The sequence below is a fragment of the Castanea sativa genome, chromosome 5 (assembly GCF_040712315.1).
Source record: "Castanea sativa cultivar Marrone di Chiusa Pesio chromosome 5, ASM4071231v1".
NCBI lineage: Eukaryota > Viridiplantae > Streptophyta > Magnoliopsida > Fagales > Fagaceae > Castanea > Castanea sativa.
Window position 1 is genome coordinate 70,991,342 of NC_134017.1, and position 144,179 is coordinate 71,135,520.

At 34.7% G+C, this 144,179-nt stretch overlaps 6 protein-coding genes, 1 long non-coding RNA gene and 3 pseudogenes across 8 annotated transcripts; 7 read left to right on the forward strand and 3 right to left on the reverse strand.

Annotated features, from left to right (window-relative positions):
* LOC142635712 (protein THYLAKOID ASSEMBLY 8, chloroplastic-like) overlaps window positions 1-934 on the reverse strand; it is a 7,412-nt pseudogene extending 6,478 nt beyond the window's left edge.
* A 3,661-nt stretch (window positions 935-4,595) lies between these two features.
* Window positions 4,596-11,402, forward strand: LOC142636189 (cysteine-rich receptor-like protein kinase 25). The gene is made up of 7 exons (XM_075810316.1): window positions 4,596-5,454; window positions 8,617-8,787; window positions 9,417-9,538; window positions 9,833-10,052; window positions 10,144-10,381; window positions 10,590-10,737; window positions 10,838-11,402. The coding sequence occupies exons 1-7, from the start codon at window positions 4,653-4,655 to the stop codon at window positions 11,174-11,176; spliced, it is 2,040 nt and encodes a 679-aa protein (XP_075666431.1). The 5' UTR covers window positions 4,596-4,652; the 3' UTR covers window positions 11,177-11,402.
* Window positions 11,403-14,804: 3,402 nt separating this feature from the next.
* LOC142635713 (uncharacterized) lies at window positions 14,805-17,667 on the reverse strand (annotated as a pseudogene).
* Window positions 17,668-41,737: 24,070 nt separating this feature from the next.
* Window positions 41,738-43,844, forward strand: LOC142633260 (uncharacterized). The gene is made up of 3 exons (XR_012843858.1): window positions 41,738-42,011; window positions 42,990-43,354; window positions 43,445-43,844. It is a non-coding gene; the product is annotated as an uncharacterized LOC142633260 (long non-coding RNA).
* A 2,347-nt stretch (window positions 43,845-46,191) lies between these two features.
* Window positions 46,192-50,167, forward strand: LOC142636572 (cysteine-rich receptor-like protein kinase 10). The gene is made up of 7 exons (XM_075810833.1): window positions 46,192-47,026; window positions 48,110-48,244; window positions 48,349-48,470; window positions 48,661-48,871; window positions 48,992-49,229; window positions 49,373-49,523; window positions 49,639-50,167. Exons 1-7 carry the CDS (start codon window positions 46,192-46,194, stop codon window positions 49,966-49,968), a joined length of 2,022 nt encoding a protein of 673 aa, XP_075666948.1. The 3' UTR covers window positions 49,969-50,167.
* Window positions 50,168-50,979: 812 nt separating this feature from the next.
* LOC142636342 (cysteine-rich receptor-like protein kinase 10) lies at window positions 50,980-54,835 on the forward strand. Its single transcript, XM_075810530.1, has 7 exons — window positions 50,980-51,868; window positions 52,477-52,623; window positions 52,741-52,862; window positions 52,942-53,152; window positions 53,415-53,652; window positions 53,951-54,101; window positions 54,255-54,835. Exons 1-7 carry the CDS (start codon window positions 51,079-51,081, stop codon window positions 54,585-54,587), a joined length of 1,992 nt encoding a protein of 663 aa, XP_075666645.1. The 5' UTR covers window positions 50,980-51,078; the 3' UTR covers window positions 54,588-54,835.
* A 22,807-nt stretch (window positions 54,836-77,642) lies between these two features.
* Window positions 77,643-84,290, reverse strand: LOC142635714 (protein THYLAKOID ASSEMBLY 8, chloroplastic-like; annotated as a pseudogene).
* A 3,766-nt stretch (window positions 84,291-88,056) lies between these two features.
* Window positions 88,057-94,629, forward strand: LOC142636794 (cysteine-rich receptor-like protein kinase 25). Its single transcript, XM_075811091.1, has 7 exons — window positions 88,057-88,903; window positions 92,056-92,226; window positions 92,872-92,993; window positions 93,292-93,511; window positions 93,607-93,844; window positions 94,052-94,199; window positions 94,300-94,629. The coding sequence occupies exons 1-7, from the start codon at window positions 88,102-88,104 to the stop codon at window positions 94,627-94,629; spliced, it is 2,031 nt and encodes a 676-aa protein (XP_075667206.1). The 5' UTR covers window positions 88,057-88,101.
* Window positions 94,630-112,510: 17,881 nt separating this feature from the next.
* On the forward strand, window positions 112,511-116,815 carry LOC142634378 (cysteine-rich receptor-like protein kinase 25). Of its 2 annotated transcripts, none has more exons than XM_075808674.1 (8): window positions 112,511-113,097; window positions 113,995-114,301; window positions 114,623-114,754; window positions 114,864-114,985; window positions 115,165-115,375; window positions 115,496-115,733; window positions 116,001-116,151; window positions 116,267-116,815. In XM_075808674.1, exons 1-8 carry the CDS (start codon window positions 112,579-112,581, stop codon window positions 116,591-116,593), a joined length of 2,007 nt encoding a protein of 668 aa, XP_075664789.1. In that variant the 5' UTR covers window positions 112,511-112,578; the 3' UTR covers window positions 116,594-116,815. The 2 variants fall into 2 exon arrangements, with proteins under 2 accessions (XP_075664789.1, XP_075664788.1); XM_075808673.1 differs by having other exon boundaries at window positions 112,511-113,087; window positions 113,988-114,301; window positions 114,623-114,757.
* Window positions 116,816-128,811: 11,996 nt separating this feature from the next.
* On the forward strand, window positions 128,812-133,702 carry LOC142634377 (cysteine-rich receptor-like protein kinase 15). Its single transcript, XM_075808671.1, has 7 exons — window positions 128,812-129,682; window positions 131,027-131,197; window positions 131,810-131,931; window positions 132,082-132,292; window positions 132,420-132,657; window positions 132,851-132,998; window positions 133,144-133,702. Exons 1-7 carry the CDS (start codon window positions 128,875-128,877, stop codon window positions 133,444-133,446), a joined length of 2,001 nt encoding a protein of 666 aa, XP_075664786.1. The 5' UTR covers window positions 128,812-128,874; the 3' UTR covers window positions 133,447-133,702.
* Window positions 133,703-144,179: the final 10,477 nt, after the last annotated feature.

The window sequence follows — 144,179 nt, forward strand, 5'->3', positions numbered from 1 at the left end:
AGCTCAAGTTCCTTATACTTTTTTTTTTTTTAATAATCAACAAATAAACATAAACATAAAAAATAAGTATTTTTTTTTTAAAATTTGAATGCACAAACATATTTTTTTATTTATTTAATAAGAAGCATTGTAAAATATAGAAATTTTAATTTCAAAAAATATATTTTTCGGCTACTCATACCCCTTGTTCATTCATTTTTAACACACTCATCAATTTCTAACTTCTCAGAAGTGTTATGGTCAAATTTGTTAAAATATTGGGGGTTCCAATGAGAAATTTGAACAACATTGTGAACAAAGAAAAATTTGCTCTCTGCACATCATGTTTATTGTATATTCAAATCTGCTTACTGCATTTATAAAATCTGTTTTCTGCATTAATTAAAACTATACACTGTTTTCTAATTAAAATTATTTACTGTTTTCTACACAAAGTGTTTCTAGCATTCTACATAAAATTATTTTCTATACAACATTATTTAAAAAAGTGTTCACCATTTTTTCTCCCTCTTTTTGGGCTAGGAGAGGGGATTCAATTATGATTTTTCTTATTTTTAGAGTTGGACTTTTTTACAATATTTTTTTTAGAGAGATTTACTAGGTATGTGTATGGCAACAAATTAAGAATAGGCCTTTTGTTTTAATTATTTACTGTTCACATGTCCCACACAACTTTTAATCTTAGCTTTAATTCAAATAATCTTACTTTCAATTTTTAAAAAATAAGCTAACTTTTAACTTTTTTTTTCTTTTCACATTATGTGAATTAGCTACCAAAAATAAACAATTCTCAAACATAAACTAGATATTAAAAAGAGCATTCAAGTGTGAAATTTGGTACGTGGAGACCAATGTTTGGTTGTGCGGCGTTTTTCCCTAGCTTGCCGCTAATATTTGTTAAGTTACTCACAGAATCTCCCTTTTGGAAACTCATGACGCTTGATTGGGCAGGTACGAGGTTTATATTAGAGAAAATATAAGATCACAATGTAGGTGACAATGAAGATCCTAATGCAGTTTCAGCAAAAATTGACAATTTAATAGTCCAAGTGGAGAGAATGTTTTTAGGTGACCAAGCAACACGAATCGAACAAAAACAAGTGTGAAATTTCGGGAGTAAAAATGGGCCCAAGGGCGGAGCCACGTTGCCCCTTGGAGGGGCTGTGGCCCCTTAAAAAAAAAAAGTCCACCAGCGTTTATAGAAATTTTAATTGGCCCCCATTGATGTACATCTGCACCCCCCTCCCCCCCCCCCATTTCTTTTCAATTCACTCCTAGCATGCTCGAATTTCTCTTTGTACACAATATTGTTCGAATTTCTCATTGTAACCCCTAATATTTTAACCAATTTGACCATAATGTTTCTGAGAAGTTAGAAATTGATGAGTGTGTTAAAACTGAATGAACAAGGGGTATGATTGGCCTAAAAATTCATATTTTGAAATGAAAATTTCTATATTTTACAATGCTTCTAATTAAATAAATAATAACATATGTTTGTGCGTTCAAATGAAAAAACTAATTATTTTTATGTTTATTTGTTGATTATAAAAATAAAAATAAAAGTATTAGGAACTCGATCTTAGCAAACTCGAGTTCCATATTACAAGGAACTCGAGCTTAGTAAGCTCGAGTACCATTAAAGAAAAAAAAAAGCATTTAAGCTATTACAAGGAACTCGAGCTTGGTAAACTCGAGTACCATTAAAGAGTCGAGTTTTATATTTACAAAGAACTCGAGCTTGGTAAGCTTGAGTATGGAACTCGAGTTTACCAAGCTCAAGTTCCATTTGACATTTTTTCAATAAAAAAATCCATGTCAGCACAAGTTTTTATTTATTTATTTATGAAACTCAAGCGTTTAAAACTCGATTTACACAGCATTCTCAAGTTTCATGAACTTGAATTTCAAAAAAGTGGTATATTGCTACTTATTTTGCAAACAATGATATGTTGCTAATAATTTCTGCGAAAAGTGGTAAATGGCCGATTTGGCCTATTTAATTTGATGCAGAGTTTCAATTGTAGTATATGTTATCATTTATTAGTAGAATTTAAATATTATAAAAATATTTTATAAAAACTTAGTTTTTTATTGTTGGAAGATGACAACATTTGTTATCATTCTTAGTGGAATTTTTTTTGTGAGTAGATATTGTCTTAGTAAATAGTATCTAAGAAATGAAAAAGTATTTTGTATCAAATGATACCACGTCATCCGTATCAAAATCCAATAAACGAGAGATATGTGTGCAAAACTAACTACCCACTAATACATGTCTTTCAATTGTTAATGGGTTAGTTATTTTTTGCTGACATGTCTCATACTTATTGAATTTTATTATTGTTGACAGGGTATCATTTGATACCATAACCATCTCCAAAGAAATTATCATATTAAATAGATAGCCATATCTTAAATAACTATTTTAAATTTAAATACATGGTTTGATATTACTTCAAAAAAAAAATTATCTTAAATTTTCTCAGGGCAGCACGTGCACCCCTTACTAGTAATTACTAAAATTTGCATGACTTACGTTCTGTCCCAAGCAAGGAAGTTAATACCGTACCGGAGGCTGTACCAGTTTGGTCACCGGTACGATATATTTTGGATACCGGTCAATACCAATGTACCGTTTCGGGTTTACCGCTATTTTATATACACACACACACACACCAAAATCTCTAGAACCATGTTTATAAGCATATAATATTTCACTTATATTATAGTAAATATAAAAATTTATCATAAAACATTACCTCAATTCAAAACAAATTATTCATAGTTTTAGACTTTAGTATCAATTAAAAAAAAAAAAAACACAATATAAAAAATAGAAAGCTTAGTTGTTCATTGCATATTAAGAAAACAAATAATACTAATAAGTTATTGTAAATAAGTTACCATTATGCTCTTACGAAAATTCAAAAATTACAAAACTAAAAAAATAAAAAAAATTTCTGTACCGGCCGGTATTGCTCGAAATTGGCCGGTATGGCCGGTATGCAGCTGGTACGGCCGGTTATTTTTTCGATACAAAATAGATGTGTACTGGTACCGGTGCACTGGTTGGTACGGTATGTACCGGCCGGTACGGCCGGTACCGGTACGGTATTGACCACCCTGGTCCCAAGTCCTATCCTTGTCCAAGAGACGGTGAAAGGTATCCTAAGTTCTAACCTTATCCTTAAGCAAATGCTTGCATCTACGCCACTGATGTCTTCTTCGTAGAGATTTTTTTATTTATTTTACAAATATTATAGAATTTCAATTTATTGTGGCTGCTTAACTATGATTGTTTTTTTTTTTTTTAATTATATATATATATATAAGATAAAATTTCTACTCTAACTTAATCCAAGTGTATATGTATGTAAAGCTCTCTGTTAGAGACTTAAACCCTGGCCCTTGCCCCCCACACCCCACAAGTATGTATACTTCTAGAGTGACCACCGCATCAAGGGAGAGCGATGGTGCTTAACTATGATTGTTCTTTATTATCATGGTGATTGGTAATATACCAATTAATTTAAAGTATAGGTGGAGTTCGAACCCCAAATATATTATTTGACTATAATAGACTAATCCGTTTTTAGTATCTGTGAGGTTCAATCCCAAATTTCTTAATAGTGGATAAGATACTTTTGTAGTTGAACTGACTACACATATTTAATTTTTTTTATTAGATAATACTTTTATAAACACAAATTAAAATAGAATACAACAAGACTATAAAAAGGAAAAATATCTCCATCTCTATCTCATGGAAAAAAACAAGAAATCAGGATATCAAAGATGGTTATTGTTCCTATCCTACCACGGAAAAAGGCTTATTTTGTATGGTCGGAATTATATATATATATATATATATATATATATATATATATATATATATATATATATATATATATATATATATATATATATATATATTAATTAAGTAGAATAAGTCAAAAACATATATATTTGGATTAGACTTTTTTCTTGAATTTTTTAAAATCTGCTTATTATATATGTCTTAAAGTTTCATTAATTTAAAATAGTTTAACTTTTTAGTTGACTTCATAATAATTTTTCATATAAATTTTTGAAACCTCAAAATTTGAAAAGTTAATATTTTAACAAATAAATATTTTTAACTGAATTTAGATTATGTTCTATATATAAACCTTCCTTTAAAATATTACCACATTATTAGAATAGATAAATGCATATACAAATAAAATTATTATAAATTCCTATTAATTGTTCTATAGTTATCAGTTTTATTTTTCAGAAAAAAAAATTAAACAAAGCAAATACACACACACACACACACACACACACACATATATATATATATATATTTGTGTATTGCACGACTTATCTACTATTTTTAAGTATAATTATATTTTTGTGAACCTTCTTAAAAAAAACAAATTATTTTTGTTCTTTTGTGTATAAATAAAAAAAAATAAAAAATAAAAATCGAATGCAAATACGCGCATATTTCCCACGTGTTTCAAGATATTATAAGATATGTGGACCCACAAATTCATCTTCAAAACAGCATTTCCTTATCTAAAATCTTATCAATACTCACTCCCTCCATCAATAAAAGCAGAAAATCAGCTACAGTTACACACATTGGAAGAGACTGAACTATCAAAATGACTTCTTTGAGCTTGAATCCCTCCATCACCCTTCTATTCATTTCCATGCTTAGCATCCTTAGCTTGACCGCTCATGCAACTGCCCCAATTCACCTCAATGAGGTATGTGCAAACACCACTTTCAGCTCCAATAGCATCTACCAATCCAATCTCAACTCCCTCCTGTCTTCACTCTCTTACAGCGCCACACACAACCTCGAATTCTACAACACCACCAGTGGCCAAAACACCTCCAACCCCGTCTCCGGCCTCTTCCTCTGCCGCGGCGATGTCACCCCTCAACTCTGCCAAGAATGTGTAGCTGCAGCAGTCAAAGAGATAACCAAAAAATGTTCCAGAGAAAAGGTTGCTGTAATATGGTACGATGAGTGCATGTTGCGTTACTCAAATCGGTCATTCTTTTCCACAGTGGACGAAAAGCCAAAGTTTGCCCTATTGAACACGCAGAATATCACTGAACAGGACAGGTTTAACACGCTACTGGCTAAGTCAATGAATGAGACAGCAGCTCAGGCTTCTAATGCTCCTATTGGTTCCAAAAAGTTTGGAACCAAAGAAGTGAATATCTCTGCTTTTCAAACACTGTACAACCTTGTACAGTGCACAGCGGACTTGTCCAGAAACGATTGTAGTACTTGTCTTCAGGCTGCTATAAATCTTCTTCCATGGTGTTGCAGTGGAAAGCAAGGGGGAAGAGTCATCTTTCCGAGTTGTAATGTTAGGTACGAATTGTACCCTTTTTACCGGATGGAAAATGCGACATTCATGCCTACATCATCTCATACATCTTCACATCCAGGTTCGGTAACTGAACTTTGAATGCTTTTTCCCTTTTCTCTTTACATTATTGATTAATGCAATAGTTACAAATTTTTTTATAAAAAAAATCACAAATTATTAAAGTAATGGATGATAATTTGTAAATGAAAAAGTGATATTAATAATGGGTTTAGATGAAAACAAAAAAGAAACTAACTATATCAACATTTTATAAAAATATAATAAAATAGTTTATGATTATAGTATTACTCTATATTATTAGCTATTGAGTAACGGGGATTCAATTTTCATGGCATACTTTATGAATCTTTGTCGTTATTGATAATTTTGTTGTGTATGATTTTAGTGCCGGTCCTTCTCTCTTTAATGAATAGGGACAATTAGCTATGTACCTTCGCTCTTTAATGAATAGGGACAATTAGCTATGTACAAAGTCAGGTCCAAGTGGGTTACAACTCTAAAGGATGGAGCTATTAGATAAAACAAACACCATGGAGTAGGCAACAAGCCATTCCATTGGACCATTGCCCACCAAAATTGTTTGGTGAGGATTAGAATGTAGACCCACCATTGGCAGGGCTGATATCCCTCTATGATTCACTTTTCTGAAAAAGTAATTCTTGTAACAACTTATACTAAGTCAAGTGTAAGTAGGGTTGTCCAAAAAACCCGGCTACTCGATAGAACTGACGGAATTGACTGAAACCGATTGCCAGCAGCCCTAATTGATCCCTTCATCGGTCGGGCATGAGTTCCTTCTCTTAGAAACCAACTTCGGCGAATCGAGTGGTGGGTGTCCTCCAGCAAAATTCAAGCCACCCGACCTGACCACAAAACCACTTTAAGAAACCTTCAAATCGACCAGAGTCTATCTCAATTCGGCGACTATTAGGCCTTCAAAGCTCAAATCTGGCCATATTTGGCCTTTCTATGCTTATATCCACTTAAATCCAGTGATGATTAACTTAGATTGTCTAAGATTCGGCAATGTTTGGCATAGATTTGCTCATATTTGACGATATTGGTCTCAGATCCGATGACATTTGGCATAGATCCAGCAAGGTTTGTCTTAAATCCAGTTGAATCTTTCTCTTCTTCACTTAGATTCGGTGAAGATCTACTACCCTCCACCCACAAGCCGTTCCTTCATGGCTTCATCGATTTCGACCAAACCGACTTGATCGTTTGTCAGAGCTTGTCTGACTTGGCCCGTAGTGACTGCTGGTCGATTGCTGGTTTTCTCTTCTTCAACCCGAACCACCCGACTCATGAACAACCCTAAGTATAAGTCACACATAACCACTAATGAGTGAATAGCATGTGAAAAGTTGGTTTCAACCACTTTAGCAGACAATTAAATTACACGCAATGACTAATGAGTGAATAGCGTGCATGTGAAAAGTTGGTGTGAACTACTTTAACAAATATAAATAAATTACATGGGCATTCATACATTAGTGTTACATAGAGACTTGGCATTCCCACTTTTTCACTTAGTGAGATTTTTTTTTCTTTGTTGTTTGGCTTTTGGAGGCCATTTATTAAAATTATATATAAAGGATTATTGTTTTAAATTAATAGTACAATGTAAACTAATAATTTACCCTATTAAGAGACCCCCCACCCTGCTTCCCCCCGGTGCTGGTGGGCCTACATATATAATCTTCTGTTATTGGTTCACGCTCTCCCCAGGTGCTGGTGGGCCTATATATATATATATATATATATATATAACCTTGGCTACTGCATGATTAAAGTTTACTCTTTAATTGTTACAACTCACAACTGGGCCCATCCTTTCTTTATTTAAAAAGTAGAGATTTGTAGCTACTGCGCGCATGATTTAAAAAGAAAAAGGTTGACTCCTATAAAAAAAAAACTCACAACTGGGCTCATCCTTTCTTTTTTTTAAAAGTAATGATTTTATTGTACCATGCCTAGGTTGAATAATGGTTTTGGATCAACATGGTAGATCTACTAAACATTCTTCCCTCCCAGCAATGGCAGTAATAGTGCACTGACTCCAAAGTCATGAGGGGCCTACATTTTGTGAGAGGGAAGATACATGAGATATCCTTTTTTCTCTTTTCTTCTTGATCAACATTTTCACCCAAAAAAAAAAAAAAAAAGGTTTAGCAAAAAAAAGAAAAAATTTCACAAAAAAATAATAATAATAAACAAAAAGAAGAAGAAGAAAGTTTTATTTGATATTAAGGGCTTCCTTTGGTAAAAATTTTTTTAGTAATGTTGTTTAAGTGTTGTGAAAATACATATAGGTGAAATAAAAAGAAAAAAAAAGTTTGATTTGATATTAAGAGCTCGTTTGGTAAGAAATTTTTAGTATCGTTGTTAGTGTTGTGAAAATATGTGTGTATGAAAAAGTATAGTAGAAATACATGTATTGTTGTTTAAATAATGAAAACTATTGTTTAAACTATAGTACCAATCAAGCTCTAATTTCTCAAAAAAAGAAAAAAGAAAAAAGAAGTTGTTCAAACTCTTTAGTTGGTTGATTTTCCACCTATATCTATCTTCTCTTCTTTTTTGTGAGTGATGACTGTCCATTTTCCTAAATTAATGAGCGAAATGAACCTCTTCTATTGATACATTAATCTCCCTCTCATTTTTAGATAGATATGTGACAAATAACATTTGTTTGATTTTTAAATGCTACATATATTTCATCTAAAAAGAAAATGTAAGGAATTGAAGGATTAAGTGGGAGGAAGTGGTCAGGCATACGACTCAAATTCCCCTCTCCACCTGCTATGTATTCAGAAATTTTTTAAAATATATTAAAATCCATAAATTTTTTTTTAAAAAAAAAAAAGAAGAAGCCTCAAGCATACCAGCCAATCTTGTCATATAGTCAAATGGCACTTTTGCCTTCATTGGTACGGTGAGGACTGGGGTCGCATCCTCACAATATTTTCATGGGGAAACAAAAAGAAAAATGACTCAAAGTAGACTTATTAGACCATAAATAAGTAATGTTAATTAAACACAAATTATTTTACATAATTTTACACACAAGTTACAATTTTTACTGCTTTTTGGAGGGTGCATACAACTGAGGAAAATAGTTTCTGTGAAACAAGTTTAACCCTATATATTTTATTGGGCAACTCTCTCCTAACGGACTGTTTACTGTTGTCAATGAAACATGATATTGTTTACGCAGGAAAGGACAAAAGCTCAACGGCAACGATAATCGCCATTGTTGTTCCAATAGCTGCCTTGGTGCTAGTCCTAGTCATCCTATCCTTCTGTTTCCTAAGGAGAGCAAGAAAGAAGACCAATGCTCTAAAGGGAGAAAGTTCTAAGAAATCTAACCATATCCTAAATGATCAAGGTATGCGAGTAGTCTTATATTTACATCATATGTCACTTTCTTCTCATTTTCAAGGCTTAATGAAAATGATGTTAACATGTTCGAGTGTGAGTGGTGTAGTTCAAGTGTGAGTGGCGTAGTTAGGTAAATATTCAAGTTCCACATTAGATAATAATCACAAAAATGAGTTGTTAATATATCATAATTAGTTTTATATATAAAGAAAATAATTAACTGGACACAAAACCCATTGATTTAAGACATTTTTTTTAATATATATTTATATGATAAAATTTCAATCTATAATATTTGCTCTATGATAATTATTTGTTATCATCAGATCAAGATGCCAATTGATTTTTGAATCACACTAAAATATCAATTAATTTTTGGTATAGGCGGGGTTTTCAAACCCCCAAATCTCTTATTTGATGATAAGAAATTTTATCAATTGAGTTAACAAGAGTTTATAATTTAAGTCGTTCTTGAGGGAGTGTTAAAAACTACTTGTAAGTTAAACTTCTAGGGTATATGGTAGTTTTTTAGAAAATGAGAAAGAAGTTATTGACTTTGTACAAACTCTCACCTTATGATAAGCCAACATTGCTCTTTCTAGTGTAATATCTTACTTTTATTTTTTGGATGTTTAGCTGCAAGTGAATTAACAACTGTGGAGTCCTTGCTATTTGATTTTGGGACAATTGAAGCTGCCACAAACAAATTCTCAGATGACAACAAGATTAGTGAAGGTGGATTTGGTAAAGTATACATGGTATATATCAAAATTAATTTCTAGTTTTTTTTTTTTGGGTACTTAAATAAGCATACGTAGCAAATTTACTGCATATAATTAGAATTCAAATGTGAAAAGTTTTGTCAACAAATCTTATAGCTCAATTGATTGACATTTCCTAGGATTTCCAATAAAACATTTAGAGTTTAAATCCTTCATCTCCAATTATTGAATTGTCAAAAAAATAATTTGAAAAGCTTTCAATTTACTGGAATTTAATAAATTCCATGAATTAAACTATTCTAAAGCTATTTAAAATACATATATTACCAGGGTACACTTCCTAGTGGACAAGAAATAGCTGTAAAGAGGTTATGGAAAAGTTTTGGACAAGGAGTAGAGCAATTTAAACAATTCAAGAGTGAGGTTGAACTACAAGCAAAGCTTCAACACAAAAATTTGGCAAGGCTATTGGGATACTGCTTGGAGGGAGAAGAAAAGATACTTATCTATGAATTTGTGCCCAATAAGAGTCTTGACAATTTTATATATGGTTTGTCTTTCTAAGCATGCATCCAATAGTTTTATAAGCATTTGGAATTCTTAGTTTTTATTTTCTTTATTTTCTTTTGATGAACTTTTAGATTCAAAAAAACAAGGACAATTGGATTGGGAAACACGATATAAGATAATTGGAGGGATTGCTCAAGGAATACAATATCTTCATGAAGATTCTCAACATAGAATTATACATTGTGATCTAAAGGCTAGTAGCATATTGTTAGATGCAGAAATGAATCCAAAAATTTCAGATTTTGGTATTGCACGGACTCTTGAAGTTGATCAAACTCAAAGAAATGCAAGTAAAATTGTGGGGTCATAGTAAGTTCCAGATGGTTTTTCTTCTAATTTGCATCATTAGAATTAATGCATTTATTTAAGTCCTATTCCGAGTAATTAATCATTGAAAAATATATTATAAAAAATGCAAAAAAAAGGTAATTTTGACACATTGAACTTGAAGAACATAATCATGAGGTTCCTTGTTGTCCTTTAGTAACACTACTATGTTTTTGGTGTTGGTTTGCAGTGGTTATATGTCTCCAGAGTACGCAATGCATGGAGAATTCTCTGATAAATCCGATGTATATAGTTATGGTGTCCTTGTCCTTGAAATTATCACCGGAAAAAAGAATAGTAACTTTGAATCAAAAGGGGCTGAGGACCTCTTGAGCTACGTGAGTATATAAAATAAAGTGTAATTTGTTTCCCTTTCTTAATGCCTAGGGTCACCACTAGTAGCATGACATTCTAGACACTACTTTATAAAATGTGCAGGCTTGGATACATTGGAGGGATGGCAGGCCCTTGGAATTGTTGGATCCAACTTTGGAAGGTTTTTATTTGATAGATGAAGCCATTAAATGCATCCACATTGGCTTATTATGTGTTCAAAAGGATCCAGCTGACAGACCCACTATGGCATCAATAGTTCTCGCGCTTAATAGCCACTCTGTTAGTCTACCAGCACCGCAACAGCCAGCTTTTTTCCTTCGCAACACAGACCAGAACTTGCCCCAAATGTCTATGGAGTCTGATCAATCTACTAGCATGTCCATGTCATGGTCTGTGTCGTCTGTCAATGAAGAATCTGTTACTGAACCACACGCTCGATAGTTTACAGAAGCAAGGAATGCACAAGTTTTGTTCAAACGGGTGGGCATAAAGTTTAAAGCTAAGACGTTTAATTATTTGGGTTTTTGTACAACGAGTCTAAGGCCATTTACATTTCTAAAAACATCTTTTACGATCACTGACATGAGCTGTTTTTATTGTATGTAATAAATGTGGTATCAGTACTGAGGGACCGAAGTAGAAATATAATTCAAAATTCCAATCTCAACATCTCAAGTTAGTATTTATAAAAAAAATTATGTCCCATTACTCTTACATTGAAATAACCAATTGACTTATTTATTGTGGGTTCTAATTAGTTCAACTGATAAAATACTTGATAATTGAATAAAAGATTTGGAATTCAATCTTAATCTACACAAAAAATTAATTGTTGTCTTGATCTAATTATAAAAAACTATCATCATAAGCGGACTTATAGGTTGAAACTATCTTTAAAAAAAAAAAAAAACCAATTGGTTATTTAGCCAAAGAAAAAAGCACGCTGATATTGAGGAATTGGATTCACTTGTAATTAAGAGAGCATAATAATGGATGTTCTCACTGCAAGAAATGTTAATATTTGTGAAAATCCAACACGGTCACAATGGTCTCCACTCTTTTGTTAGAGATAGTATCTCATGTTCTCAATGGGAAGTAACAGTCTCTAATTTAGGGGTCACCCCCAGTAATTTTAAGGGTATATTGAAAATTTCCAATGTACGAGTCATATATGGGAGTCCAAATCTTCTGTCCCACTTTTTCTACTCCACTCTATACTCCACCAATAAAAACTTGTCACATGTTCACCTAATTAATTAAATACTATCATTATTGACTTATTAATGCTACCGTTATTAATTAATAGTAATATTTAATTAATTAGGTGAACACGTGGCAAGTTTTTATTAGTGGAGTATAGAGTGGAACAAGAAAAGTGAGACAGAAGATTTGGACTCCATATATGGAGGCACCATAAATGATTGTAAACCTATTATATGAATTTTTTGGCACTCACTTATGGATGTAGGCACACTGTCAAACTACATAAATCCCTATGTGAATTTGCTCTCTTTTTTTTTTCTCTAATTTTACTATTATGCTAAGATCTGAAATCATCAATAATTCTATTGGCCTATCCAGCTAACAAAGGTAAAGGGAATTTTTTTTTTTTTTTGATACATCAATATTTGGGAGTAAGGGGAGTTGAACCCTAAATGTCTTGGTTGGAAACATCAAGAATTGTCAATTAATTAAATTACAAGACTCTTGACAATTAAAGGAACTAGACGTAGAGCCAATGTGGATAAATAATTATTTTGTATGGTAATATAATGTGTAATTTTTTCTCTAAAATTATTTGAAGATAATTTGTTCTCCCTAAAAATTAAACAATTTCGATTAGGTCCAATTAGATCTATTTCAGTCTCACTTGGTCCAATTCAGATCACTTAGTTAATTTTGGTCTCCTTTAGCCCATGTTAGACTAATTGGACCTCAAATTGATTCTTTTTGTAAGCTGTCTTTTCAAATTTAGCTCACAAATTCATTTTTTTCTTAATTGTTGAGTTGAAAGGTATGAAATTTTATTATATTTGGATTAAACTCTATAGTTTTGAGTTAATAAATACAAAAAAAAAAAAAAAATAGACATTATAAATTGGAAATATGAGCCCTAAAAATGGTAAATATTCAAAAGTCTCATTCGGTCCACATTGATTCTATTCGGTCCATTCTATCCTCTTTGGTCTAGTTTGGTCCTATTCAGTCCATACGGTCCTAATTGATGCATTCAGTCCTATTTAGTCCATTCTATCAACTAAAGTTCTATTCGGTCCAAATCGGTACAATGGTTCTTATTTAGTCCACTTTGGTTGTATTCAGTCCATTCAGTCCACATTGGCTCTATTCAGTCCATATTGGTCCTAATTTGTTCACTTTGGTCCACAATAGTCCTACTCAATCCATTTTGCCCACTTTGGTTTTATTTGGTCCTATTCCGTTAATTTCGTCCACTTCAGTCCTATTCGAGCCATTTCGTCCATTTGGTCATATTCAATCCATTTTGTCCACTTTGGTTCTATTCAGTCCACTTCGGTTCATTCGTTCTTATTTGGTCCACCTTGTTCGTATTTGGCTCATTCGATCCAATTCTGTCTATTTGGTCCAATTCGGTGCATTCAATCCACATTGGCTCTATTCGGTCCATATTGGTCCAATTTAGTCCTATTCTGTCCACCTAGGTTCTATTTGGTCTTTTTTGGTCCATTCCATCCACTTTAGTCTACCTCAGTCATATTCAGGCCATTTAGTCTTCTTTGGTCATATTCAGTCCATTTTGTCTACTATGGTTCTATTTAGTCCACTTCAGTCCATTCGTTCTTATTTGGTCCAACTTGATCTGATTCGGTCCACCTTGTTCATATTTGGTCCATTTTGTCATAGTCCATCCATTCGATTCACTTTGTTCAATTTGGTCCAATTTTGTCCATTTGGACCACTTCTATCTATTTTATGCAGTTACATAATGGGAAAAGACAAATTTGGATTAAAACACCTAATCTAAATCCAAATATTTTAAAAGAAATATAAATCTCAAACTCATAATATCAAAAATCTTAAGCATAGACTCTCAATACAATCTTTGAAAATTCTCTGCTTGCCTTCCTACCGCAATAGTGCTAGAACTATTTTGCAACAGTTTACCTCACTCGAAATATGGTTGCAATCTCTCTAATATTAGTATTATATAAAAAAAAAAAAAATAGATTGGCCTTAATTTCTTGAAACTGAGTAAAAAAAAATTACCAAAATGCTTATACGTGCATGGATGCTTGCATTGGTCTTACTCCGACCAACTACCCCATGAAAGAACCAATTGAGATGGTATTGTACCTTCTAAGAGCTGAGATTTAAGAGTTAATTTTTGAACTTTTTCACTTAGCTATTAGATCGGAAAAGTTAAAATGTAAATAATAATAATAATAATAAAATCTTATGCTTAAGGGAGAAAGTTAACTTTTTAATTTTTAATTTCAATCCTTGGATTATATGCACCAAATCTTAGTCCAAAAAGAACTATATAGAATTTTATACCGAGCAATATCATAACAAGGGGAAAAGACTCATGCATAGGGCAAGGAAGAAAAACAAAAGCGTTATTAATTATAGACCACAATCTGTTTTATTGAACCAAATTATAGATTGCATTTTTATTTATTTATTGATTTTTTTAAATGTATGTTGGGTTATAAATTGACACCAGTTAATTAATTCAATTACCCAAGTTGGTTAATTAGGTTAAATTACATGCAAATCGTGGAGGTACCAACAAATCATTAAAATAAAAAATATACAGTGGAAAATAAATAACACGGTGATTTGTTGACGAACGAGAAAAACTTCTCTAAGGCATCCTCAAGAGATCTATCATTTGAGTGTATGGTTTGGCATAGGCAATGGATGATTGACTTCCACCCCCAACTTGGTCTTTGATAGCTTCCTTGATTAAGTCCTTGAGCTGGTAAGAAGAGATAGACCCATTTGTAGAGAGTTTGAGATCATTTGTTGAACTCTCAGGTTTATCATTATGAGTTTGTTTTAGCTTAAAGCTTTCATCTTCACGATTCAATCAAGATGTATTCCCCATCTTATCCATAAAGAAAGTTATTTGTGTAACTCTCAATGCTTCCCTTTTTTTCATGGACTTCATTAGTTCTTCTAAAGTATGGGCTATAGTTGAGATTTGTTCTTCTAGAGATGTTGTGTTAGTTATCATGGCTAGCATGACAAATGAACTAACAGAGTAATGAGAGTCCCTAAGCTTGGAAGTACAAATATTTTCTGAAAAAGAGAACTCAGAGCCATCAAGTGATTCGTTCTCTTCTTCAACAATTGGAGCTTCTTGGATTGGTTCTGATGACAAAGTTGGTTGAGACAACATTTCTTTGATGAAGCCAGTTACATCTTTGCTTTTCCCCTGAGTAGATGAGGCTGTTTGTGACTTCTGGGTTTCAGAAGTGTTGAAAACAAAGGAGTATCAAAACTTGAGAGTTTGAATCAATTGTAGGATCAACTTCACTTGTTCCAAAAAGAGGATTGTTGATTCAAGTCTTCTTTGAAGCCATAGGGTTTTAAAGGATGTGACAAGTTGATGAAGAATAGATGAGAGGTAGAGATTGTCCCACTGGGCATGCTAGAAATTTGTAAACGCAAAATTTCTCAATTGCGAAAAATCAAACAATGGAAAAAAAATGCTTTGCAAAAATAAATTTGTATTGATGAATAATGAGTATAACCTCTATTTCAATTCTTTTACAAAAGAATTCCCTTTGATTATATCTTCTTTGAACTTGACTTAAACAAGAAATCTTTTTGACTTTAGTTGGAAGATGGATTGAATGGTCTTCATAACAAATTTCTAGCTTTGAGCTTGGTAGAGATTTGTTGTTTTTCAAATCTTTAAATGCGAAGGGCTTTAGGTTGAAGTTCTTTGAGGCTTTAGAGGCTTGATCCATTGAGCTTCAAGGATTTGGGATAGAACTTCAAGGAACTTCTTTGAATGTTCTTTGTATGTTCTTGAGGTAGAATTTCTGTAGAGTTTTGGCGTCTTAGAAAAATTCTTCCTGAATGAGAGGAGATATGCCCTTTATTTAGAGTGGTTTCAAAGGATGAGTCCCACCTGGGATTGACCTCCTTGTAGATAATTATCTCTATTTTTTGTTTATTTATTTTAATAGAGATAATGATTAACTATTATCATTCCAATTTAATTAAGATATTTATCTCTATTTAATTAGGATAATTATCATTAGGATATTTATCTCTATTTATTTTTTTTAGAAACTTGTGTTATCTGGATTTGTGATTTGTTCTTTTTTTTTTTTTTTTGTGTGAGGGTTTCTCTGGGAAATTGAGCAATTCCAAATGTTTTCTTTTTTGGTTCCGTGGGTCAGTTTGTAATTTTTTTGGGGAGGGGGGCAAGTGTATATATTTTGGGGGTAAAATTGTAAAAGTCTTGTGCATGTATATAATAGTCAAATTTTTAAAAATTTTCGCCCCCCCCCCCCCCCAACAAGGCCAATACATGGCTCCGTCTCTAACTAGAATTGGGTAGTTACTAGGTAGCAGCAAATTGACCAATCTGAACTACATTTGACGCTTTCAAATGCAACATTTTATACATACATCAATCTTAAATGTACATTTAGTATAGGATATGTAAAACAATAAAAATCAAACTGTAGTTCCAAATCTTCTCATAAAATTAAAAAAGTTGTAGTTCTAACTTAAAAAAAAAAAAAATTAGATTTGATTATGGATGCTCAAATAGATTAATTAGGATCGTAGACAAAGATGAAAGGGGAAGTATCCTTGAGTACCTCATCAAAACCCTCAAGTATAATAGGACATGGGCTGTGACCAAAACCAAATGCATTAATGTGGTCCTTGAGAGATCTCTTATGCTTGAAGTCAGAACCGCAAACACAAAGCCAACGCTTTCCACAATTCTTCTCATGGGTTCGCCAGTCACCTTTCACAGCCAAGAGCTTCCCACACTTGCGACATGCAAAGGGCTTCACTCCATGCTTCCTTTTGAAATGGGTTTGCAAAGTTCGGAAATCTTTTAGAGGCTTTGCTCTTGGATGGCTTATGTTGTTCTTGCACCCTTCAGCACAACAATAACACGGAATATCTAACATGGGTTATGGTTGACTTCCCTTCAACGAATCTGTCCCTCTTCGATACTGTGATCCATGCCCCCATAGGTGTATCTACCACAAAAATCTATATTAGTTTTATAAGAAAAATCTCTAATTTGTCACTAGCTTTATGGGCTTGATGGTGTTCAAACCCCAATATTGAAACACCACAAGAGGTATTTGAATTATGAATTAAGATTGGGTTCAATATAGGTAAAAGTTTTTTTTTTTTTTTTACTGAAATATAGGCAAAAGTTAAAAAGCCATTATATGAAAAAAAAAAAAAAATTTAAGTTGATAAAAGTTGAAATTTTTTTTTGAGAAAATTAGAAGAATTGCACCTGAAGATCTAGCTTTTAAAGTAAATAAAAATTGCACCTGAAGATTGTTGTAGCGGTTGAAGGTTTTGAAGCAGACATGGCAAGAAAAATTAGTGAAACCAATATGTATTTGTTCGGGAGTTGGTATCCAATAATTATTAGCTGCTATGTTTGCAGTTTCCATTGTATTTGCATCAATGGAACCACTCAAATGATTAGGAAGGCCAATGTTTAAGGCCGCAGTAACATCCTCATTATCATCACTGCATGCTTTAGGGTTTTCTTCCATTGATACAGTAGGCCAGCTAGGTAGATTGCTTAGCGATGAATGTGGATGAAGAGAATTCTGGTCCATACTTGGGAAAAGATTGAGAGGCTCAGCATCTGTGTGATCTGAAGAAGAAGAAGAAGAAGAAGAAGAAGAAGAAGAAGCTAATGAACTAAGGCTAAGTGAAATTTCAAAGGGCTTCATGATATAAGCGCAATACTAGATAGCATAAAGGGTTGAGTGTGTTTCAAATGCAAAGAGGGTCTTATTACAGTTAGTGAGATTGTAGCCTTGCTTGAAAGATGATGCAAGATGTAATTCAAAGCGAGAGAGAGAGAGAGAGAGAGAGAGAGAGGGTGGCTGGAGAATGTTGGGGTTGAACGAAAAGAACCATTGTTGTGGGGGTCATTATTCTCTCCTGACTGTACTGGTTATCTGTTTTTGGTATTGAAGCAAATTATCATAATTCCGGTGGCCCGGGCTTCTGAATTTAGCAAGAATTGTACTACAGATAGTTTAAAGTCTTTGGCAACGTACAATTTAGTCTGCTTTGCTCTCAATAGTCACACCAGTATTCACATTAACTACAATAAACTGTGTATCTACGCTATGTTGGATATTGCAGTGTGAAATAGATGGATTTCTGTATTGGAACGTGCATGTACCTTTCATAAATTAATATATCTTCCGTATACGTTAATTCTTCTATATACTTGTTTATCCTATTCCTACCATAATTTAGAAATTAAAAGTATATTCCCCGCAGTTTCACTAGCATTCTCTACAGTACAAGGTTACAAGGATGTGATTCACTTCACTTGTATATATTGACTTGGCGAATGAGATCATAACCAGCTAATTTATTGAGCAGTAATCAAGCCATTGCTGTGGTCACAGGTGGGTAATGATAAACAGCCTTGCTAAACTTCAAAATTAACTTGCGGTCTCAATCCCACCTGTTCTAACCTAAAAAGCTCTGGGGCAGCCAACAGGTTCATAATAGTCTTCCTTCTTTCCATTAACTGGAAAGAGCCATTTGGTATTTTCTAGCTATGCCCCGTCTGAAACTTTGTCCAAATTTGAACATTTAGGACAAAATTTTGGTTTAAAAGATATGTTTATATTGGCATGTCTTGTTTCTACCACTTCTTATTTAGAATTTCATCCACATTTTTCAACAAAATTAATAAATATTTCAAATCATTCATTCTCTCTCTCTCTCTCCTTAAGACAAGGATTATGGCTATCAACTACTTAAAATTCTAAACCAAAAAAATTATGTGCATATTTCTGACTAAATGAAGGGAACAAAACAGGAGGAAGAGAAATCCACCATAAAGATCCTTTTCTTTTAGCCATTTTGTCATTTTGAAAAGGAAAAAACGTTATAACTTATTTCCCTCTACAACTTTTTTAGGTTAAATTATAACTTAGACTTTCTAACTTTACTCAAAATTTAATTCAATCCTATCACTCTTTGAGTTCGTTCCTGATTTAAATTTTATTTTCTAAATCTAACATTATATATATTGTCATGTCATTTACAATTTTAAATGACATAATTGTTTGAACACTTTCAAATTTGTAATATTTAATTTAGATATAAATTGGATATATTTCAAATTAAAAGCATCCCTTTATTTATTATATTTTTGAAAAAGGATAATGATAGAAAAAGGTTTGACTAAGGGTGTAAGCTTGAAAAGGATGCAAAATATATATATATATATATATATCAAACTTATTGACACATTGAATGTTTAATGTGGAGGAAAATTAAGAATACAATGTTGTATAATTTGTGGAGACCAGTAAAGGGAAAACTTATTTCTTTTTTAGTTCAATAAGTCTCTGGACAAGGAGATGGACCAGATGGATAAGAGGAATAGCGCATGGAGTTTTGACAACTATCTTATGTTGGTGCAGGTTATAGCATTGCCTGACGATGATGAGTTAATTGTGAGTACATTGTGATATCTTTGGGTGGTCAAACATTGCTTTGAGTATTGACCTTGAGAGGGATAAACGATACTTATATTATATAGTTATATATCTAATGTGATCAGTAAGTCTAGGATATAATTAGACACTTTAGATGTTATTATGCTAGTTTTTTTTTTTTTTTGAAGATTTTTGTACGTTTTTAGACCCTTTAAACACAACCAGGTTAATTTAGTTATTTAGCCAAGTGATTAACTTAGGTAAATTAAGCAGATCTAGGTTAACACAAATATATCATATCATGCAAAGCAGCGGAAAAATAAAAAACACAATGATATGATGATTCAAGAAAACCAAACCAGTAAAAAACCTGAGGAAGATTTAACCTAGCTATCCTAAAGGTAAAACAGAATCCACTATAAAATAATTGAAGTTTACACAATAGCAACTTAGACCACTAACATCATATTGCTACCTCGAGTAGGAAACTTACTACCACGACCACGTGACATCTCCGAGTCCACAGACTATTTCTTTCTTGGATTCCCAACAAGCACAAACACTCCTGCTTGTATATTTTTGAGCTCTTGAATCTGCAACTGAATTAATCATCAAGTTTTTGACATAGTTTTGATCCTTGATAACCCTAAGTATGTGTAAAGGTAAACACCTCTAGATCTCACAAGAGATTCACACACACAGCATAAAGAGAATCAGCAACTCTCTAAAAACGTGCTAGGGTTTTCCCTTTTATACCTAGGGCAAAACATAAAACCCTACATACAAAACGGGCTTGAGCTAAGTTGGAAAATTTTGCAGAAAAAACAATTTGCACGACTTTCGATCGGTCGAGTCTAATTCTCGAACAATTGAGCCAGGTAGAATTGCACAGTAAATTTTGTAGTGCACTCGATTCCAACTTTATATAAGACACATATACTTTGAGCAATCTAAACAAGATTAACACGTTTTGATCATGGTTTGCCAACATTACAAATTAGTGTTCTAATACATTTAAACCTAAAGGTCTTAGAACTTAACAATTTTAATATATAGTAATGCTACCAAATTTTCCGTGAAAAGGTGCTCCATGGTTGCACAATCTATTTACTAGTATGAACATTAGAGAGAATACATTGAGAGATACATGGCTGGATACATGCCCGTTGGGTTGGGGTGGGAGATGCTAATGGTTATGGGCAACTATTAGTTAGGCATGCCAAGATTAAATGAAGTAACATCTGAGGTGTTACTCCACAAGGTTTGCAACTTCCAAATGGAGTTATGCATAGGCATTATTCTTTGCATGTGAAAATTATATCTTGTACCCGGCATATATGCCGGGTCTGGCCATAATGAAGTGTAGTTATATATGAGCCCCCACTGAGACCGATTGGCGCTTCAGCATAAAATTATCTCTTATTCTGTGTGTGAATGGGAGTTTCTTAGACACTGGCTTTTCGTGTGCACCACCACCAGAGATCTCTGTCTCATTCGTTTTCATCAGGCTGGAACGTAGTAGGAAAAATTGGAGACTCCTAGATCTTAGGATTGTTGGTTTGGTGCAATTTCAAACCAAAAAAGAAAGGCCTGAAATTGAGAATGTTTGCAGTGTAATGATTTGTAGCATAAATTCTATGTAAATTTCACATAGAATTTCCCTTTGACAAAGAGGGGAAAAAAATCATAGATAGGCATGTTTAAAATTCAAAATTTCTTGGAGGGGCTGACTGCCCTCTTGTTCATACATTTTGTGAAAGGTGTTAAGCTGTTATACTTGAAGAATTAATAAATCAAATAAAAACCTATGAAAAAAATAGAAGAATTATTTTTTGGGGCAAAAAATCTCCATAGGTAGTTGATAGTCCATCTTTTCCTGCCATAGATGAGAAGAACAAAGGTAGTCTGTCGAAGCAGTACTTATGTTACAGCTTTGATTGAACCAAAGAATTATATAAACTGTTGAGAAAATCAGAAATGAAAAGAGAATTGTTTCACATAAATTTGTCAAGGTTATACAATTGAAACTTATATCCAAGCCATGTTTGTATTTGTAAGTTCTTCTTTTAGGTATTTGGACTACCTGAAGTAACAACTGCAGCTTCTGTTTCTGTGGAGGTATTTTGCTGTGGCGTCTGTGAATCTGAAGCACACCATCACAGTCAAAAATTGTTATTTACACTTGCAATAGTCTGGGGCAGAGAGAGAGTCTAAAGTTTTAACAGTTTAACACTATTTCTAGCCGAATTAAGCATCAAAATTTCTAGCTGCAAACTCTTTTTGATATGTGTTATTACTTTTCACTACCATTGTTATTTTAATTTTAAGGTTTGAAACTCTACTTAATTTCCAGCTAAATAAGTAGGTTCATGGATTGTGTTATTTTGATACGCAGAGTTACTGTTTTAATCATATTGGAGTCATATATGGTGGGACCATTTTAGTCGTTCGACCCGTGCTCATAGTCATAGTGATCTAGTGAATACACAATTTTTACATAAAATGTTTTTTTCTAATATAATGTGCATAGAAACTCCATTTTTCATATTGCATAGCAAGGAAACCTCTCAAATAATGATAATGGTTCGTAATGCCCATTCAAAACACCACATAAATTCGGTACAATTTGTTTATTACTACGCTTCTCTTGTTTTTCTTTTTCCCCTCTCTTTTTTCTATGAACATTGTAAGCACTGGCCACGGGCACTGCTGCATGAAGTATTGAAGTTGTTCTTTTAGTGTTAAAAAAAGTACAAATAAATAAATATAAAGAGAGAGATGAAGTTGTTCTTAAGTAAGAGGGGTCCATAATTACTCGTAGTAAACAGTATGGTGTTCTATTGCTTGCTTAGGAAAAGTTAGTAATTTATTCTTGAGAGCATTCACATCTGTTTATGAAAAAAAAAAAATTGCACTTTATCTCACCAAAAATTCAATTTTTCTATTTTATTTAACCACTTTTACCATGCATCCTACATCTCTTTTTTTTTTGTTTCTTTTTTTTTTTTTTTTTTTAATTTACAATACATCACATTAAAAATAATTCTACTTTATTGTTATAGCCAAAGAGAGAAGAACGATAAAGTGAGACATGAGAGGAGATAGAGAATAAAATAAAATATTTTTATATCCTACTACAGTCCTTATCTGAACGATTTTCTTCACCTTTAGTCGTTTATTTATCAATATTTATTTATTTTGATAGATAATTTTATATATTTTATTTATAAAAATGTAGAATTATTGAAGTGGCTTGATTAACTTGCTTGACTTCCTGCTTCACGTATACGAAATACAAATAGTATACCCTGCGTGATGGTTGTTATTTGGTATTCCCTGTGTGATAAATTAGTGAAAAATAACAGAAATCTTTGAAATATTAAATCTAATATAAGTATTTATCTTGATCTTTTTCTTCTTCTTCTTGAATATATATATATATATATATATATATATATATATTTATATATATTGACCTTTAAAATTATCAGAATGTTTTAACATAGACTAACCAAAAAAAAAAAAAAAATTCCCTTTTGACATGGAAAGATTGGTTGAGTTGGTCAATTAAATTTGCTTGATTGACTCTATGTAGCATAAGTAATACTTTGGTCCTCTTGAAACACAATGGATGGTGCTCTCTCCTCTCACATTAATGGTGAGATTTACTAACTAAATTCATGATTCATAGTGGAGTCCACCATAAATGTGAGAGGAGAGAATACCATTCTATTATACTCAGGGAGTACATATGAATTTTCCCAATAACAAATCTCTTGTCATATAAACAAATATCATAATGAGTTATGATATATCTAAATACATAACAATTTTCAATTGAGTTATTAGGCTTTTAGTAGTTTTCACCTAAACTCACTATTAATATCACTTTATCATCGAATATTAATAAGTTGTCACCTCAACTATTATGAAATATTTTGTAAAAATTGTTGTCAATGAAGAGTTAAGGAAGCAGAAAATTTGTATCGTCACCATTCATTTCCTATGAAAAAATAGAAAAAAAAAATCTTTAAAATATACCAACTGAAATCTTAATTTTTGATGATTCAGTTGATAGTATACTTATTTTGCCTGAAAAATAAACATTTACAACATGAAACAAATTGAAAGGATATCAGTATTGTATTAGTCTAATGTTTCCTGTGCCAAATTTAGAGCAATAAACATTTACGAGTATTCAACATTATACCTTTGTTATGCCATGAAATTTTGTCAATATTGAGTTTGGTGCCATATTATTATGGTTTGTTGCAATTTTTTTTTTTTAAAGATAGAACTTCAACTTAAGTCGTCCACCTCATGAAAATTAGCCTTTATCATTAGGTCAATATATTAATCGATTTTTTTATGTAAGTGAATTCAAAACTCATATATCTTATTCGATAACAACAAATTTTACTTGTTAAGCTAACTAGAACCAACATTATAATATGTTAATTTAAACTATTACCATAATTGTGGAGTAAATTAATTATTGTATAATTAAGTGAGAATCTCGAAACTTGCTAACTAGTGCCTTTTAATTACTGCCTTTTGGGCAAAAAACCACTCTAACCATTTCAAAACATAATTGTGTTTGTTAAAGTTATCTTCATCTTGTCAAAGGCTTTGTAGCTGAATTGGCACATCCCCATATATAAAGTGCTTGGGGTCTAGGGGGGAAAGGGTTCGAGCTGCGGGATTAGCAGCATATTGTAATTATTTTTCAAAAAAAAAAAATCTTCATCTTGCTTTTTGGCCAAATGGTGTGATTTTTATACGTTTGCACACTGGACCATGTAAGCAACAATAACAAATCCCTATTTTTCAAAAGTGAAAAGGTAGTATCAAAACTTTCCTAATTCAATCAGGGATAGCGTTAGGAGTCAGGGGGCAGCTATATTGCTGGCTGCACGTGGCAGCTCCAATATTTGGCTTTGTTGTTGTTTAGCCAATTAAAGTTTTATTTTTATTTTTATTGGGTAGTCTTTGATGTGTCTGTTTGTGGCAAGGTAAAGACAAAATTATTTTGTCTAAATTTTTTAAAGAGCCAGTTGTTTGTTTTGGGTAAAATTGATTAGTTGGACTTAATTTTTTCAGCTTTGTTATTTGTAATTTTTGTTGTTGGACTAATTTTTTCAGACTTGTATATTTTGTTTTAGATTTTAGATCTATAGATTTTTTATGATTTTAAAATTGTGGAAAATGCTAGAGCTACAATTTTTTTTTTTTTTAACAAATTGTTGATATGGTGAATGGTTATTATTAAGTAAAAACATTATATAAGTGGTGGGCCTATATGGAAACTAGTAAGAATCTGTATCTCATCCATTTGTAAAAATATTATAGATAAGGTTGTAGCTGTAGCATTATTTTTAAGGAAAATTTTAATCAATGCCCTATGGGCATTAGTTTAGGAGCAATTTTTAGAAACATTTTATTGGGAGAATGATAAAATAATAAATATTGTTGACAACTTTATATGTTTCCCATAATAGTAATATCAAAACTTTCCTATTATGGTTTATTAACAATTGCCCTAAGGACATTTGTCAACGTAAGCCTATTTTTAAAAGAGTTAATAATATTTTTAAGGGGGCAAAGTGTAATTTTATAAAACAAAATTAATAAAATTAGCTTATATATATATATATACACACACACACACACACAATAATATTTTTTTAAAAAAAAATTTGGAGGGTGGCCATTACCTCCCAAATTCAATGTGGCCCCTAATTTTATTAACAAATGTTTTGTAAGAGCTCAAATCCTAAAAATAATTGGAAAAATTAATTGGGAAAAGTTAATGGATATTTTAAGGACTGGAAAGTGGCCCAAACCCAATTAATTTAACAAAACCTGGCTCTCTAAGCCCAGTACATTAAATTTGTATGAGAGTAGGCTTACGAGTCAATTACAATGCTAAGGTGGTTACAAGCTATGGAAAAAAATAGTACTGACGGGACTAACGTGAATGAAAGAAAAAAAAAATTCAATATAACTCTTTCCTCGGGCGAATCCGAGAAGGGATGTCTTTATAACAGTTAAGACTGATACTTTTACATTCAAATACAGTTTTTTTTCTCTCTCTCTTTTTCCTTCTAGAATCTCCTTTCTTCATTTCAGAGTGATTTCTTTCATTATATAGTCCTTAACATTCCTTTCTCTCTGTTGTCTCCCTTAGAGCTTCACTTTCCAGTGTAGGGAGTCCAATATAGTACTCCCAAGGTGCTTATGCTTCTCATAGTCGTCAATCAACAAGCTAATTAGCCCTTAAAAATTTCACTCCTTCCTATTTTAGGGAAGATGGAGTTTTGACTACACTTTGCAATTCCCACATGTTTTGGGAGTGTTCCCGCGTGGAGGTGTCTTTTCACCTGCTCTGTGCACATCCCTAATGCTTTGGCATTCGCAACGCTCTATTTATTGCTTAGTACGGTGCTGTGTCCCCCACATTCTATGGCACGATGAAGATCCAATGGTGGAGATCTTTTACAAGTTTCAAGCGAGAGTTTTCCTGCTCATCTTTTCTCTCTATATAAGGGGCGTAGAGGGGACCATTTTTCCCAACCTTCAACCTTTCAAAGAAGCAGTCCGAGGTGCCTCCTGTCCTTATCTTTGTAAGTACCTTTTAGCTTCCATATAATTTTTAGGATCCTTCCCTTCCTCGTCTTACAACTTTTGCTTTCACTTTTTTTTTCCATAGAAATGGGTAGGTTTGCTAGTTTAGTTGACACACCCGAGGGTAGGGAGGCCTTTAAGGCCAAATATAACATATCGTCTAGGGTAACGATGGAGCACTGCCACTTAAGGGAGTGGCATGCCATGAAGCTAGAAGGAGTCGTGGTAATTCCTATAATTGCTTTTGTAGAAGGTGGGATGCAAATTCCAATGAGCAAAGTGACAAGGAACTTTTTAATTTCCCATAGGCTCTGCCCAACCTAGTGTTCGCTTAACTTATTTAGGATACTAGGTAACGTAGATGCTTTAAATCGTAATATGGAAGTTAACCTCACCCATCACGATGTCAACTAGGTGTACAACTATCAATACCTCAAAAACACGGGGTATTATTTTAGAACTAAAGTTCCTTCGATCAGGCTGATTTCCTGCCTTCCTGAATCCAACAAGGGGATGGACCAAGACTTTCGGATCATCTTGAGTGAATGACACAATGGTTTACATTGTTCAATACGAGACGGGCAGCCAGGTGGGGTGCTTATAAGCTTGAACAAATTGTCTTTCCCCCTAGATAGCAGTGCTTCATTTCACCCATCTCTATTTTACTTTTGCTTTCCCTCTTTTTCTTTTAAGAAAATGTACTTTCCTTGTTAGATGTTGATTCTAAATCTCTAACTATATCTTTTCTATTTCATCACAGATAAACAATTCACTGCTCCCAACTTCGATCTTGTGAATTGCACGGACCTCAACAGAATATTACAGTCCTAGATCTTCGTTCACAAGGTCGGATAGTTGCGTGCTACCCATGTTATCCTCAGCTATACACGAATCTCCTCTAGTTTCCAGTCTCCTAAGTACGTAATCAAGGCAAAAAATCGTCGTTTGCTTCAAATCAACGTTGTCGTCCTTAGGTTCCTTACTAGTCCTCCCCCAAAAGGTACTCACAACGTTGCTCTAACCGACCATAAAATAGCCAAAATCCTTTAGGCTGAAGAAGAGGTCATTACGTCAGAGGAAGAGTAGGAAGAACCCATTCGAGAATCAGTGCCTACCGACCAAGAAGAGGATTTCAACGTATTCAACCAGCCTGAGCTTGCTGAATCTTTGGGTGCCATCTTAAGACATCAATCCAACGTACAAATAAGTAGTAATAAGGACTCTGCCGGTGCTGAACAAGAGGACTCTCAATTTACTGGCTTTGTTAGAGTTCCACGCTAGAGGGTGCTACTCCCATGGTGGCCATTAACCCTTGTCCCCCTACTTCTGCTTAATCACAGGCTTCCCCAGCTAAGCCTTTAGAGAGAAAAAAAAAAAAAAGGGGGGGGATTAGAAGACCAGGAAGGAGATGTCCGAGGAAGGCGGGGTTCAACCTTCTAAGGACCAGAAGCCTCCCAAAAAGGTTGCCAAAGGGCAACAAAGAAGGAGCTCCGTAGAGGGTTCCAGTACTAAAGTCGCTCCAGATCGTCATAGTAAAGTTCCCATATGGAACCCACTGTTAGAACTGGATGGAGCCTTATTGCCTGTTGACTCTTCCATCAGGGATTTTCAGCAAGGGAAAGCTAGCTATGTTGCCAACTAGCTAGAGCAGGCTCTACTTCTTCCCCAAGACATGGCGGAGTTAAGTAGTTTAAAGAAGCACGAGGTCTTCTTGACTTTGAAGAGGGATTTCGCTATGGTAGGTGCAAGAATTTAAATTTCTGTTCTTAGTTTCATAAATTTCCCGTTACTAAACTTTCTTCTTTTTTTTTTTTTTTTTTTTGTGTTCTATTTGACAAGGCTGTCCAAATAGCTCATATTGCTGAAGAGTGGGTTGATCACACTCACTCTAAGTTAAAGGACAAGGAGGCCCATAGAGTTTCAACAGTGAAGACCCTTGCAATTGCCAAGAAGAAGAATAAAGACCTTGCTCTGAGGTTCATTGAGGCTAAGAGATAAAGAAAAAAAAAAGTGTTGAGGCTACTTTGGCAGGGGCCAAGAAGCAGGTCGAGGAGCAGCGCCAACATCTTTAAAGGGCCGAAGAGTAGCTAGCCATTACCCGCAAAAAAATTGAGGCCTAGAAGAAGGAGCTGGATGGTAAGGCGGAGGAAGTTGCAAAGGTCGAGTAGGCTAGGTATGACGTGGGCGTAAAAGAAACGGATGAAATTTTGTGGAGTGAGTGGTTTTGTTCTAATTCCCTTGCCATGCCCTTGCTTGAGTTTTTGCTGGTAATCGGCCAGTTGGACCGTGGCCACCTCCCTCCTCTCCTCGGCCAGGTCTAGACTTGTCGAGAGTAGTTGGTCATTTTCATCGATGTTGAACTAGCTTGTTTTTAACGTTGGGAACCTAGTCTCAAGGGGGATGACTCTCGAAGCTATATGTCATTGAGAATGGAGTCTCCCTCGTTGATCTCCTCGGCGTGGTGCAGTTCGTCCACTAATTTTCCCCTTTGCCACATCCAACCTCTTCTTTAGTCCATTAACTATGCCTTTGTTGGCAGCATCAGCCTGCTCGTTGCCTTGCGGATGGGTGGGGGTGTAGTACTTGTTCTGATGCCGTACTTACTGCAATACCTTCCAAATGCTTTGCCATCAAATTGAAGTCCATTGTCCAAGATTAGTGTGTGAGGAATTCCAAACCTAGTAACGATATTCCTCTATATAAATCTCTTTGCATCTAAATTCCTGATATTTGAGAGGCGTTAAGCCTCAACCCATTTCATAAAGTAACTGCTTCCAATGAGAGGCCTTTCCTATTTTTCAGGTACCCTTGGAAATGGCCCAACTATATCTAAACCCCATTGTGCAAAGAGCCAATGGCAGGAAAGGGGGTTCAGGGCTCCCCTAATTTAATGGATGTTCAGAGCATATCTTTGGCATTGATTACACTTTCTAACATAGTCTTGGGCATACTAGGCCACCAGTATCCTTGGGTAAGAGCTCTATGTGACAAGTACATTTTTCCTGTATAACTACCACAAATTCCCTTATGGAGCCCTTCTAGCAATGGCTCCACCGCCTTGAGATGGACACAAAGTAAATATGGCCTGAAAAATGAGCATTTGTATAGCTTCTACTCCTCAAAGAGCCAGTTCCGTGGTGGCTTTCTTCAGATCATCTCAACGTCGTTCCTATCCTCAAGTAACATACCATCTTTTAAGTATGAGACCAAAAAGGTCGATCTAGCTTGGACCAACTTGTATGTTGTGTACCCCAATCATGGTTTAACCAAGACAATTGCGGATCACCGTATCATCAACTATTATGACTTGAGGAAGGCCTTGCTCCGAAGAGGTGGCTAAAGTAACTAATGAGTCTGCATGAGAATTCTTGCTTCTAGGAACCTACTTTACGAAGAAAGCTTCGAAGCTGGACTACAATTGCCTGAGTTTGCCTAGATATCCTTGCATCTATTGTTCCCTTTCCTCAAAATCGCCATTAATATTCCTTACTACTAGCCTCGAACCTGTAAAGATTTCCCAGCCCTACCTCCTAGTCTTTTTATCGTCGTCATTCCGGCAAACAAGGCTTCATATTCCACCTCATTTTTCGTAGCTGGAAAGCCTAATCTTATAGATTTTTCTAAGGATATCTTTTTAGGGGATGCTAGAACGATCCCGAAGCCAGATTCTTTCTAATTAGTTGCCCCATTAGCGTAAATTTCCCACAATGGGGGGCAAGGAGTAGAGACTGTCAAAAATTCTGGGCCCAAGAACTTTCTCTCCTCAATATTAGTCTCCTCGGCGCCCTCAGTGAACTCTACAACCAGACCCGCCAACACTTGCCCTTTTACAGTTATACGAGGTAAGTATTTGATATCAAACGCTTCTAACATCGTTCCCTATTTAGCTACTCTTCCCATATAGCCCAACCTTCGAAGCAATGTTTACAGGGGGAGCTAAGTCAGGACAACAATGATGTATGCTTGGAAGCAATAAGGAAGCTTCCTTGCGGCGTGTATGATAGCCAAAATTGCCTTCTCAAGAGGAAGATAGTGGGTTTTTGCCTCTTGAGGTGTAGCTTGTGCTTTCTAAGTACTGAGAACACACTTCCCAAGTCATTCAAGTGCTCTGAAACCTGCTTACTCTTTACAACCATGTCATCAATATATGCCTCAACGTTCTACCCTAATTGAGATTCAAACATCCTCATCACCATTCTTTGATAGGTTGATTCCGCATTCTTTAGGTCGAAAGGCATCACTCGATAATGATAATTCTCGATAGGGGTCAAGAAAGCAAGCTTTCCTTGGTCGGGCAGGGCTAACGGTATTTGATGGTAGCCTTGAAAGGCATTCAAAAAACTCATCCAAGGATGACCGGAAAAGGGTCTTTGGGGCAGGCTTTGTTTAAATTAGGGAAGTCCATGCAAACCCTCCACTTTCCTGACTTCTTCTTCACCACTACTGTGTTGGCCAACCGTTCAGGACATAATGCCTCCTTGAACACCCCGGCTTGCTTAAGTTTGCTGACCTCTTCTTTTACTACCTCTACATGCTCTTTAGAAGAGGATGAAGGGGGTTACCTCTTAGGAATGGTTGTTGGATTCATAGTTCTTCTGTCAAATCCCACTAGAGGGGACTCATACCTGCTGAGGTCCTCTAGCTTCAAATTCAGACCCTTCTATAAATCTAGGTACATAATTTCAGCCTTGCTCCCCTGATCCACCAACACCCTCTTCACGTTATATCCTCCAATATGGAGGGTCACTACTAGGGCATCATCATGGTGCTAGAAAGTTCCAATCTTATCTTCATCTGAGAAACCTAAGATTGGCTGTATTTCTGCTTTGGCCCTTTTGGATTCTCAGACTTGCTCCTCGAGGTCCAGCTTTTATGCAATGGACATGATTCGAGAGGAAGGGTCTACGTACCAGCTCGGGGCAGTGAAGATGACATTGATAGTCCCTAATGAAGGTTGAGAGATAGCTTCTCTGTGGGATCCTTGCCCAGCTTGACTTCCCTGCCTAGAAGGTTGGTGCATGAACTGCTTCAACTTTCCTGACTTGATTATCTGCTTTAAATGGTCACGCAGGGTTTTGCAATCCTTAGTGGTATGTCTCATGTCCTGATGGTATTGGCAGTAGAGACTTTAATTGCACTTGGATGGATCTCCCCATCTTATTTTGCCATTAAATATAAGGTTCATTTTTAATCTTTTCTAGAATTTGATGCACTGGCTCCTTAAACATCGAGTTGATCACCTGTGCATTAGCTCATGCAGGTTGGTTGATGAAGTCTTTCCTAGGTCGACTATGGTCGTACCCCTTTGGCCAAGGATCTCTCCTTTTGGGAGGGAAGGATTTGGCTTTTCCCTTTTCTTGGACTTGATCTTCTTCAACCTGCTTATGCTTGTCAATGCGATGCACGAGCTAGTGCATACTTCAAGCAAGCTTTATGGTTAGTGACTTTCTTAAGTCATGATTTGTGAGAAGCCCCACCATGAAGGTTCTAATTGCCACATCTTCAAAATCTCTGTCAATTTCTTTAAAAGTCTCCTAATACCTGTCAGAATAGGTTTTCAGGGTTTCACCCTCCTTTATTGCCATGGACAACAAAGAATCCAATGGCTGAGGGACTCTACTGCATGTAACAAATCTAGTGCCAAAAGCAACGGTAAGCTCTTCACAAGAACTTATTAATCCCTCTTCTAGCCCGCCAAACCATCTCATGGCCACAAGTTTAAGGCTGGGGGGGGAAACCATGCATATGAAGGCCTCATTTCTAGAGTGAATGGCCATCCTTTAATTGAAATGGCTCATGTTCTCTATAGGATCAGTCCTCCTATTATAAATGGTAAAGTCAGTTGTGTAAAGCGGTGAGGGAGTTTAGCCCTGTCAATCCAACGCGTAAAAGGTGACATCGATATTTGATGTAGGGCTTTACTCATTGCATCGTTTCCCAAGCTCCTAGGGGGTGAACTCTTAGCTTTTCTTCTACTATGCCTCTCCTCTCTATCTAAGCCCAAGGATGCAGAGAAGGATTCATTAGGAGGAGTCCTAGACCTCGGCCTATAGTCACGGTCTTCCTTTAAATCAATCCCTTGGCTAGATAAAGGTGTCCTATCCTCCTTTACATGCTTCCTACGGCGCAGTTTCTTATGCAAGTGGTCAATCTCCAACCTGAGATTCCGCGTTTCTTCGTCATGTGAGATATGAATCCCTAGTCCGGACTAACTCTTGCTAGTACGGTTCATTTAATCCATTTCAACTCGGACACTAGGAGTTCGATTAGTTTCGCGATCCCTCCTTCAGTTTAGACTAACAAAATGGTCAACATGTTGCGAGCCCACAAACTCCTCTCAATTTTGCCCAGAATTTTCCATTTTTAATATCACAAAAAAGCTTGTACAATGAAGATTGCAGATGAATTCCCACAAATGAAGCCAAATGTAAAGATTGGAAAGTGGCCCAGGCCCAATTAATTTAACAAGTCCTGGCTCTTCAAGCCCAATACATTAAATTTGTAAAAGAGTGGGCTTATGAGTCAGTTGCAATGCTAAGGTGGTTACAAGCAATGGAAAAAATAGTAATAATGGGATTAACGTAAACAAAAGAAAACAAAGATTCTGTATAACTCTTTCCTCAAGCGAATCCAAGGAAGGATATCTTTATAACAGTTTAGACTGATACTTTTACAATCAAATACAAATTTTTTCTCTATCTCTCTCTTTCCTTGTAGAATCTCCTTTCTTCATTTCAGAGGGATTCCTTTCATTATATAGTCCTTTACATTGCATCTTAGCCCGCCACCTGTATCTCTTAGGGGAACCATTTGGATGTTTATCCCGCCAGGACCCTTTTGGAGGTGGTAGAGAGAGAGCTATGAGCTGTGTAGCTATTGTTTATGTGTTTTCCTCATAAATGTGGCTAGTTTAGTTGGTGCAGAGCATTAAATTTAGAGGTGGTTGTCACCTTCCCAGATATTTCCCCCTTTCATTACTTACACAATTCTGTTGTCTCCCTTAGAGCTTCACTTTCCGGTGTAGGGAGTCAGATATAGTACTCCGGAGGTGCTTCTACTTCTCTGGTCCTCAGTCGATGGGCTAGTTAACCTTTTCCCCTTAGACCTCTTACTTTTGGTTTCAATCCGGTCCTAAATGGCCCTGGCGTCTTCCTTCCTCAATCTTGGCTTACACATGTGTGGGCCTTTGATCGTCCTCAAATAGGGCCCACAGCTTTAAAATATCCTCGGGCCATTTGCTCCCATAGATATTTTTACAAATTTTTTATGAGAAAAGAAAAATAAACAAACAAACAATCTTACTTAAGTCTCTGATATTTTTTTAACCTTTATTTTCATAAAGATAATATCAAAATTATACTAAAATAATGAATTAATTAATGTCAATAGCTTAAATGAATTTGGCTCTAACTTACACAAGGGTATGAATTTTCAAACTTGAAGATTGCCGCCCCTCCCCCCCAATAAAAAAACTATATTAGTTTTAAAAGGTGAGGAAATATGGATTATGGCCCCTAGAACCTATATAAAGAAGAGAAGAAAGGGGAATTTAGAATTTATTTTATGTGGTTTGATCTTATCACAATTTAATTTATAGATTTTTAATTGTTGCATTTAACTTTTTGAGATTTGAATTAAAATTTAAATTGCTATTGTTTTGTTCAAATACTAATTAATGATTTTATTTTAGTCCAAAATTTATATCTCAAAATTTTGTACTTGAAAAGTTTGCAAGACTAATAGGATCAAACAACAAATGCTAAAAGTCTCTGCATTTTCTTTAGACGTTTCTCAATTAAATGTAAAAACCTTGTAGAATCCCAACAAATTTGTGGCGGTCAGGGGGGAGCATTAGAACGCAACTACCCCGTGAATTTCGAGGCAAAGATACACTATTGAAGTAAGGACTTGGCCTACATGCAAACATAGAAAAGCCTAAGTTCAAAAGAAAATAGACTATTTGGATTGTCGATGTCTGACCCGAAGCGGAGAACCACGGGCCTTCGTTTGACCACCCGCTGTGGCGACACTCCAGCACTCGCGAGGCCTGTTGGCAGCCCCTTTTGGATGTGATCTTGCAGTGGTGCTTCGCGCGAAGCTTCGGGTGCTCTCTCTCTCTCTCTCTCTCTCTCTGGAGGAGGGTAGGTGTCTACCTTTGGTGATGTGGTAGGAATCTTGGCCGAATTTTAATTAATGACCAAAAGTGAGTGAAGCCACCACCCATCATTGGGTTTTTCTAAGGTGTGATTGGTCACCTGTTTCTAGTTGATTTTATTACCAATCTTAGGCTAAGAAAAAAGGAATTTTTCCTAATCTAATGTGGTTGGCAAAAAAAAATCTTGATTCTTGAGTCCGAAAGTTTGGTTACATGTGGGGAAGGTGTTAGACACCCCCACAACGCCTGTCCAAGAACAGTCTTTTATTTTGATAAAACCTTAATTTTTAGAGATTAGCAGTAAAAAACATGAATTTGGCTTTGGCTTTGGCTTTTGGGGCTTTGCATGCATGGAGGGTTTGAGCTTTGGCTTTTGAATGGGTGTGGTCCCAATTTACGCTTTCCTAAGGCATGCGGGCAAAGTACCAGATTTTCACAGCAAAAATCCGGCGACATGTCACCTTCCTTTGGCGGCGGAAATTATGCATCTCTTTGCCTTAGGTGAAATAAGTGTGACAATCACATCAGAAGGAGTGGGCAGATATATATATATATACACACACACACACACACACACACACACATACATCATGCACAATGCTAGCACACAGAGCAGGAAAGTAAATGCCTACATCCCTAAAGCATGACCCAAAATATAAGTGCAGGAAAGTAAACAGGGGTCGTCATACTCTAGAGATGAGGACGAATGATACATGGCATGATATACCTAATACAACCCATCTAAGAGATAAATAAGGGAGGAAAGAAGGGGGTTTAAAAGAGTACATAACCAAATAGGATAAACTAGCCTCCTAAACCTACTGAGCATAGCCGCTTGGCTCAAATCTACATGCTTGCATCCGCGCCCTTTTTGCTTTCGCCTAGGAGATTGTGCCCTAGCTCTAAGCGTCCTCACTCTATATGTGTACATGTAAAGGCAATGACAAGAAACCAACAGACAAGCAATGAAAGGAAAAGATGCAAAGAGCATACGAAAGAGGCATAAAGTAGATAAGCATGATAGACATGGCAAACATAGGATATGTCAGGAGATATGACAATCGAAGATAAATGAACAAGCAAGAAAGCAAGAAGGAAAACAAGAAAGAAGATGTCGACGCTCGGCCTCGACTCAAGGCGGCGAAAAACCACCGTCGTTGGGCCCTCGTTCGACCACCCGCCATGGCGACAGCTCCCCTACCATGGCGACAGCTCCCCTGCCATGGTGCAATCGGTGCTTTTGTGGTTCACGCGAAGTTTCGAGTGCTCTCTCTCTCTCTCTCTCTCTCTCTCTCTCTCTCGGTGGAAGAGGGTAAATGTTCTACCTTTGGTGGTGCGGCAGGATTCGAAAAATGGCATTTTTCCTAATCTAATGTGGATGGCAAAAAATCTTGATTCTTAGGTTCGGAAGTTTAGTTACGTGTGGGAAAGGTGTTATGCACCCTACAACGCCTGTCCGAGGACAGTCCTTTGTTTTAATAAAACCTTAATTTTTACAGATTGGCAGTAAAAACATGGTTTTGGCATTGGTTTTTAGGGCTTTGCATTCATGGGGGCTTTGAGGTTTGGCTTTAAATGGGTGTGGTCCCAATCTATGCTTTCCTAAGGCATATGGGCAGATGCTAGATTTCCACATCAAAAGACCTGGTGACATGTCACCTTGCTTTCGCTGCAGAAATTAGGCATTGTTGTGCCTTAGGTGACACAGACCGTGACAATCACAACGGAATAGGAGCGAGCAGATACATACATACATACATACATACATACATCATGTACAATGCAAGCACACAAGGTAGGAAAGTAAATGCCTACATCCCTAGACCATGACCCAAAATATAAGTGCAAGAAAATAAATAGGGGTAGTCATACTCTAGAGATGAGGACGAATGGTACATGGCATGATATACCTAATACAACCTATCTAAGAAAGAAAGGGAAGAAGAAGAAAGGGGTTTAAAAGAGTACATAACCAAAAGGGATAAACTAGGCTCCTAAACCTATTGAACACAACTGCTTGGCTCAAATCTACATGCTTGACTCTGAGCCCCTTTTGCTTGCACCTGCAAGACCATGCCCTAGCTCCAAGCGTCATCGTTCCATATGTTTACATGCAAAGGCAAAGACAAAGACAAGCAATGGAAAGAAAGAGATGCGTAGATAATGCGCAAAGGGTACAAAGCAAACCAGCAAGATAAATGTGGTAAGTATAGCATGTGACAGGAGACATGACAAGCTAAGATAAGCAAACAAACAAGAAAGCAAGCGAACAAGACAAGAAAGCAAGCAAACAACAAAAGGTGGTGTCCACGGAGGACAAATGTCGATTTGGACCGAATGTCCAAAAATTCATTGTGTCAAAGTATGGACAACACACTAGCAAGCAAGACTCATGCATGGACATGTAACAAGCGTGTAAAGATGCATAGAAAGTCAACGTGTGGCGCAAACAAGCATGGCAAGCATATCAACGTACGTAGCAGAAAAGGGGAAGGGTACGCACAGAGCAACCCGGCATCCAAAGACGCATTCCAAGTGGTTACATCCAAACAGGGCCTCATGGGCATCGGATGTAACCATACACCCGCTAAGGGCATTAAGCGTGGCAAAGCCTAGACTAGAGAGGCTAACATGAAGATAAAGTATGGAAGCAAGCAAACATAAACATGCAAATAAGGATGATCCAAACCTTTTGATATAGGCCAAGGTGTATGGATAATGATCAAGACCATAAAAAGGGTCAAGATCTAAATCCTACCCAAGTGGCCAAAACACAACAAAGAGAGACAAAAGCAAAAAAAAGGGCTATAATAGCACATGCCATGACAAACATAGTTTAGGTCTAGGTCTAGGCACACAAACATGGCATGGAGTGCACAAACACATAGAAAATAGTATAAAGCATGTAGAGATCATAGATCTAAGCTTGTAGGCATGTGAAATGTAGATCAAAACATGTAGTCATGTGAAAACATGGATCTAAGCATGTGGATGTAAGCAGAAAGGCTTGAAAGAACACAAATCCAAGCATACAAGTATGTGAACACATAGATCTAGACATATATGCATAGAAACATGCATGTAAACATGTAGATCCAAGCAAGGCATAGCCAACAACATCTTACAAGCATGTGAGTATGTAACCCTAACATCAACATGGAATAATAAGAGGAAAAAAGCATGGGAAAACGTGGCATAAAGCGTAAAGTGTGTAGGAAAGACAAATAGACATGTAAACAAGCATAGAAACATGTGGATCTAGCCAAACAACACATGAGAAAGATAAATCTAGACACAAACACATGGTATGAGGCATGGAAACATGTGGATCTAAACATCAAACATAGGAAAGCGAAGATCTAAGCATAGAAAGCATGGCATAAAGCATAAAGCATGTAGATCAAGACAAATAACATATAAACAAGCATGGAAGAACATGGATCTAAAATAACAACATGTTAGGAGCAAGATAAAGCAAGAAACATGCTAAGGAAAGCAATAAATTATGCTATTAAGGCAAAAATAAGCTTGATAAAGCTTGAAAAAAAATCTTTGGAAAGAAAGGGGTGTGGATTGTAGCTAAAAAGTTACATTCACACCCCTAAACCTCAAATCCAAGGTATGGAACCAAGAAGAGGAAGATGAAAGGTATGAACACTACCTTGTATTTTTGGAGAAGAGAGAAGAATCAAGAAACTTTGATGTGTTTTTGTGTTTTTGGGAGAGAAATATGGTGAGAAAAGAGAGAAAAAAAAAAGCCCAAAACAGCTCCCAAAAACCTAATTTTTCAATTCTAGTCCGAGGCACACTTTTCAAGGCACGGCGCACCTCGTTGGTGTGCGGACTGGGCCCAACAGCCCTACAAGGACCGCTAGGCTAATGTCATCGTGACATCAGCAAATTCGTCTTGTTGCACTTTTTGGTTCCAACTTCGGATGCGCATTTAGAGGTCTTCTCGAACTCAAATTGAGGCAATCTTGGTGTCCCTAGAAATCTCTAGATGTCTATTTTTCATAACACTAAAGAAATTAAAATTTCAACTATTGGATCAAAAGTTATGACCTCAAGAGTGTGTTGACGTGATTTTCACCATTTTCTCGATATTTCAACCATTTTAACTCCAATTTCAACCCATGAATAGTCGTTGGAATTAGAATTTGATCATCTTCACACTGGCATTGGTCTCAACCCATTTTGACGACTAGGTCAAGATTAGGGTTTCTCGGGCCCACCAAGAGTCAACTCCGGATCAAACTTGGTCAAATTTGCTAAAAATCTTTAAGAAGCTCAGGTTTGATATAAGATCATGAAAAATATTATTTTGTGAGGATTTTGATCTTCGGTCAACCTCAGGTTGACTAGAGGCATTTTGGTCATTGTAGTTGAAAAAGTCACTTTGGGTGCTCCGGTGTCCGGACGGGTTGTGTCACGTCATTTTGGATGTTCTCGCTACCCCATGGAGAGAAAATAATATTTTTAGATTTTTCGAGGTTCGAAACGCAAATCGAGGGTGAACAAAATACGATATCAACATGGACTGGTTACTATGGTAATCTGAGGAACAGGTTTATTGTGAGATGTAATAGCCTAACCGAGAAGTAATCAATTGATTCAAAAAGGATTCAGCTTTGGTTTCCATCCCCAAGGAACACAAAGAAGTTGATGCGGAGCCCACCGTTATAGTCACCTCTGCATTAATTGGCTATTCCTTCCTAATGTTAGCCTCATTAAATGCCGAATAATTAGCTTGAACAGTAGAGGCACCCCAAAAGTCTCTTCATAATCAAAAAATGTTAGGGAGATGTTTGATGGGACAAGTATCTCTCCAAATCCAACGAACGGATATACAACTGGAAAGGAAGAAGAAGGGAGGATAAAAGGAGGAGATGGCCAACAAGAAAGGGGGATCCAAAAAATTAGAATCAGAAAACAAGAGAGCAAAAATTTGCATTTGCCTTTGAATTACTCATTGTACCTTGGGAACTAGTTTTTTTTTCTCAATAACGATGTTTATTTTTGTCTTTCCTTGCCTTCGATGACCTGTCCAATCTTCCCATTGTGGAGTTCTGCACTTATTTACTTAGAAATTAGTTGTGTTGATCAAGAATCCATTCATAGCTTTTCATAGTTTTTGTTTTTGACCCCACAGAATTCATTTTAATTCAAACTTTAGGGCTTTAATTTTTTCTTTTTTTTTTAAGAAAATGAAACGATAATTACATTAGCAAGTCACAATACAGATACACAAAGTAGTTGTACAATAATTTTTAAGGCTTCTAACACGTGAATTGGTCGAGTTACATAAATTACGAAATCTTTCTATTGGACCATGAGTTGTAATCAGTAACATTACCTGATTTTTTTTTTATTAAGAAAATCAAAGTTAGAATCCTCTTCCTCACTTATAAGAACAGTTCAATTATAAAATAAAAAAAATAAAAAATGGAAAAATTATGACAAGATCAAACCATTTTAAGTAAATTATAATATTTTCCAAAAAAAAAAATAAATAAAGAAAGAAATCAAATCAAAATTTTGACAAAGAATTCCTGGATGTCAGTTTAGAAGACTGTTCCAAAAAAAAATAGAGAGAGAGAAAACTACATCAAACTATTTTCATAATAAATATTTGGTAGTAGATTATTACAGGCTATTACTGTTGGCAAAATAGTAATTTCAACGCTAGATTCATATTAGAAACTTTTAACAATTTGTCATTTAAAATTTGTTATAAAAATGTTGTGAACATAACCCCTTTTAAAAAAAGAAATACCTATGATGATACCCAATCACATACTCAATCACAACTTATCATTTTGTAATTGAAATTCAACACTACATATGTCACCCACACAAAAACTTGGTAAGAAAAAATTAAGTGCATCAATCACGAGGTGACACTGCATATTATGAATTTGAGTGTTTCCTAAACTTTCTCTTCAATAAGACATTATTAACAGATGGCCTTTCTATACTTGCAGAAACTGGTGAAAAGTTCGCAGCCGCTCTCTTCCCTTACTTTTCCAATTCAGTCCGTAGCCATCAGCGACTTTTTCTTTTCCATCCCATATGTTGTCTCCATTTTCCTCTACAGTCATTATCTGAACGATTTTCTTCACCTTTAATCGTTTATTTATCAATATTTTTTTTATTTTGATAGATAAATTTATTTATTTTATTTATATATGTAGTATTATTTTCCCCCTTATGCCCCGGGGCCTTGACCCCTCATAAGGACAGAAATATTGAAGATGCTTGATTAACTTGGTTTACTTCTTGCTTCACGTGTACGGCATAGTAATAGTATACCCTGTGTGAAATATTAGTGAAAAATTAATTTAAGTATTTATCTTGGTCTTTTTCTTCTTCCTCTTCTTCTCAAAAAAAGAAAAAAAAAATCTTGGTCTTTAAAATTATCAAAATGCTTTAATATAGAATAATCAAAAATTAAAAATCCCTTTTGACATGGAATGATTGGTTGGCTAACTCAATTAATACTTGGTCTATTTGGATTAAAGAGGAGGAGTAGAGTAGAGTTGGCTAGAAATTAGCCTAATTTTTGGTTAACTCTACTCTACTCTCTTCTTCCTTTCCCTTCATCTAAACAGGTCATTAAGTACTCTCGGAGTACTATGAATAGTGTTCCTTTCACTCGCATTTATGGTGGGATTTATAACTAAATTCATAGTGGGATCTACTATGCATGTAAAAGGAGGGAGCACTATTCCACTGTACTCTAAGAGTACATATGAATTTCCCCTGTAGCAGACCCCTTGTCATACGTACAAAGATTATAACTAGTTATGCACTTATGCTATATATAAATACATAACAGTTTTCAATTGAGTTATTAGATTTTTATTAGTTTTCACCTAAACCCACTATTAATATCACCTTATCATCTAATATTAATTAGATGTCACCTTTGTAAATGAAGAGTTAAGGAAACAAAAAAATTTCATCTTCACCATTCATTTCCTATGAAAAAAATCACAAAAAAATGTTTAAAATATACTAACTGAAATCTTAGTTTTTGATGATGCAGTTGATAGTATACTTATTTTGCTTGAGAAATAAACATTTGCAACATGAAAAACAATTGAAAGGATATCAGTATTGTATTAGTCTAATGTTTCCTGAACCAAATTTAGAGCAATAAACATTTACTAGTATTCAACATGTTATCTTTGTTATGCCATGAAATTCTGTTCATATTGAATTTTGGTGCCATATTTTTATGATTTTTTACTATTTTATTTTTTATGTAAATACGATAGAACTTCAACTTATTCGATGATAAAAGATTTTACTTATTAAGGTAACCAACATTATAACATGTTACTTAATTTAAACTATTGTACTAATTATGGAGTGAAAGTACTCTCTCTCTCTCTCTCTCTATATATATATATATATATAAAAATCAAAAATCAAAGCCTTTGCTAGCACCACAATTTTTCACATTAACACCATACAATATTTGAAAAATTAAAAACACTCTTTTCAAAACCCAATACTTATCTCTTTTTATTTTTGTTGATAAAACTCGATACTTATCTTTAAAAATTAACGAAACCCGATAAACACCAACACAAACTCAACATGCAGGCTTACTCTTCTCTCTTCACGCTACCCCTCATTCCTTTCTCTTTGGCTTAAACACAGAGCATCCCTCTTCTCTCAGTCTCGCTCTCTTTATTCATAGCCTTTGCTGGCTCAAGTCTTGACCTCTAATTTATAATCAATGGTACCGATATCTTTTTGCAAAAACAGGCCAGCCCATCACCATGAATAGGTACCCTTTGTTCAAAATTTGTATCCTCTCTAGGTGAGTTTTTATTCCTTGATTATATTATTCTATTTAATAATATATGTTTGCAATCCAATTTGACTTATCTTATTCAATTCTTCTCCGTTTTATATATATGTGGACGATCTTCCTGTTTGATCTTGATCAAAACCCAACCAAAATATATTTAACTAAAACTCAGGGATTAGGTTCTCAAAAACATATAGAGTCTCACCAGTTTTCTTGCTTAGTTTCTCTGTAATATTCTCTCTCGTGTTTTTGCTGGTATAATGGTTGAAAGAATGATTTGAGGATTGGTATCCTTTGTAATGGCCAACCTAAGTGTTTGACAAAATGTCTCAGTGAAATTAGAATCAGTGAAAATTAAAGTCTTGGTAAAAATTTTACATTTGTAGCTATTGTGTATGAAGAAACAATAAAAACATACAACATATCATTAAAAACATACATATCGTTAAATAATTTTTACTCGTTTAAAAATCTGTAATATGCCTTTTGATTTTGCATAATGATAGAGGTATTCATTAAAGCTTGCTATATGTCAAGTCTCTCTCAACCCTCTCTCTGAATCTTTGCCTCAAATTTATAATATCTAATACCATGCCCATCTTGCATAATCATATATAACTGAGTTATATAACTTATGTTTTAGACCAAATTATATCTGTAGCCTTTTGTAATTTCCTGTAGCTGAATTCTTTTAAAATAGAGTTCCGAACATGTTTATATCTATAATTATTTATAGCAATGGATTGGTTTTGTTATGCACTACCTTTACAACTCCAATGCAAAGAATTATTGTAGTTCTTAGCTTGTATTGATCATATCATTTGAGTTTTGCATTTGCCTTTAACTCTATTCTTCTGCTTGCAATATCCCAGCTAAATATGGTCATTTTTGTTCTCTATATTACTGTAGTTCTTAGCATGTATGGATCATTCTTCTTCAATTGATTTATAATCAGTTAATGCTTTCATAATCTTTATATGGGGCAAGATATGAAGGCACATGATGGTCCAATTTTGGCAATGAAATTTAGTCGCGATGGGCAGTATCTTGCAAGTGCTAGTGAAGATGGGATTGTGCGATTATGGCAGGTGATGGAGGATGAGAGATCTAATGAACTTGACATTCCAGAAATAGACCCATCCTGCTTATATTTCATAGTGAATCATCTCTCTGAATTGAAACCTCTCTTTGCCAATAAAGAGAAAACGTGTAAAGTGAGCAACCCGAGGAAATCATCAGACACAGCATGCGTAATTTTTCCCCCTAAACTTTTATGAATTTTGGAGAAACCATTGCACGAGTTCCGCAGGCACAGTGGTGACATATCAGATCTCTCATGGTCTAGGAATAATGTAAGTAAATTATTTGAGTGCCAATTTAATTTTATGGATTAAGTATAAATGTTATTGATTTTCATAAATGTGATGTTTATTTTGATGCAGTATCTGCTCTCATCATCAATTGACCATATTGTTCGTCTGTGGTGAGTGGGATGTCATCATTGACTCAAATTGTTTACACATAGTAATTATGGTGAGCTCATTGATGTTCCATTGCTTCAACCTAAAATCTAATTTGTTAGTTAAGGAACCAGCCAGGGTTGGATAAATGTTGGGGCAATATCCTGATGTTATTGTTTTAATATGCTGGAGTTATTGTTGCTGATTTTTACGTTATGCTGTGATGTAGTAACCTGCGTTTAGTTTAACCCTGTTGATGATTCAGTGGTTCAATAGATGGAAAAGTTTGTATTTGGGCTATTCATGGTTGTCAAGTTGTAGACTGGAATAATGTAAGAGAAATTGTCAATGTAGTGTGTTATCGCCCTGATGGGCAGGTTTGGCGATTTTCTTGCTCTTTTGTCTTATAGATAGAATCATCAATAGTAAGTGATGCTATGTTAACATCTCTTTGTTTCTATCACAAGGGAGCATTGTTGGCTCCATTGATGAAATTATAAGATTTTATTAGCTTGATTATAAGATGTAAGGTGAGTTAGGTTGCTTAGATTTTGTGTAAATGTAATATTTGCTTGAAATCACTTTTGACGGTTTAAAATGAGATTTTAGAAGGAGAATTTTTGGGGTCAAGATTGTCTAATTGCGGTTGCCATTGGCTTATGTGTAAATTAAATTTCTAGAATAAAGATAGATGTGGCAATAGTGTTTATTGAAATTCTTGACACATTGAATGTTTAAGAGCATGATCTCCAAAAATACAGTAGAGCGAAAATTAGATTCGTGTAGTGAGGCTGATTTACAATTAACATAAATTTGTATGTTTTTATTGTTGCAAAATTAAATTTGGATTCTGGCTTTGAGCTGAGCTAGGTAAACATACAATGATTGCAATTCTTTATAGATAGTTTTTTTTTTTTTTTTTCCTTCTTCTTTTAGATTTTTTCTTGATGGGCAAATCAACCACTTATCGATTCTTTTAGCCTTTTCTTTTACCGTGAGGTTAATTAATTATTTTATTATTTAACTATTTCGTGTATTTCACATATTAGTGACTAGTTATTGTATAATTAAGTGAGAATGTCGGAAAAAAAAAGTGAGAATGTCGAAACTTACTAAATATTGCCCGTTTGGTTATCTCCTTTTGGGCAAAAAGCCACACAAACCATTTCAAAACATAATTGCATTATCTTCATCGTGCTTTTTGGCCAAATAGCGTGATTTTTCAATTTTTGCAAGTTATACCATGTGAACAACAATAAAAAAACCCTATTTTTTAAAATATAAAAAGTAGTATTAAAATTTTCTTAAAAATAGTTCATTAACGAATATGGTTAGGATTTAGAATTAGAGGGGATGGCTCTGTTGTTGGCTACATGCGATGGTTTCGATATTTAGCTTTATTGTTGTTTAGCCAATGAATCTTTTATTTGGAAGCCTTTGATGCGTGCGACTGCAGCTAGGAAAAGACATTTATTTTGTTTAAATTTTTTTTGAAGGGTCGATTGTTTGTTTTGAGTCAAATTTATTAGCTGGACTTAATTTTTTTAGCTTTGTTATTTGTAATTTTTGTTTTTGGACTAATCTTTTTAGGCTTATATATTTTGTTTTAGATTTTAGATCTATAGATTTTTTTATGACCTTTAAATGGAGGAAAAGGCTAAAGTTACAAATTTTTTTACAATTTACTAATTCGGTGAATAGCTATTGGTAAGTAAAAAAGTTATGTAAGTGGTAAGCTTAAATGCAAATTAGTAAGAATTTGTATCTCAACTATTTGTAAAAATATTTTAAATAAGTTTGTAGTTGTAGCATTATTTTTAAAAGAGTTAATATTATTTTTAAGGGAGTAATGCATAATTTTATAGAATAAAATTATTAAAATTAACATATATATATATATATATATATACATATACTAATATTTTTATTAAAAAAAAAAAAGAAAAAAGTTGAGGGTGACCATTACTTCCCAAAGTCAATGTGGGCGGCGGTCCCTAATTTCATTAACAAACGTTTTATGAGAACTCAAAACCTAATAATATTATAGGAAAAAAATTTAATGGGAAAAATTAATAGATATTTTATAAGAGCAAGATGTGGATACAAAATTTAAATGCGGTTACTTAAGTTCTTTTTTTAAGCTTTTATTTATATTTTTATGAATGAAATGAAAGTGTATTTTTTAAGTTAAATAGTTATATGGCAGAATTTTAAAATAAAAATTTAAGAAACATTACTTAAAAGACTGTTTATAAATTTTGTCTTTAATTTTTATAAACTTCTTACTAGAAAAAGAAAAAATAAAATTGAATCTCTTGATAATTTTTTTTTTTTCATATATATAAAGATGATATCAAAATTTTACTAAAATAATGAATTAATAGATGTTCGATATCCACGGACGCGTGGTCCATTACCATTAGTATCTACGGTTACGTTTTTCATAATTGCCGACGTCTGTTTTGGTCATACTGCTGTTTGCAACCCAGCAAATCATCTCGCCTCATCTGTAACAAGGACACAGCATTAAAGGGTTTTTTTGTCAGAATTGGTTGACGTGTTGACTTGCGTTAAGAGACGCCCTCATCCTAACGGCAGACTATACGTCTTCATTGCTCGTATCTATCCTCTAACAAGTACCTAATCCCATTCATTCTCATCAAAACGTGTACTAATACAATAAAAAAATCTCTGCATAATTTCCGAGAGGAAGAGATTAGTTCAACAAAATGACTTCCTTCAATCCTTTCTCTCTTCCAATCTTGTTCTTTTCCATACTCAGCCTTAGCTTCCTAAGCCTCATCACTCATGCTGCTGACCCTGTTTTCCTCGAGGATGTATGTGCAAACAACACTTTCAGCGCCAATAGCATCTACCAAACCAATCTAAAGTCCTTCCTCTCTTCACTCGACTCCAACGCCACACGCAACATCGAATTCTTCAACACCACCACTGGCCAAAACACCTCCGACCCTGTCTACGGTCTCTTCAACTGTCGCGGCGATGTCACCCCTCAACTCTGCCGAGACTGCGTGAACGCGGCGGTGAAAGTACTAACCAGCAAGTGTTCGAGAGAGAAGGTCGCTCTGACATACTACGACGAGTGTATAGTGCGCTACTCAAACCGGTCGTTCTTCTCCACCGTGGACGAAAAACCAAGGCTGGGCTTGTTGAACACCCAGAATGTAACTGATCAGGACAAGTTTAATCGATTGCTGAACACTTCGATGCTTGAGTTAGCAACTGAAACCTCGGACTTTCCGACGGGTTCTAAGAAGTTTGGGACCAAGCAAGTGAACATATCTGCTTTTCAAACACTGTACAACCTTGCACAGTGTACCCCGGACCTGTCCAGCACCGATTGCAAAACTTGTCTACAGGATGCTGTGAAGCTTCTTCCATGGTGTTGTAGTGGAAAACAAGGGGGTAGAATTGTTTTTCCTAGTTGCAATGTTAGGTACGAATTGTACCCATTTTACACTTTGGCAGCCACTGCGCCTACACCTTCACCTGGGGTTCAATCTCCACCGCCTCCAAGTCCAAGTTCCGTGAGTGGACCGAAAGGTAAAGTGGTTCACCCATTAATCCCATTTGAACTCTTTTTCATTCTTGATTAGTATTGGTTAATGCTATTAGGTGGTGTTAACTTATGTCAACATTTCACAGCTTGCTTTTTGGAAGAGCTTTATCTTATTCGTAGTACAATAGTCTATAATAATATGTATTCTCTATCGGTTTGGTTTTGGTGTGAATCACTCTCTTTATCTTTAAGAAATATGGCATAATTAGGCAAAATGTATGGTCGTGCCCATGAGTGGTTGCCATCATGACTGGTACTGATAACATAAATAACAAATTAATATCTTTAAAATAAGCAAGTGTTTCTGTATTTCGACATTAGATTATAGAGTCCATTATACTATTATAGGGTCTGGACCCCGCCAATATGTGTATTCTATAAAGCAGATCAGTTGTACCCAAATTCAACAACAGACAAAGGAGATAAAAATGAAGTGAAAGTTGACTAGATACGATAAATTGAATTACATAATGTTTCACGATTTCAAATCCTCTGTATTTAGACAAACTTCTAACTAGCCTTAATTAAAAAATAAAAATTGACAATGTTAGATACTAAAATGTTTAGTTCATGAGTATGGGTTGTTTTCTTTACCTGCGGTTACATTCCTTTTATGTGTTTATGTGATTCTTAGTGGTTGACGGTCTTTTGGACCATTTTCTCTGTTCCGTAGTGCATAACTTGATTACCTTTATAAAATAAAATCAAAATGTGTGTGTCCACATGGTACTTGAAGAGGAGGGAGGGAATAGGAATATATACTCCTACCTGCTCTCATATTGTGATAAACTACCACGTGTTAGAAATTTAAGCTGATAAGAAATTGTGAATCTAGTCACTCAATCATTATTGTGACAATTTATTCCTTATGTACATTTAACTGAAGAAAGTAGGATTAAAAAAAAAACTGATCACTATGACTCTCAATTATACAGTGAAACTTAATCATTTTCAAGAAAGTGCTTATCATCTCTGACCATTGTATTGTTGAGCATGTCTGAAACATGTGGCAATCAACAATGAATTTGAGCTGTACCAAGTGCAATCATACGATGTTGTTTATGCAGATAAAAGCAAACTGTCAACATCAAAAATAATCGCCATCGTTGCTCCAATTTCTGCCTCTGTGGTTCTATTCATTGTGGGCTGCTGTTTCCTAATTAGGAGAGGAAAGAAGTACAATGCAGTAGACGGAGAAAATGGTAATGAATAAGTAAATTGGATATATGCAGTCTTTTATGTCCTCATGTCCGAATACAATGCTCTTTGGAGTGTAATATCTCACGTATATTCTTTGCATTTGTAGCTGCCAATGATATTACAACTGTAGAGTCCTTGCAATATAATTTTGTTACAATTGAAAGTGCCACAAACAAATTTTCAGAGGATAACAAGCTTGGTGAAGGAGGATTTGGTCAGGTTTACAAGGTATGCAATTAGAATACTTAACTAATTTTATTTTTATTACCATGCTATATTACAGGGCAGTACTAGTTAAGCATAACAAATTAAACACATAAAAATGTGAGTAATTTAAAGTTCACAAGATTTTGATGTTGGAAATTTTCAAATTATACAAAGTAAACTATTCTAAGGATTGGTTAAATTATATTCTCAGGGAACACTTCCTAATGGACAAGAAATAGCTGTGAAGAGGTTATCAAAAAGCTCAGGACAGGGTGCAGAACAATTTAAGAATGAGGTTGTAGTGGTAGCCCAGCTTCAACACAGAAATTTAGCAAGGCTATTGGGTTTTTGCTTGCAAGGAGAAGAAAAGATACTTGTTTATGAATTTGTGCCCAACAAGAGTCTTGACTATATTCTATATGGTCTGTCCATTTGAACATATGTTTAATAGTCTTATGTCATTATGATAACAAATTAGTAATCAAGAATCATTTGTTTAAGCTTTTGTTCCTAACATGAAGTAATTTTTGATGAACTTGTAGACCCAACAAAACAGGGACTACTGGATTGGTCAAGACGTTACAAGATAATAGGCGGGATTGCTCGAGGAATCCAATATCTACATGAAGATTCTCGACTTCGAATTATACATCGCGATCTCAAAGCTAGCAATGTATTGTTGGATGCAGATATGAACCCAAAAATTTCAGATTTTGGCATGGCAAGGATATTTGGAGTTGATCAAACTCAAGGAAACACAAGTAGAATTGTGGGGACATAGTAAGTTCTGACATTTTTTGCATTACATCATTTCTGAAACCAGTCAGGAGTCAGCTATGAACTCAACTTAAATAATTAGATTCATCAGAATAAGGTTATTGACTTTTTATTAACTCTGTTATGTTCTTGGTGATGCCTTGTAGTGGTTATATGTCTCCAGAGTATGCAATGCATGGGGAATTCTCTGTGAAGTCGGATGTATATAGCTTTGGTGTCTTGGTTCTAGAGATTATCACTGGCAAGAAGAATAGTAATTTCTATGAATCAGAAGTTGCTGAGGACCTCTTGAGTTATGTAAGTGTGAAATTGATGTTGTAAATATTTTCCCATTAAATGTCTATATCATCTTCTCCAAGTTGCTTAGAAGAGAAGTGTGGCATTCTGAACACAACATGATAAATTGGTGCAGGTTTGGATACATTGGAGGGATGGTAGGCCTTTGGAATTGTTGGATCCAGCTTTGGGAGATTCCTTTTCTAGAGATGAAGTCATGAGATGCATCCATATTGGTTTATTATGTGTTCAAGAAGATCCAGCTGACAGACCCACCATGGCGACGATAGTTCTCACACTTACAAGCGGCTCAGTTTCACTGCAAGCACCTCAACAGCCAGCATTTTTTGCCAAAACAGACACAAACATCCCAATAAAGGGCCTGGAGTCATCAGATCAATCTACAAGCAAGTCAATGCCATGGTCTGTTAATGAAGCATCCATTACTGAATTAGACCCTCGATAGTTATATTTCCAACTTAAGTCTCTGTTTACCAAGTGATGAATTGAGTTATGGTTCCATATGACATTTGCTTATGGATAGAAATTCAATATGTTTAGAGTATCCAGTAGTTCAGTTGGAACAACCATCCAAATCCTCTGTACGTTTGGTGTACATTATAGTTTTTGCTCTGAAGATGAATAAATGGGATGGGCGTCAATCATTTAAGAATGTTGCAATTAAAGTCAATAGTTTCCAAAACTATTTCATTTTGAATAAGTTAAAAAACAACGAGGCTCTTGGAATCTGCAGTCCCATTCTTTTGGCAAATAAAATAACATAAAATAAATATGGTGAAATGAAATAAATACCAGAGATCAAAATATGCAAGAAAATATTAAATATCTCCAATTTCTAGAACACGTAATAGTCCAGTTAAGCTAATCAACTGCTACCGAAAGTATCAAAAACTTGTGGCTTTTTAGTACCACCAAAAGCTACAGTCGTTATCTTTCTCTTTCTTTCGTTCTTTTGTTTTTATACTTGTTTCTCAACACGTTCTGGCAGAATAGTCAAAACTGTCTTGCTCATGATCCGGTGCAATTGCACCACCATGCAATTAATCCTCTTCTATTTTACAACAGTTTTTTACATAAATTTGATAGTAATTTAAAGTAAATTTGATTCAAAATTTATGAAAAACATAAAAATTTATATAAAAAATTAAAAATATTTTTGTTTCCATAAATTTTCTTAAAAAATAATTTTTAAATAATCTCTCTGAGTACGTCTTATATCAGATCTTAGAAGGTGTTTAGTATATTATTTCAAACAATAATTTTAGTTTTTAAATAATATTACACGTATTTTTATATATTTTCCCACCCACATATATTTTTATGCATATTTTTAAATAACAATTTTTAATTTTTAAATGTAAATATCAAACCCCCGATTTAAGAGACGTGACATACACTCATCTTTTTCATTTGTTTAAAAAGGGAGAAAAAAAAATCTTGCTACCGTATCTTTTCTCTCTCTCTCTCTCTTATCCTAAAAAATTAGTTGGAGCTGTCTCTCTCTCTCTCTCTCTCTCTCTCTCTCTTATATCGAAAAGACCAGGGAAGCTAAGCGATGTGCGCAAAAATGGTCGACTTCGAAATCCCCATATCGATTAAGATTGTGTCTTTCTTTCTCTTATTAAGCTTGCTTAGCCATACCACTGAGTCAGCACCTACATACGCCTCTCACTCCTGCTCCAATTCAAGCTTTTTCACACCCAACAGCACCTACCAAGCCAATCTCGACCTCCTCCTCTCTGCTCTATCCTCCAACTCCACAAACCAAGATGGTTTCTTCAAAACCCAAGTGGGTCAAAACCAACCCAACATAGTCACAGGCCTTTTCCTCTGCCGTGCTGATCTCACCCCAACTGCTTGCCAAGACTGCATCTCCGTTGCAACGAAAGACATACAAAAACGTTGTCCCTTAGACAAAGTTGTCCTAATTTGGTACGATGAGTGCACTTTGCGTTACTCAAACGAGACTTTCCTCAATAACTTAGTACCTTATGTGAACTTTTTCACTACCAACCAGAGCGTCGTTGAGTTGGACCGGTTTAATGGGTTGTTGGCTAGCACCATGAAATCGTTGGCTCAGCAAGCTGCGAATTCGCAATCGAATAAGAAGTTTGCCACGGCGGTGGACAAGTTTACAAGCTCGTTGACACTGTATAGCCTGGTGCAGTGCACACCGGAGTTGTCTGTGAGTGAATGCTTGACATGTTTGGATAGTGCCATCGCTTCTCTTCCCATATGCTGCAATGGAAAACAAGGTGGAAAGGTTCTGCTTCCGAGCTCTAATGTTAGATATGAACTTTACCCATTTTTTAATTCCACTGCATCATCTCCTACACTTCCTCCAGGTACGCTGTAAATATTGCTATATATCTCTTTTGCTTTGACAAAATCAGTTTTTTGAAGAAAGGAAAATAGAAAATATTTAGGAGCACAATTTTTAAAGTATCTAGAAATCTTGAGCTTGTGTTTATGGTGATAAATTGTCAGAAATTTGTGAATTTAAATATTTAATTAGTATTTTTTTTGTCAGCTGGACTAATTAATTGAGTTAGTACTGCTTGAGGCATATAGTGGAGACATTTCAAAAGTAAAGGCACTTCCTTACAGATCTCTATACCAACCAGGGGGAGTTGGGTTAGGTTGATGGAGGGCAGTACTAAACACATCGCAAATGCGTTTTTAATTCTCAAGTTCTCAACTACTTTTTACCAATTAAGGTTTCAGCACATAATCATTAATCATATACATATATATATATATATATATATATATATATATATATATATATATATATTTATATGGCTTCCTGTGGCTCCCCCTTTAATCAGTTATGTTACATAATCTTACAGTAAACAGACCTTGTAACACTCACTTAGCTTTCTGGACCTTTAATTCCCATAATGAACCATCAAAGTTTTGCCTAGCCAATGAGAAATGTTAATTTTTTATGCAGGAAAAAGCAAATCATCTCTAACAATAATCGCCATTGCTGTCCCAATTTCTGTTTCTATGGTGCTTTTGGTCGTTGGACTCTGCTTCATGTGTAGAAGAACAAGCAAAAAATACAATACATTACTGGAAGAAAAAGGATCATTAAAAGGTTTAGTTGATCATCATGTATATGTAATTGTTCTTTTACATCGATGCAGCCTAGCATTTTTTCTGTAATATTTTCATCATTTTCAGAATTCAATATATTTATTGTTTGGCTGTGTAGATGGAATTGAAATTACATCTGTAGAGTCCTTGCAATTTGACTTGGCCACAATTGAAGCTGCAACAAACAAGTTCTCTGATGATAATAAGATTGGGAAAGGTGGATTTGGCACAGTTTACAAGGTAGGAATAGTGTTAATAATAAATTTTAGTGATATATATACATGAAATGTCCTAAACTGTGATTCAAATATATTCCCAGGGTAACTTTTCTAATGGACAAGAAATAGCAGTGAAGAGGCTATCCAAAAGCTCTGTGCAGGGTGCAATAGAATTTAAGAATGAAATTATGCTGGTTGCCAAGCTTCAACACAGAAATCTAGCGAGGCTCTTAGGCTTTTGCTTGGAAGGAGAAGAAAAGATACTCATTTATGAATATGTGCCCAACAGAAGCCTTGATTGCTTTTTATTCGGTTTGGCCTATTTGAACTTATGCCCTGTTCTTGATTTATTTTTTATTTCGTGTCCTAGGGATTGCCTAGTAGCCTTAAAGTATATACAGTGATACATACATCACTTTAAAATCGCATGACATCTCAAATACACAAATGTTTTGAATAATTCACCTGTGATGAACTTTTCACAAGATGAATCACTGCAAATTTAAAAAGCTGAGTCACTTGTCATGAGTCTCATTCACTTCTAAGTTGAAAACTGAATTTTGAAAATTTATAGACTCTGAGAAGCAAGGACAACTGGATTGGTCAACACGTTATAAGATCATAGGAGGCATTGCCCGAGGGATTCTTTATCTTCATGAAGATTCTCGGCTTAGAATTATACATCGTGATCTTAAAGCTAGTAATGTTTTGTTAGATGCCAATATGAACCCAAAGATTTCAGATTTTGGCATGGCAAAGATTTTTATAGTGGATCAAGCTCAAGGAAATACAAGTAGAATTGTTGGAACATAGTAAGTTTTTAATCACTATGTTTGACTTTGCTTAATCTAAATCAACATAATCCCTTATTGTCATATATCGCGCATGAGAATTACTGAAAAGGAAAATACGTGTACTTTTTAAGGTGATTGGTAGCTTAAAAAAAAAAAAAAAATATATATATATATATATATATATATATATATATATATATATACACACTCAAATATACTACCATATATAGATATATACACACTCAAATATACTACCATAATTGGTTTCTAAAATGTTAATTGTTAATTTTGTTGTATTGATGGTACTTGTTGGTAGTGGCTATATGTCTCCAGAGTATGCAATGCAAGGACGATTTTCAGTAAAGTCTGATGTGTTTAGTTTTGGTGTCCTAATTCTAGAGATTATAAGTGGCAAGAAGAACAATTGTTTCTACCAATCAGAATGTGATGAGGACCTCTTAAGCTATGTGAGTGTGGATCAAATTATTTCAAGTTTGATTGAACTTTATGAATGCCAATAGAGTCAGTTCCAAGTGCTGAAGAGAAATTAATTGGGGTGTTTCTAGAGGTGGCCCTGACAAAGGGAAAAAAAGTACTGATTTTCAATATTATCTTTGCAGGCGTGGAAACAATGGAAGAATGGGACACCATTGGAATTGTTGGATCCAACTATTAGAGGTTCTTTTTCAAGAAATGAAGTCATTAGATGTATCCATATTGGCTTATTGTGTGTTCAAGAAGATCCAACCAACCGACCTACAATGGCAACAGTAGTTCTCATGCTTGACAGTTACTCTGTTAGCCTGCAGTTACCTCAGCAGCCAGCTTTTTTGCTTCGAAGTAGAGCAAATAGGAACAAGCCAACAAAGGAGCTGCATAATAATAGTTTTTCAAGCCAGACAGTGCCATGGTCTGTGGATGGTGCACCGATCACTGAAGTATACCCTCGATAGTGGGAGGAAGCAAGGAGTTATCTAACTTGAATTAATTTTGTTTCCAAGTGATGAAACTTGAACTTATGCCTGCACATGGCTTTGGAATCTCCTCTATTAAAGTTTTACCTCCCCTTGCGGCCAAAAACTCATTAATATATCAAAAATAAATGTAAGTACTCATTGTGAATGCTAATTGGGCAATTTATGAGCAAATACAGAGCCGAGAGTAGAGTACTGGCGGTTGCCAGGGTTGGGTTCGGTCGGTGCGTAGAAAAGAAAAGAAAAAATTGCATTATTTTTATAAATATTTTGCATGTGTTTGGCATTGATTATTTTTGCCAGCTTATTTTACTATTCAGCTTATTTTAGTTATTATTTATGGTTACTTTTTGGTATTATTTATGGGTCTCATTATACTATTTTAGCTAACTTTTACATTTACTTAGTATACTTTTAGTAACAAATTTTTAATTTCAGCTAAATAAGTTATTACCAAATAGACACTTCATAGAAAAATTGATAGACTTAAAAGCATTTTTTGTGACACCTTATATTGAAAATTTTATAATCTTTGTATTTTCTTTTTCTAGAGGAATTTTATTTATGAGCAAGATTTCCTGCAAACTAAGGGTTCGTTTGGATAGAACTTATTTTGTTGAAACTGAAAACTGAAAACTGAAAACACTGTAGCAAAATAATTTTTAAATGCGTGAATAGTACCGTGGGACCCATTTTTAATGAAAAAGTTGTTAAAAAGCAAAATTTGTGGGACCCATGAACAGTGCATTTGTGCACTGTTCATGGTTGAAAAGTCCAACCTTGCGGCTGGGTTAAAAAAAAAAAAAAAAAAAGAAGCAAACGCGGACGTGGACGCACAGAAGTGCTATCCAAACGCCCTCTAAGTTGTAATAATTCCTGCAAAAATGCACATTTGTCAACGCTTGCAAAAATTGATAGACTTAGGGTGTGTTTGTTTCGACAGTAAAGCAATTTCGGAAAATGTTTTCAGGAAAGGAAAATATTTTTAGATGTTTGGTGGCATTTTAAAAAATACTTTGAAAAATATTTTCAAGTGTTTGGTAACATTCTGAAAATGCAAATTTTTTACTGATTTCTCACATTTTCTCAACCATTTTCTCACATTCCAAACAAATTTTATAATAGAACATTACAATCCATCAACTTCTAAACAAACAAAAATCAAATAAAACACCATGGCCAAATCAAATTAAACTGAGAGAGGGAGGTGAGACAGGGAGGAGGAAGAGTGAGATCGGTGGGTCACCGATCTCGCCGGCGCGATCACGCGCGTCGATCTCACCCTGCGCGAGCTCGCCCGGCGCGAGATCGCACGTCGATCTCGCCCGACGCGAGCTCGACGGCGCGAGATCACGCCTTGATCTCGCCTTGCGCGAGCTCGACGGCGCGAGATCGCGCCTCGATCTCGCCCGGCGCGAGCTCGACGGCGCGAGATCGCGCCTCGATCTCGCCCTACGCGAGCTCGACGGCGAGAGATCGCGCCTCGATCTCGCCCGGCGTGAGCTCGACGGCGCGAGATCGCGCCTCGATCTCGCCCTACGCGAGCTCGACGGCGCGAGATCGCGCCTCGATCTCGCCCGGCGCGAGCTCGACGGCGCGAGATCGCGCCTCGATCTCGCCCGGCGCGAGCTCGACGGCGTGCCTTTGGGTTGAGGACGGCGTGATCTTGGCTTCACCGGCGATCTCCCTCTAGCTCTCTCTCTCTCTTTTCTAGTGTGGGTTGTTGCTCTCTCCCTCTCCTTCTCTTTCTCTGTTTTCCAACGGAAAACTCAATTTGAAGGTAAAATAGACATGGAAAATATTTTCCGAGTGGGGAGGGTGTATTTTACGGTCAATGGTTCCTCTTTCCGTTTGACCAAAATTTCTGGTGTTGCCAAACACCCGCAAATGTTGAAAACATTTTCCGGAATTGCTTTACTGTCGAAACAAACGCACCCTTAGAGCATTTTTTGTGACACACCTTATATTGAAAATTTAATAATCTTTGTATTTTTTTTTTTCTAGAGGAATTTTATTTAGGCAAGATTTCTTGCAAACTAAGTTGTAACAATTCTTGCAAAAATGCACATTTATTAACACCTACAAAAATTGATAGACTTGGAGCATTTTTTGTGACACCTTATATTGGAAATTTTATAATCTTTGTAATTTTTTTTCTCAAGAGGAATTTTATTTATGGGCAAGGATTCGCTGCAAACTAAGTTGCTGTAATTCTTGCAAAAATACACACGTATCAACGCCTCAAATAGATACCTGGCCAAACTTATATTTAAATGAAAACTTCTACGTCAAAATTGAATTTTCACTAAATGGCTACTTGACACGTGCATTTTGCAGGAATTACTGCTACTTAGTTTAAAGCAAATGTTTGCCTTTTATATATTAATTTGATCTCTTAGAAATTTGACACAAGAAGAAAGACAAGCATTTTAAGGCATATGGGCCTATTCTCACTTTCATTTTTAGGGTGTTGAGGGTGTACATAGGTCAGTTTGGGCTAAATTTGTGCATAACATGAACTCAACTCAAACATTTAGGGTGGGGAAGAGCATAAGCTGTTATTGACTCAAAATGAATGGTGGTTTGGGTGGCTCAGGTCTTAATGGGTGGCAGTTAAAGTCAATAAAATGTTAGGGAGAAACTCGAGATCTATATGCTAGATTTGGTAAGATAAATCGTTAGGAAAAAAGAGGAAGATGACAATATTGAACATGTTGGGTTCAGTCAGTTCCTAAAGGGGAAATCTGACATTCAATCCATTGTAGTTGAGTTTTGGACAAAGATAACTACCTCCAACCGCCTTTTGAATCCCAACCTGTCGATTCGGGTTGAGTAGGTTCATTGGGTCTCTAGGTTAAATGGACAACTATAGGTTTTGTAGATAGAATCCTTTTGTTTGATGCTATTATTATCTGCCCACTCACAACATGTGGGTCACATGTTGCGACTGACATGCAACATTCAATTGACGCATTTTAGTAAATGATTGTCCTAATGCTAGGACCACATACAACTTTTGTTACAACTTGTTTACATAATAAGTCGTGATTGGCAATGTTGTGAACCCATTACTTTTATTCTACCACTCTGTTAGGAATGCGGTCTTCTTCACATGATGCTTTCTCTTGATGGTGCATAGGTCTTTAATTACCTTGGCATATGCAGGCATTTGCTTGATAACATGCAATAATGACAATTTTATCTTGACTTGATGCAAAAGCTCTAATATCTCAAATACACTGTCCAATTTCCTAGGTAATTTTAAGGCTTGTGGAAACTGTGGAGGGATTGGGCATTGTTCAATTTCACCAAATTCAAGTGACTCTGTTTCATCCTTCTCTTTCTCAACTGGGGTCTCCTTAAATTTCTTAGTTATTAAATGAGCACTTTTATCAACCTATTTGCCACTCTTCAAAATGGTCACAGCTTTTACTTCCTCACGTTTATCCTTAGAACCAATTTTTAGATTTTGATTGATGGGATTGGGTTGAGTTTGTGAAGGAAGCTTCCCTCTCTCTATCCCACTCAATAAATTTTTAAGCCTAGTTACATGACTCTTGGTCTCTCTTACCTCTTCATCTAGCCTAGTGAGCATGGATTCAAACTTTTTATTTTGCTCACTTTGCCTTTGAATGAAAGTAGTAAGTGCATCCTCCAAGGAAGGTCTAGATGATGATGATGCATGTAGTGAATTAAAATTCCTTGGAGCAGGAGGATTCAACACATTGTCACTCTTATAACTCAAATACGGATGGTTTCACATATTTGGAATATAATTGTTAGAATATGAAGAATTATTTGGTCAATATGAATTAAATGCATGTACTTGTTCTTCTGGCACATTTAAGAATGATGAAAGTGATGCACATTCATTTGTAGCATGGCTTATCTCATGACAAATTTCACACAACTCCATTGGGTCCTCTCTAAAGGTAGCATTAATACTCTTACTTCCTTTCATTTTGAGTGCCTCAATTTCTTTAGTTAACATGTTGATTTTTGCACTCATGTTATCATCTTCCCTCAATTTGAAAACACTTCCACTAGAAGTGGTAGTGTTAGTTCTAGTCTTATTAGTGGAGTCTATAGGGCTACGTCCAGTCCATGTGTTAGAGTTTTCAGCTATCTCATCAAAATAATCCATTGCATCTTCGGGTTCTTTTTGTAAAAAGTCTCCTCCGCATGAGAGTTGAACAAACTGTCGGTCCCAAGGTGTAAGCCCTTCATAAAAATAGCTAACTAACCTCCAATCTTCATACCCATAAGTTGGGCAGAAATTGAAAAGATCTTTGTACCTTTCCTAAGCTTGGTATTAGGTCTCATTTTCTCCTTGGAAAAAACTAGCTATCATTCTTTTTACTTGCTAGACTTTAGGGCCAGGAAAATGTTTCTTAAAAAACTCTTTGGCCATCTCCCCCCAACTACCTATAGACTTAGGTTTCAAGGTGTAAAGCCAACTTCTTACCTTATCCTTAAAAGAAAAAGGAAAGAAACGTAACTTAGCAGTCTCGATAACATTTTGTGCATAGAAACTACTAATTACCTCTTCAAAAGCTCTAACATGGACATAATGATTTTCATTTTCTTGTCCCCTAAAGTCAGGAATTATTGCTAATAAACCTTATTTCAATTATACATGTGGTGCATTAGGAGGAACACATGATGCATGAAGGAACAGAATTTTGTGTGGGATGTAACAATTCATACATAATTCTTCTATTCTCCTCATGATTATTACATGTTTCATCACCCATGATTGATGAAGAAGATGAAGGTGAAGGTGTGTCAAAAAGATTACCAAAGTATGTTTCGAAAATTTCTAATCTGCCTCTCTCGTTTCTAACTCAAATGCTTATGCAACAATGAATACACAATCAAATGAAATAAAATAAAAACAAACAGAAAAAATAAAAACAAAATAAGGGAAAAAAATGGAACAAAGTTACCAATAGAAGAATTTCCACCAGCTATGCTTTGCTCCAAAAAAAAAAAAATTGCCTTTGAACACGCAACAGCTCCTCGGCAATGGCGCCAAAATTGCTTGCTCACTCCCAAGTGCAGGAGATCGTAGCAATATAATTCTTGGAGTACCAAGGTCGAACCACAAGGAGCAGAGTAAATTCAAAGACAATATAATAAAATAACAATCTGGGTGAAGAAGAAAAATACTTTTACTTGATGATTGTTAACAAGAATAATAATAAAACTGATTTAAATCAATAATGTAAATACTAGGGTATCGGGATGTTTCTCTATATTGATATGAGATTCTTTGTGATCTAAGAAAATATATATTTCATAATTGATTTCTCTTATGCAATTAAAAACTTATAATTCGGTTGAATTGAGACAATTCAAGAGCGCATGATAACCTCGATTAATAATGCGGTTAGAAAAGTTTTCAGAAAAACCCATTCACTTGAAAACCTAATTTCTATTTGAAACTATTAGAAATTCATCTAAACAATAAGAAAAACATGATTGAACTTATTGAAAGCATGGAAGAACTAATACATTAAAAGAAATCTAATTGAACAATCAAATATGTTGTTGATAAAATCTTAGAAAGAATCACATTGAATATTCATACCGTATAAAAGAAACATAACCCCTAGTCCTAGCAAAGAGTTTAGGTTGCCATTAGAGAAAGGAAAATACAAGGTTTTCTCTGCCTCAAAATTAGTTCTCCCAGCCTCTCTTCAAAATCCTAAAGTCTAAGTGTCTAAAGAAAAATAAAACTTTTACTATTTTAATTTCCGTCCAGGTTTACAGCTGTAACTTGTGAGTTAATTTCGACCTTCAAAAATTGAGAATTATGAAAAACTCAAAACTGGAAAGTTGTAGATATTTAAGTTTCCAACCCATCCGGCCTTATGTCAATTGGATTTTTGAAGAGAGAGATACACCCAAAATACTGATCAGTGCTCAAATCAGATTTTTCCTTTTCAGATTCTGCCTCTTTGATTTCTTTCCCTATTTAAAGCTTTCAATCATGATAGACGATCCAAACACTCTAGTTGCACTTCTTTAGACATTTAAGCATGGTCCTTTAGCTCCATTTAATTTTAGTTTGGCCTCCATTCTCTCACAAATTCATGTAAACTCATATTTCTCACATGATTTCCTAAAAATAGAAAATTACACACAATAAATGACATCTTATTTAAGAAATTATGTAAAGATTAATAATAGAAACTAATGCAAATCATAGCTTAATTATACAAATTAAGCATAGTAATAAGAATATAACGCCCATATAAATATATAACAAATATACATTTTAAGGCGTTATCACACTCACAGTTTATTATATGATCCAATTATAATAAAAATTATGTTATTAGCATTTTTTAAAAGATTACCAGCTACTGTACAAGATGCCTTTTACTTTGTGCACCTTTAGGCCTAGTTGAAGTCCATCTAACTTTTGCTTTTGTACTTTTTTTTTTTTTTTTTTTTCGCCTAGAAGCCCTCGCGCAGAATTTATAGTGTTGTAATGGAAAAGAAGGTGGAAGAGTTCTCTGCTCCCAAGTTTTAATATTAGATATGAACCGTACTGTTGGAATGGCTTAAATTGTCAAACTTAGTGGTTTGCCATTAGCCAACAAGCCATTAAGTGGCTTGCATGCCTATGTCAGAAAGTTTGGATGACAACCAAATATCATGCATGAAGAAATACACGTAGCTTGCATTAAATGTTGTCTTCAGGAATTGTCAAAAAGGCAAGGAGTAGCTGACATGCAAACCAAATACATGCTTCACCTTGTATCTGAAATGTATGACTCCATTGGCAATAAATACTGGCCACCTTCTTTTGACTTGATAAGTTTCATGTGCTGAAACTATTGATGTTTGGCTGAACTTTAGCTATAAACAGTGGTGGAGTAAATGAGAGCCAAGACATGAGATACGGATGGCAAAGAACTTCGGTGTGTGCATTCTAGAGATAGAAAGTTAAAAGTGTTCTACAACTCTTGTTAATAGGGTGTTTTTTATTTACTTGTGAGAGAATTAATGATGTATTTGAGATTTAAGTTTGTATGAGAGTGTCTTCAAGTTATTGTTGTAATCTCTAAAATTATAGTAAAACTTTATTCTGTTGTCTCTTATGGATGTAAGTATATTTTCGAATTATGTAAATTTTTTGTGTCATTTTATTTTATTATTATTATTATTTTTTAAACTTTGTGTAAACAAATTGTTTCACTGATTTTTCACAACATGTACCCATTTTACAACGTCACATCTGCTTCACCTCTAGTTCCTCCTCTTACTCCTGCAGGTACGGTAATAGACAACATTATTTTTCCAGACCTGTGATTTTTAGCCATTTTAGACCATGTAATATGTCCGGCTGGATTGAGTTCTACACTTGCGAGAGAAAAAAACTTAGATAGCTCTGTTATATTAAGTACATAAAATATGTTGTTATTAATATCAAATGTTGGAATAGCAGAAGTTTGGATACCATTTTGTTGCCTTTGCAAAGTCTTAATAGGAAGAATAACAAAATAAACACTCACAAGAAAGAGGGGATGAATATGGACAAGGCTTCGGCCTTGTACAAAACTCCCACAAATAAGGCTTCGACCTTTCGCAAAACTCTCATAAATAATGCTGCAGCGCCCTTGAGCACTTTTCAATACTTTTTCTCACATGCTAGATAACGTTAGGCTGCTGCCTTGAGAACTCTCTACACTTTGTTCTCTCACTCTTTACACTTTTTTCACTCTCTCATTCAAACCACACGTCTACTTCTTTTTTATATAGTTTCTAACTAAGTGGAATTACAAGAGTTGTCTTTAGTCTAATGGCTGTTCGAGTTATAAAAGAAAATTCTAGAAAGTGAAAGATACAAAGGCACAAACGTTATGGAACGACATTAGGCACAAATGGTTATGGAAAAATGAGAGACAAACTGTTAAGGAAAAATCAAGAGGCAATTTTGGAAATTAAAGGAGTATTTCTCATGATGAAATATCTAACTTTCTAAGTGAATGATGCATATCGTTGTATGCAGGAGAAAACAAAATGTTATCGCTACCAATTGTTGCCATTGCTATCCCAATTGCTGTTTCTGTGGTTCTGTTCTTCTTTGGCTGTTGCTTCCTTCGTAGGAGAGCAAGCAGGAAGTTCAATACTTTACCTGAGGAAAATGGTGAAGAATAAAAGATTATCTGATCACTTTTCTTTTTTCTTTTTTGGTCTCTGTGGTATAACTATAAACAATTTAAATTGAAAATTTATTTTAAAAACCATTTTATTACTGTTTGTTGTCTAGGTGAAGTCGAAATTCCAAATGTAGAGTCCTTGCAATTTGACCTGGATATAATTGAAGTTGCCATAAACAAGTTCTCAGATGATGATAAGATAGGTGAAGGAGGATTTGGTGCCGTTTACAAGGCACAATTTAGTTAATACTGAAGTTCAATGAGAAAAATTGTTTAACCTTGGTTCAAATATATTTTCAGGGTACCCTTCCCAATGGAGAACAAATAGCTGTGAAAAGATTATCTGTAAGATCTGGGCAGGGTGCAGTAGAATTTAAGAATGAAGTTGTATTGGTAGTCAAACTTCAACGCAGAAATCTAACGAGACTAAGGATTTTGTTTGGGAGGAGAAGATAAGTTGCTCATTTATGAATATGTGCCCAACAAAAGCCTCGATCACATTTTATTTGGTTAGGCCCATCTGAACTTGTATCCAGCTATTTTTCTTCCTTAGTTTTATGTCTAGTGTGATTAGCATCAGAGTAACAATTCTAATCACTTAAAAAATCCTTCAAAATTCACTTGTGATGAACTTCTCACATTGAATCAATGCCAAGGAGCTGAAATTCTAAGAAATAATGAGAATAAAATTTTGTTTTCAAATTGAATGAAATTATCTCCTTGTCCATTTGAATCTCATTCCTAACTTGAGTATTAAATTATGACAAAATTATAGAACCAGCAAAGCAAGGAGAATTGAATCGGTCAAAACGGTTACAAGATTATAGAAGTAATTGCTCGAGAGATTCTTTATCTTCAAGAAGATTCTCGATTTAAAATTATTCATCGTGATGTCAAAGCTAGTAATGTTTTGTTAGATCACAATATGAACCCAAAAATTTCAGATTTTGTTTATATCATTATAGCTATTTAATTTTTTTTGAGAAGATCTTAGCCATTAAAGAGGTCCAATTAAAAAAAAAAAATCCAAACCATGGGTGCTCTTTGGTTTTTATTTTTTTTATTTTTTTATATTTTAGAAACAATAATGAGAGATAAAGAGAGAAGGAAAAGAAAATCAACACGAAAAATTTTATATGGTTCAACAATAATTCTAAAGTTTCATATTTATATTTTCTCAGACAAAAATCCTAAACCTTAATATAGGTCACCATCTGTCTATCTTCAATTCCAAAAATAAATAAGCCACCATCCTCGACAGCATTTTCAATATTGACGAATAATAAATTTCCCATTATATATATTTCCACTTCACAAATCATGAGTTTCACAAATCATTTAGTATAATTTATTGTAGGATTTTTTTTTTGATAGGTATTGTAGGAAATTTAAGTAGCAAGCATTCAGATGTGTAGCTTATAACTCATTGGCCTCATGGGTAATTAATAATCAAAGTAAATTTGCTCCAATAATTTCGAGGATTTTTTAATTAGCTAATACACTCACTTCCACGAGATGCCACTGTATGAGAGTTTTAACCTATCATATAGTAATCACTACTAGTAGATTTATACAGACAACAATGAATCTAATATTTTAATAATAAAAAATTGGAATAATGCCTTTAAATCAGAATCATGATGCCCAAATTTGTGTTTTTAGTCTTTTAGATGATGTTCATGCATGCAATACTATATCAGAATTAAAATAATTTACACTGACCCATCAATTATAAACCAGTTTATTCCATTATTTAATCAAGTCAAACTTTATAGTACTTGATTATTTATTTATTTATTATTGGAACAGCGTTGGACATAGATCAGTTTTTGACTTTTTTCCCTTCCAAAAGGGCATTGACATATTACAGTATACATGAAGCTGTAAATTAAAGCTGTGATGGAAGATGAAGCCAGTTCAAACTATTAATGGTGAGCATTTAGTAACAACGGACCCCCCCAACTAGATTCATCTACTCCATGGCGGGACTATTGAACAAAGATAGCATTGGACCACAGAACCATATGGTAAGGCCAACCAAATAAAGTGTGAGACTAAATCAAAACCTTAAAAAAACCGAATCTAACCTAATTAGGTAAATTAAAACCAGCCAACCAAAATATGCAAAACTAAATATTAATAAACGCCCAAATTTTATTTTTAAAAAAAACCTGAAGACATTCTACAAGTGCTTATGTTATGTATTGTGCGGCAATTCTACAATCCAATGAAAGAATAAAAGAAATTACAATGAAGTGTAAAAATCACATGCCCAAACCTAAGCCTAAACCAAAACCAATTCAAATAAAAAAAAAAATTTCACCACTTCCATATTAATTTTTCTGCCATTCTATTCTATTTGAGATCATAATCACCTTAAACCCAAAATTTGGAAGAAAATTACTGTTAGTCAAAACCCTAAACCCAAAATCAAAACCCTAAACCTAAAATCAAAATCCTAAACCTAAAATTGAAACCCTACAATCACAAAATCGAAACCCTACAATCACAAAATCGAAACCCTAAACCTAAAATCAAAACCCTAAACCTAAAATCGAAACCCTACAATCACAAAATCGAACCCTACAATCACAAAATCGAAACCCTAAACCTAAAATCAAAACCCTAAACCTAAAATCGAAACCCTACAATCACAAAATCGAACCCTACAATCACAAAATTGAAACCCTAAACCTAAAATCGAAACCCTACAATCACAAAATCGAACCCTACAATCACAAAATCGAAACCCTAAACCTAAAATCAAAACCCTAAACCAAAAATCGAAACCCTAAAACAAAAATGGAAACCCTAAAACAAAAATCAAAACAATCAATTTAAAAAACTTACTGTTAGTTGGCCCTGTTAATGTCTTGAGTGAGATTGAGAGTTGGAGAGAGAGAGGGAGAGACCCAAGGCAACGCTGGTGTGTACGATCGGTGGTGGAGATTCAGTGCCTTAGGGGTTTTTATTTTATTTTTTTGAGGGTAAGGCTTTTTGCCGCCGCCTCAAACTTCGGTGTGGGTGAGGGTGAAGGCGGTGCCGCGGCGCGTGGTCTGGAGGTCAGTGATGATGCTGTGGTGAACGACGGCGCGGGCGGTGTCGGGTGGGGAGGATTGAGTTCGAGTTGGGTCTTGAGGGAATCGGGTTAGAAGGGCTTTAGACAAAGCAAGGCTGTTTTTTGGGCTTCCGCGATTTTTTCTAAACTATTTATAGTAGGGTTTTTAGCCCCGTATTTTAAAACGCTGCTTCAGGGATTCTTGAAGCCGCGTTTAAAAAACGCAGCTTCAGGGTTAACTATGGCCGCGTTTTTGAACAAACGCGGCTTTAGGACAGACCTAGAGCCGCGTTTTAAAAACGCGACTTCAAGACATACATTAAAAAAATATATATTTATTTCAGATGGGTCTAAAGCCGCGTTTTAAAAATGCGGCTTCAGCCCATTCCAGAAAAACGCGGCTGGAGAACCAAAAAACGCAGCTACAGGGTTGGGCTTGGGCTACGTTCAACACACGCGGCCATAATATAGGTGCTGTGGGTGCGTTTCTCAGAAACGCAGCCCAAGTCGGGTCTTAGGCCGCGTTTTTATAAACGCGGCTGAAAAAAACGCGGCCTAAGACCTGCGTGTTTTGTAGTGATATTTGCAGAAGACCAAACTCAAGCAAATACAAATAGAATTGTTGGAACATTGTAAGTTTTTAATCATTATATATGTCTTTGAATAATCAAAATTAACAAATTTATTTATTTCTTATTACGTTCTAGATTTATTGAAATGAATAATATATATAATTACTTTAACACAGCCAATCCATGCTCTAACTTGTGTAAATAGCAATGCTGTAAAGAGTGTCAGAGAGATTATCTTAGGACATTGAATAGCATGAGATGTTTCAAAATTTACAAATTTGATACTATGATTGACCTTTTGAATTTTTCTTCACATTTTTTACTTAGTTATTTATTTATTATTTATTTTTATGGTTCTTGATTGTAGTGGTTATATATCTCTGGAGTATACTATGCATGGACAATATTTTTTAAACTCCGATGTGTTTAGTTTTGGAGCCTTGGATCTATAGATTATAAGTGGGGCAAAAAGAATACACATTTCCATCAATCAGAACTTGTTGAGGAACTCTTGAGTTATGTAAGTATTGTTGGGTGCATGTGACACCCTTGGATTCCATCACACATATTTGTCAAAGCTCATGTATGAGCTTGTTCCAAAAGTCTTCAAAGCTCCAAAGTCTTCAAAGCTTGCTTTCTCATTTATTGAGAAATGACCAAGACTTGTGAGAAGTCTAACTTCTCTTAATGAGAAGTGATGCAAAGCTGAGCAAGGGTGTTGAACACATTGAAGAAAAAGAAAAGAAAGAAACTAAGGCCGTTCGGCCTAGTGGAGAGCTGAGAGCAATATTCGACCATTTTGTGTGAGTTCCAGAGTGAGCAAGAAAGAGAGAGCTTCAGCTTAAGAGGTGCAGCCTGAGTGAAGAGATAGAGAGAAACACAGTGAGAGTGTGAGAAAGTGAAAAAGAAAAAGGAGACATGTTTCTTTGCTCAAGTTACACATAAGGAAGATAAATTGGTTGAGTTCTCATGGAGTTTTTGAATGCTACAACCATGGAGAGTTAGAGTATTCAGAGGAAGATTTTGCTATTGACTTTGTGGTGAGATTGTATTTACTCCTTGAGATTTATTTGTTGTATATCCAATTTATTGTGAACTCAAGTTTAGCATAAACTTGATAGTTGTAATCTCTATTTCATAGTGGATATTTTTCGGAGCTGCCTCGTGGTTTTTCCCTCTATATTAAAGGGTATTCCACGTAAGATTTGGTGTTCTTGTGTGGTTGTGTTTATGTGGTGATTGCGAAAATTTTTGTTTCCATAATATTGCTATTGCTATTACTTGGTAGTTATATATTTTAATTCACCCATAAACCTAGAGGGGGTTAGGATTTTTCTCCAACAAGTGGTATTAGAGCTTTTGGTTGCTTAGGTTTGACTGTCTTGTGTTGGATTAAATGGAGAATATGGCTATGAATACTATGGTTAAACTCTTGTTATCGAATTATTCGATATGGAAGCCGATGATGGAGGATGTTCTTTATTGCAAGGATTTGCATGACCCTATTGAGAGTGATAGTGCCAAGCCTAGTGATATGTCAGATAGAGACTGTGAGAAATTAAATAGAAATACTATCGGGTGTATTAGACAATGCATCGATGATAGTGTTTTTCACCATGTGTCTCATGAAACAAATGCAGAGGCTCTTTGGGAAAAATTAAGGAGTTTTTATGAAAGAAAAACAGCTCAAAATAAAGCTTTAATTGCTAGAAAGCTTGTGAATTTGAAGCTTAAGGAGGGTAAGTCCATTGCCGAGCACCTTAGTGAGTTCCAAGACTTGATTAATCAGATGGTTACAATGAAGTTTAAATAGATGATGAGTTGCAAGCTTTATTACTTCTGAGTTCCTTACCTGACAGTTTGGAGACTTTGGTAGTGTTACTTAGTAATTCTACTCCGAATGGTGTGTTACAACTTGCCATGCTTGAAGATAGTTTGCTTAATGAAGAAACTAGAAGAAAGGAGATGGGCAAGGTTATTGCACATGCTCTTGTCACAGAGAATAGGGGGAGAAGTAAGAGTAGAAGTTCTAAAGGGCGAGGTAAATCCAGAAGTCGGTTAGAATCAAAAGGAAAATTCAAGTATTTTTACTGTGATAAAGAAGGTCACATAAAAAGGAATTGCAAGGCTTGGAAGAACAAATAGAAAGAGGATAAAAATCAAATAAAGACGGATGATGAGAATACCACTGTTGTTATAGTGTTAGAAGATGAGGTTCTAGCCATAGGGCAAGATGCTTGTTGTACAATTTCAGATCCTTATGTTGAATGGGTGATTGATTCAGCTGCTTCCTGCCATGTCACTCCAAGAAAGGAGTTATTCACTTCATACAAAGCGGGAAACTTTGGGAGAGTGAAGATGGACAATGATAGTTATGCCGACATTGTGGGAATTGGTGAAATTTGTGTTAGAGCTAACACTGGATACACCTTGATTTTGAAGGATGTGAGACATGTTCCGGATATTCGCCTAAATTTGATTTCCACTCATGTTCTTGATAAAGAAGGTTATGACAATTATTTTCGTGATGGAAAATGGAGGCTTAGCAAAGGATCATTGGTTTTTGTTAGAGGGAAAATTTGTTATACACTTTACAAGACACAAGTAAAGTTGTGCAAGGATGTTGTTAGTGCAGCTCAAGAGGATTCTTCGCCTAACTTATGGCATAGGCGGCTGGCTCACATGAGTGAAAAAGGGTTGCAGATTTTGACAAAGAAGTCTCTCATTCCCTTTGCCAAAGGTACGTCACTAAATCCTTGTGACTTTTGTTTATTTGGTAAATAGCATAGAGTTTCATTTAATATACCCTCTACTAGAAAACCCAATGTATTAGATCTTGTTTATTTTGATGCATGTGGTCCAATTGATGTTGAGACTTTAGGTGGCAATAAATATTTTGTTACATTTATTGATGATGTTTCACGAAAGGTGTAGGTTTATGTTTTGAAAACAAAAGACCATGTATTTGAGCACTTCAAGAAATTCCATGCCATGGTGGAAAAAGAGAAAAGGAAGCCTTTGAAGTGTCTTTGTAGTGATAATGGATGTGAATACACATCTAATGAATTCAAGAGTTACTGCTCTGAGAAAGGCATTAGACATGAGAAGACAGTTCCTGATACCCCATAGCAAAGTGGTGTGGCAGAAAGGATGAACCGCACTATTGTTGAGAAGATCAGATGTATGTTGAGAATGGCTAAACTGCCTAAGTCATTCTGGGGTGAAGCTGTTGTGACTGCATGCTACCTAATTAATAGACCTCCATCAGTTCCTTTGGGTTTTGATATTCCAGAAAGAGTATAAATAGGAAAAAATGTTTCTTACTCTCACTTGAAGGTATTTGGGTGCAAGGCATTTGTACATGTGCTTAAGGAACAAAGATCGAAGCTTGATTGCAAATCCACTCCTTGTATATTTGTTGGATATGGAGATGTAGAATTTGGCTATAAGTTATGAGATCCAAAGGAAAAGAAAATGATCAAAAGTCGAGATGTGGTTTTTCATGGGAATGAAAACTTGGCAGAATTTGAGAAAACTGAAAAGCCTAAAGCTACAGTTGAAGGTGTTCATGATCTTACACCTACCTCTTCTTCCTTAGATAATGCCATAAATAGGGAAGAGGTACAAGATGAGAATTACGGTGATGATCCAACTGAATTTAATGCTGATGAGCCAGCAGGTGTTGATGGTGATGATGTGACAGATACAAATGGAATTGAGCAGGGGGAGCAGCCTCCTCCACTAGAAATGGTAGACCTCAAGTGAAAAGGTCTACTAGAGAGTGTCATCCATCAACTAGATATCCCACTTCTGACTATACTATGATTACTGAAGAAGGGGAGCTAGAAAGCTTTTAGGAATTACAGTCTAATAAGGATAAGAAAAGTTGGTTGAAGGATATGCATGAAGAGATGAATTCTTTAAACAAGAATAAAACTTATGACTTAGTGGAACTTCCTAAAGGCAAGAAGGTATTAAAAAACAAATGGGTGTTCAAGCTGAAGAAAGATGGTGACAAGTTAGTGAAGTATAAAGCTCGATTGGTGGTCAAGAGTTTCAGTCAGAAACAAGGGAATGAATTTGACGAGATATTCTCTCCAGTAGTCAAGATGAGTTCCATTCGGGTTGTTCTAGGATTAGTAGTTAGCTTGGATCTTGAGCTTGAGCAACTTGATGTGAAGACTGCTTTTCTTCATGGTGATTTAAAAGAAGAAATCTACGTGGATTAGCCAGAGGGATTCAAAGTGAAAGGGAAAGAACAAATGGTTTGCAAGTTAAGGAAGAGTTTGTATGGCTTGAAGCAAGCTCCAAGATAGTGGTACAAGAAGTTTGACTCATTCATGGTGGGTCACGGGTACACAAGGACAAATGCAAATCATTGTGTGTATGTCAGAAAATTTCCCAATGTTAAATTTGTTATTCTTCTGCTATATATAGATGATATGTTGATAATAGGATAAGATGCAAGTGTGATTGAAAATTTGAAGAAGGACTTGTTCAAGTCATTTGATATGAAAGACTTGGGTCCTGCAAGACAAATTTTGGGTATGCAGATTCTACGTGACAGGAAAGCTAAAAAGCTATGGTTATCACAAGAGAAATATATTGAGCGGGTTCTTGAAAGGTTCAAAATGAAGCATGCCAAGCTAGTCAATACACCTCTTGGTGCTTACTTCAAGCTAAGAAAGAAATCTTGTTCTTCATCCAAGGAAGAGAAAAAAGACATAGCATCAACTATTTATTCCTCAGCAGTTGGGAGTTTGATGTATGCTATGGTTTGCACACGACCAGATATTGCTCATGCAGTTGGTGTTGTCAGTAGGTTCATGATTAATCTTGGTAAAGATCATTGGGAAGCAGTGAAGTGGATTTTCAAGTACTTGAGAGGTAGCTCTAAATTGTGCTTGACTTTTGGTGATATTAAACCAGTTTTGGAGGGTTATGTAGATGCAGATTGGGCAGGTGACCTTAATGGTATGAAATCTACATCAGAGTATTTATTTACTTTTGCAGGGGGAGTTGAGTCATGGCAGTCAAGATTGCAAAAGTGTGTTGCCTTATCTACAACTGAGGCTGAGTATATTGCAGCTAATGAAGTAGGTAAAGAGATGCTTTGGTTGAAACGGTTTCTCCAAGAATTGGGTTTAAAGCAAGATGGGTATGTAGTTAATTGTGATAGTCAAAGTGCTATAGACTTAGGCAAGAATTCTATGTACCATTCACGCTTGAAGCAAATTGAGGTGAGATACAATTGGTTGAGAATAGTTGTTGAACAATAGTCATTTGAATTAGAGAAGATTCACACAGATGAAAATCCAGTTGACATGTTGACCAAGGTTGTTTCTAGAGAGAAGCTAAATCTTTGTGTCGGGTTGGTCGGCATGAATTCTAACTGAAGACTTGGATTGAAGATCTTCTCCGTAGTGTGCTGGAGGGGGAGATTGTTGCATGCATGTGACACCCTTGGATTCCATCACACATAATTGTCAAAGCTCATTTATGAGCTTGTTCCAAAAGTCTTCAAAGCTCCAAAAGTCTTCAAAGCTTGCTTTCTCATTTATTGAGAAATGACCAAGATTTGTGAGAAGTTTAACTTCTCTTAATGAGAAGTGATGCAAAGCTGAGCAAAGGTGTTGAACACGTTGAAGAAAAAGAAAAGAAAGAAACTAAGGCCATTCGGCCTAGTGGAGAGTTGAAGAAAACAGAGAGAAATATTCAGCCATTTTGTGTGAGTTCTAGAGTGAGCAAGAAATACAGAACAGAGAGAGCTTTAGCTTGAAAGGTGTAGCCCGAGTGAAGAGATAGAGAGAAACACAGTGAGAGTCTGAGAGAGTGAAAAAGAAAAAGGAAACATTTTTCTTTGCTCAAGTTACACACACAAAAGATAAATTGGTGGAGTTCTTATGGAGTTTTTGAATGCTACAACTATGGAGAGTTGGAGTATTCAAAGGAATATTTTGCTACTGGCTTTGTGGTGAGATTGTATTTACTTCTTGAGATTTATTTGTTGTATATCCAATTTATTGTGGACTCAAGTTTAGCATAAACTTAATAGTTGTAATCTCTATTTCATAGTGGATATTTTTCGATGCTGCCCCGTGGTTTTTCCCTCTACACTAGAGGATTTTTCATGTAAGATTTGGTGTCCCTGTGTGGTTGTATTTATGTGGTGCTTGCTGAAATTTTTGTTTCCATAATATTACTATTACTCGGTAGTTATATATTTTAATTCACACATAGACCTAGAGGGGGTTAGGATTTTTCCCCAACAAATATGAAGTAGATATTTTAATTTTGGGGTACTTAGAAATTATTTTGGTTGTGGTCGTGATGAAGAAAGATGAACATCGCATTTTTAACGAGTTTCTGCAGGCTTGGAAACAATGGACGAATGGAACACCCTTGGAATTGTTGGATCCCTCTCTGAGAAATTCTTATTCTAGAAATGAAGTTATTAGGTGCATCCATATTGGCTTATTATGCATTCAAGAAAATCTTGCAAATCGACCAACAATGGCTACAATAGGTCTCATGCTTAACAGTTATTCTGTAATGCTACCATTACCTCAGCAACCATCATTTTTGCGTTGAAGCAGAGCAAAGCTAAACAAGACAACGACGAAGCTTGAGTCTGGTCAACATAAAAGCCAATCATGATGGTCTGTTAAGGAAGCATCATTCACAGAAATATATCCTTGATAGTTTGACTAGACAAGGTGCTTTCCAAAATCAGTCTATATTAGTAGGTGGTGGAACTTCTATTCTAGCACTCAGATAGCCCTTGTTTATGGATTGAAAACTGTAAACAATCGTAAATATAAGTTCCCTGTCATTTAGAACTGACATTAGTACAATATCGATGTTAAGTGTCAATTGTATTGTTGGGCTTTGTGAAGCCTAGTTTATGTTTGATCCGGTTGACAACCTGACCCGACCCGACTCGACCCGAATAATGTTGCGTGGTTTTTAATGAGAGATTTTCTGAGACTTAGTCCATGGAGCGGAGGATGTATGAAACGTAGGATGTATAAAACGCAGGATGTTGCGTGTCATTCCCCGTTTTGTAGCCCATTGTGAATCCTGTGTGCAGGATGTAGAAAACGCAGTTTTTTGTGATTAGAGTTTTGCGTAGTCGGTTTTGAGAGAGTAAAAAGAACTATAGCTGCACTTTGTATTTTTCCCCTAATAATAGTGAAATCCATGAACTCGGTGGACGTAGGCAAATTGCTGAACCACGTAAATACTATCTTGTATGTGTGATTATTTTCTTTGCCGTGTGTTTTCTTTATTTTTTGTTTCTCACAGGTTTAGGAATTCGTGGAAATTCCCTACATGTATTTCTCATAGGGTTGATTAATTTTGGATGGGGAATGACACTTTCTTAGTATTTCCATTCTCATAATTTTTATTCTATGTAATTAAGGGTATATTTGGTTGGGTGGATTTTAAGGAAGATGGAAAAAAAATAGAGTGGAAAATAGGAGGGAAAATGAATAGGAAGCCTGTTTGGTTGGGAGGGAGAGGGGAAGAGAAAAGTGGTGGGGCCCAACTATTTTCTCTCTGGGCCCACCAAAATTCAATATCTCCAAAATTGAGAGAAAATGAGAGAGAAAATGAGGAAGATGTGTGTTGGACAAAATTGCCCTTCTCCATCCAATAGCCAACTTTTTGTCTTTCCGGTTTTTTATTTTTATTTTTTGCGTGGATAAAATTTCTTCTGGTTTTGCATAGTATGTTCACGTTGGTGTGATTTTGGTTTTGGTTTTGGTTTTGGTTTTGTTTGTTTGTTTGTTTTTTTTTTTTTTTTGTGGATAAAATTTTGGATAGTACACATTGGTTCTTTTTGTTTGTTTTTATCTTTTTTTTTTAATATCCTTTTAGCATTTGCTTATTTTATAAATAAATAAAAAAAAATTAAAGTGTCCATACGATTTTTTTTTAATAATAAATGTGTTACTTTTTGTTTATATATTTAGGAAGGATATAATGATAAATTTATATCGACCTTATTTTTCTTCCTCTCATTTTTTATCTTAACCAAACAAAAAAGTTTTCCATCCTTTCACTTTTCCACCCTTCCAACTAAATATAAATGAGGGAAAACTAAATTTTTTCCATCCTCCCACAATTTTCTATCCTCCAAATTTTCCATCTTCCAAATCAAATGGACTCTAAAGTTGACAAAAGCACAAGCTGCTGTGGTCTCAATGGTTTGTTTGTTTCATTTTATCCCCACTCTTGGGGGACTGAAAAAATGTTGCTTGATGTGCCGGATACATAATAATAGATTGTAGATATTGGCTGAGTATTTGTTATGGATATTTTTGGAAGAAAATAAAACAAATATTGACCATTATGTTTTTTTTATTGAGAGAGAGTTTCAACCTATGGCGTCCGCTCCTGATGATAGCTCTTTATCATCAGACCAAGATACCAATCAGTTTTTGGTGTAAGCGAGGATTGAACCCCAGATCTCTTATGTAACTATCAGAGACTTTAACAGTTGAGCTAATTGGAACCCACTAGATATTGACCATTATGTTAACTCATAAGTAATGTACAATTTGTCTTAGATTCTGATGGGTGATACCAGTATTCCAAACATAACTGCAGATAATATTATTCATAGGCCTTGATCTGGTTTTTGACTCTTTTATATTTGCTTATTTAGTCAAGTATTCCATGTTTTAAAAACCAAATCCAACGTTTAGTCAAGTATCCCATGTTTTAATACAAAGGTATACCACAACTCTATTAAAAAACTATGGTAACTTTTAAGGAAGTGTGAGGCAAGTTTTACTACACACAAAACCTTTTTTCCTCTCCTTTGGGTGTGTGTGTTTCCAAAAAAAGAAGAAGAGTATCTCATGTTTTAAAAACCAAATTATCAAGTGACGGTTGAAATTGAGACCAAAAGTACACCAAAGGAGGTGCAAGTTATCTATAATTGATGTCTTAAAATTTATGTGTGCCTGTTGTGCGTATGTTTGAAAGGCAAGGGGCTTGTAGTTCAACTCATTACTATCTCTTGGTGTTTATTACAGAGACATATAAAGTTCAAATTCTCTCTTTCCATTGTAAACATTAAATTATCTATAAAAAAAAAAGTCATATGTTGAAAATATAAAGAATGAGATGTTCAAGGTTTTGAGATTAGATTAGTGTTTTGGTGCCTCTGGAGAGAGAGAGAGAGAGAGAGAGAGAGAGAGAGAGAGAGAGAGAGAGAGAGAGAGAGAGAGAGAGAGAGAGAGAGAGAGAGAGAGAGAGAGAGAGAGAGAGAGAGAGAGAATTTTAGGGATTATTTTTGGCCTTGGGATTTTTTCCCCACGCGACTTTCATCCATATTAAAAATGGGAGAGAATGGGAGAATAATAAATAGGAGAGGATTCAGGCCCAATTTAGACTACTACAATATTGACTCCACACACACATTACTTTAGTAAATTCACATATATTAATTGTTTCAACTAATTTAAGCATAGAATTATTTTTAATATTTTTTGTTGCATATGCTACTAAAAATGTTTTTATTTTTAGATGGTATTTCTTTCAATTGTTGGCTTCCAAAGCTACAAAACATTAGAAAGAATGTCATATTTCAAATAAGTTTTTATTTATATTTAAATTTTATGAAATTAACCCTATAAATTCATTTTTATTATTATAAGTAATTGAAACACCATATATATAGATAGGACAAAGTTTACATATTTTGAAAATCTACTCGTTGGATTGTATGTTCTTAACACGCATGTCAAATTATGAGTCTATTAGATGTTATTTACTATTCGATCCATAAACTTATTTTCTTTGCATAATTTAAGATTACAAAAAATTAAAATTTAAACATTTAATTAATGATATAGCTATAAAGATTTGATATTTTAAAAATTTTGCAAGTATGTAAAAAATAAGAAGAAAATGTAATCTAATGGTAGATTTGTCAAAATTTATATCCAATAAATAATTAATATATGGAATTAAATACGTTTATGTCACATATGGAAATTTATTCATAGATTAACAGAAACGTTTCTTATTTTAGATAGAGAAGGGAAATTAAAAAGAATTATCATTCATTCATGAAGGAGAATTTGGGTCTTTGGACTCGCATATGCAAGTTGTTAACCAATGCAAATGCCTTCCACATTGGTCTCCTTCCGAGCCACTACCATACTCTTTGACCCACAAAAGAAGTCTTTGCATTTTAATTTTGGCTAAATGGTAAGTTACACACCTAAGGTTTGAGGGTGTTGGTATTTTATACCATGAAGTTTGAGAATTTAGAATTTAATCTTTGAAATTCTATTCCATTTGCATCATTGGCCATTTCATTCATTTATTTTTTCATTAAGTGAGATATAAGCTTGTCATGCGTGTTTAGTTCCTCCAATAAAATGATGTCATGTCATTTTTACTATGCCATGTCATTTTAATTTTTTTAGTCTGCAAAAATGATGTATTATTTTTTTGGACAAACTAAACACACATGATAAGTTTATGTGACATTAATTTAATGAAAAATATAAATAAAATGACTTTTTATGCAAACGAAATAGAATTTCAAAGAGAAATTATAAATTCTGAAATTTTGAGATGTAAAATTTAAATACCCTCACAGTTTAAGAATATAGTTTGCAATTTTTTAGCTAGGATTTCCGGGGAGGAATTTCATCTCTAGACAGAATTTTCAAACAAAAGTGCTATTATATAGACCACGGATTCACTACAGTAGAAAGTAAATCAGTTTGGGCAATGCTTCTGTCACAGTTCTACTCCAATCTCTACCCATCAACGACTTTTACCGCTCTCGCAGCACAACAACTCTTGACGGGAATATTCTTAACGTTTTTAAATTTTTCAGATATATGTCCCAGAAAAGAGTGAGGACATGTAAATATCTATTAACTATATAAGAAGCACCAATGCCCCTACAATACACATTTGGTTTATTGAGTCCCTTTATCTTTTTCTTTTTTTGGGTAAATTCCATTATCCTTCCTTGAGGTTTGGAGAAATACCACTCAGGTCCAAAACATTTCAAAATTGACCAATTAGATTCCTAAAAGACATATTAGTCCTTAACACTCTTAACACCGTTACCCCTTCGTCATTTTTCTTTCCCTCGCTCAGAACTCTCTCTAGTCTCTTCTCTCTAGTTCCTCTCCCTCTTACAATCCCAGCCAAAGCCATAACAAAAAAACTCAAATCTTACCACAGAACTATATCATCTCTACACTCTTAAACCTTCCAAATTGGCCCTCGAGAGCCCCTTAACCTCAACAACTAAACTCTCTTCTCCAAGCCTCCTCAACCCTTTACTCAAAACCTTAACCACATACTCATCCGCCTCCAAAGTGGACCCCCACCCACTCCTCTTCATCATCTCATAAATCCTGACTGTCGATTCCCTCCTATCAGCACCAATCATTGCCTTGATCAACCTAATGAGCCCCTTGTCGTCACATTGAATCCCACCCTCACTACAATCTGTCTCCAAGTCACAGATTAGATTGTCGAGATCTTCCACCATTCTGTTCTTAGCGAGAGCGGTGGCCATGTTGGCATAGAGGGACAAGTCCAGGTTGTTGTATTCAAATCGAAAGGCGGAGAAGGCGTGGAGAGCAAGGGCTCAATGGTCTTGGCGTAGGAGCTCGCGTAGGGTAGTGAGGAGGTCGGATTTAAGGAGGCGAGAGAGGATGGGGGAGTAATCGGGTGTGGTGGAGGAGGACTTGTGAGCTCGCTTGAGGGTTTGGATAGCGTTGATGGCTATCTAAATCTTACCCTAAATCCCACCGTGTGTGACCCCAGCTTGATCTTGTTGGAATTTGGATTTGGATAGTTTTGGCTTTGAGTTTTGTGGTAAGATTTGAGTTTTTTTGTTATGGCTTTGGCTGGGATTGAAAGAGGGAAAGTAACCAGAGGGAAGAGACTAGAGAGTTCTGAGTGAGGGAAAGAAAAATGATGGAGGGGTAACGGTGTTAAGGGTGTTAAGGACTAATATATCTTTTAGGGACCTAATTGGTCAATTTTGAAATGTTTTGGACCTAAGTGGTATTTCTCCAAACTTCAGGGGAGGTTAATGAAATTTACCTTTTTATTTTTTTATTTTTTTTTCAAGTTTTGAATAGTTGCTATAGTGCCAATTTGGTTTGTTCAATTGGCACTGTAGCTACAGTGCTTTGGTTTCAACCTTTTTATGGTTTGTTCAATTGGCACTGTAGCTGCTTTCTTTTCCTTTTTTATTTTTTTTTCTTTGCTTTTTTTTTTTTTTTCGGTGCATGTTCACTCTTTTTATTTTTATTTTTATTTTTTTATTCTTATATATAAAGCTGTTAGTTAACATAATAAATTGTCGCAATATTTTTGCAATTGTTGATATGTTAATTCCTTATAGGTTAAAATAAAATATCGTGCTAGAACCATCCACAACTAAAACTGAAGGTATTATGAAAAAAGAAGTTCTACATTCACAACATTTTTTGCAACACTTTCACAACATTGTTCATTAGGCTTTTTTTTTTCCCACAAACCACAGTACACCAGTTTTGGTTGTGTTGTTTTTGTCTTTTCGTTTAAATATTTAGATGTGTATGTATAGTTATACTGATTTAACAAATTCTTACAATATTTTCACAATTATTGAAAATTTGCACTGTTCATTGCCCCCCCCCCCCCTTTTTTTTCACAATATGTTGGTTTTGCTTGTGCTTTTAGATATTATATGTGCATACACAATTACGCTGACGCAACAAATTTTTACAATATTTTCATTATTATTGAGGTGTCAATTTTTTAAAGGTCAAAATAAACTAATAAAATAAGAGACTGAGACTAAGTACAACTAAAAATAAATGTATTATGAAAATGGTATAACATCTTCTTCTTATCACAATATTTTCACAATCACGAGATCTCAGTTCCTTATAGATCCAAATAAAATAAAATAAAAAGAAATGCTATGTCCGCAACATTTTCACAATAATTTTGTAACAAATTTTATGTAGCAAGGTATTTTTGAAGGATAAAAAAGTAATATCAGTAGTGGGTTCAATTTAAAACCAATAACAACTTGTCATATATAATTTGTTCTAAAAATGTTATTATTTTGAGGTGATTCTAAAAATTTTATGGATGTAGTATTTCTCTCAAATAAAATAAAAATATATCTATCGGGTCCTAAAAATAAAAGTATTGTGAAAATGTTTTAATATTTTGTTGTATTCTTAGACTTCTTTTTTAGTATATATAATCAAATTGTGTGAGCCAAAATTCACTGTAAGTTTCACACACAATTTTCTTGTATTGTCTTTTTGTTTTTTTTTTTAATGAATAATTTTAAAACCAGTAATAATTTTTCACTTAAGATTTGTTGTGAAAATGTTGTGGATGTAAAAATTAAATAATAAAATATCAAACTGGGACCTACCACAGCTAGAAATAAAAAATATTACAAAAATGTTGTGACATTTTGTTATATTCCTATAATTCTTTTTTGTGTGACACTTTGTTGTGTTCCTAGGCTTCTTTTTTTGTTTAGTCAAATTTAATAAGCCAAACTCATTGTTTTAGGCACAATTTTATTCAATTGGCTTTTTATTTTATTTTTAAATGCACGGTTAAAAGTGGTTAGTCCAATTTAAAACCAGTAGCAATTTACCACCTAAGATTTATTATGAAAATATTGTAGACGTAACATTACTCTAAAATAAAATAATAAAATATCAGACTAGGACTCACCATAGCTAAAAATAAAGGTATTGTAAAAATATCGTGACTTTTTGTTATGTTTCTAGACTTCTTTTTTGGTTTATTCAATTTCTTGAACTAAAATTCATTGTTTAATGCATAATTTTTTTAGGTTGATTTTTGTTTACACATTGTTTCTAGTTTTTTTTTTAATAAAAAAAAAAAAAAAAAACCACACACACACACACATATTGTTTTACACACACATAACACAAACAAATTGACGAAGTAACACTTTCCTCCTTTATGTTCGGGGTAGTTGCATTCTCTCCTTAAACTAAAGTTGAATAATTTTATAATTTATATTTTGTAAATGAGCATATACCCCTATTATTTCTCTCTTAGTTAAACCCTAACAAAATCTTATAATTCCTAAAATATTCCATTGTGCAATTTCTAATATACTCCCACTAAATTTTAATGTCCCAAAAAATTTCTGTGTATTTTGAATTTTATACGGTAGACTGGTAGTTATATTTGGAAAGTTAGAATGATGATATATAGTGTTCTATTTGTTACCTCGAGAACACTAATTTATTAGGTTAAAATCTTCTACACTTATAATTTTATCTAATAGAAACTTTGATGACATATGTCTTTTTTTATTTTGTTCATTTTTTAATTTATTTTCCTCTTTAAAAGGGTATTCATTAAAAATAAGTAAACTAAATATTATAGTTAGACTCATAAAATAAAATAATAAAGAATGAAATATGAATAACAAAATCTTCATTGTAGATGATTGCAAATATTTAATTTAATGAAGATCTTCAAAAAAATTGTAGCATATATTATCATTCATTGCGAAAATTTAAATATTGTAGAAAGATGATGACATTCAGAATCACTCTTTATAGCATTTTTTGGTGAGTAGATATTACATTTAGTAAATAAGTTCTAAGAAATTGTCATAGTACATAGATATTCAAATAACTATTTTAAATTTAAGTACATGATTTCATACTTCTTCAACAAAAAAAACTATATTAATTTTTTTACTAAAGGGCTAGCACGTGCCTTACAATGCAACCCACACTAGTCTATACATAAAAAGAGTCAATTGGTATAACGCTACAATACTTGTGCTACAGTACTTTGGTTTATTCAACTTCCACTTGATCCACTGTTACGCACTTAGAGCTGGAGGTGTCTAATGGATTATGTCTCACAAACTCACACTTATGCCTTCTTCTTCTTCTTCTTTTCATTTTTTTTAATGGTACTTGCGCAACAGTACTTGCGTTGAACTTGATTATATAATAATAATCAAATATTAATACAAAATATTATCACAATATTTTCATAATTATTAATGTGTTTAGGAGTGTGCATGGGTCGGGTTGGGTCGGGTTGAAGGGATTTTTTGACCCAACCCACCATGATGGGTCAAAAAAAATTCAACCCAACCCAACCCAACCCAATCCACATGAGTCGGGTTGGGTTAGGTTGAACCCATGGCATCTTGTTGGACAATATTGTAGAGTAAGAAATACACTTATAGGTTGAGACAAAGCAAAAACATTTAAAAATTAGCCAAAAGAAAACTAAGAAATCAACAAAGCAAAAGCTAAACATTGATCCACCACAGCAAGAGAGATAAACAGATAGAGTGAGTGAGAGAGAGAAAACATTGAGAAACTTTACCTAACACTGGAAGAGAGAGCTACCACCGGAAAGATAGAACCACCGCCGAGGCGGAGATGATAGCTGATGGATGATAGAGGCTCAACAGAGGGAGAGAGTGTTAGAGTTCAAATGTGAGTGAAGTGTGGGAAAGTGAGAGGGGAGGGGAAGAGGGAGGTAGCACATTTTTTTTGATGAATGAGGGAGGTGGCACATTAGGTTTACTGATTATGAACTAATAGGTATAGGATTTTATATATGATAGGAGGAAACAGTGGAAGTGCTCTATAGCTGGTTTTTTTTTTTTAAATTATTAAATATATAATATATATATATATATATATATATATATATATAAATATATAATATGATAGTAGGAGGAACCGAGGAAGTGCCCTACAGCTAGTTTTTTTTTTTTTAATTATTAAATATATAATATATTTTAAATATATATTAAAATATGGGTGGGTCGGGTCGGGTTGGGTTTGGCGGATTTGTAATTTTATAAACCAACCTAACCCACCAAGGCCTAAAAACTGACCCAACCCGGCGGGTTGGGTTGGGTCGGGTCGAGTTTGGCAGTTTGGTGGGTTTTCTGCACACCCCTAGATGTGTTAGTTCTTTATATGTCAAAACAAATTTATAAAGAGATCTATTACGTTCATAATATTTTTATAATATCTTTACAAAAAAATATAGGTGATTAGTTGTTATTGGTTCAAATTTTGAGCTTACCACTGAGATTACTTTTTTCCCCAATAATAACAACCGATAACAACCTACCACTTATAATTTGTTGTAAAAATTTTGTGAACATAGCATTTCTCAATAATAAAATATCATACTGGAACCAACTACAACTAAAAATAAAGGTATTGCGAAAAAAAAAGTGTTACATTCACAACATTTTCATAACAAATTTTAGGTGGTAAATTGTTATTCTAATTTAACAACCTACTACTTATGATTTGTAATGAAAATGTTGTGAACATAGTATTTTTCTTGTGAAGATGTTAAGACATCTTGTTGTTGTCACAATATTTTCAAACCTGTTGAGGTGTCAATTTTTTACAAGTCAAAAAAAGTTATAAAGGTATTATGACAATGTTATGACATTCTTTGTGTTTCTAGAAACTTTTTTTTATTAGTCAATTTTTGTTAAGCAAGAATTCACTATTTCACATATAATTTTCTTGGGTTGAATTTTTGTATTTTGTTTTGTATTTCTTTTTTCTTTTATGCACCATTTTAAGTAAAACACACATAGTTTTTGGTTTAGCCAATTTGTTGAGCCAAAATTCATAGTTTTATGAACAATTTTCTTGGACTGGTTTTTTTTATTTATTTTTTTTATTTATTTTTAAGGCATTGTTTAAAATAAAAAACACATAGCTTTACCAACAAAAAAGAATTATGGAAAAAAGTATTTTCCCCCTTTATATTCGGGGTAGTTTCATCCCCCAACTTTAATGTTGAATAATTTCCTCCTTTATATTTCGTAGACAAATATATAGTCCATGTTGTTACTCTTTTTGTTAAACCCTAACAAAATCTAATGATCCCTAGAATATTTCATTGTGCAATATCTAAAATGCCTCACTAAATTTAATGTCCCAAAAATTTTCTTCATGTATTTTGAGTTTTATATGTTAGTCATATTGAGAAAGTAAAAATGGTGACCCATGGTATTCTATTTGTTACCTAGAGAGCACTAATTTATTAGAGGTTTAAATCTTCTAGATTTATAATTTTATCTAATAGAAACTTCAATGACATATGTCTTTTGTTATTTTGTTCTTTTTTTCTATTTGTTTTCTTTCTTAAAAATGGTGTTCATTAAAAATTAAGTAAGTTAAGCATTGTAATTAAGCTCATAAAATAAAATTATAAAGAAAGAAGTATGAACAACAAAATATTCATTGCAAATGGTAATAGGTTTTTAATTTGGCCAAATCGGCCATTTACCACTTTTCGCAGAAATTATTAGCAACATATCACTGTTTGCAAAATAAGTAGCAATATACCACTTTTTTAAAACTTAAGTTCATGAAACTCGAGTTTGCTGTGTAAATCGAGAATTAAACACTCGAGTTTCATAAAAAAAACTTGTGCTAACATGAATTTTTTTATTGAAAAAATGCCACATGAAACTCGAGCTTGGTAAACTCGAGTTCCATACTCGAGCTTACCATTCTCGAGTTCTTTGCAAATACAAAAATTGAGCTTATGTGCTCTTTTTTTTTTTTTTTTTTTCCTTTAAATGGTACTCGAGCTTACCTCAAGTTCCTTGTAATATGGAACTCGAGTTTGCTAAGCTCAAGTTCCTTATACTTTTTTTTTTTTTAATAATCAACAAATAAACATAAACATAAAAATAAGTATTTTTTTTTTTAAATTTGAATGCACAAACATTTTTTTATTATTTATCTAATTAGAAGCATTGTAAAATATAGAAATTTTAATTTCAAAAAATATATTTTTCGGCTATTCATACCCCTTGTTCATTCATTTTTAATACACTCATCAATTTCTAACTTCTCAGAAGTGTTATGGTCAAATTTGTTAAAATATTGGGGGTTCCAATGAGAAATTTGAACAACATTGTGAACAAAGAAAAATTTGCTCTCTGCACATCATGTTTACTGTATATTCAAATCTGCTTACTACATTCATAAAATCTGTTTTCTGCATTAATTAAAACTATACACTGTTTTCTCATTAAAATTGTTCACTGTTTTTTGCACAAACTGATTCTAGCATTCTACATAAAATTATTTTCAATACAGCATTATTTAAAAAATTGTTCACCATTTTTTCTCCCTCTTTTTGGGCTAGGAGAGGGGATTCAATTATGATTTTTCTTATTTTCAGAGTTGGACTTTTTTACCATATTTTTTTTAGAGAGATTTACTAGGTATGTGTATGGCAACAGATTAAAAATTGGCTTTTTGTTTTAATTATTTACTGTTCACGCGTCCCACACAACTTTTAATCTTAGCTTTATTTCAAATAATCTTACTTTCAGTTTTAAAAAAATAAGCTAGCTTTTAACATTTTTTCTCACATTATGTGAATTAGCTACCAAAAATAAACAATTCTCAAACATAAACTAGATATTAAAAAGAGCACTCAAGTGTGAAATTTGGTAAATACCAATGTTTGGTTGTGCGGCGTTTTTCCCTAGCTTGCAGCTAATATTTGTTAAGTTACTCACATAATCTCTCTTCTGGAAACTCATGACGCTTGATTGGGCAAGTATGAGGTTCATTTAGAGAAAATATGAGATCACAATGTAGGCGACAATGAAGATCCTAATACAGTTTCAGCAAAAATTGACAATTTAATAGTCCAAGTAGAGAGAATGTTTTTAGGTGACCAAGCAGCACGAATCGAACAAAAACAAGTGTGAATTTTCGGGAGTGAAAATGGGCCCAAGGGTGGAGCCACGTTGCCCTTTAGGGGGGCCGTGGCCCCTAAAAAAAAAAAAAAAAGTCCACCAGCGTATATAGAAATTTTAATTGGGCCCCCCAATGATGTACATCTGCCCCCCCCCCCCCATTTCTATTCAATTTACTCCCAGCATGCTCGAATTTCTCTTTGTACACAATGCTGTTTGAATTTCTCATTGTAACCCCTAATATTTTAACCAATTTGACCATAATGCTTCTGAGAAGTTAGAAATTGATGAGTGTGTTAAAATTGAATGAACAAGGGGTATGATTGGCCTAAAAATTTATATTTTGAAATTAAAATTTCTATATTTTACAATGCTTCTAATTAAATAAATAATAACATATGTTTGTGCGTTCAAATGAAAAAACTAATTATTTTTATGTTTATGTTTATTTGTTGATTATAAAAAAAAAGTATAAGGAACTCGATCTTAGCAAACTTGAGTTTCATATTACAAGGAACTTGAGCTTAGTAAGCTCAAGTACCATTAAAGAAAAAAAAAAGCATTTAAGCTATTACAAGGAACTCAAGCTTGGTAAACTCGAGTACCATTACAGAGTCGAGTTTTATATTTACAAAGAACTCAAGCTTGGTAAGTTTGAGTATGGAACTCGAGTTTACCAAGCTCAAGTTCCATTTGACATTTTTTCAATAAAAAAATCCATATCAGCACAAGTTTTTATTTTATTTTTTATTTTATGAAACTCAAGTGTTTAAAACTCGATTTACACAGCATACTCGAGTTTCATGAACTTGAATTTCAAAAAAGTGGTATATTGATACTTATTTTGCAAACAGTGATATGTTGCTAATAATTTCTGTGAAAAGTGGTAAATGGCCGATTTGGCCTATTTAATTTGATGCAGAGTTTCAATTGTAGTATATGTTATCATTTATTAGTAGAATTTAAATATTATAACAATATTTTATCAAAACTTAGTTTTTTATTGTTGGAAGTTGACAACATTTGTTATCATTCTTAGTGGAATTTTTTTTGTAAGTATGTATTATCTTTAATAAATAGTATCTAAGAAATGAAAAAATATTTTGTATCAAATGATACCACGTCATCCGTATTAAAATCCAATAAACGAGAGATATGTGTGCAAAACTAACTACCCACTAACACATGTCTTTCAATTGTTAGTGGGTTGGTTATTTTTTGCTGACATGTCTCATACTTATTGAATTTTAATACTGTTGACAGGATATCATTTGATACCATAACCATCTCCAAAGAAATTATCATACTAAATAGATAGCCATATGTTAAATAACTATTTTAAGTTTAAATACATGGTTTGATATTACTTTAAGAAAAAATATTATCTTAAATTTTCTCAGGGCTGCACGTGCAACCCTTACTAGTAATTACTAAAATTTACATGACTTACGTCCTGTCCCAAGTCCTATCCTTGTCCAAGAGACGGTGAAAGGTATCCTAAGTTCTAATATTATCCTCAAGCAAATGCTTGCATCTACGCCACTGATGTCTTCTTCGTAGAGATTTATTTAATTATTTTACAACTATTATAGATTTTCAATTTATTGTGGCTGCTTAATTATGATGGGTTTTTTTTTTTTTTATAAATTTTATATATATAAGATAAAATTTTTACTCTAACCTAATCTAAGTGTATATGTGTGTAAAGCTCCCTCCTAGAGGCTTAAACCCTGACTTTTGCCCCCCACATCCTACAAGCATTTATACTTGTAGAGTGATCACTGCACCAAAGGAGAGCGGTGGTGCTTAACTATGATTGTTCTTTATTATCATGTTGATTGGTAATATACCAATTAATTTAAAGTATAGGTAGAGTTCGAACCCCAAATATATTATTTGACCATAAGAGACTAATCCATTTTTAGTATCTGTGAGGTTGAACCCAAATTTCTTAATAGTAGATAAGATACTTTTGGAGTTGAACTGACTACACATATTTAATTTTTTTTTTTATATTAGATAATACTTTCATAAACACAAATTAAAATAGAACACAACAAGACTATAAAAAGGAAAAATATCTCCATCTCTATCTCATGGAAAAAAACAAGAAATCAGGATATCAAAGATGGGTATTGTTCCTATCCTACCACGGAAAAAGGCTTATTTTGTATAGTTGGAATTTTATATATATATATATATATATATATATATATATATATATTAATTAAGTAGAATAAGTCAAAAACATATATATTTGGATTAGACTTTTTTCTTGAATTTTTTAAATCTGTTTATTATATATGTGTTAAAGTTTCATTAATTTAAAATAGTTTAACTTATTAGTTGACTTCATAATAATTTTTCATATAAATTTTTGAAACCTCAAAATTTGAAAAGTTAATATTTTAACAAATAAATATTTTTAACTGAATTTAGATTATGTTCTATATATAAACCTTCCTTTAAAATATTACCACATTATTAGAATAGATAAATGCATATACAAATAAAATTATTATAAATTCCTATTAATTGTTCTCTAGTTATCAGATTTATTTTTCAGGAAAAAAAAATTAAACAGAGCAAATACATATATATATATATATATATATTTATTTATTTATTTGTGTACGACTTATCTACTATTTTTAAGTATAATTATATTTTTGTGAACCTTCTTAAAAAAAACAAATTATTTTTGTTCTTTTGTGCATAAATAAAAACAAAACAAAACAAAAATCGAATGCAAATACGCACATATTTCCCACGTGTTTCAAGATATTATAAGATATGTGGACCCAAAAATTCATCTTCAAAACAGCATTTCCTTATCTAAAATCTTATCAATACTCGCTCACTCCATCAATAAAAGCAGAAAATCAGCTACAGTTACACACATTGGAAGAGACTGAACTATCAAATGACTTCTTTGAGCTTGAATCCCTCCATCACCCTTCTATTCATTTCCATGCTTAGCATCCTTAGCTTGACCACTCATGCAACTGCCCCAATTCACCTCAATGAGGTATGTGCAAACACCACTTTCAGCTCCAATAGCATCTACCAATCCAATCTCAACTCCCTCCTCTCTTCACTCTCTTCCAGCGCCACACACAACCTCGAATTCTACAACACCACCAGTGGCCAAAACACCTCCAACCCCGTCTCCGGCCTCTTCCTCTGCCGCGGCGATGTCACCCCTCAACTCTGCCAAGAATGTGTAGCTGCAGCAGTCAAAGAGATAACCAAAAAATGTTCCAGAGAAAAGGTTGCCGTAATATGGTACGATGAGTGCATGTTGCGTTACTCAAATCGATCATTCTTTTCCACAGTGGACGAAAAGCCAAAGTTTGCCCTATTGAACACGCAGAATATCACTAAACAGGACAGGTTTAACAAGCTACTGGCTAAGTCAATGAATGAGACAGCAGCTCAGGCTTCTAATGCTCCTATTGGTTCCAAAAAATTTGGAACCAAAGAAGTGAATATTTCTGTTTTTCAAACACTGTACAATCTTGTGCAGTGCACAGCGGACTTGTCCAGAAACGATTGTAGTAGTTGTCTTCAGGCTGCTATAAATCTTCTTCCATGGTGTTGTACTGGAAAGCAAGGGGGAAGAGTCCTTTTTCCGAGTTGTAATGTTAGGTACGAATTGTACCCTTTTTACCGGATGGAAAATGCCACATTCATGCCTACATCAGCTCATACATCTTCACATCCAGGTTCGGTAACAGAACTTTCAATGCTTTTTCCCTTTTTCTCTTTACATTATTGAGTATTGTGATAGATACAAATTTTTTTATAAAAAATATTTACAAATTATTGAAGTAATGAGTGATTATTTGTAAATGAAAAACTGATATTAATAATAGGTTTAGATGAAAACAAAAAAGAAGCTAACTACATCAATATTTTGTAAAAATATAATAAAATAGTTTGTGGTTATAACATTATTTTGCATTATTAGCTATTGAGTAATGGTGATTCAATTTTCAAAGGCATACTTTATAAATCTTTGTCGTTATTGATAATTTTGTTGTGTATGATTTTAGTGCGGGTCCTTCTCCCTTTAATGAATAGGGACAATTAGCCATATACAAAGTCAGGTCCAAGAGCGTTACAACTCCAAAGGATGGAGCTATTAAATAAAATAAACACTATGGAGTAGGCAACAAGCCATTCCATTGGACCATTGCCCATCAACATTGTTCGATGAGGGGTAGAATGTAGACCCACCATTGGCAGGGCTGATATCCCTCTATGATTCACTTTTCTAAGAAAGTAATTCTTGTAACAACTTATACTAAATCAAGTGTATGTAGGGTTGTACAAGAAACCCAGCTACTCGGGACGGAACTAACTGAAACTGACTGTCGGTGGCCCTAATTGATCCCTTCATTGGTCTGCCACAAGTTCCTTCTCTTAGAAATTGACTCTGGCAAATTGAGTGGTGGGTGTCCTCCACCAAAATTCAAGCCACCCGACCTGACCTGAAAACCACTTCAAGAAACCTTCAAAATCTACTAGAGTCTATCTCGATCCGGCGACTATTAGGCCTTCAAAGCTCAAATCCGGCCATATTTGGCCTTTTTTTTGTTTAGATCCACTTAAATCTAGCGATGATTAACTTAGATTTTCTAAGATTCGGCAATGTTTGGAATAGATCTACTCAGACCTGACAATGTTGGTCTCAGATCCGGCGACATTTGGCATAGATCCAGCAAGGTTTGTCTCAAATTCAGTTGAATCTTTCTCTCCTTCACTCAGATCCGGTGAAGATCTACTACCCTCCACCCACAAGCCATTGCTTCATAAGTTTCGACCAAACTGACCTGATCATTTGTCAACGCTCATCCGACTTGACTCGTAGTGGTTGCTAGTGAATTGCGGGTTTTCTCTTCTTCAACACGAACTAAGCGGGTCGAGTGGTGGGTTGATCTCAAACCCGAACCACCCAACTCATGGATAGCCCTAAGTATAAGTCACACACATAACCACTAATGAGTGAATAACATGTGGAAAGTTGGTTTGAACCACTTTAGCAACACAATTAAATTACATGCAATGACTAATGAGTGAATAGCGTGCATGTGAAAAGTTGGTGTGAACTATAACAAAAATAAATAAAATACATGGCATTCATACGTTAGTGTTAAATAGAGTCTTGGCATTCCCACTTTTTCACTTAGTGGGATTATTTTTTTCTTTGTTGTTTGGCTTTTGGAGCCAATTATTAAAATTATATATATAAAGGATTATTGTTTTAAATTGATAGTATAACGTAAACTAATAATTTACCCTACTATTACGAGACCCCCCCTCCCTGCTTCCCCCCGGTGCTGGTGGGCCTATATATATAATCTTCTGTCATTGGTTCACCCCCTCCCCCGGTGCTGGTGGGCCTATATATATAATCTTTTGTTACTGGTTCATACAGTTGGGCCAAGGGCTACTGCATGGTTAAAGTTTACTCTTTGATTTTTTTTTTTTTTTTTTTGAGGGGGTACTCTTTAATTGTTACAACTCACAACTGGGCCCATCCTTTCTTTATTTAAAAAGTAGCGATTTTATTCTTGCTACTGCGCGCATGATTAAAAAAAAAAAAAAAAGGTTTACTCTTTAATTACTCACAACTGGGCTCATTCTTTCTTTCTTTAAAAAGTAATGATTTTATTGTACCATGCCTAGGTTGAATAGTGGTTTTGGATCAATACGGTAGATCTATTGAACATCCTTCCCTCCAAAGTCATGGCAGAAATAGTGCGCTGACTCCAAAGTCATGTGGGGCGTACATTTTGTGAGATGGAAAATATACGAGATATCCTTTTTTTCTCTTTTCTTCTTTTATCAACATTCTCACCTAAAAAAAAAAAAAAAAAAACGAAAAGAAGAAGAAGAATGGTTTGTTTGATATTAAGGGCTCGTTTGATAAAATTTTTTTAGTAATGTTATTTAAGTATTGTAGAAATACGTGTGAGTAAAACAAAAAAAAAAAGTTTTATTTGATATTAAGGGCCTGTTTGATAAGAAATTTCTATTATCGTTGTTTAAGTATTGTAGAAATATGTGTAGATGAAAAAGTATTGTAGAAATACGTATACTGTTGTTTAAATAACGAAAACTGTTGTTTAAACAATAGTACCAATCATGCCTTAAGTTCTCAAAAAAAAAAAAAGTTGTTCAGCTCTTGAGTTGGTTGATTTTCCACCTATAGCCATCTTTTTTTTTTTTTTTTGTGAGTGATGACAGTCCATTTTCCTAAATTAATGAGCAAAATGAACCTCTTCTATTGATACATTAAACTCTCTCTCATTTTTAGATAGATATGTGACAAATAACATTTATTTGATTTTTAAATGATACATATAATTCATCTAAAAAGAAAATGAAAGGAATTGAAGGATTACATGGGAGGAAATGGGAGGAAGTGGTCAGGCATACAACTCAAATTCCCCTCTCCACCTGCTATGTATTCATAAATTTTTTAAAATATATTAAAATCCATAAAATTTTTTAAAATATATTAAAAAAATGAAGAAACCTCGAGCATACCAGCCAATCTTGTCATATAGTCAAATGGCACTTTTGCCTTCATTGGTACGGTGAGGACTGGGGTCGCATCCTCACAATTTTTTCATGGGGAAACAAAAAGAAAAATGACTCAAAGTAGACTTATTAGACCATAAATAAGTAATGTTAATTAAACACAAATTGTTTTACACACAAGTTACGATGTTTACTGCTTTTAGGAGTGTGCATACAACTGAGTAAAACAGTTTCTGTAAAACAAGTTTAACCCTATATATTTTATTGGGCAACTCTCTCCTAACGGACTGTTTACTGTTGTCAATGAAACATGATATTGTTTACGCAGGAAAGGACAAAAGCTTAACGGCAACGATAATCGCCATTGTTGTTCCAATAGCTGCCTTGGTGCTAGTCCTAGTCATCCTATCCTTCTGTTTCCTAAGGAGAGCAAGAAAGAAGACCAATTCTATAAAGGGAGAGAGTTCTAAGAAATCTAATCATATCCTAAATTATCAAGGTATGCGAGTCGTCTTAAATTATCAAGGTATGTCACTTTTTTCTCATTTTCAAGTCTTCATGAAAATGATGTTAACATATTCGATTGTGAGTGGTGTAGTTCAAGTGTGAGTGGTGTAGTTAGATAAATGTTCAAGATCCACATTAGATAATAATCACAAGAATGAGTTGTTAATATATCATAATTAGTTTTATATATAAAGAAAATAATTAATTGGACACAACCCATTGATTTAAGACATTTTTGTTTTTGTTTTAATATATATTTATATGATAGAATTTCAATCTATAATATTTGCTCTATGATAATTATTTATTATCATCATATCAAAATGCCAATTGATTTTTGAATCACACCAAAATATCAATTGATTTTTGGTATAGGCGGGGTTTTCAAACCCCCAAATCTCTTATTTGATGATACAAAATTTTATCAATTGAGTTAATAAGAGTCTACGATTTAAGTTGTTCTTGAGGGAGTGTTAAAAACTACTTGTAGGTTAAACTTCTAGGGTATATGGTAGCTTTTCAGAAAATGAGAAAGAAGTTATTGATTTTGTACAAACTCTCACCTTATGAATTATGATAAGCTAACATTGCTCTTATTTCTAGTGTAATATCTTACTTCTACTTTTTGGATGTTTAGCTGCAAGTGAATTAACAACTGTGGAGTCCTTGCAATTTGATTTTGGGACAATTGAAGCCGCCACAAACAAATTCTCAGATGACAACAAGATTAGTGAAGGTGGATTTGGTAAAGTATACATGGTATATATCAAAATTAATTTCTAGTTTTTTTTTTTTTTTTTTTGGGTATTCAAATAAGGATACGTAGCATATTTACTGCATATAATTAGAATTCAAATGTGAAAAGTTTTTTCATGAACCTTATAGCTCAATTGGTTGGCACTTCCTAGTATTTCAATGAAACATTCTGAGTTTAAATCCTCCATTCCCAATTATCGAATTATCAAAAAAAAAATTGAAAAGCTTTCAATTTACTGGAATTTAATAAATTCCATGAATTAAACTATTCTAAAGCTATTTAAAATACATACATTACCAGGGTACACTTCCTAATGGACAAGAAATAGCTGTAAAGAGGTTATGGAAAAGTTCTGAACAAGGAGTAGAACAATTTAAACAATTCAAGAACGAGGTTGAACTACAAGCGAAGCTTCAACACAAAAATTTGGCAAGGCTATTGGGATACTGCTTGGAGGGAGAAGAAAAGATACTTATCTATGAATTTGTGCCCAATAAGAGTCTTGACAATTTTATATATGGTTTGTCTTTCTAAACATGCATCCAATAGTTTTATAAGCATTTGGAATTCTTTGTTTTTATTATTATTATTTTTTTTCTTTTGATGAACTTTTAGATTCAAAAAAACAAGGACAATTGGATTGGGAAACACGATATAAGATAATTGGAGGGATTGCTCGAGGAATACAATATCTTCATGAAGATTCTCAACTTAGAATTATACATTGTGATCTAAAGGCTAGCAGCATATTGTTAGATGCAGAAATGAATCCAAAAATTTCAGATTTTGGTATCGCACGGACTCTTGAAGTTGATCAAACTCAAAGAGATGCAAGTAAAATTGTGGGGACATAGTAAGTTACAGATGGTTTTCTTCTAATTTGCATCATCAGAATTAATGCATTTATTCAAGTCCTATTCCAAGTAATTAATCATTGAAAAAATATATTATAAAAAATGCAAAAAAAGGTAATTTTGACACATTGAACTTGAAGAACATAATCATGAGGTTCCTCAGTGTCATTTAGTAACACTACTATGTTTTTGGTGTTGGTTTACAGTGGTTATATGTCTCCAGAGTACGCTATGCAGGGGGAATTCTCTGATAAATCCGATGTATATAGTTTCGGTGTCCTTGTCCTTGAAATTATCACCGGAAAAAAGAATAGTAACTTTCAATCAAAAGGGGCTGAGGACCTCTTGAGCTACGTGAGTATATAAAATATAGTGTAATTTGTTTCCCTTTCTTAATGCCTAGGGTCACCACTAGTAGCATGACATTCTAAACGCTACTTTATAAAATGTGCAGGCTTGGATACATTGGAGGGATGGTAGGCCCTTGGAATTGTTGGATCCAACTTTGGAAGGTTTTTATTTGATAGATGAAGCCATTAAATGCATCCACATTGGCTTATTATGTGTTCAGAAGGATCCAGCTGACAGACCCACTATGGCATCAATAGTTCTTGCGCTTAATAGCCACTCTGTTAGTCTACCGGCACCGCAACAGCCAGCTTTTTTCCTTCGCAACACAGACCAGAACTTGCCCCAAATATCTATGGAGTCTGATCAATCTACTAGCATGTCCATGTCATGGTCTGTCAATGAAGAATCTGTTATTGAATCACACGCTCGATAGAATAGTTTACTGAAGCAAGGAATGCACAAGTTTTGTGCAAACGGGTGGGCAAAAAGTTTAAAGCTAAGACATTAAATTATTTGGGTTTTTGTAGAACGAGTCTAAGGCCATTACATTTTTAAAAACATCTTTTACAATCACTGACATGAGCTGTTTTGATTGCATGTAATAAACGTGTTATTAGTACCGATGGATCGAAGTAAAAATATTATTCAAACTTCCAAATCTCAACATCTCATGTTAGTAATTATAAAAAAATTATGTTACATTACTCTTATAATGAAATAACCAATTAGTTTATTTATTGTGGGTTCCAGTTATTTCAACTAGTAAAATATTTTCTCTAACAAAAAAAAGGTAAAATATCTTATGGTTGAATGGGGTTCAATCTTCACTTATACTAAAAACTGATTTGTGTGTTGGTATTATGATAACAGCTAGTATTAAGAGTGGCTACCATAAGTTGAAACAATTTAAAAATAAAAAGAAAAACTAATTGGCTATTTAGCCAAAGAAAAAAGCACGCTGATATTGAGGAAGGATTCACTTGTAATCAAGAGCATTTTAAGTAGTTTGCCCTCTGTCAGTGGAAAAAATAGGAAAAACACTCCTACTATTATGAAATAGCCTTGACACCTAAAAAAAAAAAAAAAAAAAAAAAAAAACTCTTCAATTCTCTCACACAATCATACTCACTTATTTTACTATTCCTAAATAGTATTTATTTCAAGTAGTTTTGATGTTGTCCCATCCATTGTACTATTTACAGTACTTTTCTTCCCTATTTTAATTTTTCTTTTCTTTTCTTATTATAATTATAATGCTATAAACATAATATTTTTTATAATAAATTTCACAATTATGAAAATAGTTAACTGTAAAGGGTAAACAACTTACATTGACGAACCCAGTACTTTATTTCCTTCAAAAGTCACTGTCCACTATTTTAACAATTGTAAAATTTAGTGTGAAAAAATTGTTTTTGTATGACAATTCAATTAGTAGGTTCCATAGTTAACTTTTGTAGATTGATTTATTTATTTTAATTAATTTTAAGCAATTAATTTATGTCTAAATTTTATGTATTTAAATTAATTTCTCACTTTGATTGTTAGTAACTATGATTGATTATTATTTTTTCTTTGTTTTAATAATATGGAATATATACTTGTAGTTACAATTATCTATTTATTTTGTTTTTATTATCTATTAATTTTTTTAGATTAATTTTTTTTTAGTATTATTTTTCAATCTTGCCCCCTTAAACTGAAATCTTAGCTCCGTCACTGGTCACTCTCATATTCTCAATGAGAAGTAACAGTCTCTAATTTAGGAGAATTCACCCCCAGTAAATGTAAGGGTATATTGGAAATTTCCAATGTACGGGTCATATATGGAGATACCATAAATTATTGTAAACCTTTTATGTGAATTTATTGGCACTCACTCTTGTGGACATAGGCATGTTGTCTAATTACGTAAATCTCTGTGTGAATTTGCTCTCTTTTTTCTCTCTAATTTACTATTATGCTAAGATTTGAAATCATTAATATTTCTATTGGCCTATCCAACTAACAAAGGTAAAGGCGATTTTTTTTTTTGATACATCAATAGATGGGGGTAGGGGGATCTGAACCCTAAATGTCTTGGCTGTAAACACCAAGAGTTGTCAACCAATTAAATTACAAGACTCTTGATAATAAAGGAATTAGTCGCAGACCCATGCAATGCGTGGGGATAAATAATTATTTTGTATATTAATATAATGTGTAATTTTTTCTCTAAAATTATTTGAAGATAATTTGTTCTCCCTAAAAAAAAATTAAACAATTTCTATTAGATCTATTTCGGTCCCATGCAATCCAATTCAGTCCACTAGCTCAATTTCGGTCTCCTTTAGTTCATTTTAAACTAATTGGGCCTCAAATCGATTCTCTTTGTAGTTGCCTTTTTTAGATTGAGCTCAAAATTTTTTTTATTTTTATTTTTATTTTTAATTTGGGTTGAAAAGTATTAAATTTTATTATATTTGGGTTAAACTCTATAGTTTTGTGTTAATAAACAAAAAGAAAATAGACATTATAAATTAGAAATATGAGCCCTAAAAGTGATAAATATTCAAAAGTCTCCTTCTGTCCACATTGGTTCTATTTGGTCCATTCTATCCTCTTTGGTCTAGTTTAGTCCTATTCGGTCCATATGGTCCTTATCGGTTCACTCAGTCCTATTTAGTCTATTCTATCCACTAAAGTTCTATTCGGTTTAATTCGGTACATTGGTTCTTATTTAGTCCACTTTGGTCGTATTCGGTTCATTCAGTCCACATTGATTCTATTCGGTCCATATTAGTCCTATTTTATCCACTTTGATCCACATTGGTCCAGATCAGCTTTTAAAGGGCATTTCGCGGTACATTTGTTTTAGACTTCTCCCATCTTCTTCCAAACCCCTATTTTAATGCTTCAACATCAAAGGTAATCTTTAACTCTTTTCATCAATTTTGATCCTTAGATTATGTTTGGGGGTTTTATATTCATAGTTGGGATTTTCTCAAATGGAAGTTGGAAAACTTATTTTTTGTCAATCTTTTTTATTGGGTTTTGTTTTAAATATTAATTTGCTTTGGATGTTGGCCCCTTGTGGCAAAAATAACATGTATTTAGGCAAGAATTTCATATGTTCATGGATTGTTTAACATACATGTATAGTGTGTGTACTCTAAATATTTGATAAAATGCCCAAATGACATTTTCTCGTTGTTTTGGACTCTGATGAGTACCAAATTTTGGGAGTCACCATATTATTCATGTTTATCATGTTTTGATTATTGGTTGTGTGTTTTATACACTTTTCCCCTTGAGTGCTTGCTCATGCATTAGTCATGCATCTCACATGTACACTAGATGCACCTTTGCTGGACATACTCTAACACTTGGCATGTTTTTGCATTCACTCATGCCAGTTTAGTCTTTTTAGACCTTTCAGGACATATAACATGTTCTTGTGTCTATGTCATGCCTTGGTCTATACTTTGTTCCATCATTCTTAGCATATCATGTTTACTTTATGCTTTATAGCATTTTTTTTATAGATGTTTTTGTCTTTCGTTTGAGCTCCATTTTCTCATTCATCTTGCACCCCTCATGCATCATCTTTTATCCTTGTTCATATCTTCTTTTCTTTCCCTCATTCCTCTTGCTTCATTTATCTATTCGTGACAAAAAGGGGGAGACTATACCGGTGTGTATCGTCATTTCTGTATGACTCATGTGCACATTCTTAGGGGGAGAAATTTTACCTCATGCACATTCGTTAGGGGAGAAAGCCATAGGGGAGATGCATATACCAAGGGGGAGAAGACATTTGTTTTATGAGAAAACCTTGTTTTGTTTGTCTTACATTATGCTTGTTTTCTCGTTGCTTTATGGTGCTTTGAGTTACATTTAGTATCTATGTTTTGTTACTCTCTTTGCATCGTGTTTATGTGTTGGAACACACTTGTGCCCTTGTTGGATCTTTTATCCTTAATGCAAACCTTTTTTGTTTTCCATTGGCTGTGTGTTCTTGTGCCCTTGTTGGATCTTGTATTCTTAATGCAAATACTTTGGTGTTTTGCATTGGTTGTGTATTGGACATGCATATATCCTTATGTCTTTGTGCTTTAATGATTACATGTTCGAATGATCATTTTCTTTGCTATATAATCATTGTAGTTATTTCCATATGAGTGTTTTGGTGTATAATCAAGTTGCTCATATGTTTCACACAATGTTTACTTGATCACATTTTACTTGTTACATTATACTTGTCCTTTTATTACTTGCTTTACCTTGAGGGTCTAATGTGTTTTGTACAAGTGTTTCAGGTTACAGGTATATATGTTTCAAGTTCTTCACAGCTTCTAGATTTAGGTGTTAGTGAGTTTTGTCATTGTTCCCAAACTCACGTTTAAATCTAGAGTTTGTTATAGGGTGTTTTGTCACGGAATAGCCAAAGGGGGAGATTGTAAAGTTGTGATTTACAACTATGTTTTATGTTGGCTTTATTCCATGACAAAAAGTGTTGTAATTGCTTTAATTTTGTTCCTTGTATTTTGTGGGATTTTATTGTATTGGGTTTAGTATTAAGTTGGTGAAGAGTTGAGCATAAAATGAAGAATCAGTGGATTTCGAGAGTGTCTCATTAGAAGCTAACACGCAAAAGAGCCACATGAGAAGCACACGTTGGAAGTTGAAGAGCTGTGCTAGCCTGGAGGATTTTGCAAGTGTCTTGCAGGTAAAGTCTTCTCGCGAGATACCCGCAAAACTCTCTGCCTAGAGGTTTTTTAAGTGTAACTTTCTTACCCTTCACCCATACTATATATACACTCATTACCCACAAAAGTATGAGAGACCATTTAGAGAGAAAAACTCTAAATAGGTTTTCAACAACACACACATCTATCTTTTAGAGAGAGAGAGTTATTAATTCTTAGTGAGAAATCATCCTAGCCTCTTCTCCTTCCCTCTCCCATTGTCATACTTTGAGAGGAGCTTTGTACCCAAACACAACCCACACCTTTTCAGAGTGTCGAGAGTGTTTTGGAGCTTGGGAAGCTTTGGGGATTTGCCAAAAGAAGCCGGTGTGGCTTGACAGAAGCAATCTGGCATATTGCGGGATCCGGAAAGCTAGACAAAACACGGTTCCGAAAAGCCTTGTTAGAGTAGGAGTTTGGAGACTTAGGTACATTGGGTAGATTAGGCTTGGAGGATCTCTTGCTATTCGTGTATCCCAACTTATTGTTTAGTGGATCGATTTACCGCTTGAAGGACGGTGGAGAAGTTTTTCCTTAAATTCTTCGGTTTCCTCTTCGATAACACATTGGCGTGTTATCTTGTGGTTGCGTCTCTCTTCCCTTACTCTTGTGCTTTACTTTTATTGTTTGTTTTTCATGTTTATGCACTAGAGTAGTTATCAGTTTATTGCGCTTCATTTACTCTTGTTTCGCACTTAGATAAGTTAGAGTAAAAGTAACCGAGCCGTAATTTATTAATTGGGGGTCTAAACAAGCTCTTGTGTATTTACACAAATCTAAGCTTTCACTTATGATATGCACTAAGGTGTTTATGATTGACTAATAAACAGTGGTGAAATGGTAATTTATGCCTTTCTCTTAGGATTTTTTAATCTTTACAATCAAAAGGATGTGACTTCAAAATTAGGAGCATGTGATTAAAAATTATAAACAACTCACACAAATAGGCACTACATACCACAAACTAGCAAAATGCATAAAAATAAACTCATCCAAGCTAAACAATGTACATAGACAAGAAATGTAAACTTCACAGGCCAACCTTAACTACAAATTTATGATGTGTAATACAAAACAAAAACAAAATCTTTTTGGATTTTCAAAAAGTATTTTATGACAAAAAATAGAAGGCACACATTGTGCTAAATGAACAATGCAAAGCTATGCATGATAGTGCTAAACTAAGCTATAGAGGGTACACAAACAAAAAATATCAACTTCCTAATTAACCCATGAGTATATGTACAAATTAGTACATACTTATACAAAATCATATTTATCTCAAAATAATCATGCACTTAGTTAAGTAATACATACTATTTAAGTTTCTCAACAATGTTAAACATGTTCTAAATCAAGAGAGAGATATCATAATTCATGTAATCCTCAAGAAAAATAAAACAAGACTCAAAATAAAATATTTTTGTCTTTTAGAAAATTTTCAATGTTTTTGGATTTTTTTTAAAAACAAGAAAACCTAAGAAAATAAAACAATAAAAAACTAAAAGAAAACATGTCCACAATTAATTAAAAGAATTAAATCTAGGACAAGTAAACAACACTCACCTTAGCAAATCTTTTCTCACCCATATATCACGAGTCTTTGGCTTTGTAAGTGAAAAACCATAAGAACTAAAGTGTATTTGAGGGATTACACCAATCTTCTGAGAAAAACTAAAATCCTGCAATTTCCTTTCACAAGCCAACAAGCTTAAATTTTTCAAAAGCATATGAAACAATTCATTTGGACTTATGGCAGGAGAAATATCATCACATATCCTAGATTGAAATACAAAATATTTAAATTTCAATTTATGACAATTAGGAAGAATGTGACCGGAGACATCACAAAAGTGACAAACATGAACAAATTTAGGAACATCAATATTCCTAACAGTAAATTTAATCTTAGATTTTGGTTTTTGCCCCAACAAAGAACAATTTTGTCTAAAATGACCAATAGCACCACAAAGGTGACAGGTAGGTACAAAAACAGATTTCTTTTGCAAAATAGCAGTAGGTTTAGACTTAGGTTTAGAAACTTCAACGTCTACATCAGGACTTTTACCTTTGTCGAACCTAGCAAAATAAGCATTTTCTTTATTATTCCTCTTGAAATGAGGGATATAAACCTTTTCAACTTTAGGTTTAAGAGAAACATAAATACTTCTATTATCGATAGTTGGTTTGGCACTAGTCAAATTTTAAGTTTAGCTTTAGACTCAACTAACTCTTGTTCCAAGCTTTTCATCTTTTCATCTTGAGAGGAAATTTGATTACTAAAAAATTCATTCTTTTTATTAGATTCATCTAATCTCACAATCAATTCCTCTTTTTCAAGATTAGCCAATTTTAACTCTTCTTTAAATTTCTTTGCAATTTTCAAAGATTTAGATAATTCCTTGTGAAGAGTTTTACAAGCATAAAAAAGATTAACAGAAACAATAGTGTCATTTTTATTCAAAACATCACAATAAAAAATAGTAAGACATTTAAAATTATTTAAGATAACAGGGATCAAAGATCTTACTTAGGACGTTAATCCAAATCAGAGTGAACCCACTCTGATACCATTTGTTAAGTTTAGACCCCTTATCAGAATATGTTTAACTTAATATTATACTAAGTTGATTAACAAGATTGTTATTCAAGATTAGATTAAATACAAATAAACACAAATAGTATAGCAGCGGAAAATAAAGAACACAAAGATCTGATGACCTAAGAAAACCTAACCGATAAAAAACCTGAGGAGGATTAATCTAGCTATCCTCAAGGTAAAAAAAGATCTACTATGAAAGAATTGAAGTTTGTACAATAAGTCTTAGACCACTAACATCCTATTGCTACTTCGAGTAGAAACTTACTACCACGACCACGTGACAGCTTCGGGTCCACGGACTACTTCTTTCCTTGATTTGCAGCAACCACAAGTTCTCCTACTTGTGAGTTTGAGACACCTCTCAAAGGTTTTGGATCTTCTTGAAAGTTCTTTATGCAGCAACTGAATTCACCATCAAGTTCTTGATGCAAATCTTGATCTTGATAGCTCTATGTTTGTGTATGAAGGTAAACACCTCTTAGATCTCACAAAAAATTCAACACACAACTCAATAAAGACACTAAAAATGTGGCTAGTGTTTTTCCTTTTATACTTGGAGTGAAACACTTAACTCTACACATCATATGGGCTTGGGCTGGTTTAGAAATTCTGCATAGAATTGTTGATCCATGATTCTCGATCGATCGAGTCTATTCTTCGGTCAATCGAGCCTTGCAGAAATAGAACATTAATTTCCTGCAATTACTCGATTCCAAACTTACATTAAACCAAACTTTGAGCAAGTTTAAACCTAGACAAAATGTTTTGATTATGGTTTGCTAACATATACAGTTTGAAGTTCTAATACATTAGTTTCTAAAGTCTTAGAACTTAACAACCACCTTTATGGAAAATTTAAAAAAAAAAAAAATTGCCAAAAAAGTTAATTACTCTTCCCCCCCCCCCCCCCCCCCCACACAAAGTTTTTAAAAATAGTTTCTAAACTAATGCTCTTAAGATACTCGTTAACCTTTTCCTGTAATAATTATAATTATATATATATATATATATATATATATATATATATATTCTGAAAGCTCGGATATGTGTGAAAACACAAGAGCTTGTTTAGACCCCCAATTTTAAAATTACGGCTAGATTGTTTTTACTTGTACTTAATCAAAGTGCGGAACATGAGTAAATGCTTGCAATGAACCGATAATACTCTAGTGCATACACATGAACAATGAACAATAAAAGTAAAATACAAGAGTAAGGGAAGAGAGATGCAACCATAAGATAACACCAAGACGTGTTATCGAAAAGGAAACCGAAGACTCGACGAAAAACCTCTTCACCACCCTCCAAGCGGAAAATCGATCTACTAGTGAATATGTTGGAGTACACAAATACAAAAGACCCTCCAAGCCTAGTCTATCCAATGTACTTGAGCCCTCTAAGCTCCTGCTACCAACGAACTTCTCTGAGTCTTGTCTTCATTAGCTTTCTAGATCCCACAATATGCCCGATTGCATCCTCCAAGCCTCACTGATTTTTTTTGGCAAATCCCCAAAACTTTTCAAGCTCCAAAACATTCACTACACTCTAAATAGGTGTGAGTTGTGTTTGGGTACAAGTCTCCTCTTAAGGTATGACAATGGGAGAGGGAAGGAGAAGAGGCTAGAATGATTTCTCACTAAGGATGAGTAGCTCTCTCTTTAAAAGATGAGTGTGTGTGTTGTAGAAAACCTATCTAGGGTTTTTCTCTCTGAATGGCCTCTCATACTTTTGTGGATAATGAGGATATATATAGTATGGGTGAATGGTAAGAAAATCACACTTAAAATCCTCTAGGTAAAGAGTTTCTCAGGTATCTTTCGAGAAGGCCTTACTTGTGAGACACTCACGAAATTTTCCAGGCTGGCATGACTCTTCAGCTTCTAGCATGTGCTTCTCACATGGCTCTTTCACGGGTTAGCTTCTCATGAGCTTCTCGCAAAATTCACTTGTTCTTCAATTCATGCTCAATTCTTCACTAACTTAATATTAAACCTAATACAATAAAATCTCACAAAATACAATGAACAAAATTAAAGCAATTACAACACTTTTTGTCATGAAATAAAGCCAATATAAAACATAGTTGTAAATCACAACTTTACATATTCAGCATACCTAATATACCTCACCCAATACTTAAATCCCATGAAAATATTATTGGGCTATATTGAGCTAGTTTTGGTATTTGATCAGGCTTATGACCCATCTCAACTTCGAATTGTTACAATTTTAAATAAAAGATTTAGTATATATATATACACACACATATTGTTGCTTCATATTATGGTTTGATGTATTGTAACTGCCACCTCTAAATTTTTTCTCTAAAATAATGAAATCGCCGCAACTGTGTGTATGTAGGTGAATTGCAAAACTAATAAAAATTGTGTCGTGTGTGATTGTTTCTTTTGCGCAGTTTTACTTTTCGTCTCTTAAATTCCTAGCATTCATATGGGAGAGATACTTTTCCCATCCAAAGGCAAAACAAAACAAGCGTAGGATGATTCGGGCCTAATTGGTGCCTAGGCTGGGACATGATAATATACACGTTGCTTTTCCAGGCCCCACAAAACCATGACTGAATGAAATTATGAACCCAACCACTAGATGATTATGACCCGAAGAAAATTAAACTCCTTCAATTACAGGAAATGGGTTAGCTGTTGACTGATAGTTGGTTCAGAGTTATAGATTGGTTATTTTCCCCATCAATCATCATTCGTCAATGCCAGAGAAAATGTAAAACCAAAATATCTGGAAGATATCTTGCATTTGAAAATAAATCCAACAAGACTTGCAATTGCAAGATATCTTGGATTTGAAAATAAATCCAACAAGACTTGCAATTGCTAGGGTCCATCCCATCCCATCTCATCTCTTGTCCTCTTGATTTGAAGAAAAGTAAAAATACTGGACAAATATACACTCTAGAGCTAGACAAAAACTTTCTGCTTCCGTCACTTTCCATTTCAGGCTCCATTCATCAATGACCTTTTGTTTATATCCCCGTATTTGGTCACCACCTCATTATCTTCACCAATTCACCTTTTTCGTTTATATATATATATATATATATATATATATATATATATTAGGCGCTAACTTGTGCCATACACAAGAAAAATCTCAAAAATGAATTATTTATGAAACACCCTAAAGAGTTTATTTATTTATTTTTTTTAACCAAAAAAAAAAAAAATCAAAAGTGATAGAACTTTAGTGCGTACACTTACTTATTACACAGTCTAGAAACTATCCTATAAGATATATATCCTAACTATTTCACAAAAAGCATGAATTTTTCCTAACACATCCGAATCTTTTTCAAGCATGGTTCCTACAACCTAATTGATGCCAGCAACAGTGAGTTGGCAAACTCCAATCAAATCCCTGATCCACATTTCATGATAGGAGTGTAATGATCTCAATAGAGTGTGGTGGCTATCCACAATGGTTTTCTTGGCAATGAATTAATTTAGTATGGACTATAATAGGAGAACCATGACTATCTCTAAAAAAAATACCCGAACCTGCACAGTTGGTGGCTTTGAAAAAATGCTAGTGCCATGTCCATTTTAAGATAAGGAGCGATAGGAGTAGCAGTTGTTGGCTTAATTTTCTGAACCTAAATACTCAATGGTCATAAATTGAAATTTTCACATTTAATTATAAAAAAAAACCCCAAATTGCATAGAAAAAGTTCATAATGTTTGGTAATTGAGGGAAAAACAAAGGCACATGATTAAGTTTATCAAAAAAAAAAAAAAATGCACATGATTAATTGCATAAGAAACTCAAACTTATGATTGGATTGGTTGATGTTATATTAAGCAGCAAAAGAAGGATTAGTGGGGCGTAAAATAAAAAATAAAAAATCAGATTTGTTAATTTGATGGACCCAGATTACAAAAGCAAGCAACCTTTCAGAAACTTATCAACATTGAAAATTTTGCACTATAGGTTGAATTTATCATGTAATAAGTTGTTATGCTATAAATTTATGTTGAAGATGACATTAATAATTGTTCCTAGTAAGTAAAAAACAAATGCAGCAGAAATTTTAAAAAAAAATTACAGAAATTGTGAACAAATCTGGAGTTGTTGCAGTTAAGTATGTAGTTCTTTATCCAAAAAAGAGAGTAGGACCGGCAAAATAAGTTTTTTTTTTTTTTTTTAAATTTTTATTTAAAAATGAAAACTATTTGTAAAGGGAATAATGTGGATCAATGTGCAGTAAATGATTTGATTAATGGTTTTATATTGACTATTTATATATTGTTTTATGCAACAGGAACTTTTTTTAAAAATAAATTTACATAAATTATTAACAAACCTCAAGTTGACGCAGTAGAGTATATAGCTCTTTATCCTAAAATGAAAATAGAACCTGCAAAATAAGTAGTGTTTTTAGGTTTTTTTAAAAAAAAATTTTTTTTTCAAATTAAAACTAATTTGTAAAGAGAATAATGTGGATCAACAATAGTGCAGTAAATGATCTAATTAATGGTTTCATACTGAATATTTATATATTCTTTTTGTTTGACATGCATAAGTAAAACGTAATTTAAAAAATTTATATAGTATCTTGGACTTAGAGATTCATAAATAAAAGGAACAAAGGATTAAAGAAGAAGAAGAAGAAGGAAAGAAAGACCAAACTAAATGCTGAGTCTTGAAGCTGAATATTAAGGAGAGAGAGAGAGAGAGTCATAATCCTTCCTATGAAACTTTATATTCAACTAAACTAAAAATACTCAAAGAAAGCACGAAATTAAAATCCAAAAGAAGAATATCAAAATTCAAGGTTCTTAAACCCCAGTCATTCATAAAATAGTGAAATTAAAATGCTAAGACTAAGTCTATGTTCAATACCAACCCCACAACCAAATGCCCAATGAAATCAATAAAAATATCTAATGTATGAGACTTTACATCCGTCGACTCACAATGTTTTTCCAAATATACATTGAAAAACACCTAGTCACCTTTAAATCACACCCAAATTCACTGAACCCACAATTCTCTCTCGATGATAATTTTCAAATTTACAGAAAAAAAAAAAATTTAATCTTAATGCACAAACCAACAATGAAATAATTCATTGTCAAATCAGATCCACTTCACCAAGTCCAAGTTCAATATCAATCCCACAACCTAGATAAGGGACTGACTACACCATCAATAACATTTCTCTTTTTATATAGTAGCACTCTTCTATTTACTAAAACATCTGAAAGATTTCCTCTTAATGAAGAATTTGTAAATTTGGTAGGCACATTTCTGTTTCTTTCCTTTGTTAGAATCAGTCTCCTTCTCACTCTTGGAAAAAAAAAAGTAGACTCCATATTTTGGGAATATAATAAAGAACATAGTATTTATAAAAGCTCAAAATAAATATAACTATATAAATTAAAGACTGCAAATAGACGTAAAAAAATGTTATATTCCTTCAAGCATATATTAATTGTTAATTAGCAATTTCAGGAAATTTAAAAAACATAGCTATTTGGAATTTCTTTGCTCTCATTTATAATTTGTTATGCCATAAATTTATGTGAAAAATGAAATTAATAATTATTCCTAATATGTAGGAAAAAAATGCAGCGGAAAATTATTTTAAAAAGATTTACAGAAATTGTTAACAAACCTGGAGTTGATGTAGTTAAGTATGCAGCTCTTTATCCAAAAAAGAGAGTAGGACTTGCAAAATATTTTTTTATGTCACTTTGTAACATTAATGCAAATATAATGAAATTTTATCTTTTAGAAATCCATAAAAACAGGAGTTATGCCACTTATAGAACATGAAAATGTTTTGTATGAATCAAAGGGAAAATAATCAGAGACTTCATCACAAATTCTTTCCCAACTGCCATATATGCAAGAAGAGCAAACACACAATAAGGCAATGCAACTCGACCATCAAATACCATGCATGTACAGATTAAAAATATATGCAACTTATTTCTACTCCATTACAACTTTATTCGCCTTGATCCAAATTCCAATGTAGCAATGGAAACATAAACTAAAGCAATAATATAGCACAATACCAAACTCAATTGGTAGTGGAGGTTAGAGAGAATTTACTATGTGTTGCATAAGTAGAAAAGATTAAACTTGGATAACAAAATTTTATTTAGAAATTGAATCATAAATCCGAAAAAGCAAAACCCATGATTCACTGGGAAATTTAAACAAACACAGAGGACAAACACAAAAATGTCAATAACAATGAACCAAGACAAAACTTTCAAACCCACAATACTAATCGCTTACACATAGATACTTAAATGAAATCAAAAGTGGATGAAGTTACTAAGTATTATACAAAATTACAGAATAAAGATATTTTTTTCTAAAAAATTAGAAGAAGTTTTGGTGGGACTAAGGGGCCATAGGCATAGACCTGTATCATAGTTTTCTAATTCAATACACAGAAATGTCATAGCTGGGAAACAATTTGTTGGTGCAAACACAATAATAATGGAAATAGCACAAAGAAAAACTGAATAATACTTCTAAATATTATTTATTTAAGGAAAGAAATTACACAACACTATTTGGACTAAGGTGTAGCACTCCCTCTCTTTAAGGAGATTTAAGCCTTTGGTTGGCTAAATTTTGTAACCGGTGTAAACCTTCTCTGACTTGTCTCCCCCAAAATACAACAGCCCAACAAGTGTCGTATGGCTAAAACAACCTCTGCAAAAAGTGTTCAAGTCCAAAACTCCACCAGAAAGAACACCTTTCATTGCCAAGAATCTCTCTTTTTTTTTTTCTGTGTATTTAGCAGTCACTTGAATTGAGTCTAAATGAGTCACCACCACTCTTCACCTCTCCCTTGTGCATGTATCTAGCCCAATATCTGAGACAATTCATGTTAGTCCATTAATCACCACAATTAAAAAGAATAAAATAGTCTCTCTCATTTTCAATGTGAGATTAAAAATTTTCACAAATTTTTCATCTTTCATATTCACTTCCACATCGTTATATTTATGTTGTAACATATATTCATTTTAATTATTTAATATTAAAATGCTCCAACACAATTATTTTCTTGGGGGCCCAAGTCTATAAAAATTTTTTTGGTGAGTCTTATATTTGCCTACTACTAATTAATTTTGAAAATTTTGGAGGGGAGGCTTAGACATGATTCTGCCCCTAAGTGAGAGAGTGAGAGAAGGGATAGTGAGAGATGATGATGTGAGGTTCGAATCATAAATTCCGACGCCACAAGAAGTCACCAACACTTGTAATATATATCTTTTGATTTTCCTAAGAAGAGAGAAAAGCTAATTTGCAACATATTTGAAAAATAAAAAAGGTTGAAGTTACTTACTTGACTGACTTAATTGCATCTATGTCAGACTGTAAGTTGTGTCATTCCACCTCAAAACCAATTGGTGATGAGGAAGACACATTCAAATCTTTTATGGCGACCTTTGACATCACATTATGCGGGCCTGTTTTTAAAGTGGTTGTAGAGAGTCAAATTATGGTCCCCCTAACAATTCCTCCCTCATAATGACATTCCCGTGACTTGAACCCAGGACCTTAGCTCTGGTACCATTTGTCGGACCGTAAGCTATGCTATTCTACCTCAAAACCAATTGGTGATAAGGAAGACACACTAAAATCTTTTCTGCCCTTCAACATTACACCACACGAGCCTGTTTTTAGAGTGATTGTAGAAAATCAAATTGTGGTCCTCCCAACAATCTACAAACCCAACAGCCCACAAACCCAACAGCCGTCTTGCTAACACTAGATTTTGAGTGTAAAATACTTGCTTTTATTGCTTGCTCTCTTCTAGGCCTAGCAAACGTGCCAGATTGATATTCTAAATTCAAATTCAATTTGGTTGAGTTTGAGTTAGGTTCAGGCAAAAAACCGATGGAACTAAAATAAGTCACTATTTTTATGAACCTTGTCTGGATTTTGATGAGAAAAAAAAAAAAAAAACTATCTAGACTTTGATGGGTCAGGTCAATCCAAAATGACTTGTATTTTACTAAAAAAATTTCTAACCTCTTTTTTCATCTTTCTTAATGAAAGAACAAAATCCAAAAATCATTCAAAGATAAAATTTGAATGATACATAAATCCTTAAGTTTATTATTTGGTAATTATTATAAATAAAAAAGAGTGTTTAGTATGATAATTTATTTTAATAATCTACTAGTCTATCAAATTCTACAAAAGAAGAAAATATAACACATTTATATAAATGTTGTATTTGAAACATAAAATAAAGGTAAAAGCACCATATGTTTTTGGATTAGCTTTTTGCTTAAAGTTAACAAAACATTAGTAATACTTAAAAAAATGATACTTTAAGAAGCTGTACAAAAACAAATAAGTTAAAAAGTTAAATAAAATAACTAACTGAAATCGGTATAAGAAGGATTAATCGGTATAAGATTAAATCGGTTCATCCAATCAAGTTGTTCACTGAATGACATACTCATTGGTCTAGTACCCATTGAAAGAGCACATCTACAATCGACAAATTGCCCCGTAAAGGGGAAGCACTGAAAGCGGTGTAAGGGAGCTACATTTACAAGTGAGAAACGACATGAAGTAGAGATTCTCGCAACTACCAAAGTGACTCCTCCAATTTTGCCCATAATGGCACATGAAATCATGAATATCTATTTACAACAGGAGTGATATGTCACAACCCAACTCCTATAAATCAAAACCTCTCCCATGAGATTGAGGTATGTGACATTTACCATCATAGTACAGTCCCAAAATACCATCTTTAAGGTTCCTAACTTAAAATCAATGTGCATAAATTGAATATTATAAATATATAAACATCTAATTTAATGTTGAAATGTGCCCCTCTTTCCCATGTTTTAAGCAAAGTTCTCAAAATGATTATCATGCATTACATTATCACTTTTCACATTTTGAACTTGAACATTGTAAAAAAGTTTGGACGTCATACATGAAATTGGGCCCAAGGAACTCAATTTTGTATTAGAGGTAGTTTGGTTTGGCCAGATGAATGAAATATTTCGATATCAGTTGATACCAATGTACCATTTTAGAATTACTGTTATTTATATATTTATATTCATCTATATATGTTTGTATTTATTTATGTTTTTTTTAGAAGAATTGTATTTATTTATGTAAGTATGAATTTATGAACTTTTATGTTTATGAACATAAAAATTAAGATCCACATATATTATGAGCCTATATATTAGCCCAAGTATAGTGACTAATATATATACTAGTCAAAATAATATGTTTTTTTTAACATTTTTAAAAATTTTTTTTATTGTATCGACCGAAAGGTACAAGGCCTACAGGCTAGTACAATTCAATATTTTTTTGATACATTTTAAAAGAGTACCGATACCAATTATTTATCCACTAAGACTAGTAGAGGTTCAGTATTGACTTTGGGACAGTTTATTGAGTGTGTGAGAGCATCTTTTCTATATATTAAGAGAATTTAGAAAGTTAGATATAGCTTCAGAATATGTCGAAAATACCTCTAATCTAATTAGATAATCCTTATTCTTAAAAAAATGGAGTTAAAATTTTAATTCAAAATTTAAAAAAAAAAACAAAAAACAAAAAACTATGCGAGAAACTTTTTTTTCCTAAACATTAGCACACTCTCTATTTAAATATGTCTCACGCATGGTTGATACATTTTTTTTCCTAAAAGCTAGCATACGCTAAACCTAGCAGTTTACTCCATTTCAAATCCTAAATTTTAGTTTCTTATAAATTCCTTCCTATGTAACCTCACTAACATAGATAAATTCAAATTGAAAAATTACATTAAACTCAAAAATGAAAAAAAAGAAAAAGAAAAAGTGGAGCACGTGTGACGAGGTTAGTCTATACTTCTATTTAAGGGAGTTTCGCCTGTTTGGATCAGGGATAACAATGTAAATATATATCTTTAACTCTCACCTAAAATATTTTTTACAAAATAGGATCATTCTCCTACTAACCCACTTCTTTAAAGCAACTATATGTTTGTTGTTGTTGTTGTTTTTTTTTTTTTTTTTTCCTTTTTAAAAAAATAATCATCCTCATGTTTTTGTTCAAATCAAATTTTTTTTTTTTAAAAACATCCTCAAGTTTATCCAAAAAAATAAAAAACTAAATAGATATATACAGGTTTATTTACCATTTAAATTGCTTTTAACTTCTTTTTAAAAATTAAAAACAAAAACCTAATTAAAAAAAGCCCACGTTCTATTAAAAAATTTATCTACCCTGTTATAAAAAATTAAAAAAAAAAAAAGGTTATCTACCCACATTCCTAATTTGGAAAAAAAAAAAAAAAAAAAAAAATCTATACCACGTTCTATCCAAAAAAGCCTACCTCAACCAACGTTTTTTTTTTTTTTTTTTTTTTTTTTTTCAAATTTGTGGATAAACTCTTCAATAAAAAAAAAATCAAGTAAAATACTAATGTTCAAAATGCTAAAATTTCAAATAAAACTACCACTCTCCCATAATCACAAGTTATCCTTATATATTAAGATGTAAGATGTTTTAGAAAGTTAGCTAGCTGTTAGTTATTGAAAACATTATTCTCTAGATAACCCTTAATTTTTACAAAACATTACATTGGACAAATAAATAACTTAAGATATACTAGCTTCTAAATATGCGCTGCTTGTGCTCGGAGGTTCTTCTATTTTTTGAGTAAAAGATAATAATTTAAATATATTATAATTTAGAATTACTACATTTTCTAATCATAAAATATCTACGTATGTGATGAGTGTTATGCGTTTGTGGATGAAATATTTTTTTCATTACACCCTGAGTATTTTATAATTAAAAAAATATAATAATCTCAAATTATAATGAATTCCAATTATTAAATTTTACTCAAAAATTAGAATAGCATATGAGCATATTAAAATCTTGAAATTGAGTACCTACTCTCACCAAAACGTTTGCATCGCCACCACTCGTGCGTTTTCACTCTTCAATGTTCCTAAATAAAATACTACAGAATATCTTGCATAGGTGCAGAGAGCAAGAGATTGATTGATTCATCAAAATGATCACTTCCTTCAATCCCTTCTCTCTTTCCATCGTTTTCCTTTCCATACTTAGCTTCCTCAACCTGACGACTCCCGCAACTGGCGCAAACTACCTATACCACATTTGTGCAAACTCCACTTTCAGTGCCAATAGCCTCTACCAAACTGGTATAAACTCCCTCCTCTCTTCACTCTCCTCCAACGCCACACGCAACTTAGAATTCTACAACACCACCACAAACCAAAACACCTCCAACCCTGTCTACGGCCTCTACCTCTGCCGTGGTGATGTAACTTCTGAAGTCTGCCGAGGATGCGTGGCCGAAGCAACCAAAGATCTCACCACAAAGTGCTCCAGAGAAAAGATTGCTGTGATTTGGTACGATGAATGCATGATACGTTACTCAAATGAGTCTATTTTCTCTACTGTGATCGTAAGGCCTAGAGTGGCCTTGTTGAACACGCAAAATATTACCAACCAGGACCAGTTGAATAAGCTTGTGAACACCTCGATGACCAGCTTGGCAAGTAAGAGCATTTGCATCAGCTTATGCAAAATTTTCTTCTATTTTACACTAAAAAACCTACTTTTTTTATTTTACACACCCTCTTTTACAAACCCCTCACATCAGTTGTCTATTATACACGTTTGCTCAAATAAAATATTTATTTCCTTCCCACCTTCATCTCTCTCACAGCCACCGGCACAGCCACCGGAATCCAAAGAAAACCAGTTAACAAAAAAAAAACCCAATCAAAAAAATCCAACACAACCCGGCACAGCCACCGTCGACGCCTCCGGCCTCCAATCACACCGGAATCCAAAGAAAACCAGAAAAAAAAAAACCCAATCAAAAAACCCACCAAACCCACCAATCCGTCGAGCCAAACCCACACCCAAACCCATTCGTCGCCCACCGATCAGCCACCCTTCAACAAACCCACCGATCCGTCGAGCCAAACCCACCGATCTGTCGAGCCTCACCCACACCAGAAAAAAAAAAAAAAAAAACCAACGAATCGGAGCAAGATCGACGCCTCGCAGCACCGCCCCCTCCTCGCGATGGCCGTCCGGCGACTCGGCTTGCTCGACCTTGCTCTTATCGGCGGCGAGGACGATCGGCGGCTAGAGGAAAAAAATGGATGAGATGAGAGAATGAGAGAGGTGCTGTGTCTGAGATAGAGAGAGACAGAGAGACAGAGAGTCAGTTGGGAGGAGAGAGAAAAAACAATAAAAAAAACATATACACTTGCTACAGTACCCGTGTAAATTTACACGGTACTGTAGCATTGTGGATGATATAGATGAGTTTAAATAAGTTTAGAGGGATTGATGTAGGGGCTTTTTTGTTTAAAATGTGTAAAATTAATGATTTTTTCTCATTTTACACATTTATACCCATTTATCCATCCACTGATGTGGATGCTCTAAGGCCTCGGATTTCCCAATCGGTGTTAAGAAGTTTAGGACCGACGAAGTGAATATCTCTGCTTTTCAAACACTGTACAACCTTGTACAGTGCACACCGGACCTGTCCAGCACTGATTGCAACCTGTGTCTTCAAACAGCAATAAGCCGTCTTCCAATATGCTGTGGTGGAAAACAAGGAGCAAGAGTACTGCTTCCTAGTTGTAATGTTAGGTACGAATTGTACAGTTTTTACAATACATCAGAGGCGCCATCGCCTACACCTGTGCTTCAATCTCCACCACCTCCACCTTCTGTAAGTGGACGAGAAGGTAAAGTGGTAGCTTTTTCATTCTTAACTATATATTAAGTGATTAATTTATATTCACGGCATGCTTGTTTAAGAGCTTTATGAGATTAGTACTATAGTCTATAATAATATGCATTCTCTATCGGTTGGATTTTGGTGTGAATTAAAAATTGACGTTTTTAGATGCTGAGAAGTGTTAAGTCAATGAGCTAGTTTATATATATATATATATATATATATATTTTTTTTTTTCCCCTTCAAGCTACATTACATTTATGTGTTTGTGTGATTATTTGTGGTTATTGGTATTTGGACCAATTAACATATGATGGTATTTGTGCAGGAAAAATCAAACTGTCAACAGCAACGATAGTCACCATAGTTGCTCCAATTTTTGTCGCCGTAGTTCTATTCATTGTGGGCTGCTGTTTCCTAAGGAGGGGAAAGAAGAACAACAATGTTGTAGAAGAAACAGGTGGTAAAGAATAAGTAAATCGGATATATACAAGAGTCTTGTATGTCCTCAAGTCTGAACACAATGCTCTTTGTAGTGTAATATCTTACTTTAATTGTTTGATTTGTAGCTGCAAATGATATTACAACTGTAGAGTCCTTGCAATTTGATTTTGTTACAATTGAAAGTGCCACAAACAAATTCTCAGAGGATAACAAGCTTGGTGAAGGTGGATTTGGTCAGGTTTACAAGGTATAAAATTAGAATAGCCAATTTATTTTATTTTATTTCAGGACAACACTAGTTAGGTATAATAACAAATTAAAAACATAGAAATATGAATAATTTTAAGAACGAAAGCTCTTGACGTTGGAATATATAAATTATACAAAGTAAAATTGTTTTAAATATTGGTTAATATATATTTTTAGGGAACACTTCCTAATAGACAAGAGATAGCTGTGAAGAGGCTATCAAAAAGCTCTGGACAGGGTGCAGAACAATTTAAGAATGAGGTTGTAGTGGTAGCCCAACTTCAACACAGAAATTTAGCAAGGCTATTAGGCTTTTGCTTGGAAGGAGAAGAAAAGATACTCGTTTATGAATTTGTACCCAACAAGAGCCTTGACTATATTCTGTACGGTATGCCTACTTGAACATTTTTCTAGTGATATGTCAGTATGATAACTAAATAGTCATTTCTAATCAAGATTTATCTTATAATCTTTTGCTGCTAACATGAAGTAGTTGTTGAACTTGTAGACCCTATAAAAAAAGGACTACTTGATTGGTCAAGACGTTACAAGATAATTGACGGAATTGCTCGAGGAATTCAATATCTTCACCAAGATTCTCGACTTCGAATTATACATCGTGATCTCAAAGCTAGCAATATATTATTGGATGCAGATATGAATCCAAAAATTTCAGATTTTGGCACAGCAAGGATATTTGGAGCTGATCAAACTAAAGGAAATATATGTAGAATTGTGGGGACATAGTAAGTTTTGAAGATTTTCTTCTTTGCTTTCCCAAAATTGATGAATGAATTCAAGCTCATCCCATATTATTTTTCACTGAAATCAAACGCATAGTGCAAATATATGCTTTTATAAATGAGATTAGAAATGCTAGTTATACGACATCATTTTTGAAACCAGTCAAGAGTGGGCTATGGCTTATGAACTCAACTTAAATAATTAGAATTATGGGAATATGGTTAGAGCCTCCTAATTAACACTGTTATAATCTTGGTGATGACTTGTAGTGGTTATATGTCTCCAGAGTATGTAGTGCATGGAAAATTTTCTGTGAAGTCGGATGTGTATAGCTTTGGTGTCTTAGTTCTAGAGATTATCAGTGGTAAGAAGAACAGTAATTTCTATGGATCAAAAGGTACTGAGGACCTCTTAGGCTATGTAAGTGTGGAATAGATATTGTATTTCTTCCTGGTTTAATTTCTATATCATCTACTCCAAGTGCACAGAAGAGAAATTTGTGACATTCTAAACACTACTTGATAAATTGGTGCAGGCATGGATACACTGGAGGGATGGTAAGCCCTTGGATTTGCTGGATCCAATTTTGGGAGATTCCTTTGCGAGATATGTAGTCATGAGATGCATCCATATAGGTTTATTATGTGTTCAGGAAGATCCAGCCGAAAGGCCCACCATGGAGACAATAGTTCTCACACTTAATACCTGCTCTGTTACATTGCAATCACCTCAACAGCCAGCATTTTTTCTTAAAACAGACACATTCATGCCAAGAAAGGGCCTGGAGTCTAATCAATCTACATGGAAGTCAATTTCATGGTCTGTTAATCAATCGTCCATTACTGAACTACACCCTCGATAATTATAGCTCTTGCTTTATTAGTCTCTGTTTTATCAAGTGAGAAAACTATAATTGCAATTGCATATTACTTTTGCTTTTGAAAGCAAAACTCAAATATGTTAAAAGAGTTCCCAGTCGTTCAGCTTGAAGATTATATTAAAAGCGGTATCTATCTTTTGTGTATATTATATTTAAGCTCTGAACATGAATAAATGGGGTTGGCGGTGGGCCTCCATGATTTAAGATTCTTTTTTTGGGTTCTCACCTATCTATAGTAATAAATTAAAGTAAAAGTTCAAATTAACAAAATTCATTGTATCTGAATAAAATAAATAAATAAACTTCAAAACACTATTAAAATAGTTCAATGGTTCAATAGACTACCTCTGTTTTCCACTTTATTAAAATAGGACAATCAAGAATAAGTAATTTGCGCACACTGTTAATTGTACCCTTGCTAACGCAGGGGATTAGTCAAAATTAAAAAATAACAAAAAACCCACCGACAAGGGAAATAAGTCAATAACTAATTAGTTTGAGTGAATCTAGCATATACAACATAATCAATGCATGTACAGGAATCACAGATACAGGAAACAATTAAACTTCATTACTTTACCATTAAGTGCTACTATTTCTAGCCTACATTGTCAACTGATGCTATAGCCGAACGTCTTTCCTATATCAACCTACTGAACCTAGTATGTCACGCAACTCAAGTGAACAAGCATTACTTTGCACACACATAGAACACCTACTGCACATAAGCATGCCCATAACACAGCCCATGCAAGCATTCCACGGCACACCACTGCACATTGTGACCATAACGCATACAAGCACAAGCCACCTACTGACCTACCCAACTTATGGAAGCATGCAATACCAAGAGAGATCGCACAATCTATTGTTGTCTAAAACCTTCCTCAACCCATGGCAGACCTCCGCCATGAATTCATGTAATAGTATTAGTACAGGTTAATTATGTGTAGAGTAGTGGAAGCTAGAAAAAGAAAAGTATTAGGACATATGTGAATTATGTTTGGAACATGTATCATTTAGAATTGGCTAATCCTATGACAAAACGCACTTTATTTGTAATTGGGTAGATCTAAGATGTATTTAATATTTCAACGAACAAGAGTTCAAGTCCAAGTATTGAAACCATGCAAATCTGTCCAAGAAACAAGTGAAGAAGTGTTGTATTTTAAAGCTCGACAGCTAGTTCGACAGACAACATCTATCGAGGTTTAAAAGGGATCTTCAACCCGATGCTCGACAGCTACTCGATAGATAACCTATCTATCGAGATTTACGAAAATCAGTTTTTCAGATCAGATTTCACGCACATCCATGTGTATGTGTTTAGGTTTTCTTTTCTCATAACCCTAAACATATATAGGCATTATTTTAAGGGCCGTCAAATGTTGCGCAAGTGTGAGGCAAAGGTTTTGTTTATGCAAATTGTGACCGATGACAGAATTTGCTCTAGTTCATCATTCTCTTGAAGAAGCTATTGTGTTTGTATATCGTATGGTTTTGTAACCAAGGAGCTTCGTGATCTTCATCGTGTTGATAAATTGAAGAACTTTGTAGCCAACATTCTTCTCAAGTTGGTGGGTTAGTCACGTACTTAGATTTGTGTGAAGAAGTATGCCATGTACTAGGATCCGTGCATCGATTGTTAGTTACGTACTACGATCCGTGCATTGAAAATGAGAGATTGTCACTACAGAACAAGTCCAGTTGTATATTGGGGTAAGGGTTCAATTGTAAGCTGGTATAAGATACTGGGATTTTTTTACTTGTAGTCGCTTATTGTGATAATAGTGGATTCTCGGGAGTGGTAACCTTAAATTCACCCAAGAGGGTTTTTCCTCAGTGGTTTTCTCCATTTGTAAAAAAATCACCATGTTAACTTTATTTTCCGTTGCATTTAACTTAGTTGGTGATTTATTTGTGTTACCACTCGTTTTGCATGTTAATTGAATTAATTAATTAACTTGGCTAATTAATTGGTTAATTTATCATAAGGGGTTAATACATTCTTGGCCTATCAAAAAGTACACAAGGGATTAAGTCCATCTGTTTGACGGCTACATCCATAGAAGATGTTTTTAGTGGCTACATCTTTACTAGAAGTGTGTGATGATATGGTTTATATGTGTGCGTTGGAGGAGCCTTAACAAGCACATGTGGCGTGTAAGTGACCCTAATGGTGTGTCTTGAATTATCGATGCATGGCAGGAGACCTAAGACAAGCTTGAGAGCACGTGTGTCCTTGTTTTAGGTCGATGGTATTGTTGTTTTGGTTATCGGAGGCCGAGGAAGATCCAAGTGAGGTGTGTGGCAAGAGTTTGAAGACTCTAGGGGCTTATTCGTGAATTTAAGATTAGGAAGGGCACAACTTACGAAAGTACTTCCAATCTTTATTATGGTCGTAGCGGTGGCTCTAGGAGCTTTGAGTGAAAATCAAGACCATAAAAACAGAAAAATGTTGATTGGGAAGCTTGACTAGGTTGCCTTGCATTGATTGGGGTTTTTGTTGATGGTGTTTTTGTTGATGGGTTGTCTTGCATTGAGTTTTCTGTATTTGTCTAATTGAGACGAAGGATTCTCATTGAAATTGAAGGTCATAGAGAAGTGACTTTGAAACCATGTTAGATTATATATAATCAAGAAATTTAAATAATAAAAATTGATATAGGAAAATAAAAGCCAGAAAGTGAGAATACATGTGATTACATAGTTCAGCACTCTGGTGGCTTATGTCCATGGATGAAGCTTTTAGCCGGTACATCTTTATTATATGAGTGGTAGGTTAAAAAAATCCTTAAGAAAGGTATATATGGAGAGTCTAGATCAGTTTTAGTTAGGCATACAGTACACTTGACCTTCCGAGTCATTATACTTATACACAACAAAAATAATGTGATGGTTCACGGTTGGAGAGAAATGAATATTATTTTCAACACATTATATGGACAAATTTTTCAATGGAGCAACAAAATAATTTTTCAACATAACCATCAATATTTTCATCTAATGACCTTGAACAGAGTCAAAATTGTACTACGATTAGTTTTGGAAGAAAAAGAAATACTAGAACCTTCATTCATTATTTTCCTCTCTCTACTGATTTTTCCTAATCACGTGCCGACAGAATGGAATAGTCAAAGCGGTCGTGCGTTAAGGGGGACCCTCCTACCTCATCTTTTTCGTTTCGTTTGGCAATTGCTACCCCTTTTTTTCTCCATCTCATTTATAATATCTTTGTCTAATGCATAAACGAAGACTACAAAGTCTACAATAAGTACATGTAAATATTGGTAAAGTGGAGCTACAGATACTAGCAAATTGCAGGCAAAAATGGCCGACTTCAAAATTCCTATATCCCTGTTGCTCTTCTTAAGCTTGCTTAACCTCCTCAGCAGAAGTGAAGGAGCACCAACTTACGCCACTCATTACTGTTGGAAATAAAATAAAATGCTGATGGGCCTTTTCTCACTTACTCTCGCAAACACTCACACACTACTTAGTATATAGAAGAGACTCACACTCACAAATTAAATAAAGGGAGAGAGTGGTGAGGAAAGAGTTAAAACTCTTTAAAACTTTGTATTTCTCTTCAACTTTTGCTTAGAACTTAACGGATAAGTGAGTTTATATAGTACACCATCCAACCTTTAACTCCCACTACATTTATTTTTCTAAATCCCACACATAACTTCAATAAACTTCCCAACTTTTGAGAGACTCCTTCTTTATGGGGTGGTAAGCTAAACACTCCATGGTCGGGCTTTGCAAAAGGTCTAAGATTCTTTAATATGATGATGACGTTTGTTCTTACTCCACTGTCTCACTATAAGTCCATCATAGAGCCTATTGCTTGATTTTTGTTATCCCCCTTAGAGGACCTCTCTATAGGCTTCCTTTCTCACTTCATCACATCGATCATCGATATTTATCAGGATACGGCTACATATGATAAACTTATTTTTCTCTCTGCTATTACGCGTATCCTTCACCACCTCTCCATCCAGATTCCTGATACCCCTCCTCTCTATCCTCTCATGGGTGCCATTGACGTTGGTACTATTTGCCGGAGTGAGGCTCAACTTCGACCGAAGCGGCCGCGTGTGGTGACTCTAGATCCTACAGCTTCTGTTGGTCCTTTTACCTCCGATCCTTCTTCCTCATCCGGTGTTGTGACCCTGGAGGCCATCATGGCGTAGCTTTAGCGCATGGATGCTCGCCTTGACACTCTCTCTAATGAGGTGTGTCAGGTGAACACCTGTGTCGGTCGTATAGCATGACAACAGGCTCACCTTGGTAGTTTCACTGCCTCTTCATCTCCCTTTCTAGAGGCTTCATCAGATGAGGATGTTAGTGATGATGATGGTGATGAGGATGCTAGCTCTTCCAATGATGTAGAGATGACGCCCTTTTCAGTGACTTGCCCTTTGTCATTCGTGACAAAAAGGGAGAGTAATTTTGGGATCATGAGAGTAGTTTTGTATTTAGGGGGAGAGTTAGCATAGGACATTTTTGTTAGGAGGAGTGTCTACTTTTTTGAGGGATTTAGTGAGGATTTTATGTATTTTTCTTTTCTTTTCTTTAGTTACATTATCCTCTTGTACACTGGTCTTGTGACCATTTATTTATGACATACATTATATTTATTTTCAATTATATATATGATGATGCATGTTGTTTTTCACCTATCTCTCAATGTGCTGTTTCTTTTCTCTCTTTATACACATGTTTCTTTATGTACACAATCTTTATTTCTGTTTTATACTAAAATGCGTTAATGAGTTTTGTTTAAAGTGTTTTAGAAAGACAAGTTGTGAAAATCTATCATGCCATGAGCTCTCTTCTTGCAAAGTTTTTCAAGAGTTTGTGTTACCGTTAGATTTTATTGTATTCAACAAGTGGCTATGAGTTTAGTGATTTAAGACTTCTCTCATAATTTATTTGTTTGTTGTGGTTTTGTTACGGATTGCCAAAGGAGGAGATTGTTAGGATATATGTAGAACTTGTTAGAGACATATGTTATGTAAATTGGCTAATCCCTTGAAAAAATGCACTTTACTTGTAATTGGGTAGATTTAGGATAGGTTTAGTACTTCAAGGAACAAGAGTTCAAGTTTTGTATTGAAACTATGCAAATCTGTCCTAGACACAAGTGAAGAAGTGTTGTTCATTAAAGCTCGACAGATCATATCTATCGAGGTTTAATGCTGGAGCTCGACAGCAGCTCAACAGAAGCTGTATCTGTCGAGAACTACGAAATTTGGATTTCCAAATCAAACTTCACACACATCCAAGTGTCTTTGTGTAGGGTTTTTTTTTTTTCTCTCACAACCCTAGACATATATAAGGATTATTTTAAGGGCAGTCACACTCGATGCAAGATGATTATTCATGCATATGGTGACCGAAGACAATTTTCCCTAGTTCATCATATTCTTTGAAGAAGCTTCTCTGGGCACCAAGGGTTTTGTAACCAAGAAGCTTCTTGATCTTCATCGTTGGATGAATTGAAGAATTTTGTAGCCAACATCTTCCTCTAGCTAGTGTGTTAGTCACGTACTTAGATCTGTGTATTAATTGGTTAGTCATGTACTCGGAGTTGTGCATTCAAAGGAGAGATTGTTACTACATTGCAAGTCCAATTGGGTATTTGGGTAAGGGTTCAACTGTAGATTTGTATTAGGTACTATGATTCCTTTTACTTGTAACCACTTGCTTTGATAATAGAGAATTCTCGGGAGTGGTAAACTTAAATTCACCCCGTGGGGTTTTGCCTCGGTGGTTTTTCCCATTTGTAAACAAATCACCTGTGTCAAATTTATTTTCCATTGAATATAACTTAGTTGGTGATTTTTTTGTGCTACCACGCATATTGCATGTAATTGAATCTAATTAATTAACTTGGCTAATTAATTGATTAATTTACCAAAAAGGTTAATACATTCTTGGCCTATCAACCTATGTTTTTGTTGTGTATGTTTTTGCCATGCAATCACATGTTGTGTTTTTGCTTGATTGGATGAAAGCATGGAAGATGTATGTTAGGTTTTGGGATGATTGATTTCATGTTGATTGTTAGATGAATGATAGTGTATGTGCGAGTATAGAACGCAATATTGAATATTCCTTTAATGAGATTAAGACGTAAGACACAATGAGTGGAAGCTAACCTACGAGTTGGGCGGTTTCAGGTGCCGAACACCTTCCCAAGCCACACCTAAACTCCGAACTCATACTCTGGTAGTAAGAACAATTTTTCCACATAACGATATATACATGGTTCCTAGACCATAAAACTAGGTGGCGACTCCAATTCTTTTCTCCGTCTCGATCCACTCGGCCAAGGTGTTCTCCCCTTCCCCCCTAAAAATAAGGAAAACCGAAGGCACCCAGATTTACTCCTATGAGATTTAAGAGGTTTATGCACTTTATAACTCAACAAGCATATACTGAAAGCTAGATCTACATTCTAGAAATGGTGGAAACAAGTTGCTGCATAAAGATCAATTACTGACGATGATCTAACACCATTAAGTGAGATCTTAAAATCACAAACGGGGGTGTTTGTGTTTAGTAGATTCAAGATAGAAGAGTTCATGGAGTTGGAGCTACACGTGGTCGTGTTAGTAAGTTCTACAAGTGGTAGCTTTAGATTCTTGACCGATTAGTCTTTTCATGCATCATTTTTGTTTGGATTCATAAGCATTGCATTCTTTTATTTATTTATCTTGCATTTTTGCAGTCATATCTCTCATTTTTTTCATACACAACACGCATACACTTTATTAAATAGACTACTCAACTAGATCTAAATATTAATTAACTGATTTTTGAGTTCTGTACATTTCAGTATATGCTATTTTTCTTGATGTGTGAACTATAGAAAATATTTTTTAAGAGATATGGTAGATAATAAATGTGCAAATATTATCTCTACTCTTGAGGTTGATTTGAGTTCAAAAAACCTTGACACATGAAAACACTTTGCATGCTAATTTTTATATCATTGAAATCTATATTGTATAATCTTAATTGATTATGCCAGGAAGTTTTTGCATGCATCTGTTTATGGGTCATATATTGTCAAGTTTGCATATATTGAAAGAGAGAATATTTATATTTATGTGTATCCTCAAATTATTTTTTAAGTTTTGGTTTTTTTTCCCCACCTCTTAAATTTTCCCCAAAACTTTTTTTTCCCAAAACTTGTTTTGTTTTTCCAATTTTTATAGGTGGAGAAAGCTGTTTTTAAAACCTGTGTTGTCCATAAGGGAGTTGTTGCTCGTCATAGGGGGAGTTTCCTCTAAATTCTATAGAGCTGAATTCTTTTGTATTCCCTTAGTTCTCTATTTTCTCTTATCCTTTATTGTGTATGTTTACTATTTACTCTTTGTTTGACTTATCTTTGTTAATACATGAAAAATAGGGTGAGAAATAGATGAAATTTGGAAAAGCTCTCTAATTGTTTTTATTTAGGGGGAGATGAAATTGTATTTGAAAAAGGGAGAAAATAAAAGTTTTTGACGTATCTAACTAAGGGGGAGAGTTAGTTTGCTTTAGTTTGCATATTTGTTATATATTGTTTATCTATCTATATTTCCACACATGCATTAATGTGCTCTTTTGAGCATTTCAGGAAAGACAGGTACATTATAATTAAGACCTTCTGCCTTTCTTGCAACTTTTAGGTTTGAAGTCTTAGATTGGGATTTGTGAAGTAATTGGGAACTTTATTGTAATTAAGTTATTCTTGTATTTGAGCCTTTCATTTTGTATTTAAGTTTTGTCATGGATTACCAAAGGGGGAGATTGTTAGCTAGGTTTTAAAAATTTTAGAACAATTGGCAAACCATGAGCACAAACTTGTCTACATATAGATCTTAGAGTCTATATGGTATATTAAACAATGCTCAAGGTGCTGCAAGTCAAAACACAAGAACAAGGAAGCTGTAGGTTCAGGGAATTCAAAACGTACCAGGTTCTACCGATCAAGACTGTGGTTCAATTGATTGAGATGTGTTTCTATAGAAATTAATTAAAGTCAAACAACTCATTAAACCCATTAAGTGATTAGGGTTTCAGATATAATTCTCCTAGTATTTAAAGGAAACCCTAAGGCACATTTTAAAGAGACTTTGTAGATGCTCTTTTGAGATCTAAAAGATACTGTGCCTTCTCCTTCCAAAGTCACCACTAGAATTCCATCTACACATTATTAGAACCAATAAATCTGAAGTTCCTGCTACAAGATCATACATAGTTGATGATTTAAAACTTTGAGTGGGATCTTATAGTTACAAACTTGGGTGTTTGTGTTCATCAAATTCAAATAGAAAAGTCCATGGATTTGGAGCTGCGTGTGTTCACATGAATAAGTATTACAAGAGGTAGCTTTAGATTAGGATAATTTAGATTAAATCCTCCCCAGGTTTTTTACCTTAAAATTGGACAGTTTCATTGGTTTTTCTAGGTCATCATATCACTTGTCTTCTTTACTTTTCCACACTTAGTGATATGATTGTTTGTGTTTAACATAGATTTGAATAATAAACCTAAGTAACAACTTGGCTAATTAATCAGGTTAAACAATCTGAGTATACAGGGGTCTAAACAATCCAACAAGTATCTTATATTCTCAATGAGAAGTAACAGTCTCTAATTTAGGGGAATTCATCGCCCAATAATTGCAAGGGTATATTGGAAATTTCTAATGTACAGGTCATATATGGAGGCACCATAAACTATTGTAAACCTTTTATGTGAATTTTTTGGCACTCACTCATGTGGATGTAGCTGTGCAGGCACGTTGTCTAACTACGTAAATCTCTATTTGAATTTGCTCTCTTTTTCTCTCTAATTTTACTATTATGCTAAGATCTGAAATCATCAATATTTCTATTGGCCAATCCAACTAACAAAGGTAAAGGGAATTTTATTTTTTAATACATCAATAGTTGGGGGTAAAGGGATTTGAACCCTTAATGTCTTGGTTGGAAACACCAAAAGTTGTCAACCAATTAAACTACGAGACACTTGACAATTGAAGAAACTAGTCATAGACCCACGCGATGCATGGGGATAAATAATTATTTTGCATAGTAATATAATGTGTGATTTTTTCTCTAAATTGTTTTGAAGATAATTTGTTCTCCCTAGAAATTAAACAATTTCTATTCGGTCCAATGAGGTCTATTTCAGTCTCATTCAGTCCACTTAGTCAATTTTGGTCTCCTTTAATCCATTTTAGACTAATTGGGCATCGAATTGATTCTTTTTGTAGGTTTCCTTTTTAGGTTTAGCTCAAAAATTCATTTTTTTTCCTTAATTTTTGGGTTGAAAAGTATAAATTTTATTATATTTGGGTTCAACTCTATAGTTTTGAGTTAAAAAATACAAATAAAAAGACATTATAAATTAGAAATATGAGCCCGAAAAAAAAAAATTTCAAAAGTCTCGTTCTAGTTTGGTCCTATTCGGTTCATGTGGTCCTAATCAGTTCATTTAGTCCTATTTAGTCCATTCTATCCACTAAAGTTCTATTCGGTCCAATTCGGTACATTGGTTCTTATTCAGTCCACTTCGGTCCACTTTGGTTCTACTTAGTCCACTTTGGTTTTATTTAGTCCTATTTAGGACATTCTGTCCACTTTGGTCCACTTCAGTCCTATTCGGACTATTCGGTCCACTTTGGTTCTATTCAGTCCACTCTGGTTCTATTCAGTCCACATCAGTCCTATTTTTGGTCCTATTCGGTCCAATCTGTACATTTTTGGTCCAAGTAGGTCCCATTCGGTTCATTTTGGTCCTATTTGGTCCATTTGATCTTATTCATTCTACCTTGTTTGTATTTGGTTCATTCGGTCCTATTCTATCCATTCGGTCCACTTTGTTCAATTTATTCAAATTCGGTCCATTAGAACCACTTTGGTCCACTTTGATCTATTTTTGTGTAATTATATAATAAAAAAAGACATATTTTAGTTGAAAGGACCTATCTAAATCCAAATATATTAAAATTATATACATATCTCAAACTCGTAATATCTAAAATCTTAAGCATAAAGTCTCAATACAATCTATGAAAATTCTCTGCTTGAAATCCTACGGCAATAGTGCCAAAACTATCAATTTATAGTGATTTGCTCCATGAAGTCCTCGTTCACATAAACCATAATCTCTAGCACTTCAAGGAACCTCCATAAATATTTTGCAATAGTAAACCTCACTCGAAATATGGTTGCAATCTCTCAAATATTAGAATTATATAATTTTTTTTTTCTTTAGATTGGGCTTAATTTCTTAAAACTAAGTAAAAAAAAAATATATATACAAAAATGCTGATATGTGGATGTTTGCATTGGTGGGGTGGGAATGTGGCGATATTTTAGTCCTATACCACAGGGAGGGTGGAAATGGAGTAAGATAAAACCATGCAGGGCAGGGTCGAAAACCCCATCCTTCGGCCCCACCATATCCCATTGCCATCCCTTGAAAGAACCAATTGGGATGGTGTTGTACCATTTAAGAGCTGAGATTAACAGTTATTTTTTTTTTAACTTTTTCACTTAGCTATTAGATTGGAAAAGTTAAAAAGTTAAAATAATAATAATAATAATAATAATAATAATAATAATCATCTAATCTAATGGTTAAGGGAGAAAGTTAATTTTTTATTAATTTTTAATTTCAATCCTTGCACCAAATCTTAGTCCAAAAATAACTATATAGAATTTTATGCCGAGCAATATCATAACAAGGGGAAAAGACTCATGCATAGGGCAAGGAACACAAACAAAAGCGCAATTAATTATAGACCATACTCTGTTTTTCATGAACCAAATTATAGATTGCATTTTTATTTTTGTTAATGTATGGAAGCGCTGTACCAACTTTTAGTGAGACAATTTTACGTACTCATAACACATCTTAAAAATCTTATGAACTAATAGGGCGAACATGCAATTTAGGCGTTTACGTTACACTCAAGACTAATGAACCCACAACTCGAATACCGAACTTTCACTATATTGGAAATCTTGTTACACCGTTTGGGTGAGAGAAACACGGCAAATTGGAAATCGGCAAAAAACTCCATGCTTAGGTCATAGTCCTACTCTAGTCTTCATCCATCGACGACTTTGCAGCTCAAGCAGCACAACAATTCTGACCAGAATCTTACATTTTTCACTTTATCATTTAATCTTTTCTTTCTAGAATGCATATAAAAATTAATTAAAGTTTCTTGACTCAACATGCATACCAGTATACTGACTCCTGAGACAAAAGTTTCAACTAATCTGCACCACTACTGTCTTTTTCAACTAGCTAGTACATCAGGATTGATGATGCGTATATTTTTTTTATCATTCCATTTTTCTTTTTTCCTACTCCACTCCGTTTGGTTTAAAATTATATTTTTGTCTCAATCTTTTTATGTTTATTATTTATTTTTAATAATTTAAAAGTTACAACAATATGGATATTAAGGAATTGAAGTTGAACCAAGATTTTTATCTTAAAAAAAAGGGGGGAAAAAAAAAGAAAAAAGAAGAAGATACTGCCATTGAGTTATATGGTATTTGGTGTCACCTTCTTATACTATTAACATGTATGCTATTCTATCTAATATTGCTACAGTTTTTTTTTTTTTTTTGGGTGCTAAATTACTATTGCTACTGTTATTATTGATAGTGTTATACATATATATTTACAATTTTTACATTTCTAATGTGTAATATTAATTTTATATTTTATTGATTTTAATTTTTAAATCAAAATCAATCTTACCAACAACAGATATGGAGTATGGATAGAAGAAACACATTTCCAAAAAAACATTTTCTACATTGTCTAAAATTTGTGATTTATTTAACTTATTCTTAAAAATAAAAATTAATGTGTAAGGTTTAAATAAAGTTATGGTCATTGCACATCTTTAGTGCTAAGTATAAATATTTATAAAGTGTAGAAGATAAAGAATGAAATTTAAGTTTTCAGGTTAAAATTTCACACCCACACAATAAAGGGAGGGGGGGGGGGGGGGGGGGGGTTAAGAACAATAAAAGATGCTTCAATTACAAAGCTTAATTTTGGCCGTATTAAAATATTTAAATATCTTATCAATAAACCAAACAAACTGACTTTAAACTTCAACAAGCGGAAACTAACTAAATCTTATCAATACTCACCAATCAACACATCAATATAAACAAAAAATTTGGTAAGAGTAACAAAGAACCAAAGAGGTAGAGACTTGCTTTATCAAAATGGCTTCCTTGACCTTGAATTCCTCCATTACCCTTATGTTCTTTTCCATACTAAGCTTTCTCAACCCCACGACGGCCGCACCCGGTGCAAACTACCTCTACCACTTCTGTGCAAACACCACTTTCAGCGCCAATAGCCTCTACAAATCAAGTCTCATCTCTCTCCTCTCTTCACTCTCTTCCAACGCCACACACAACAACCTCGAATTCTACAACACCACAACTGGCCAAAACACCTCCAACCCTCTCTACGGCCTCTTCCTCTGCCGTGGCGACGTCACGCCAGAAATCTGCAGAGGATGTGTGGCTGCAGCAACCAAAGATGTTGCCAACAAATGTTCCAGAGAAAAGGTTGCTGTGATTTGGTACGACGAGTGCATGATACGTTACTCAAACGACTCTATTTTCTCTACTGTGGACGAAAAGCCTAGAGTGGCCTTGTTGAACACTCAGAATATTTCTAACCAGGACCAGCTTAATAGGCTAGTGAACTCCACGATGACTGAGTTGGCAGCTCAGGCCTCGGATTTTCCAATCGGTGTTAAGAAGTTTGGGACCAAAGAAGTGACTATGTCTGCGTTTCAAACGCTGTACAACCTTGTACAGTGTACAGCGGACTTGTCCAGCACCGATTGCAATAGGTGTCTTCAAGCAGCGATAAATCGTCTTCCAATATGTTGTGGTGGAAAGCAAGGGGGAAGAGTAATGTTTCCTAGTTGTAATGTTAGGTACGAACTGTACCTTTTTTACCAGACAGTAAATGCGACACCTAGCCCACTTACACCAGCTCTTCCACCTCCAATTCCAGGTTCCTTATACTGGACTTTGACTGCTTTTCCTTTTCTCGTAAATTAATGAGTCATAGAGCTTCCATTTTTAATTAAGTAATTTCACAATATTTTTCAAAATAGGCGAGTTTACAAGTTTTTTTCTGGTTCTTATTTGAAGTTTTGAACACATCACTAAACTAGCATCAATTTCGAATGTAAAATTTTTTTGTTAATTTTTATCTATTATGTCTATAAACTTCCTCTTCTTAATTTTTGAATTCTTATAGAATCATAACTTTTATAACACAATTTTTATCATAATTTTAACATGATAAACTATATGTAATTGTTTATAATTTTCATATGCATAGGTTTATTATTTTTTTTATCACTCACAATCCATCATAGAGAAAGTTATCAGAGAGAAAGTTGTGGCACATAAATTGTGGTAATTCATTTTCTTTAAGCCGAAATGTCTACTTACCTAATAAATTTTACAACCTTTTCTTTTATAATTGTGAAATTGACCGTTTGTAATTATATATAACAAAAGTAGTGTTTGGTTGGGTTTATATAAAATGATATTATTTTAATCATAATTTGTTCGTTAAATAACAAACTGTCAGGAAAAAAAAAACAATTATGAAATTCATTGTTGTGTATTTTAATCTAGTTATTGCTTATATACCATATGTATATTTTATGTTCCGTATGATTTTGGAGTAAATGATATCTCTTTTTAGGATTGGGAAAGTTAGCTAGGGACAAAGTCAAGCTAGTGGGTTACAACTATGAGTGATGCTATGAGTGATGTAGGAAAACTTTAGGGTGGAAGCCCTATTCATAGTGATATAGATATTATTATATACACAACAGACTACAAAATAAGCAATTGTTTATGGAGGAATTGAACAAATTTAGTTTATTTATTATTATTTTACTCTTCTTTTTTAAAGATCAAGATTAATTAATGTATAATTTGTTCTATTCTAACCCCAAGTGCATAATTTATTTGGCTAATAACAATAATTTGCCAATTGTCCCCGTTTTCTGTTACTTATGGCTAGGTTGAATGGTAGGTTTTGGATTGGCCATCAAGTGTATTTGATCTGGTAGAACTATCGGAGAATTCCTTGTTTTATTGAATTATTGGAATATCCCTTAAGAAAGATAAAGACTAATTTCATGTATAAATGGATATGACAAAGTTGTAAGAGAATTTTTTTTATTCTTTCCCAATAAAGATGGGGAAAATACTTTGTTAGTATTTAAAATTTTCAGATCAATTCATAATTTAAAAATAAGAAGGAATTGATTAACTTCCTCTTGACTATTTTAGTATTTGTATAGCATGTCAATGAGACATGATATTTTTTATGCAGGAAAAAGAAAAATCTCAACGTTAACAATAATCGCCATTATTGTTCCAATTGCTGCCTCTCTGGTGCTACTCATTCTGTCCTACTGTTTCCTAAGGATGAGAGCAAGAAAGAAGTTCGATGCTGCAAATGAAGAGAGTCTTAAGAAATCCAATGATGTCCTAGTTTATCATGGTATATATGCAAGTGTTCTTATCTCACTCTCATTTAAATTCGAAAGTCCACGTGATGAAATCCATTATTAAGGTGGTGTCTTCAGCTGCACGTGAGGGTTTTCTTTTTTCCCTTTTAATTTTTTTAGCAAAGTTTGTTTTGCAATGGTTGTTGCACTTTTTGAACTGAAATAGTAACTTTAAGTCATAATTTCAGTGCAAAATGAAAGCATGTGTATGGTTGTGTGCAACAACCAGTATACATTAGCATTTCCAGTTAAATTTTAATACATGTGTGAGGGAGTGTTAAAATAGTTAGTGTATTTTTCTTTATTTAGTTTGTCAAACTTTTAGGATCTTTGGTAATTTATTAGAAAAACAACAAAGAATAAATTGATAATATAAAAAAATCTCACCTCTTGAGTGAGGGTTCCAATATTATTAAGACCTCTCATTCACTGAATTTTCAAAATAAAAGAGTTATTATAGTCATGTTTAAGTAGGGTTGTCATGAGCCATCATCCTTACATGATATTTTATTTGTTCATTAAAAAAAATTACGTTTCATCATATCTTCACACATTGCTCCCTATAAAGCAATCTCTTATGTTTTATTTTTTTCTTGGATGTATAGATAAAAGTGAAATAACACCTATCGATACCTTGCAATTTGATTTTCGAACAATTGAAGCTGCCACAAACAAATTCTCGGATAACAACAAGCTTGGTAAAGGTGGATTTGGTGAAGTTTACAAGGTACAAAATCAAAAGTCATTTCTTGATTTTCTTCTAATTGTTCATTTTTTAATTGTAGAAATCAAAATAAGTATATATAGCAAATTTACAGCGTACAAACTATGAATAGGTACTTAATTCTTTTCAAGTTAAGATTTTATATATTTTCAGGGTACACTTTCTAATGGACAAGAAATAGCTGTAAAGAGGTTGTGGAAAAGTTGTGGACAAGAAGTGGAACAATTTAAGAATGAGGTTGAGCTAGTAGCCAAGCTTCAACACAAAAATTTAGCAGGGTTATTGGGATTCTGCTTCCAAGGAGAAGAAAAGATACTCATCTTTGAATATGTGCCCAATAAAAGTCTCGACTATTATATACACGGTTTGTCCATCTAAACATACATTCAATGTTCTTATGTGAATAGAGTTGCGTAATAGGTCACTCTTAATTGATTTGAATTTGTTATTATTCTTTTATGATTAAAAATTTTCTTTTGATGAACTTGTAGAACCCAAAAAACAAGGACAACTAGATTGGTCAAAGCGATACAAGATAATAGCAGGGATTGCTCGAGGAATTCAATATCTTCACAAAGATTCTCAACTTAAAATTATACATCGTGATTTGAAAGCAAGTAGCATATTGTTAGATGCAGAAATGAATCCAAAAATTTCAGATTTTGGTCTGGCTAAGATTCTTGAAGTTGAGCAAACTCAAGAGAATGCAAGCAGGATTGTGGGGACTTAGTAAGTTCAAAGTCTTTTCTTCTCTATTACATCACTAGTATTAATGAATTCATTTAAGCATCGCCAACGAATAAATCAATGAAAAAAAAATAAAATAAAATGTTGTCTGGATACTTTGATCTAAACAGCATAAGCCATAAAGTTTCTTATTGCTTTTTAGTAACACCGTTATGTTTGTGTTGCCGGTTTGTAGTGGTTACATGTCTCCAGAATATGCCATGTATGGAGAATTCTCTGAGAAATCTGATGTGTATAGTTTTGGTGTCTTAGTCCTAGAGATTATTAGTGGCAAGAAGAATAGTAGCTTTGAATCAGAAGATGCAGAGGACCTCTTGAGTTATGTGAGTATGAATCAAATAGGGAAATTTATTTTTCATATATGTAGTACCAAATATTGTAATTTGCTTCCCTTTCTTAATGCCAATATCATGTCCTACAAGTCATGTAACGAGACATTCTAACGCTACTTAATCATAAAATGTGAAGGCTTGGATACATTGGAGGGATGGGCGGCCCCTCGAATTGCTGGACTCGACTTTGCGAGATTCAAATTCGGTAGAGGAAGTACTTAGATGCATCCAAATTAGTTTACTATGTGTTCAAAAGGATCCAACTGACAGACCCACTGTGGCATCAATAATTCTCATGCTTAATGGCCACTCCGTCACCCTACCATCACCTCAGCAGCCAGCATTTTTCCTTCACAGTAATGCAGACTCGAACATGCCTGTGGAGACTGATCAATCTACTGTCAAGGAAGTATCCGTTACCGAACTCGATCCTCGATAGTCTACAAAAGCAAGGTGCAAATGGAGGAGGGAAGAATGTTCGTAGTTAGGACATTAGATTGTATAATAAGTACAGGATACAAAGTTTTTCGCAACAATTTTCACAGTGACAAGTGGTGAAAAAGTTAGTGAAAAAGAAAAATTGTGACATTACTATATAGATGGTATGAATTTTAGCGTAATAAAGTAAGCGCACTAGCTGCCAGAATGTAAATATTTGTGGCTTGGGAATTCAAGATGATGTTTTGGAACTGCAATATTTGGTAGTTAATACTCAATAGCATAATGATGAATGAACTCAAACCCCGTGAGGAGTCAAGTGGGTGACCTTCGTTCGTCCACCCTTTACACCCAGGGTGCAGGCCATGCATGAAAGGGTTTATCACTTTATCTGACAGGTGGGAAATGACTAACCTCAAGATCTCACCTTTTAATGATCTTTAAAAAAAAAATAATAACAATAAAATAAAAAAAGAAAGATGAATGAACTCGGGCATTTGACAATTTCTAGTTAGAAGATATTTTTTTTAAAAAAATTTTTGTTCTTATTGAAATGCTGGATTTATAAATGGATCTCAATCTAATTTTAATTTTCAATTGAAATTACATAAACTCAATTTTTCATCAACAAATCCCTTTGTTCCCTCTCTCTTTCACCCACAATTAATGATTTAATACCCTTTCTCCCTCTCCCCTCTCTTTTTGTGCTTAAACAACCCAATCCTAATAGGGATGACAATGGGGCGGGGCGAGACCAGAGAATGGGGTCTTCGTCCCTGCCCCGTATGGCTTTGTCTTGCCCCGTCCCTTAGGGTCTCGTGAAGTCCCACCCCACACCTTAAAACTCTACTTCTTGTTGATTTGCTCACAACAATTACAATTTTTTTTTTAATAAAACCTGTTTCATCAATAAAAATATACTTAAAATTACAAATAAATTTATCCCATCAAATTAAAATAATTTTTAGCAAAAACTAAATAATATTATCTAAGTGTTTAACAAGAAAATATCACCATAAAAACAAAAATCTCATAGTACATAATCAATGATTCAATGGAATATAAATTTGTTTCTACTAAAGACAAAAGAAAACATTAAAATTGTTATCTTATTTCCAACATTGCTAGAGAGAAAAAAGAGGCAGAGAACCACGTTGGTAGAATAAAATAAGCTCATAATATGTTTGCTTATATAGTAGGGTTTTAGAATAAGAAAAATTTACAATTTAACTCTTATCAACGTGGGGCAGAGATGGGGCGGGGTGGGTCGGGTTGGGTTGGGTCGGGATGGGTTTGAAAAGTATAAGCCCAACCCCACTCCGCCCCTTGATGTGAGGTTAAAATCTCTCCCCATCTCTGTCCCACCATCATTGGAGGGTAGGAAAAATCCGCGCGGGTCAAGCGAGGCGGGGCAAAATTGTCATCCTTAAATCCTAGTGATTTGCACAATTATTTACCTCTCTCTCTCTCTCTCTCTCTCTCTCTCTCTCTCTCTCTCTCTCTCTCTCTCTCTCTCTCTCTCTCTCTCTCTCTCTCTCTCTCAATTGGCTAGTTAAGTGAAATGTGCAAATGAAAAGTATGGGGAGGAAAAAATGTCAAATCCCCAGATGAACGCATGAACACTATTATATTTATTTATCTCTTAAGCAATGAACAAGGCATGTTGCATTCTTTAGTCTAATGTAACATTCTTTCATCATGTTATTGGCCAAAAAAAAAAGGGGTAAGATTGGGGAAATGACTCTTAAATTAGACATGAGTAAAGCTTATGATAGGGTAGAGTGGGATTGGCTTGAAAAAGTTATGGAGAAATTGGGCTTTGCTGACCGGATGAGGGATTTGATCATGAGATGTGTTTCTATGATTACTTATTCAATTAAAATTAATGGGACTCTAAGGGGGCATATTATTCCATCTAGGGGAATCCGTCAAGGAGACCCTTTGTCATCTCACCTCTTCCTCTTGAATGCAGAAGGCTTGTCTGCTTTGATTCAATCAGTAGTGGATAGTGGTCAAATGGAGGGTGTGAAAATTTGTAGTGGTGGTCCGAGATTGTCTCATTTTTTTTTTTTTTTTGCAGATGATAGTTTGATTTTTTGCAAGGCAACGTTAAAGGAGTGTGATGAACTACAACAATTGCTTGCTGTGTATGAGAAAGCCTCTGGTCAACAATTAAACCATGCAAAAACATCTTTGTTTTTCAGTAGTAACACTTCAAGGGAAGTCCAAGAGGAGATAAAAAAATCGGTTTGGTGCCCAAATAATTAAGCAATATGAGAAGTATCTTGGCTTACCTTCTTTGTTGGGGAAAATTAAAAGACTTAGTTTCAATTCCATTAAGGTGAAATTGGGGAAAGTGTTGGCAGGTTGGAAAGAAAAATTGTTGTCCAAGGCAGGAAAAGAAGTTTTAATAAAAGCTGTGGCTCAAGCAATCCCGACTTACACTATGAGTTTTTTCAAACTTCCAGATTCACTTTGTGATGAAATGATGAGAATGATTAAGAATTTTTGGTGGGGTCAAAAAAAAGAAGGAATGGAAAATTACATGGCTTAGTTGGCAAAAAATGTGTGAGCCTAAGTGTGATGGAGGATTGGGTTTCAAGAATTTTAAATGGTTTAATAAGGCTTTGCATGCGAAGTAGGGGTGGCATCTTCAAATGGGAGGTGATTCTCTTGTTTATAGGGTCCTAAGGCTAAATACTTCTCAACGGGTGATTTTGTTCATGCTTCGATTGGAAACCACCCTTCTTATACATGGAGAAGTTTAACCTCTGCCCAAAGCTTAGTCATTGAAGGGATGAGATGGAGGGTTGGTAATTGAGCAAATATCAAGATTTGGCAAGATAAGTGGCTGCCAGGGGTTTCATCTCATAGAGTACTTTCTCCAAGGATGTTTTTGAGTGTTGATATGAGTGTTGCTGATTTGATAGACTCAGGAACAGCCAAGTGGAAAATCGAGGTGATTGACAGCCTTTTTATTCCTCATGAAGCCGAATTAATCAAGAGCATTCCTTTGAGTGCTACTCTACTAGCCGATAGAATTGTTTGGGTTGAAACTACCAATGGAAACTTCACTGTTAGGAGTGCTTATAAATTAGCAGTGAGTTTGTTCAAATCTACAACCTGTGAAACTACTTCTGATGGTAGTTTATTGAGGAAGTTTTGGAAGAAAAATTGGTCTTTGCCCATTCCTCATAAGGTGAGACACTTTTGTTGGCGTGCTTGTCGTGACACTTTACTGACCAAAGTTAAGTTAAGGAGGCGTAATGTCATTGTTGAAGACATGTGTGTTTGCTTTCATGATAAGGCTGAGACGACTGGTCACATTTTTTGGAGTTGTCCGAAAGCACATGAAACTTGGGTTGCTTCAAAATTACAACTATTGCCTTTGGATGTTCATATTGACTCTTTTCAGGACCTGTTGTGGTTTGTCATGATGACTAATGCAACTGGGGAGGAAAAATGTTCACAACTTGTAACAATTGCTTGGGCACTTTGGAATAATAGGAATGAAATTCATTATGGAGGTGAAGGCAAAACAGGTCCGGCCTTGGCTCTTTGGGCAGCAAATTACCTTCAGGAGTACTGGTCTACGTTGGATTCATGTATTGATGTTGTATCAGACCTGGTTCTGCACTTACCTAAAGCACAACAAGAGTCTTTGCACTCGGCCTGATTACCCCCTTTAGCGGGCTTATTCAAAATCAATGTAGATGGAGCTCTTTTTCCATCAAAGAAGCAAGTTGGCATTGTTGTTGTAATAAGAGATGTTGAAGGCAGATTATTGGCAGCTTTGTGCAAAAAAATGAAAGCTCCATTGGGGGCACTTGAAGTGGAAGCTAAGGCCTATGAGGCTGGTCTGTTACTAGCAAGACATTTGGGGCTGCGAGATGGGGTGTTGGAAGGTGATTCCTTGACAATCTCCAATGCTCTCAAGCGATCTACACTATCACCCACTTCTGTTGCTGCTATTGTGGAAGGCATTCATGAGTTAGGTGCTGAAATTGGTGTTGTTAATTTTTCTCATGTGCGCAGGATTGACAATAAGCTAGCCCCTATTCTAGCAAGACAAGCTCAAAACCTTGTCAATGATGTAATTTGGATGAAGAGATTCCTTGTTGCATTCAACAAGCTTTTATCCAAAATGTATTTGTATTGTGATGTTGTTATAATAATAGTTTTAGTGTGTTTTAATAAAATTAAAAAAAATATATATATCCTCTGTTCCGTAGTGCATAACTTGATTTTACCTTTAAGGAGATATAGTGTGTGTGCCCCCTTGTACTTGAGGAAAATGGAAGAAATAAATATACTTGCAATAAACTATGACTTATCTCAAATGTTTAAGCAGATGGAAAATGGTGAAATTATTTAACGGTTCGAACTCATGACAGTTCCTCCAATACTGTGATATACTACAACATGTCTCAAAATTTTAAGTTGATAGGAAGTAGTAAACTTAGTCTCTTAGCATGTCACGAACCCATTAGGTAATGAATGATGGATTTCGGCAATATCAAAGTAATCATATGATGGTATTTGTGCAGGAAAAAGCAAACTGTCAACAGCAACGGTAGTCGCCATAGTTGCTCCAATTTCTGTTGCCGTGGTTCTGTTCATTGTGGGCTGCTGTTTCCTAACAAGGAGAGGAAAGAAGAGCAACAATGTTGCAGAAGAAGCAGATGGTAAATAATAAGTAATTTGGATATATACAAGAGTCTTGTATGTCCTCAAGTCTGAACACAATGCTCTTTGTAGTGTAATATCTTACTTTAATTGTTTGATTTGTAGCTGCAAATGATCTTACAACTATTTATTTTATTTTATGTCAGGACAACACTAATTAGGTATAATAACAAATTAAACACATATGAATAATTTTAAGACCGCAAGCTCTTGACATTGGAATATATAAATTATACAAAGTTAAATTGTTTTAAATATTGGTTATGATGGGAACGACGAGAATGGCTCACAGACGGGTATAATGCTACAGATGACCTATACCCCCATGACGAGAAAAATATTGCCACGTCACTGACGAGGGAACCAAAATGATTCAATGCCGGCAATAATACCTCGAGCGGTTACGACGCCAGCTGGGTAGACCGTTGGAAACATATTAAAGAACCATTACTCGGCCAGGAGCACCATTAAGCCAGGAATTAATGCCACAACGACTAGACACCCAAAAAAAGGTATATAAAGGAGAGGCACCACCCACATAAAGAGGGAACAAAAAAACACAATTATATAAAAAACAAAGCAATTCCTTTATAAAAACTCTATTTTCTTTTGTGCTAACTTTGGCATCGGAGGTGTTGTGACAGGCACCGCACCGGTGACCGAGTAAAGAAGCTTCTGTCTTATTCGCAGGAGTGATACAGTCATCACCTGGACGGACTACCACCAGCTGGTATTCATCTGGACGAACCTTCCTCAACTGACGACATTCTGCTTCATCAGTTTGGCGCCGTCTGTGGGAACACGACGTTCTCGTACTACGATCCGAAAGCGCAGTTCCTACCAACTTCAATATCCAGATGGAGTCCAACCAAGATCCAGCAGCTTTGGCTCAGCAAGTTCAGACTCTTGTGGCCACTGTGGAAGAGCTCACCAGACAAAATGAAGAAATGAGGCAAAAGCTTCAGCAGGAAGAGAACCGATAGAGAGCGGTCCAAGAAGACGAAGGAGATAGCCACGGGAGAATTGACCGACGAAGGACCATCACTCCGGAGGAACAGCATTCTGATCTCCTCCAGGAAATGAGAAAGGAGATGAACGAGTTGAAAAATGCCATCAAGGAGAAGACGGACCGGAGCCTAGATAAGATGGTCAAGGCAACAGATTCACCCTTTACCATGGCAGTTTTAGAACGGCCGATACCACCAAAGTTTCGGTTACCTCAACTAGAACCCTTTAACGGACTCAAGGACCCCCAAGACCACCTTAATACCTTCAAGACGACACTGGGTCTTCAACAGCCCCCTGACGAGATAATGTGTCGTTCCTTCCCTACCACGCTAAAGGGGGCTGGTAGGGAATGGTTCATGAGGTTGCCCACCTTATCTATTGACAGCTTCGAACAGTTAAGTAGCAACTTTTTGTGCCATTTCGTCAGAGGGCAACGTCCCAAGAGACCCGCGGATCACCTGCTCACTATTAAGCAAGAGGAGAAGGAGACCTTGCGCTCGTACGTGAAGCGCTTCACTCGAGAGACCTTAGAAGTGGACGATGCAGACGACAAAGTACAACTGACGACATTTAAGGCCGGGCTTAAGTCTCGGAAATTCGTAGTCTCGTTGGCAAAAAACCTGCCTCGGACGATGGCAAAGATGGTCCTAAAAGCGCAAAAATACATGAATGCCGAGGACGCACTGGCAACCATTATTGACGAGGGCAGATTAAAAAAGGAGGGAAGGCACGAAGACGAACGTAGGGGGCAAAAGAGGGAGCGTCCAAACCGTCGGGGAAGTGACATAGACAAACGAAAGGATGAGAAGACGCCGCAAACGGTAAAATTTACCCCTCTAATTATGCCTATTGACAAAATTTTAACACAGATCCAGGATCAACACTACCTTCAGTGGCCAATGCCTTTACATTCATCCCCTAACGTGCGGGACAAGAACAAATACTGCCGATTCCACAAGGATCACAGCCATTACACGGAGGATTTCCGAGACCTAAAAGGACAAATAGAAGAGTTGATACAGAAAGGAAAATTGCAGAAGTATGTCAAGAAGGGAGAACCCAGCAAGTTTAAAGACGAAGGCAAGGGCCAGCACGAGCCTTCGGCAAAAAATGGGGTCAGCACTTCTCAACTGCCACAAGATGTGATTGAGAAATACACACAATTGCAGGAGGGCCACCAACGGGAGGGTCGTGTAAGTCCCTCAAGAAAGCATGCCAGAGGCAAGTGAATAGCGTCCATACGCAGCCCCCATTCAAGTAGAGACGAACAGACCATGACATATCTTTCAACGAAGAAGATGCACGAGGAGTAAGGCAGCCACACAACGACCCCCTAGTTATAACACTCATGATCGAGGGATTTAACACCAAGAGGATACTTATAGATAATGGCAGTTCTGTAGACATTATGTACCTGCCAGCCTTCCAGTAGCTGAAACTTGATCCCAAGAGGCTGCGCCCCTTCGACTCTCCTCTCGTTAGCTTCAGTGGGGACAAAGTATACCCCAAGGGCATAGTAACACTAAAAGTCACGAAAGGAACATACCCAAAGCAACAAACACGTTAGCTGGACTTTCTGGTAGTAGACTGCCCATCGGCGTACAATGTAATCATTGGTAGACCTACGCTCAACAGATGGAAGGCGGTCACGTCCACATATTTCTTAAAGGTGAAATTCCCAACTTAGGACGGTGTTGGCGAAGTTAAAGGAGATCAAGTCTTGGCTAGGGAATGCTACCAGGCTGTAGTGGCCACAAATGAGAGTCACACATGGACGATAGAGAAGGAGAAAGAAGACAAAGCAGAGGCTTTGGAAGCCGTCGAGCTCGTGGAGGGGGAAATCGCGAAGATGACGAGGATAGGGATAGCACTAAGCCCCGAAATGAGAACGAAGCTTATTCAATTCCTCAGGAAAAACCAGGACGTCTTCGCATGGAGTCATGAGGATATGCCCGGCATATCACGACAAGTGATTCAGCACAAATTAAACGTAGATCCTGAAAAGAAACCCGTCCAACAGAGGCGCCGCGTCTTTGCCCCCGAACGAAACCAGGCGATCAACAACGAAGTTAACAAGTTGTTGCAGGCAGACTTTATCAGGGAAGCGTATTATCCCGAGTGGGTTGCCAACGTCATGCTGGTAAAGAAAGCAAACGGAAAATGGAGAATGTGTGTAGATTTCACGGACCTAAACAAGGCATGCCCAAAGGATAGTTTCCCCTTGCCTAGGATAGACCAGCTGGTGGATTCCACGGCCGGGCATAAAATCCTGACGTTCATGGACGCCTTTTCAGGATACAACCAAATAAAGATGGCTGAGGAAGATCAAGAAAAAACCGCCTTCATCACGAGCCAGGGGCTCTACTGCTATAAGGTAATGCCTTTTGGACTGAAGAACGCGGGGGCAACGTACCAAAGGTTAGTAAACGAAATGTTCAGCAAGCAAATCGGCAGAAACATGGAGGTATATGTGGACGACATGCTCGTCAAGAGCAAAAAAGAACTGACACACCTGGACGACTTGGAAGAAACATTCAACACCCTTAGGAGATATCAGATGAAGTTGAATCCCAGCAAGTGTGTTTTCGGGGTAGCATCAGGGAAATTCTTAGGATTCATGGTGTCCCAAAGAGGGATAGAGGCAAATCTGGAGAAGGTGCAAGCAATACTAGACATGACGTCACCGAAGTCCGTCAAAGATGTCCAGAAGCTCACGGGGCGGATCACTGCACTGAATAGGTTCGTCTCCAAAGCAACGGAAAAATGCCTCCCCTTTTTTAAGACGTTGAAGCAAGCTTTCGCCTGGACTGACGAATGTGAAGCTGCGTTTCAAAAGCTCAAACGCTACCTAAGCAATCCACCCCTACTAAGTCCATCAAAGGAAAGGGAAAGCCTCTACCTATATCTGGCAGCGTTAGCAACAGCCGTCAGCGCGGCCCTAATCAGAGAGGAAGACAAGAAACAGCTGCCAGTTTATTACATAAGCCAAGCCCTCTAGGGGGCAGAAGCCAAGTACCCCAAGATTGAAAAAATTGCATTCGCTTTGATAGTAGCTTCACGGAAGCTGTAACTATACTTCGAAGCACACCCAATATTGGTAATGACGGACCAATCGATCAGGAAGTCCATGAACAAGTCAGAGGCAGCCGGGAGAATGGTTTAATGGGTAGTGGAACTTAGCTAGTTTGATATTGAGTACCTTCCCAGAATTTCCATCAAAGCCCAAGCGTTAGTAAATTTCATTGCCGAGTTCACCCCTAACGACGATGACAACTGCGAAGATGCTCCAGAACGATGGACGATCCAGACTGACGGATCATCAGCCCAAAAAAGGGGGGGAGTAGGGATCATTATAACAACTCCCGACGGAGAAAAACTCAAGTATAGGGTTCGACTTAAATTCCCAACCACCAATAACAAAGCCGAGTACGAAGGAATATTGACAGGGCTGAGACTAGGGAAGGCAATCGGAGCAAAAAACCTGGTCGTCCAAAGTGATTCGAAGCTAGTAATAGCACAAATCAAAGAGGAGTACGAAGCAAAGGAGGAAAGAATGCAAAAATACCTCAAGATAGCAAAGCATTTGGCCCTGGAATTTGACAAACTGTAGTTCGTGCAGATCCCAAGAGGCCAGAATATGGAAGCAGACGAGATTGCGAAGATAGCCTCGTCAGAAGATGAACCAGCATGCACGGAGCTGACCATGGAAATACAAGAACGCCCCAGCATCGAAGAAATCTCGATATTCACAATCCAGAGAGTAAACAGCTGGATGGCGCCAATCATATCCTTCCTCCAAGACAAGCACCAGGAAAATCAAGCAAAGAGCAACCAGATTCACCATTCTGAATGACCAACTATACAAAAGAGGTTATTCCCTACCATACTTGAAATGTGTCGACGAGGACGAAGCCAGGTACATCTTAGAAGAAATACACGAAGGCGTGTGCGGGAACCACGCTGGCCCCAGATCCCTGGCGAGCAAAGTCATCCGAACAGGTTATTTCTGGCCAACTGTCCAAACGGACGCAGTGCAACTCGTCAAAAATTGCGACAAGTGTCAGAGATTTGGGAACGTCCAACGACTCCCGGTGGAGAAGTTGACGACCATATCATCCCCGTGGCCATTTGCGTAATGGGGAATCGACATCGTCGGACCGCTACCCCCGGGAAAAGGACAGGTAAGATTCCTACTCGTCACAATTGATTACTTTACAAAGTGGGTCGAAGCCGAGGCAACGACATCCATCACCAAAGCACGAATCCGAAGCTTCTTGTGGAAAAGTATCATCTGCAGGTTCGGGATCCCACAGACAATTGTCACAGACAATGGGCGGCAATTTGATAACCAAGGTTTCAGAGATTTCTGCTCCGGCCTCGGCATCAAAAATCAGTTCTCATCCCCTGGGCATTCACAAGTAAACGGGCAGACAAAAGTAACGAATCGGACATTACTCCAGATAATCAAAACCAAGCTGGACGACGCGAAGGGTGCCTGGCCAAAGGAATTACCCAACGTGTTATGGGCCTACAGAACCACGGCAAGAACTTCGACGGGCAAAACCCCATTCAGGCTTACATATGGCACTGAAGCAGTAATCCCGGTCGAGGTGGGAGTAACCAGCATCAGACGAGAAGCATTCCACGACGAAAGCAATGACCAACAGTTACGAGTAAGCCTAGACTGCCTAGACGAGGTAAGAGACATAGCTTCGGAAAGGATGGCGCAATACTAGAAGAAAATGACCGAGTACTACAATAGAAGAGTGAGGCTCAGGCGACTCCACATTGGCGACCTAGTCCTACGGAAGGTGACTACAACAACTAGAAACTCCACCCAAGGAAAGCTCGGCCCCACATGGGAAGGACCATACCGAGTCACTCATTACTCCAGGCAAGGCAGTTATCACCTGGAAACCCTAGACGGGAAAGTGCTTCCTCGACCATGGAACATTGAGCATTTAAAGAAGTACCATCAAAAGGTGTAACGAGCTAATGTATTCACTTTCCTGAAATTAATAAAAGCATTGCCTACAGTCG

Excerpts from the sequence above, each read along its gene's own strand:
- LOC142634378 (XM_075808674.1), top strand. The coding sequence starts at position 112,579 with ATGATCACTTCCTTCAATCCCTTCTCTCTTTCCATCGTTTTCCTTTCC. Across the intron at positions 114,986-115,164 it reads GATTTGGTCAGGTTTACAAG|GGAACACTTCCTAATAGACA; the intron begins GTATAAAATTAG and ends ATATATTTTTAG. Across the intron at positions 115,734-116,000 it reads TGTAGAATTGTGGGGACATA|TGGTTATATGTCTCCAGAGT; the intron begins GTAAGTTTTGAA and ends GATGACTTGTAG.
- LOC142634377 (XM_075808671.1), top strand. The coding sequence starts at position 128,875 with ATGGCTTCCTTGACCTTGAATTCCTCCATTACCCTTATGTTCTTTTCC. Across the intron at positions 132,293-132,419 it reads TCTCGACTATTATATACACG|AACCCAAAAAACAAGGACAA; the intron begins GTTTGTCCATCT and ends ATGAACTTGTAG. Across the intron at positions 132,999-133,143 it reads CAGAGGACCTCTTGAGTTAT|GCTTGGATACATTGGAGGGA; the intron begins GTGAGTATGAAT and ends TAAAATGTGAAG.
- LOC142636794 (XM_075811091.1), top strand. The coding sequence starts at position 88,102 with ATGACTTCTTTGAGCTTGAATCCCTCCATCACCCTTCTATTCATTTCC. Across the intron at positions 92,227-92,871 it reads TCATATCCTAAATTATCAAG|CTGCAAGTGAATTAACAACT; the intron begins GTATGCGAGTCG and ends TTGGATGTTTAG. Across the intron at positions 94,200-94,299 it reads CTGAGGACCTCTTGAGCTAC|GCTTGGATACATTGGAGGGA; the intron begins GTGAGTATATAA and ends TAAAATGTGCAG.
- LOC142636572 (XM_075810833.1), top strand. The coding sequence starts at position 46,192 with ATGACTTCCTTCAATCCTTTCTCTCTTCCAATCTTGTTCTTTTCCATA. Across the intron at positions 48,245-48,348 it reads TGCAGTAGACGGAGAAAATG|CTGCCAATGATATTACAACT; the intron begins GTAATGAATAAG and ends TTGCATTTGTAG. Across the intron at positions 48,872-48,991 it reads TCTTGACTATATTCTATATG|ACCCAACAAAACAGGGACTA; the intron begins GTCTGTCCATTT and ends ATGAACTTGTAG.
- LOC142636189 (XM_075810316.1), top strand. The coding sequence starts at position 4,653 with ATGACTTCTTTGAGCTTGAATCCCTCCATCACCCTTCTATTCATTTCC. Across the intron at positions 9,539-9,832 it reads GATTTGGTAAAGTATACATG|GGTACACTTCCTAGTGGACA; the intron begins GTATATATCAAA and ends ATATATTACCAG. Across the intron at positions 10,738-10,837 it reads CTGAGGACCTCTTGAGCTAC|GCTTGGATACATTGGAGGGA; the intron begins GTGAGTATATAA and ends TAAAATGTGCAG.
- LOC142636342 (XM_075810530.1), top strand. The coding sequence starts at position 51,079 with ATGTGCGCAAAAATGGTCGACTTCGAAATCCCCATATCGATTAAGATT. Across the intron at positions 52,863-52,941 it reads GATTTGGCACAGTTTACAAG|GGTAACTTTTCTAATGGACA; the intron begins GTAGGAATAGTG and ends ATATATTCCCAG. Across the intron at positions 54,102-54,254 it reads ATGAGGACCTCTTAAGCTAT|GCGTGGAAACAATGGAAGAA; the intron begins GTGAGTGTGGAT and ends TTATCTTTGCAG.